The following is a 144,179-nucleotide window of genomic DNA, read 5'->3' as shown; positions in this document are numbered from 1 at the left end:
GCTTGTTTGTCTCTGTGTTATCTGTTGTTTACTGTTCATTGAACAATCCCAATTAGAAAGTCAGCAGCCAGGTCATTCTGTTCTGTTCAAGCTGCACTTGTTTAGTCCTTAACAAATGTTCAAATAAGCAGAGAGCAGTGATAAAAGGACATGGAGATGAACTCAGATTTTAACTTAAACTTTTGCTAATTACTGACACACAGTGTGTTTCCTCCTGTCTTATATTATACTCCTGTATTTTATTAATTACTTGTAGATGCGATGCTTCGAAGCACATTTAATCATCTGTCTATTAGAGAGTAGGTTGTGCGCACACGTTTTCATAATAATACCATCATGTTATGTGAATAATCCAGCACCTCTTGAATAATGTATCTTTCTTTCTGTTCTCTCTTTCCCTCCACACTCGCACACACAAATGAGTGTCATTAGTTTTCCTAAAAAGAGTTTAAACACCACTATAAAACATTTAGAGATCAATTTTACTGACTGTATTATATTGTTTTCTAATTTTAATATAGAGAATGTTGACTTAAATGATTTTCGCCACACTCATTGTGTCATGATGATCTGTTTGTGAAAGCCTCTCCTATGCCATTACTTCTCAATTTAACCGTGTGCAAGGAGAGATCTGCGTGTCCTCCTCGACAGCTCAGGCTGATCGAGCTCTGCGTGTTTGAAATGGCAGCGGTGAAGCCCAATAACTCAGCCTCTCCTCCCTGCTCATTAAAAGAGAGCATTTTAACGGACACATCCGCTCCCCAGGGACATCAGTGCACTCTGTGTGGGAGATGGAGAAACACTTTCCCCCTCAGAGCAAATACATACAGGAGCTCTTAAGCCCTAATAGCCAGTGCTGCTGTTAAATAACATGTGTGGGCTTACTGTATGAGATGGATCGTTATTAAGTGAGCATTACAGCGTACACCTGCTTGCCTTTGTAGCTACAATATGTTTCATTAATGCACTCCCTGCAACAAGACTCCGCTCGTATTCCCACTGCTGTCAGCTGTATCTTCTGACTGCTGTGTGGCAATGAGTCATGGAGCTCTCTTAGACCTTTCTTCCTCTGCATTAGCCTTTGCATTTATGAGATATGTGTTTCAAAGTAGTTTCAGTGTCTGTACTGCGAGCTACTTCAACACATTTTTATTTTATTTATGAAGTTCTGGATAACTTTGTTCATGCTTCGAAAGCGGTCACTTCCTGCCACAGCATCACAGATGTAAGCCTATACCTTCATTTGACTACTATATTGTGCCAATAAACACATTTGTTTTTGTTAAAAATAACTTTTGTTTTTAGAAAAGTCCCCTTAAATTGCTGTGATTGAGTGAAAAACAAGTCGAAAACATGTTAAGAGTGGAGTATACCTGTTGATGTTGTAGTACTTGGATATAGAAAAAACATAAAGAAATAAAATACTGTGTTAAAAATGTGCATTATCATATCGTCCATCCTTAATCTCATTAGATGTATTAACATCTATTTTAAAACCAAGCTATACCATTCTGTAATGTTTCTTAACAAGAACAAACTATAATAGGATATCTTTTTTTTAAATCATTTTTTGTCTACCAAAAAAAGATTGGATGTCAAGATCTGATTAACTTCATATTATAATCTATCAGGGTAAGTTGATCTCTGACTGCATAGTGAAGTGGAGGTGATCTGATTACTGAATGCATCTGGAGTCCACTCAAGAACGTTACGCTGTTAAGCTCTGATATCACATTACCCTACATGTAAGTCGTACAGGTGTAAAGATGATCTGTCACTAAAAGGTGCCAGGAGGCCACATTTCCTCATCATTTCATTATATTCCCATTAAAGTATTTATGTTGCAGAATTACATTTTCAAAACAGACATGACATGGTTTTAAGTGCAGCGTTATAATAGATAATGTGTTGTTATGAACCACTGCGCGCCAGCTAACGGGAACTCCTAATACAAATGTAACAAGCTTTGAGTTGTTACTGTATGTCTCTGAAGCACATTATAATGAGAGGAACCACATCACAATAACTATACATCTGTATTCATAGCATACTGATAATGTATATATAAGGTATAGGTAGGTATAAGTATATATAATATAATATATAAGTAGGTATATAGGTATAAGGTATAGGTAGTTCAGAGTATCCTTTTTTGTCTCATTTGGCTTTAATTTGAAATGCTACCACCCTTTACCAACACAATTTTGGCCATTTTAGAAACGTTATGTATAAGTGTTAGGAAATATCTACATCATACATTTAAACATTTCCTAGAAAAAAGGGAACCACCGGATGCCCAAGTTCTGATCGTGTGTGTCCTACCTTGACAGGAGAGATGTGTGTGTGCGGTGTGTATCCATGTATGGCCTCCATGGCAGCGAGGTTCTTGTCACTCATGTGAAGCATCTCGGCACTTTTCCCTGGAGCCAGATGTGCTGGACTGTGCTCCAAGGGGGGCGTCTCCTCATCCTGGTACCTGTACTTCTGCAGATACAAAACACAGATACACAAAACCTGTTAATGTCGGAACTAGACGCTATTTGTTTATTTATTTAAAAACGTCAATGGCTGAGAGTATGTAAATCATAAACAGAATCCAATGTCAGCGTCATTATGTTTTACATTTTGTCGATGCTATCCTCAAGGTTCAAGGCTTTTATTGGTCATACTAGCTACAGTGTAGTTATGACGATGAAAATCTTGAAAAGGCTCCTCAAACAGTGCAACACAATAAAATCCTTAACAAATTGTGATCAAACTCCCTTCACGGAGATGTATTTCCATACCAGTGTCATCTTAAGCAAAATGTGGGCAAATCTGACTTAACACATAGCATGTGGGCCGCCCACACATGCAAAGTCAAGGCATCATAGAGGCTTGCAAATATTGCCATTGTGCGTTTAGCAAAGTAATCTTCCTCCACAACCACATGGAGCAGACCGTGACTCATAGTGGCTCCACATTAGCAGAACATGCCTCTCTTCCTCGTAGCTTCACTCCCCACCGATATCCCACACCTGGGCGGCCTGCCAGCAGCAGCCCACTGCGTTAGCCACACATGGTAGGCTTCATTCTAGGCGTGATGACACAATATCTGCACACAGCGTTTTCCATCAGAAACACATCAGAAGGTGGGGAGCATCACAGTGGAGATCGGCCACACTGTCCAGTGTCCTGTGGGTTCGAGCCTGTGTTGCTGCCACAAATGCTCCTGAAGCCCCCAGGCCCACATTGTGCTCGGCTGCACTGCAGATGTGAAGCAACTCTTTCTGAAACATTTGTGGAGATCATCTGAATTTTGGCTGATGGCCTAGTGGCCAGCTCTGCTACTCTCCCCTTTCTTTCTTTCTTTTTTTGGAGGCAGACGAAGAGGGAGGTGCATCACCGAGCCCCGTCTCAGACAGGGCTGCCTAGCAACCAGAGCAGAGCAGAGATTGCAGAGCCACAGTCGGGGCTGCCAGCATCGGTCCTGGATCACATTACACTGAGACCAGCAAAGAAGAGAGGGAGTGAAAATAGATGAAGATAAAGGAGAAATGAGGGGGATGAGTAAAAATGACAAAAGTTCTACAAAAAACAGCAACAATGTGAGGGGGGAGGGGCCAGAGAGAACGTGGATGATTGCTGAAAGCACCGTTCCATAATTACAGGTCGATAAGCATAAAAGGATCGATATTACACGTTTTATTTTCAAGCAGTGCTGAGCGTTAATGTAAACAGATTAAAATATTATGTAAGCATACCAATTATACCACCAACTGTGTGTAATACTGAACTGGGTGATTAGCTAATCTCCATCCTCTCTATATCATTAAACTCTTTAAAGTAAGATTTGTATCCAATAACAGAAGACATGATTCTTAAAACTCTGAAAGACTGTAAATGACATGAATCACAGTTCAGAGCAGCCCTGAGCTCTGCTGTGCCTCCCCCTCTCCTGCATGACCAACGTTCATGCTGCCATGTTGCCTTCTGTCCCACTGGTGGGGGATGTGACCGTCAGAGCTTATATGTTACACAGTGTCCTTCGGGGAGAGGGCTCTAGGTGCATTTCCTCTCACCCACTGAATTCTAATATTGTTGCCCAGTGAAGCACAATAGCACAACATTGTTAACATTTATAAAATACAAACAATGTGGTCACAGATGTATTTTATGATGCAATCCTAGTTTGACTAACAGTTTTTGTACAAGGAGGAGGAATGAATAATGACACATACAATACAATGGATGAATGGGAAGATCTAGGAGAGGCTTTCCCGTTGGACGTTAATGAAAGGTCAATTCTGGTCCGTCAATTACGGGATACTTCATTCCTGGGAATGATCCGTTTTCTCAGCTAGTTTATTACTCTTATATTCACCTTGTGTTATACAAATCAATAAGACCCTGATCATTAGGGCTGCATTATAAGCACAAACTCAGCTAGATGGAGATGATGTGAATGCCGCCTATCTATTCAATCCAATTCTATGTTTGTATACAGTACCCGTGACTTCCTGAACTACACCTTACCCTCTCATGAGTGGCAGCAAGCAGCTGTTATTATGTTTCCAACCATACATATTCTTCACACAAATTCTTACCTGCAGCATTCAAATAAGCTACACAACTTCACACTCAATCCCTTACCATGAAATATTGATCTGATTGTTATAGCTAAGGCTTCCAAAGGGGCTGCTTTTCTTAAACGTGAGCAGCAGCGCTGGGTGTTTAGAGACAAATCATTCTTTGTTACAAGGTAATATTGCACCTCAGGTGAAAGGTGAGCTTAGTCAGAATAACTAATATGAAAAAAAACAATACAATTAAATTGTATAAAGGATTGAGGAAACATTTGAAATCCCTCCTCTACCTTACCTCCTGTAGGAGCTTGCACTGGTCAACTTCTTGTTCCTTAGCCCTTGTTTCATTTTTGTGGCTTATTTGAAAATGTTTATTATTGTTTTATGCTAATAAGTTCAAGACAACAACATGCCTCTGCACCTGCAATCAACTCTGATTAACTGTTAGGTTGTGCAAAATAAACATCTTTATAGAGTGGTGCAGTGACTCGTCCTAAAACCCGGAAATAAGTTAGCATTTTACCACTTCCGGTTCCTTCGTCAAAAAGCAACGCAATTTCTCCATAGGATTTCGGAAAATAGCTGGAAATCAGGTCTGTGGTTGAGACACATTTAAGAGACGGATCACGTTTTGTTCTACGACATTAAATACATCAGCAGTGACTCCACTGGTGATTTCTGAAGAGTTTACGTGTCTGAAAAACGATGGTTGTTAACAAGTGGCTGAATAGGACTACAGAAGTTGTCGAGGCCGTTGTACGTCATTACACTGAACACGTGAACACTCCCGGGTTGCATTCCGATAATCCAAAAATCAGCTCCTAAGTTCTAACCCTATCGTCTATTCCTTAACCTCTGAGTGAAACGTCACGGGGTTAAGGGATAGTGGATAGGAGAATTCAAAAGGACTTAGGAGAAGAGACCGCGTACTTTAGAGAATCCGAATGCACTTTCACTATCCGACGTGTTTATGATGCGCCAGCGGACGTCATGAATGTGCGTCTGCTGCTGTGGGGAACCATGGAAACTACAGTTTTCTATACAGCGGACTACAACAACATGGATGTTAATAAGAATGAGGGACTACTGTAAACTCATCTAGAGACTGCACCGTGCTCTGATGCTTTTGCTTTATGAATGGGACAACAGAGAAACATATTCTTCATGACCAAAGTTGGAATTGAAATAAAAAAGGAAAGTGAAACTTATGCTCGTCACCCTCTCCCTCCGGTCCACATTAATACAAATGATCCCAATACGTATGATTGTATGAAAATATCTTAAAATCAATACAAATGTATTTATTATAAACGTTAGTCCTTAACATCTATCACTGTGTATATCACCATTCAAACATCTTTTAAAAGTTGAACAAACCCCACACAGCTCAGTAAAAACTAACGTTCATATTTATCTTTTTGATTATAATACTGATGAACGTTCAAAACAAAGCACTTTGGCAACTTACCACATACAATTTTAAAATGCGTAATTAGCACCGTAACTTTCATGATATCATTTCTCGGTCAAATGTTTCCGTGAACGGCCGACTGTTGAGTGACGGCAAATGCTGCGGCTGCAATGCATTGTGGGGCAGCATTTTCTCCTCTCCTTTCGGTTAGGGAGGTCCAGTGGTTCCTAAGCTAAAGGAGGTTATAAAGGAAGTTTGAAACCTCCTTTCCTTTCATTTGGAGAATTGGAAAGGCACTTATCATGGCTGCCAGTGACGTATTTCCGGGTCATTTCACTCCGTTAGGAAGGTTCCTAAACTAAATGGACTATTGGAATGGGGCCCCGCTAAGTTTGTTTTTCCCCGTGTTCTGCTTGAAAGCAAGTACCTGCCTCCTTCAGCAGCGACCCTGCTGTAATTCGTTTATAGCATAACGTTAGCATTTTGCTTCTGGCGATTAGAAATTATAAAAGTAGGGTAGAAATGTATATCCGACTGAACAAAACGTGACCCGTTTCTTAAATGTGTGTTGACCACAGACCTTATTTCCAGCTATTTTCCAAAATCCTATGGAGAAATTGCATTGCTTTTTTGTCAAGGGAAGGCGTCACTGCACCACTCTATTATCTTACCTTTTAATATATCTTAATAAGGTCCTATGAAAACCCAAACATATATATCATTGCAAATAGAAGTGTTGTTTTATTATAACTGGATGAAAGCCTTAACTGTAATGAGAGTGTATTAAGAAACTATTGAAAAAGGCAAATCCTAAAAAATAGGATACATCTAAACATGTGACAAGATGGTCAAAAATGTTGGCATTATTTATAGGTAGAAAGCCAAAAGAAAATAGAACACATCGTTTTCTTATGTTATAAAAATAATATCCAATAGTATACACTCCCACTGCGGAACAAATATGAAAAGCTGAGAGTCCACAGATTCTATTGGTATAAGTTTCATCACTGTGCGATCAAAACTATAGGTTACTTACGTAACCCCAGTTCTCAGAGTAACATGAAAGTGAGATGTCTCACTATGGGATGCGCCTCATCGCGGAGCAAACAGAAGCACATCCACTCTCATTACGCCAATCCTGATTGGCTGGTGATCTTGACGTCAGCGTCAGGGAATTCACCCCCTATAAGTAGCTTGCGCCACGTACGCATGCGCCATTCAAAATAAGCACCTCTTCTCGCTTCACCCATAGCAAGGAGGGCCGTCGGGTGAGACATCTCACTCATGTTACTCTGAGAACTGGGGTTACGTAAGTAACTTACAGTTCCTCATTCATAACACTCCGTTCGATGTCTCACTATGGGAATTGTAGCCTCCCGTATTGTTCAGACGAGCTTATCTCGAAAATCACCAAACCAACCAGAACTTAACAGGTTAGAGCTCTGACTCAACCAGGTGCCCAGCCCTGCTGAGTCACACTGGGAGCAGAACGTCCAGCCTGTTAAGAGGCGGACAAAAGTGAGCGGCGAGGACCAGCTCGCCGCTGATCAATGTCTTGGACAGAGTCCAGGATGCACGCCAGACCCTGAGTCGGAAAGAGCTCGCGGACCCGAGGGTGGCCTGCGACACTCTGACTGTATGAGCCCCAAAGCAATTGCTTCCACAAACCAGTGGGAGAAGCCGTTTGCTTAGTAACGGCTTGCTCTTATAAGGGTTAGCCCAGGACACAAGGGGTTGGTTCATTATGACAAAGCACCTTGATCTGTCCCTGTACGTGCGTTAAAGCACGGGCTGGACACGGCAAATCCGGCCGCTGTTCCCCGGAGGAATACAGTGGCGGGGAGGATGCCTTCAATGTCAAATGTGGTACCTGAACCAACCGCCTTAAGATAAAGGCAGGGTTGGGCTTCACACACACCTCTGTTTGCCCTGGGGCGAACTGAGTGCATGAAGACTGTACAGATAGTGCATGAGTGCCACTGGCTCGCTTGGCAGCTGCCAGGCGTCAGCTTCATGTCACCACTGTATTCAGATTGTACCACTCACGGGCCAGGCCCATAGAGCCAAGCGCTCTGGTGTGGGTGAAAGATCGCCCCCCCTGCTTGGGACAGTATGTCCCTGCGTAGTGGGAGCTGCCATGGCTGCCCGCACAGCAGCTGATATATCTCCACTAGCCAGTACATAGCTGGCTAGTGCGGAGCTATCAGGATAAGTGTGTGGCGTTGCTCTCTCACTCTGGCCAGAGTTGGGGGTATCAGAGCCAGGGGTGGGAACGCGTACAGAAGGCCCGGGGGCCAATTGTGCGCGAGTGCATCCACGCCTAACGGTGCATTTAGATCGCGCATCGAAAAGAACAGCTGAGCGTTGTCTTTCGATGCGAACAGATCCACCGCGGCTCTGCCGTAACGCACCCACAGCTGGCTCACAATCCTTGGATGTAGAGTCCAGTCTGCATATAGTGGTGCACCTCTGGACAGTAGATCTGCCCCCGAGGTTCATCACTCCCGGTACGTGCGTCGCTCTCAGAGAGAGGAGACGTCTACCGCTCCATAGGATCAGTTTGCGCGGCATAGTGTGTGTAACTGGAGAGAACGCAAACCCCCTGGCGGTTAATATACGATATTGTGGTCGTATGTCTGTCCTCACAAGGACGTGATGTCCCCTGAGGAAAGGCAGAAAGCGTTTTAGGGTGAGAAAACCCGACTAAAAGCTCCAGGTAATTTATGTGCGCCCGCTGGAGGTCTCTGCTCCAGAGACCCCCTCACCGGGCGACCTTCATAAATACCTCCCCAAACCCTGTCAGGACATGCGTCCGTGGTGACCACTTTCTGTGAAAGGACCGCACCCATAGGCACACCTCGTACTAGAAAAGTCGGGTGCAGCCAGTGGAGCCAGTGCCATTACGCATTTCACAGTAAACCATCACTCTCTGAGCGCCATGGCGTGCAGGGTTTAGTTTTTAGGGCGGCCACCCAGCGCTGTGAAACTCCCTCCATGTGTAAGCGTCCCAAGTCGTACGGACCGGATGGCTGACGCCATGAGCCCCAGCAATCGCAGGCATGATCTGAAGAGAACATGTTTGCGCCAGCTGGGAAAAGAGTGAGACAAGCTCTGAAAGCTTTCACTCTTTCTGCTGACAAGCGAGCTGAAAAGGGCACCGCGTTCAGGCGTAAACCCAGGAAGAGTATAGTGTGTGCGGGGCACAACATGCTCTTCTCTGTGTTTTATTATGAAACCCAGGTTGAGCAGATGCTTTACGAGGACATTCTGTCTGGTAATAGCCTCCTGCTCCGACTGTGCGAGAAGCAGCCAGTCGTCCAGGTAGGCGCCAGGCGAATACCCTGTGTCTTAACGGGGCTATCGCGGCTTCCGTACATCGTACAAACACCCCTTGGACTGAGAGACAGACCGAAGGGGAGTACTCTGTATTCATAACCAGATCCCCTGAAATGCGAATCTCAGATATTTCCTGTGTGGGTAATATACTGGGATGTGAAAATACGCATCTTTCAGGTCGAACTGATGTAAACCAGTCGTCTTGTCGCACGAGCCGCAGCAGAGATGTGTGAGTAAGCATTCTGAACTTAATCTTTTTTAGATATTTGTTCAGAGCCCTCAAATCAAGTATTGGCCGAATTCCGTTCCCTCCCCGTTTGGGAACGAGGAAGTACTTGGAATAGAAAGCCGCCCTGACTCTGCTCGGCGGGTACAATAGATATAGCCCTCTTTTCTAGGAGAGAGAGAATCTCTCTCTCCAGAATATGGGCTGACTCTCCTCGGGCCTGCGAATGCAGAATGCCCGAGAAGCGAGGGGGGTGACAGCGAATTGGAGTCTGTAGCCCTGTGTTACTGTCTTGAAAAACCCAAGCAGATGATGTGAGCATCTTCCACTGCATGCTCCTTAGAGCCAGTGGAGATGTCACGTCTCTGTCCCCTCTGAGTCTCTATTTGTTGTGTTATGGGGCCCTCTAGTGTCCTGAACACAGTGGTGCCCCTTTTCGACAATCCCACCGACACTGCGCGCATGCGCATGACGGTGGTGCCTTCACAACCCCAGCCGGCACTGCGCATGCGCGTGGCGGTGGTGCCTTTAAAGCCCCAGCCGGCACTGCGCATGCGCGTGACGGTGGTGCCTTCACAGACCCGCCTGTAATCCGCCTTTTGAGAGATGCCGTAGCTGCTCTCAGAAGGGGAACAGTTGACGGGCTTGTTTATTGGTTTTATTGTTTTTCTTATCATTTTTTTGAGCTGCGCCCTCGGCCTGAAGCCTGGATGCGTCAGCGGCAAATGTTTTATGACAGAAAAATCAACAAATTTGTGACATGTGTTTGTGCGGACTTGAGGATGGTGTTGAGGCATCTCTCAAGGCGGCGGGAACACATTTAGAGCTGGGGAACCGTGGACTTCCAGCTCTGTCACAGAGGGGAGAAGGAGGGGCTGTCACGCCGCTCGCTTCTTCTTCCTCGACTGCTGGCCGAAATTCTGGGTTGGCTGCGCCTGGGCTGCAGCCGGAACCGGAGATTTTCTAGGCCAGCTCGCCCTCGTCCCCTGCCTGGGCTGGGGACTCGGGCGGACTGCGACCTCTGCGTTTTCGGTATTTTGAACCGAGCAGGGTTCGGAGCAGCTTGGACGAAGGGCTGCCGCTGCGAAGGCAGCGGCTGGGCCCTTTGAGGGAGGCAGAGGTGGAGGGCCTCGTCCTCCTTCTTTTTCGACTCACATCTCCTCGGGAACGATGGGCATGTCAAGCACATCCTCCTTTTCCCGGTCTGGGAGGTTGGTGAGGTTGAGCCATCTAGCTCTTTCCTGCACCACCATGATCCCCATTGTTTTGCCCGTGGCCTGGACGGCGCAGCGTTGGACACGGAGACAAATGTCTGTGACCGCGGCCCAACTCATCCAGAACGGCCGGTCCAGGATTACTCAACATATCCTCACAGAGCTCTGCTTGGTATGCGGTTAGCAGTGAGGAAACGTTCAGAGCCCTGGCGGACAACGCTGCGGCTCTGTAGGACCGTTCAGTCATGGTCGACTGGAAACGGTCCACCTTCGCTGGCAGCGTGGGGTTCCTGCTTGGTGACGGGCCCATCCTCAGTAGGAGGTGGGCTTGCCACCAGCAGTTCCATCGGCGGTATGCGGAGCAGGCCGAGCCTCTGCGGGCGAGACCATGGTGAGGTCTCGCCGGGAACTCCAGCCTGGTGAGGCGTGGGGCTCCGTTTCCCGCGTCTCTTGCCGCCACCGGGTCCCGGCCCTGAACGGCGTGGGATCCCGGTTCCGCAGCTGCCGCTGTTAGTGAGCCCCAGACCGACACAGTGAGGGGCTCAGTCTCTGCGGCGGACGCCCCCGTGTCTTGATTGCCAAACGGCGAATCAGTGGACATGAGGGAGTCCTGTTCCAACAAGCTAGCTTGGTGTGCTAGCCGTCGGTGGAGGCTCTTTCGGATTGAAAAGGGCACAATGCCCGCACGAGCCGGGGTTGTCGATAGCCTCCTGGGCGTGTTCCAGCCCGAGGCAGGACGAGCAGACCTGGTGTGAGTCTGTGCCTGCTATCTTCAACCCGCAGCCGCATGACCGAGCCTCCGAGTCCCTGACTCCTCTGGGTGTGAGGGGGAGAGGCGTCCATCTTGTTCGCCTCGTGGCGTGGAGAGGACCCGCTCGTAACAGGTACGTCGTTGAGAGAAAAAGTGTTACCAACCCGTCCTTAATCCGGAGAAAAAGGGACGGTGTGGGTCCTTTGTTCTCAAAGAATATTGACTGGTGTGTCAATATACTTCTAATCCTTTTCTCCTCCGTGAGAGAGAAAAAGAGAAGCGTCCTCGCTACCGTGGTGTCGGTAGTAAGGGGAAGCTAGCTAGCAACAGGTGCGTAGCTAGCTTGAGAAAAATCAAAACCTTACCTTACTTTCCGGGGAAAGAACGGCGAGGTCGATTTTAATACTAACTGGCGTTAGTATTAGCGTCTTCTTGCGAAGCAGAAGGAGTAGCCGGCGAGCGCCCGTCGACCGAAATGGTTATATTTGGGTTCAGTCTGTGGACCATTAAGCTTGTCCGGCTACTATAGAGATGTGCTCTGAAGCGAGAAGAGGTGTTTGAATGGCGCATGCGTCGTGGCGCAAGCTACTTATAGGGGGTGAATTCCCTGACGCTGACGTCAAGATCACCAGCCAATCAGGATTGGCGTAATGAGATTGATGCTTCTGTTTGCTCCGCGATGAGGCGCATCCCATAGTGAGACATCGAACGGAGTGTTATGAATGAGAACTCACTGTTAACCCCGTGTTCTAGTATGATAAATAAAAGAGCATTGTACCTTGAAAATCAATGCATTCTAATAGCGGGTACATTTGACCCGTTGGCGGTTTTAGGTATACAGCGACCCCTGGTGGTTCTACTGTTAATAAAGTAAATTTGATCAAAAATGTTTTTTTCCAAATCTTCTTTCCTCTCAAGCAGGGGCTTTAACAACTTGCAGCAATTACATTCTACTTTGAACTGTACACATAGTCCTAAAGTACCACTGCAACAGACTACCTCTGGGTCTCCTGCCTTTATTGTATCAGTATATCATAGTGGAAAGAATCCAGTACATCTGGAAGGGGTGTAGTGAAGGTCAATGAAGAGCGGCTCTGCAGTCTGCATTTGTTTTCCCTCCTGTACTTTAATTCTTAAGTGGCTGAATAAGCTCTTCTATTAATGTTAAATTAGTTTACTTAATATATAGCAAATGTCAAACTCTATCTATATCATCTCAGTTTGTAATTCAAGGACCGTGCTTGAGCTTTTAAATGTCTGCATTAAGTAATGGATTGAAAGATACCCTCATCTCTCAGGCTTATCATTTCTAAGAAGCTGCACATGCTTCAGAAGTGTAAAGTGTTTCAGGAACCATGAGAGGCTCTTCAGGTGTACATTAAAGGCGGCAACTCCCCACTGCATCTTCACAGAATTCAAGCTTCTGAGAGTACATCTATTTGCATTTTCTTTAATTCTCTGCTTTGATGAACTCTGAGGGATTTTGAGCTCAGTGCTAAGTCTCAGTGAGGCTCCACCACAGCGCTGTCAGAAGGAACTATAAGCTGGAGTTTAGTTGTGTGCAGTACAATACTTCTCACTGGAGTACATCTAGACAGGTATATGTGCTTGGATTAAACCATATTTGTATAAGTTATATAAAGAGTGATATATTTAAATGTAACACAGAGCCTAGTCAAGGTTCTCCTTTAGGTCTAACTCCAGCAGTGTATTTGAATGATAACCAGAATACACAGACACATACAGAACTGAAACAACATGTTTTTGTATTTGTTTTAATTAATTTGTAATGTTTTTAAATCTCTAGTTTAAGATCTTTATCCGTAGATTGAAATATAACTACCCTCCCTACATGTGAAGTATATTAAGTAGGTCAGAACACCTGCAAGTAGTTAGCAGAGCAAACACCACTGGCACCTATTGAAACAGTTAAGCCGAAGACATTTTAATATCAGACTGATGATATGCGAGTACATTGACACATTAGCTCCTCTAAATCATTTCTCATTATCATTTTGACTAAACTTTCTCTTTCCCTGTACATCCCATCATAATCCAGTAATTGTTCCAGCCTTCTCAGTTGATTTTCACTCTCAAGTGTCCTCTCAAGTGCCAAACCCCAAACACAGTTTTCATCTCATTTGCATTATCACAATTTCGGTTGCCAGTACACACCTACCAGTACAACGTTTTTTTTGTTCGTACATGTACGCCTCAGAAGAGGAATTCACTCACATTCTGCCAGTGCTAAGTTCAGACTAGTCTCCAAGGTGTTTCAGCACAACACTTTGACAAGTGTTAGTATCTCCTGTAGCTCTGTATGCTGCAACAACAACACACTCTACATCCACCACGGCCCGGGGCAGAGCGCGTACAGCTGCAGCAGCAAGGATGTTCTTGTTCCCATCCAACCTAAATCAAATGGAAGAGCTTCTCATCCTCCTCATGGAAATGCTCTAGAGTCACATGTGAGCACGTATTACCTATCTATCTGTGACAGCAGAGGCAAACAATACAAACATAAACCTGAAAATGAACAGAAAAGGGTATTTTTTAAATAATGCACCGACTCCCCAAGCAGCACTATTCAAATTGTCTAAAAACTAAAACTTTGATCGGACATGGAAAAATACTTCACTGTATGTTTTGAGGCTCATTACTGCTCCAACAAACTTAAGAGTTTTTCTAAAATAAAATCCCAAAGTGCTGTTCTTCACCGTCACAAAGCTCATGTTACTACAGGGAAACAGGAACAGTTATAAAAGATATATTATTCGAACTGTTTCTTAACTCCCTGACTACAGGCTGCACTGGTTTGGAAACTCAAGACTTCATCTTCCTTCAGTTCACTCGTTAATTCATGCTCATCTCAACCAAATGAATGAGATTCATTTCTGTGAGATGATTCATCATTGATAAGAGCAACACAGATGTATCATCCTTAAATGTAATTATCAAATTAGAGTCATAGATACAGTAAATGGTGCTATAGCAAGCGTTGGCAGTGCTTCTGCTGAGAAGAGGGGGGGGGGGGGTTCTCGTCTTGACTGTCTCTAGAGCCTGTTTTCACAGGAACGTGATGACAGAACCAATATTAATATGGTAAGCACTAGCAGGATCATTTGCAGGCCAGTGGCGAATACCATGGCCTCATCTTTCTAAATAATGTTTTAAACTGACCAAAAACTAAGAGCATTGGCCAAAATGTAGTTTTTAGCGAAAGAACATGACGTTCTATAATTTGAGGATGCACAAATCAGCCGAAAAAGCAGTGCCATAAACAGTGAGTACACAATGAATGTACGCCTCCTACATGCAGCTTTAAAAATGTAGAACGATGAAGAAAATCATTCGACCGTTTACAGGTCAGGAGAAACTTATTCCCATGAATTCTCCTCACATCTTGATCGTTCCGTCCCCTTCCCCCTCTGCCCATAGAAGCATGCACACACCATTTTATGCTGAGTACATACATTTGTATGCATGTTGCGCTTGTAGCGGGGGATTGTGGTGTTAAACCTCCCCCAGCCCTGTTTTCTTCACACACACAAACATGCACACGGAAGGCCATGTTGACTGAGACTGGTTAATGGCTTCACGAGGAACAAACATCCAATAATTCACTGCAGTGGGTATTTCTTCTTCAGCATTGCTTGCAAAAAACAAGATCATATAGTACAGCCAGCCCTGTCCTATCAACATTCAACACCCACCCACACACACACACACACACACACACACACACACACACACACACACACACACACACCACACACACACACACACACACACACACACACACACTCACACTCACACTCACACTCACATATCCTACAAAGTGCCTCATTCCTTATAAAAATGTAATTTCAATGGGAATATACCGCCAATCGTTTTTTTGGCCTTACATGGAAACGGTCCATAAAGCTTTCATCCCACCTGTCTTTTACTTTATATCTGCCCCCTTAACATGCAGTCATCTCACATCTAATAATAATCATATTTGATGAGAATAATTGCTTTTAGTCGAGTTTTCTGTTTTAAATTCTATAGCGTCATGAAGGTGTTTTCGGTCTTTGTGTGACACTGAGGCTGAATTTGGTTCGACCATGGTAAATTGACTTCACCATTAATATGGCGCCTTTCTAGTCATCCAGTCACAAAGCATTTAACCAGGTGTTTAGTGAAATGGTTTTGAAATATAGTTTATTCTTGTCTGTTACAGGGAGGCGTGTGGCGCAGTGGATTAGTGCGTTGGTGTTGGGATCAGGGGTCACAGGTTCAAACCCCACTGCAGTCAGCATGTCGTTGTGTCCCTGGGCAAGACACTTCACCCCAAATTGCTCCTGTGGGGATTGTCCACAGTATTGAGTATGTAAGTCGCTTTGGATAAAAGCATCTAACAAGTGACATGTAAAGTAATGTTAACTGTGTAACAATCAAGATAAATTGTAGTGATGAACATTTGCTCTAAAAATCAGCTTTTTTCCACGATACCACTTTTAAAGCTTTGGTGTGTTTTAAGGCATTTAATCTGGTAACCCATCTTTAAATAATGAATCGATTCTGGTGTTATGACATAAGGGAATATAACAGTATAACATATTGATATTTTCTTTGTAACGTCGCCCATAGGTTTCTGAACAGACATTGTTTATCTCAATGAAGGGTGCTCCATCTAACGCCAGCTACTCAAAATGTTACATTACATTACATTACATTGCATGTAGCTGACGCTTTTATCCAAAGCGACTTACAATAAGTGCATTCGACCAGGAAGACACAACCTTGAAGAAAACAGAATCATATAAGTACATCAGGTTTCATAGAGCCAAAACATTTCAAGTGCTACTCAACTGGCTTTAGATAAGCCAGTCCTTTATTAGTATATAAGTGCTTTGTTAATAGTTCTATCGCTCGAAGTGGAGTCGAAAGAGATGAGTTTTCAGTCTGCGCCGGAAGATGTGCAAGCTATCTGCTGTCCTGATGTCAATGGGGAGCTCATTCCACCATCTTGGAGCCAGGATAGCAAACCCACGTGTTTTTGCCGATGGGAACTTGGGTCCCCCTCGCAGCGAGGGCGCAGCGAGTCGTTTGGCTGATGCAGAGCGTAGTGCATGCGCTGGGGTGTACGGTTTAACCATGTCCTGGATGTACGAAGGGCCAGATCCATTCGCAGCATGGTAAGCAAGTACCAGTGTCTTGAAGTGGATTAGCAGTTACCGGAAGCCAGTGAAGGGAGCAGAGTGGTGTGGGAAAATGTAGGAAGGTTGAAGACCAGACGAGCCGCTGCATTCTGGGTGAGCTGCAGAGGTCAGATGGCACATGCAGGTAGACCAGCCAGGAGGGAGTTGCAGTAGTCTAGGCGTGAGATGACGAGAGCCTGGACCAGAACCTGCGTCGCTTTCTGTGTCAGCTGGGGACGTATCTTCCTGATGTTGTAAAGCGTGTATCTGCAGCAACGGGTTGTTGGCACCATTAGTGGGGCCGAACCCTAATAATGCATAACTTTCTTTCCTTCCTGTATAGTTATCGTGAATAGGGAACTTAACTTCAGACACCAAAAGCGTTTTTGTGTTTTATGCCGTAAAAGTTGTATTTTCGGTTGTAAAGTTGGCTGTTTCAACATAGGGGTCTATGATGCTCTTTTGGTGCCAGCTCTTCCATGTTGCAGTTTCTCCTACACCCTGCACATCCATTGCTCCCTCAACAGCAGCTACAGTATTTGATCACAGATAAGCTGTGAAGGGGGTGACCTTAAATGCTTCAATCTTAGACCTGAACACAGCATTAGCAACTATCTAGTGCCGCACATTGTTGCCGCATCTCTTCTCGCTTCACAGTCGGGCTCACTGCTCCTTATAATGGAAGATGGCACAAACAGCAGGATAAAATAGGTCAATTCCATAGGAGGAAATGTGTGCTTGCAAAGCTATAAAAACACTTACAGTAAGATGGGAAATGTAAAACCAGTGCCTGACACGCAGGGACACAGGCTACAGAAAAAAGCAAATCACCTCTGCTTTGATATCACCTACTGCTGATATCTTCCACATCATTACTCTTGATCATTTGATTGGTCGGATGGTAATGAGTGAAGGCGGGTCGTTTTCCTGTCCACTTTCCAGTAAAGACGTCTCAGAATCGATTCTAGGGGTGAGGTGATCATCGATCTTGATATTGAGATGAAGGCACACTGATCCCCGAGTCGTAAATCATTCATTACATTAAAACTCAGTTTCCATTTAAACTCTGTCCTCTGGCTGGTTTGCATTGTGGAGCTTTCGGTATAAGCACTGCCCTGGATCCTAGCTTCAAGACAAACTTCATCGAGCCGGTCCATCTTGATTAAATGTTGTGAGGCCATCAATGTGCATTAAGCATAAAAGAGCACATTAAAGCACTGCTGAACGCTTCCAACCACATAAAGAGCCTTTTCATTGAGATCCTGAATTAAACATGACTGAGAAGTTCTGTGCTCGGCTTTGTTAAAGAACAAAGGTTATGCAAAAAATAATAACCTTGGAACATCACCGCTGGAAATGACCAGTTATGGTAGCTTTTGTTACATGGATGTAAAGCAAACATACGGCATTTCTAGAGAATTTTAGGAATAAATAAAAGATTTAAAGCTGTACATCCCAGAGGGTCTGGCCAAATGAAATCCCACCTAAAAACCCCATGAAAGAGCGACAGACCCGATGCAAGCTGCTTAGACACTACCGAACCTGCTGGAAATATCCACAGATTGGTAATTTGGGCATCTTTAATGGGACACTAGATCTTATGTTCGGTAATATTGGGGCTGGAAATTATTTATTAAAGTGGACCTATCATGCTATATTTGAAACATACATTGTAGGGCCATACCTATATAAAACATGTCTGTGAAGTTTTTTTTTCAAAACACCAAACAGATCATGCATTTTAGCCATGCCTCATTTCGCTCTATTTGCTCTATTCCAGCCCTGTTTTTGCAGGGGGCTGATTCTGTGAGTCTTCTTCACTGCTTTTGTGGCAGACTACAGCGCCACTTACAGGCTTGGCATATGTACTACAGCGTCTCCAGCGCTTTCGAGCGGTCTCCCATTCCCCTGATAGGTGGAGAGTTGCCCATATAGGCGGAACACCCCTTTTCTGACATCAGAACAATTCAAATAATAATCAGCTCCGTTGCAGCCCCGTTTTTAGAGATTTGGGTATGGAGGAAAAGAGGGTTTTGTTTTCTGACACTTGGTGAGTTCCCTGACACACCGGGGACACATATTTATGTGTAAAAGACGTACTAAAGTGCATTTTGCATGATAGGTCCCCTTTAAGTTATTTTCCACCTGCCAATTATTGTTTTGATTAATCTTTGGTCAATACAATCCATCCATGTTTCTCAAAGTCCAAGGGTGTTTCTCAATGTCGAAGAAAGCTGCTCCAGAGCCACTATTTCAAAGATGCTACGTCATTGAGTGCCGCCGAAGGACTGTTCCAATGTCCAGGATCCTTGGAATCCTACCGAGGCCGGCATACTTCGTTGCGGGAAATTTCGAGGCTGCACATGTGTAGACTCCGCGGTCTTAAAATCCCCACAATGCTTTGCGCACGGACCAATTTCCAAATCTTTGGCGGAAATGACACACACCTGTTAGCCTGTTCCACAATTCTTCATTTTCCGACGCTAGGAAGGATTCTTGCGTTCATCCCATTTGAAAATCTGCTCTTATTACAGACTCTAAGCTCGCTGTGGAGTTACATTTTATACTGTTGGTCATGATGACTGTGTGGAGACACCTTAAGTCCGTAGGAGGATCATTTTAATAACACAGGGAAGACGTGGTGTCTCAGAATGAGATACACAAGGAAGAAATGAGCCAGGAGGGAGCGAGGCGGGGGGAGACACATGGGATTATCTGTGCTATAGTTATACTGAACAGTGAGCACAGCAGGATCTACCTTTCAGGAACCCACAAAGCAAACATTTTCCCAGCGGTGTCTCAGAAATGTAGAAATTGTTCTGGTCACTAAATCTAAAAATAATCACGATTAATTCAATTGAAAAAATATGTCCACCAGGTCATATCTTTTTATATATGAAGTTATTCAGATTCTAGCAACAAGACCGAATGCAAACCAAAATGACGGACATGAACCAACAACAAAAAAATCTGGAGCTTTTTACACATGTACACATCCGTTTGTCAAGCGTTGGTACAAAGCCTGCACCGTGTAGTCAGATTTGGCTTCAAAAAGCCAACAGACTCCAGTGCCATGTGGAGGGAAACTCTGAGCTGGCTGCCATAACACCTGAAGCTGTGAGGGAGGGGCACCAGGGATGTGATGGACAATCAGTCAATGAATGAATAAACATGCTCTCTATTTAGATAGAAAAAGACAGCATCTCCCACTCAAAATTAGGACAAAATCATACTGCAAAGAAAAAAAAAGTAGTCTGTATTTATGCTGAGAATAAGCAGCCTGGCTGTGATTCATGCGTGGGTTAACAGCAGGGACAGTGTTCATGTTACCTGATTTCAAAGCCTCTCTTTGTGGTGTACAGTTTCTCTGATGGTGACTGATATTTAAGTGGCCCTGAGCAATAATGTGCATTTCCCAAGGTCAAAAACATGCAATGCAGTTTGCTTTGGTGGGATGCAGAGCAAGAGTCAAGCATATGGCTAGTCCTAACGTGACCTTCCCTGCATACAAGCAGTAGGCCTATACATCAGAAAGTGATCAATGTTTCATTAATTAAATCTCATTTTTATGAAAGAAAACACAATGTAAATACACCATCATGCCTGCCAAGGATGCTGTGTAAATGGGAATCGGCCGCATGATAACAGCGGTGATGTAAAGGTGATATGGTGGTGTGAATAAGCTTGTATCTAAAGGCATATGGGATAGGTGAGTGTGACCACTACTAATTACTCTAGTGGTCGCGTAACGATAAAAAGCCCGGTTCAAATGAGCCACAGATCAATCCAACCCTACCATTTCTTACAGAGGGCTTATTTTAATTCCATATTTACACAAACATCAGTCAACATCCTCGCCCCTCGCACCCCAGGCTTACCTTGCACCCGAACATGAGGGACAGCGTCCGGTTGCTGCAGATGAGCTTACACTGGCACATGACCGGCGAGAGACACTTTAAATTCCTGACAGGCAGAGACATCAGTCCAAAGCCCCACACCGCGCGCGCACACACATATACACACACCGACAGACAGACAGAGCAAGCCGGTCTGCCGCCACTCACTCAGAGCCACGAGACAGTTGCACGAGAGCCGCGGAAGCTGAGGAGGAGGGTCGGTGCTAGCAGCGGGCAGGCTTCCCGGGTCCAATGTGTTTGAGCGACTTCATGATAGTGCCCGTTTGACACGTCTAAAGCGTCGGTCTGTCGCTAAGCACTGCCATGTTGTTAATATTTTTGAACACTAGCAGCCTCAAAATGTGTACTAGTATCTCCCCTCCTCCGTCTCCCCTCTCTCTCCCCCTCTCTGTGATTAACCGTAAAGTGTGTACTTAACACGCAGCTGGAATCATTAAGGAGAGCAGTGCAAAGGCGAAGCACAGAGAAACGGTACACCCATCTCTTTACTCGGCGGCAGCATGCGAATTATTGTGAGCGTTCATCAAAGTGAAAACAAACACACATAGGCTACAGTCGTGTCAAATAGGGGGATGCTAGGAAATGTTATATGGCCACTTCATGAAAACACCACATGTTACAATGTGAGTACTGCGCCCCCTGTTGGATATTCAGTCCAGTGCTCAGGGAGCTGTCCAATGTGCTGAAAGGTTTTAAATCCGTGCACAGCAAACAATGCCTTAGATATGTGTTTGCTAACTTTATGAGCTGAAAACTAGTGTCATACATCAACACACAGATACACGGCTATTGACGATGTTTGTCTCTGCCATCGTACATAATTTTTTAGCTCAAGTTTTCCTTATTTCTCATAATTACAGAATGCATTTTGAACAAACAAAGTTGTGATCTGCATGTAAACTAACACACTCAGAAAGTAAATTAGGTTTAGTTCAAACTGGTAGGTATAGACGTTAATGCTGTTGTATTGTACAGAATCACAGTTTTTATTATTTTCTTACTTGTATATATGAATGCGGTTGGTATTGAGGCAGTTCGATTCAAACTTTTAAGGTTGAAACACTTACCATCAAGGTGCAGTTAAAAGCAATACGTTGACATAATGTTTAGAAGTAAACTAAATATAATTTGATATCTTTCTCTGAAAGAACAGAACCACATGTGAGTGTGACGATTTCCTATTTGTTTAATTGGTTTATGTGGTAGAAACAGTTTGTTGGATGAGACAAGTTGCTTTTTGATATAACTTATACTTCTCATTCTTTACTGATCAAACATTTAAAGATATTAAAATAACTAATCGGTGTGCAACTTAACTCCCTTCTGATATTGTTGATCTGACCAATCCCTGAAAATAAATAATACCTAAGTCAATGCCAAAAATCATATATGTAATAAGGGATTAAACAGTATTTTGAAAGATAGGTACTGAAGATAAACAGCAACGACCAAAGCAGGTAACTTCCTTTTTTAAAGCCACAATTGTTCCATTCTTTTCCTCCTTGACATGATAGGTGTCTCATGTGTTATTTGTTTTTGATTCCTCTCCACTCCTCTGCGATTGTGCTGACGTGCTGAGCCCACAGGGTGGAGTGAGAGAACCAGGTACGTTATATTTAAATATTGTGCATTCATCTCAGGACCGACTGCGGCGCAGTGCTCAACGCTGTCGGGTGACGTCAGCGTTAAATCGAACACTAGTCCAAATACACCAGTGTGCAGTTAAAAAAGACAAACGTATCACCCTCCCAGAGCGGTGGGGATGTCCTGGGAAATGTGCAATGTGCTGCAGACATCAGCAGGTTGATCACTAGCCCTCAGAGGGAGGTCATGAATTGACACTTTCTCAGGAAAAATGATATTCTTTACAGTTAACTCACAGAGCAGAGGGAACAGTCCATAAATCAGCCGATCAATACAATCAATACAGAGAGGTTTAAGAAAGCACCCTTTACAAAGAATGGGGTTTTCACTACAACTATGTGAACATCTATACAGCAAGACAGGTGTGTGTGTGTGTGTGTGTGTGTGTATGTGTGTGTGTGTGTGTGTGTGTGTGTGTGTGTGTGTGTGTGTGTGTGTGTGTGTGTGTGTGTGTGTGTGTGTGTGTGTGTGTGTGTGTGTGTGTGTGTGTGTGTGTGTGTGTGTGTGTGTGTCTCTGTGTGTGTGTGTGTGTGTGTGTGTGTGTGTGTGTGTGTGTGTGTGTGTGTGTGTGTGTGTGTGTGTCTCTGTGTGTGTGTGTGGTGTGTGTGTGTGTGTGTGTGTGTGTGTCTCTGTGTGTGTGTGTGTGTGTCTCTGTGTGTGTGTGTGTCTCTGTGTGTGTGTGTGTGTCTGTGTGTGTGTGTGTGTCTCTGTGTGTGTGTGTGTGTCTCAGTGTGTGGGCATGGCCTTGTGCACATTCTTCTTTTAGTACTCTCATGGTATGACGTGGCTTTCACTCACAGTCGGTCTAACTTTATTTCTAAAAACATCTTTCAGTTTCCATGGATATTTATTTCTAAAAAAGACACTTGGTTCTCTGGTTTCAGCAGTGGATGGATTTTAATAAACGAAACTGGCCTCGACTGTAACAGAAGTAACATAATTTCAGTTGAACACCTCTCTACACTGCGAACGTAACTAACTCGTCATAAAAAATGATTAAATAGATAAAAACTAATTTGATCGTGATCGACTTCCAATATCGGTTTAATGACAAGTGAATGATGTAAATAGTGATGTAAGAGGAAAAGACTAAACACATACTATTTATTGATCCTTTATTGATTTATTGATACACCTTATTTACGATTAATTTTCATTAAAAATAATGTTCAGTAAAAAATGGTGTCTTGTGATGCTATAACAATATGTTAGCTACACTGATTACAATATTTTCTTTTGACCATTTAATGAGTTGTATGCATTTTTGGATATTCATAACAAATGTTAGTTTTAACCCAATAACTAGTTTAAAGTGAAAGACATCAAGAATGTTTAATATTAGATGAATTGATTAATGGAAAAATAATGGAAAATAAAGAATGTTTCCCATTGTTTGCTACTAAAATCACTATATGTATCTGATTTAACAGACATTGAACATATTTCTTTTGCAAAGCACTTTCTACTTTGACTTTAAATAATAGTTTACAGAGGAAAAAGCACGGAAAGCTTTTCATTTCTCAGTCCATCGAGCTCTGACATGTGTAAGAACAGCAGGAAAGTCATGTTGGCTGCCTCTCAGTGATTTCACAGAAACTCCATTTCTACACACATGACATAGAAAGGCTTTTTTTCTCTACCCTCCTGTATATAGGACAAAACTATTGGATTATACCCTATGACACAGATGTGTGTTTATACATCTAAGTAGTCTTATTATAATTCAAGCAGCACTTCCAGTGGACCATACACAAAGATGGATGTGACTGTATATTATATACTCATCACAGATGCAGCATCATTTCCATGGTGATCATTTGCTGTAAATGGCTTCCCCCTTCCACTACAGCGTTATGTAAGCGTGGGAGTCACATGCAAACCTGAACTGTGGTGTTCCAGTGTTGAGTATAACATTAACATCCTAATGCTGCATTGTGAGGGAGAGAGAGACCCAAAAGAGCCGGTGTTTCCATGACAACATCTGCAGGGGGTGGCAGATCCCTAATAAATAGTCCACTTCCCAGCAGCATCCCGGTCACCGTATCTATAAGATGACTGCTTCTGTCACGGCTCATTGTGCACAGTGCACAGAGGCAGGTGCCTCATGCTACTACGACATGCGTCACATGTCATGACACATGCCAGTGTTTTCTCCAATTCACAGAGAATATAAAGAGGCGCTGTGACTCGGAGAGCAAGCTGCTATCGCTGGCATTATTCACCAGCGAGCCTGAGAATGCCAGAAACGCTGCTAAGCCTAATACACTGTAGGTTGAGCCAGATGTGCCATACTCCACATTTCCTTATCTTTTCCGCAAGCCTTGGTAGCCATTTTTAAATCTTGTTATAGTGAGTGGGTGAGAAAAACGCAATAGGGATGTATCTTCTTTACATACGAAATAAAAAACGACTGCTTGCCAGCATATACAATAATATGATTCAGACAGATGCATTTATGCCTTTTCTATGTCTATCGACGATTTTGGAGTTGCTAAGTATATAACATTGACCATTATTCACTGTTCTTTAAAATCTATCTATACAAGACAAGCCTTACCTTTAAGCTGTAGTTGGTCTATTAAAATGTTTGTAATTCTCCCTGAAACACTAACTATATTGAGCACAGTGTCAATCCATCCTTGTGAATTGAGATTCAAACTGTCAAACTGGGCAGTGTGATCAAATATGAACCTATGTTCTGTCTTCAGAAATATATTTGAGCTTTCTGTTAAGTTGTAAAAGGAAAGAGTTGGTGACCGTGCCGCCATCTTGAATACAATGGAGCCAAAACCAAACAAACGTTCTCGTGTTACATGTAACAGTGATATAATGTTTCTCAAGTAGACAATGACATAACAACATCTTGACTTATATTCAATCAGAGCTTCATAGTTTGACGGTTTGATTGGAGTTCACAAGCTTGTGAAATGCAAATATCATTAGGAGCCCGAGGAAGAGTAAGATTATTATTGGTCTCATGTACTACTGTCAGGTTATAGTTTCAGCAAATATGACTTGTTTGTTTCCGGACTATACTTGTGTTGTGCCTTTTATCTTTATTGATCAAAAAGCCCATATTTTTCAACACCCTCGAATGTCTCTTAAGAATGAACTAGATATCAAGCGTCTTTGAGCACCAGGAAAAGCACTTTATAAAGTGTTATTTGTATTATTATTATTCATCAGAAGAAGTACAGAAGTAGAACAGACTGCGTCATTTGAGGAGAGTATTTTGTTACATCTGGACTCTTTGTCTCTGAACAATTTCTTTACAAAAGTGTAGAAATTATGCTTTTTAACCCTATAATATGTTTTCATCGCTTCACATTCAAGATTCACTGAAATATGGTCTTCTATGTTTGTAGTTTGCAGGTCCTTTCGCTACATTCAGTTAAGCCCACACTGTATTTGTTGTCAAAACTACACAGAATGACGTTATATTCACAACACAGTCTCACAAAAAACGTGTAATAGCTACGTTGGTCGACAGGGCAAAACGTAGTATATTCACAAATAACCCTCTCAAGACGTGACATGGATGCAATATTTTGTAAAAAAAGACATGGAGCTCAAATAATCTACGTAATATCTATCAAACTATAGATCCTACACATCCACTGGATGTAGATTTTAAAAGTGCAATATAAACTTCTCGCTAGGAATGTAATCAAAAAGCCTTTTAATGGCCAAACTATCCTACAATTTAGGATTTCCCACAAAAAATAAATCGGGTGTCCGCCATGTTTTTTTTCTCACTGGGGAAGTTTGCAATCACGTGACATGGGCACTGGTCATTAGAAATGAATAGGACAAAAATATTGTATCCACGTCACGTCTTGAGAGGGTTATTTATGAAAATACTAAGTTTTGCCCTGTCGACCAACGTTGATATTTCACGTTTTTTTGTGGGACTGGGTATCTATATTTATCCAAACATTGGGTTATCAGAACATCCATATTTCTTCCACCCATTTTGGGATCTTACACAACAAGCATGGATTCCTTCAGCCTTCTAAAACCTCTGAATTTGAGCTGCTTTGACACTGAAATAGTGATATTAAAGTGAAAACACAACTGGGAGTCTCCTGAGGCTGTGAGACTGCCTTAGCTCCACCGACTATAAGGTGAGAATTATACTATTCACACCTACAGTACACAGAGTCTGCTGGATCTGATTTCTCTCAGCTTGGGGATCTGAGCGCACCTGTTCAAAATACAAAGAGAACACAATTTGTATTTTGTTTTTGCTATGTTTGTAAAATGTAATTTTCTTAAATGTTTTATGTGAGGGACTGCGGATGGAAATGAGCTCAAAGCTAAATCTGGCACTGTTACGCTTGACACATTTTAATGTTTTAAGTGTTCATTACTGTGCATTGTCCCTGCCAAATAAACGATTAAATAAAATAACAATTGGCTTAAAAAATAGAAAGAAGTCAAATAAAGATCTCAGTTGGTTAACTAAAAGGCATCTCAATAAATATATTCTATGTTTCAAATGCCAGGGAAAGTTGGACTTGACTATGGTCACCTTTAAAACCCTTCCAACATTCCCTTAAAGTTGCTCAGGGATAATTATTCACAGTGAATTAAACAGAATAATGTGGCACCTAACACCTGGTCAAAGCCTCAGCTCAGCTGCATCTGCGAAAGCAAACCGTATATTTTCACATTTGATGTTCCTGCTTCCAAACCCTCCCACCTGTGTAAATGTAACATTGACTCATCCCCAACAGCGATGCCCTGGAGCAGCTATGCCCTGGAGCAGCGATGCCCTGGAGCAGCGATGCCCTGGAGCAGCGATGCCCTGGAGCAGCGATGCCCTGGAGCAGCGATGCCCTGGAGCAGCGATGCCCTGGAGCAGCGCTTTACGCATGTTGGGTTTGCAGGCTACACTCTAAACTCACCCTTCTTCTGGTAGCTGCTTAGAGACAGTTACATTGAGCTCTTGGGGATAATGATCTGCCCCTCCCTCCAAATGGGATGAAAACGTCTACACTATAATCATGAAAGTCGAACAGATGATCTTCTTCCTGTGACAGGCGAAGAAGGTCTCACAGCAACTATGGTGATCTAATTCTATCCAGCCATCACCTCACTTCCTCCATCACAGTCTGCTGCTCCTCCTCCCACACTGAAGACCGCAGCAGTCCTACTGACACCATCCTCTGCCAGCTGTCCTCAATCGGAGACATGTATGATGGAACAATGTGGAAGAGTGATCGCTGCCAACTGCCAGCGCCATCACCGGCCTGTACTCAAATCTGTGTATTGTACACCAGAACGTCCACAAGCTAAAATGCTTTCTCTCGGGTGAAGCTGTGGCTCAGTGGGTTAGTGCGCTGATCTTTAAATCAGAGGATATCAAGTTTGAGTCCCACTGCAGTCAGCATGTCGTTGTGTCCCTGGGCAATACACTTCACCCCAAATTGCTCCTGTGGGGATTGTCCACAGTACTGAATGTCTGTAAGTCGCTTTGGATGAAAGCGTCTAACAAGTGACATGTAATGTGCTGAAGCAGCCCCCATGTGCCTCTCCATTGCCTCTCACATCAGAGAATGCCTCTGTTGTGTATAACATTATTGCCATGATATCGTTTATATTCCCTGTATAACTCCAGAGTTGTCTTCAAAGTAGGTCACTTTTGTATATTTATATAGTCAATCATGAATCCTTTCTCACAAAAAATATGTCTAATACACAGGGGGTCCACGGGGTCTTAAAAAGTATTAAAAGTTGATAAATCAATTTAACGAAAATTAAGGCTATTAAAAAGTATTAAACGGCATTTTCCAAGGTATGACATTTTGTAGCTTGTTTTCAATAAGTATATAAATTGTCCAAAGAGGTTGTATTCTACAGTCTGCCTGAATGTAATCATTGCGTAGGCGTGTAGTGTGATTCTGTGAAGTTTATTTATGGCATCCCGTTGGGTTGGACGTCATCTGAACAGGACATCGCACGCTCACTGCTTGACGGCGCGAAGGTCCGTTTACGCCGGTTGTTAAACAACATCGTTATGGGGGAATGCAAGTTTGCGTCCAAATGGTTGGAAGATAAGGAGGAAGGACAATCAATACTGTATATAGTAAATATGAGGTCAAGTGTAACCGGTTAAAACTCCAAGTGGTGATGAGGTCTTAAAATGTATGGGAAGGGTCTTAAAAAAGGTCTTAAAAGGCATTACATTTGACTTCAGGATTCCTGCATATACCCTGAATACAGAATTTGGATTAGAGGTGGGATTTCTCTTTTTTTCCATCACATTCTCATACTGATAGAATCCACATTCTAATCGATGGTATACTTTGAAATGCTTTAGTGTTTTTATTTTAATTACTTACATTCAAATCATAGTACTGTTTTCTTATTGCTGATGGATGTGTTCGATCTGCTCTCTTATCTACCTAATAACACACACCTTTGATATTGTGGTACAGATTACATATGCCTTATTTTTTGTAGTGTTTTATTTTTTGCCTTTCCATGTTTTCTGTAGCAACTTGTGTCACTCACTTAAATATTCAGATTGCAGGCGATGGTGGTTTTCCTATTAACACAACTGTCTTTGTCTCGGACATCACTACAGCTCAGTTTATCTTTAAACATTTGCTGTGTGTGATTATGTATATTTTAGCAAGACACGGCCAGGACTAAGGACACGTAATGGGCAGTACATTGCTAATCATGACATCATATTTTCCTATGTATGTGTTACATGGATGCTAGCCCCCAAATGAAGGCTGTAATACACACTCTTGATGCTTCTTCCATTAGGGCAACTATATGTATCAAAGGTCGATGCAATGAGACGCGTCATTCTCTTTTGCCCATGTTGAGTCTCTCCACTAGTATTTGCATTGAATGTGTTTGCATTTGCTCTGACTAAACTTAAAAGTATAAATGCCACTATCTATTGCTTTACTAATGAAGGCAAGAGAGCCACATTTTTTTTAATTCAAACTTGAATTACAATGGACTCCCATTGAAGCTCATACTGGTCTGCAGCTCACTGCGTGTGGCTTCTCAGTTTTAGAATCTGCCTCACCCTTTTGACAGAGTAAAAGTTTTTGGAGCCACCTCTGAAGGAATGCAACAAAGAGCCTCAGACCACCAGTGATTTGGCTCGGGGGGGACGAGCACAGCGGGGGGGGGGGCTGATCAGCGATCCCAGCCAAATGCTAAAAACAGAGCCAACAGGTAACAGTCTATTCCTGACCTGATCATCTCTTTTCAACTGACTCAATTAATATCACAGCCATTTGCAATATGATTGTTATGCCCATGTTGACATCCAAATGACTTCTTTTAGAGAATTGCAACATTAGTTTACAAACCTTCACCATACATTTGGTTGCTAGGCAAATTAAGTATTGGTGTGTGTGGCATTTGAGGTATTGAAAATGGAGGAAACACAAGTGACAAAAAGAAGAAAATAACTGCATTTACTCAGTTAACACAACTAGCGGTACCTTAAGAGCCCCTAGTAATCAACAGCTTACCATAATCACCCAGTGTGCTTACTAGTGCATTGTTGGGGTGAATATAGGTTGTTACCACACAAAAAGAGGATGAGAAACAGAAAAAAGGCTTTGTTTCTTTCTAAACTGCTTCCCTCTTGGCCAGGTCAGTCTTGGAAAGAAGATTTTAATCTAACTTCGACTTTTACCTGGTTTATCAAAGGATATAACACATTTCTATCTAGGATCTTATTTTGTAATGTTGTCTTAATCTATATCAGATCTGATGAATACTTTGTCATGTCAAAGTTATGATTTTCCATGAAGCGTGATTCATAACAATATAGACGACATCCTCTTGGCAGAGCAGAGAAATGGACTCAATAAGACTCTGACCTCCCATTCCAGTTCATTTTAGCCAACAGGCGGTGATAGGGTAGCCAATCAGACAATCACGTGCTCCACAAAACTCAATAAAAAGCTTTTAACGGCAAAAAGAGTAGCAAAATGTTGAAACATCACTTTGAATCAGCTTCTGGAAAGAAAGAGGACACAGAGAAGTGGCAATGGCTCCATAAATATGGCACAAATGAAATGTTGTAGTATAGAGTTGTGACACAAGGACTCAGACTAGTCTTTGGAGGATAATGTTTCCTTTAAATCACTATGAGGTCATTGCTGACCCTCAGCTGTCAAAGCAGGAGGTCTGCATAAACATCAGAAACTGTGTAGGAACTACGGCCTTCAGTGACCTCAACATTTTTGACAAATGTATATAAAATCGTATTTGTAGTTGAAATCCCGCAAAAAATGGCCATTGATTTTTAGTCCCGCCTGATAAAGGCTTGATACAAAACATTAGTTTCTAGGTAATAATAATGGCAGCCCACAGGTATTAGTAACGAAACCGTTTCGTTACTAATACCTGTGTAATAATGACAATAAAAGTAAATAAAACAATAAAAAACATGACTGTCATTACTATACAATAATTATAATTTTTAACAAGAAGGTGCCTTGGAGTTTTCTTATGAGTTTTCTGTCCACATGTATCCTTAATAAAAGAGCACCCCAAGTCCAGGTAGTGCTCCCACACAAAAGAATGGAAGTCAATGACTGGTTGAAGTGTATGACCCAAAGAGCACAGCAGACACTTGGTGTTCTCCCTAGTGATGCCCTGAAGGTCCTGAAAAGCAGCCATTTTCACTTCCCGCTTTGATTGGGGCTTGTTTTTGCCTTGGGTACGGTCCTCGGCCACTGACACACATGCTCAGTTGGACTTAAGGTCTGGTGATGGACTCAGCTTATCAAGGACATTTGACTATGTCCTTCTTAATATCTCTTTGTTGCTTTGGATGCATGTTAAAGATCATCGTCCTGCTGCTAAGGCTTTGTTCGATGAGTTCTTCTGATATCTTAATTTGGATCAAAGTACTTTTCTGTATTCTTCCACTCTCATCTTGCTGCTGCCGTCAGCAGGGATATTATCAATGAACTGACATGAGAGGACTCCACATGGACCCAGACCATGACACACTTCCTCTTGGTTTGACAAATGACGTGGCTTGCTTTGGATTATGAGCTGTTTGTACTTTCTTTCCAATCCTCTTGCATTAGTCAGTCTTTGCTCTACAGGTCTCCTGGATGCTGCTCTAAGTGTAACTTGGCTGTTGTGAGGTTTGTGTCTTGTGGTGAACCTGAGTGTTTCCTATCTGTTGAACAGCTCCAAGGGTTTTGTCTTTAAACTTCCATTGTTTTTTTAATCATCCAATATATTGGTCTTCCCTTATTCATTAGGTTGCAAACTATTTCCGAGGTCAAAAGTGCATTACCAAGGTTCCCTCTGTAGTTTTGACTTCCACTAGTGCTTTTCTATCTCTTTTCACGTAATCCACAGTCCTAACAACCACGTCACACTATTCCGCTGATCTAACGGTGATGGTAAAGTAGCAAAAAAACAGGATGTTAAATGTGTACGATTTTAAAATACTTGACAATAACAGCCGAATGTTTTATGTGCAAGTCAATGCACGCCAAAAGTTTGTTTGGCCTGAAGGATACACTCACTGTTTAAGTGAAGTAAAACTGAATTGTAATACAACTTCTTCTCTTTTATACAAGACAACTCCACAAGGCACATTTAACTGTTGATTTTGACATTCTAACGCTTTGGCTACACGCCTGATTTCTCAGGTTTTTTTTCTATAATCAACTCCAGATCTTTAAACCATGAGTAAGCTAACATGTAGGGGTCTTTGCTACATTCTGTATCTGATGTGAATACAAACACACAGTAAAGCACAGGGTCAGGAGTTCGTTTTCTTTCAAAACCCAACATGCTGCTGCAATAAAAATGAAATGCAAACAAAATGTTTAATCAATATCCTTTACGTTTTCACTGCATCGTAATCCAATCATGAAGTCAATACAAAATAATAATTCTCCTTTAATCAGAGCCACTTACAATATAAATCTGTTGCACAATGAACTGCAATTCAAACAAGTGACACCGAAAGCTTATGTTCACATTTGCAATTACAACTCTAACGTCTTAGAACCATACATAAACGCTGGAGCATGTTTGCACTCCACCACCTAGTCAGGCTGTTGTCATAAGACGACAATGTATTCACTGCAATTCATACCTATCCTTCAAATCAGTTTGTGTTTGACATATTTCAGTCAACCAGGATGTATAACAATGAAAAGTGTGCATAATGAAGGAGGTCGGGTTATGCATGGGTCCACAGACACAGGTCCATGCTTAAAGTCTCTTCCTTACTTATTACTCTTACTTTCTTCCCGTGTGACTTCCCTATTTTATCCGTACTTTTCTTTTTCTGTTGTTGTTGCCTAAACCTGACCTAGATGGCTTATTGCTGAAGACGGGAGTTTAATTGGACTGTTTGCATGTAAGAAGTTGACTTAAATAAGGAAAAAATAAGCATGATTCTTTTGGTGTGAACCAATTCAAAGTATTTTATAAAAGATACATTGAGCCATTACAAGCTCCTCATGTCTCCTCAGATAATGAAGGCTGGACTCGCTCTGGACTACAGCTGGCTGCTCGGTGTTTTCATTGTCACAACACACACATACATTTATATACTAGCAATATAGAAACTGTATTTAACCTCATGATACTTGCCCTACCTTGTCTTAAACCCATTCTCTCACCTCTGTCTCTAACCCTGCAGTGATCCTAACCCTAAATTCTAATGACCTCAATGTGACGTCAATTTTTTGTCTGTTGTCCTTAAGCACCAGACTCATGTCCTAGGGTCCTCACAAGGACAGAGAAGCACACAAATATGAATTATATTCAAGTATACACAGCCAAAACCTAACCAAAAGGAGAATAAATGAATCTATAATGCTTCAATCAACAAGTCCGCTGGAGTTTTACTCCTACTGCGTGACTAAACATGCCCACTGGCACATACACACCCACATGTGCCAGGCCACGTTCATACGTAATACCCGGAGCACACATACATGAGGAGCAAAACATTCCTCATACACATATTTCTCACAAATCTAAGACAGTGGAGGAGATTGCGAGCATGTTCGATGCAATACGCACAGATGTAGGCGCAGACCTCTCAAAAGCCTGCCAGAACACAAGCAGACTTTCAAGCTAACATGCAAAAACAGAGGCAGCCACAGAGAGATGGAAGGAGAAGAACGACACGAACGGAGAGGTGAATTTACCTACCACACACGGGCAGAGGGAAGGTAGCTTAGTGCGGCCCTTCATGAGCAAGAGACAGAGGAAAAACAGCCTCCCAGACACCCGCAGTAGAGGAGGAGAGGGATGGGGAGAAAGAGAGAGAGAGATGGGAGGCTGGGGAAGGGTATGGGGAAATAAAAAAGAGGGAGGGGGAAGGGGAAGGGGGGCAGTCGTAGCAAAGGAGGAGAGAGAGTTTTCCTGGAAGCCAGAGTTGTTGGTGTTGGATATATCTTGATGTTAAAGGCAGGGGTCTGAAAGAGAGGACTGGCAGCCTGCTCCAGCCGTGACTCATACAAGATGTTTGTCACTGCTGCTGGGTGAGGGAGGGGAGAGAAGGAGACGGAGACTCTCAGAGTAAACCTGCTATATTCTTTTTCTTCTCTTTTTATGAAGTCAACAAGACAGTAGGCTGCCATCCACGCTGCTCTCTGCTCCCTCTGTGACACCCCGTCACACTCGCAGATAATCCGTTACGAAACATAGACATCGAGTAAAGGCTGAGTGTCGAGAAGATGATATAAAATGAGCAACATTTTTGACACATATCTCAGTTATGCAACCATTACATAATTACATATGTATCCCTTTGCGGCTTGTGTTTTAACTGTAGCCTATATGTTCATTTCCAAGAGGAAAATTCACGTCATTGCGATTACAGTATGGCCGTTCGGACATTTCAAGACTGTGAACGCAAATGATAAGCCATGCTTAGTAAAGATGCTCAGTGATTACCAAGGTGATGTGCAGATTCTGAGAACTCTGCCCAAAAAACACAATTATTTTGTTGATTAGTCAGTAGTTAATATTAATTGTTGGTTGTCACTTATTAAGCCAACTTCAGGCTTTAAAAAGGAATGTTCTTTTCTCAGTTTTGTATACCTTAGCTATACACTTGTTAAATCATTTACAAATGTTAACAAGGAATGTTTTTGCCCGACCAAGTAAGTTGAAAAGGAGTCAGGGGTTTTTGGCTTTAGTTGTGTCCCCTAAATGACTGCTACATACCAGGCTAATGACATTGACTGTATTTGAAGTTTGCCCCGTAACCATTCTAGTTTTAGCAGTGAGGAATTGAGCTTCCTGTTTACTGTGAAATTGTTAAACGTATCGTACAGATATGTAAAGTTCAGATTTCATATCTTGGGGTACTTTCTGATATTACCAGTTCAAATCAATCCAACAAATATCATGTCATATATCATTCTCTAGATAAAAGCAACAGGTGTTGCAATACATTTTGAAAAGGCAGGCATATTTGTTTCTTGTTTTAACTCTTTTTAAGGATCCACAATTGAATCTATCATGTTTACTCATTATGTTAATAATTATCTATTCATGGAATTTAGTCTATGAATTAAATTAATATCAAAGGGTATTTCTTAACTGATTAAGTATGGGACCACTTAAAAAATGGTGTATCTATTTTTTTACAACAATTATGAGGAACTTTTTTGATTCAACTCACTGATCAAGTTATTCAGACATGAAGTAAGACGGTAATCCTGAATAAAGTCTTCCAACCCTTTGGGGCACACAGAGTCACATCCCTGTGTGTGGTCAGAGCAGTGACTTTAGACCAGGCATTTATCAGATATGGTAACTCTTTAGCCAGAGGAGTCAAATCACTCCAATATGCCCCTGCAGCCAAACAAAGTAGTCCCTGAATGGACCGCCAAAGTAAATTTTACCATTGAATTTTGATGCCAATTTTAACACTCTGACGCCCATGTATTCAATGCATCTTATAAATACATATGATGCATTTAAATCTGCCTATAGCACTGTATATTAATAGTTAAAAACTCATAAATATGCAGTATAAAGTATTTAATAATACTTTATGATAGCTGGTCCCTCTCTGTTTCACGTTTGTGAATGATCATTTCCAAAGTAATACATATACAATATGTTTATAATGACAACAAATGAATAATAATCATATAACACATTCAGATGATATGTTTAACTGAATACTTTATAATGTGTTATGATTCTTTTTCATACATCATTATGGATATTTATTAGTGCTTAAAAGTGTAATTGACAGTGCTATAAGCAGATTATTAACTTCATTATAAGTATATTAAATGCATTTCAGACCTGGGCGTCAGAAAGTTGTACCACAAAGGTAAAAGTAGTATTACACAGTCTGTCAAGTATCTTATGAAATGTGCTTATCATTATAAGAGACACATATACAAAATATGTTGTATATTGTAGTATAGTCGAATCTGTAAAAGCAGACACAACCTTGGTAGAACAAACGTCAGTGTTCTTGCAACTAGTCGGCCTAATTTGAGTACACTTTCTATAACAGTTGATACATCATAGCTTCTCTTAAAGTACGCTTGTTGTTACAGATGTCCGTTTTCACTATTCTGAAAGTGGGATAGTTGGGTTAAAGACACATCATCAGTCTTTACAATAATAACATGTCCGTTGTTAATTGAATCAATGTTGTCAATATAACGACACTAAATATGATTCTGTGTCCACTCATTCATAGTGTAATTGGCATCATATTGGGGGTGTTAGTGTGTGTCCTGTTCCTGCCCTCCCAGGCCTTCTGCTAGACGGCTGTATTAAGGGTGAAGCAGAGTTGAGCGAGGGAATAAACAGAGTAAATGCACCATGACCCCATAGGGCTGCTTTACAGTGGCCTGCAGTCGGGTGATGGATGGGTTCTGACACCTGCGGAGGTTAGGCCCAAAGCCCTCTGGACCTCAGCACTGAGCTGTGGCTCCTGCACCGCCCCCCCCCCCGTCTGTGACTAAAGACAACTAGAGCACATCGTGACATTTCCATCTGGAGTGAAGCCCGCACCGCTACAACCGTCAAACACTGTGCAACCCGCACATCCAGCCGCATAGGACCAGGCATTCATTTTCTAATCTCCGCATTCATGAGCGCGCTGAGCCGCCTACACAGAGGTCATCCTCCTACCTGCTCACTGTGGGCTTCACATTATCAACACCCTTCAATGGCAGGGCTCTCTCTCTCTCTCTCTTCTCCTCCCTCACTCCCATCCTCCTTTCATCTCTATCCTCTCCATGATGATACCCCTGCCATGTTGTCATGGCAACAATCGGGCCCTGATTGCTCGGTTGCTAGGCAACTGACATCACCTATAAGAGGAACATGAAGATACAAAAAGCCAGAGACAAACAGATCACACGAAATGTGTGAGCATGTAGCCCTGCATTACGAGTGAGAGCGTCGTGTTCCAACTGTCTCCCTGTCATTCGTTCATGGTTTTCATTCATTTATTTATATCCCGTGCTGAAGCCACACACGTAGGCGGCAAGGTGTATCATTCGAGTTGGAAAGCATATACTGTAATTCAAATGGGACCGACACTCGTGGCAGTGTTCAGCTCTTTGCCAAGCAGGAGTTCAAAACCCTCTGAATCGATGGCCTGCATTTCAGATGAGAACGTTAAGGAGGGTTGTGACAAGGGACTGCTCATGAATAACTGATTCACGGTCCAGCAAATGTTATTAATTATGAGGAAAAATGCAAGGCTTCAAATCTAAGTAAATGTAAGACTATGATGTATTACATATGAGCATCCAGCTGCTTCCATGGACACATACACCTAAAAAAAGAAAGAAAAAGACAGCACCCCTGAGCCAGCTTGTCAGTGACTCCTGTGCTGTAGTTAAACAATGTGCCACAAGGTGTCCTCCTGTGCTCTATTGAAAGATATGACCACAGCACTGTGAGAAAACCTGATCCCATGTGCAAGGCTAATGCAAGAGCTATTCATATCGATGATATCAGCACTGCCATCCTCGTCTTTTTCCTTTCCGGCGTTTTTCTTCTGCCTTCCACTTTTCTGCATCTCCCAGTCCCACAGGCAGTACTCATTGACAAACACACTCTAATTACACAACACCTGCTAGTTAGTGGACTCTTTGAAATGAAATGCCCACAGTGTTGACAATCAGTTCTATTACAGCAGCCTTGGTGAGAAGTTGACCCTGTTTGACCTTGACTCTACCTAATGAGACCCACAGGACTTATTTTCAATCCACCCACACCTTTAAATATAGTAACAACAATTTAGTTAATTTAGTCTTATTTACAGAGTTACCCTCACAATTTGTTCTTTCATACTATTACTACAGTGTGGGAGCGAGTATCTCAGTCCTCCTCCCTGTTCACCATAGCGTCTCATGTTTCGCCTCCTTACTCAATGTGAAACGACAAAGTGTCCCGCCCTAACGGCCCGTGATGGATCTAATCTGTCACCTGTCATATGGACAGTTTCAGGACACACAGCTATACTGACAGCCAAAACACTGAAATGAAGCAGCACAGCCTATGAGGGGGGGTCTGCTGGTGGACAGCAAGTGGGCTGCTTCTTTTTATAGAATTAAGTCTCAAATCACAGTTTTTTTTTTCATTGGTGCTTTTACTAGAGAGGCTGCTATAGGCTCTCTGATCTTTACCATTCACATATATCATGTTACATCCATTTGATGTCAAATCAACATAATTATTATGCAATTAGTTGCACAAAAGATACTGGTGTTACAGCCGGGCACAATGAAATAAATTGGGCCTTTTTCATTTCTCAGATAGAAAGATCCATAAAACACTAAAGAGGAATGAAGAGGCAGACTGAGCCTGTGGCTTTATCACAGTGTGGTATACTGAAATATCCAATAATACTATCCAAACATTCAAGGTGAGATTCAAAAGAAATGATGAAGCATTACTCACCCTCTCACTGGATGAGACTGGAGAGCCGGGCAAAGCAAAAGACTGCACAGATTGTGTTGTGTGCATTTGACAAAGAGAAGCTCTTAACAGCTTTCTTTCTGGCTGAGGCCTTGGGTGGGGGGGTGGGCCTTATGAAGTAGTTGAGAGACTAGAGTTTAGCATTGCATTGGCAACATATTATCACAGAAAGAGACGGATGAGCTTGAATATGAAGTCAACGCTGCAAGCTAAAGAAGGTGAAACAAGGAGGTTGATGAGCATATATGTTGGAGAAAAATGTGATGAGATGTTCTGAGTCGAGACCACTTTGTTGCAAATGATCCGATGTTTAATTTCTGCAACTACACCATTCACTGTTGCAGTTACTTGAATGTAGCACCTGCAGTGAGAATTAGCATCATACAGCAGGCTTCTACCGCCCGTTTAATTGAACCTGACAAGTTTTCTAAGACGTGCACTTGCACCAGTTTCTCAGCTCGATCAAGGCTGCAGTGAACCATTCACAGTGCAGGAGACGCTGGAGCTGAAGGGAAGCTCTGCTGTGAGTGTGAGCTGTCTGTGATCATGTAGGTGTGTGGCTTTCTTTTGGGAATGCGCTTGAATGTGTGGGTGAGTGGTGCAATATGTACTTAAAAGACAAATGTGTAGGAATTAAGAGTATATATTGGCATAAATGGAATATACTGTAATGTACTTTCTTTTCTTTTTTTTGTATAATCTCCTGAAACTGAAACTGCGTTTTTTGTTGGATAAGAATGAGTAGCTAAATATCTACACAGTCTGCCACTCCGCCATGTTTTACAGTAGCCCAGAAGGGACAAACCAAACTCTAGATAGGCCGCTGTAAGTTCTCTGACAATAAATGGAGGCGTGAGCAGAGAGGTATTACATTTTTTATCATCTGCATACGCCGGATGCCACTAAAATCTACTCACTGCCCCTTTAAAAGATAATGAAAATCCTTGAATGAGCAAAGATATCTGCACTATTTCTCCCCCACCACCAAATCATGCTATCTTTTGAACAGAGATGATGACAGAGTCATAAAAAAAACCATCTAATTGTATATGATTACATCTCTGCGATGACTTCCATTCTGCTGTTTTTTTATCGGCCAGTTGAGGACCCTCTTTGTGTGCTCTGGTGGCGTCAGACTTTCTCCGGGGCAAGCCCTGCGTCGCTCTCTGTGCCCTGGGAGCAAGTTGGCAGGATCTGTGTCTCTGTGGCTGCATACAAAAGGCCTCGTGGAAGCTTGTGCCCTTGAGCAGAGATCATATGAGCCCTCCACTGGATCACTAATCCTAACCAACAGCCCACTGTACTGCATGTCACACACACACGCACACACACACGCACACACACACACACACACACACACACACACACACACACACACACACACACACACACACACACACACACACACACACACACATCCCAGGGAGCAGTGAATGGACACTTGTTTAGATGAGCAGAAATGCAGACGGGCTGAATGAACGTTGAAGAGGCACTGTGAGCAGAAGCTCCATTTTGGAGACTCAAGATGCAGCCGCCATAAGCGTCTCCTCTTCATATGCACACATACATTCACAGGATATACATATTCATATATGTTGAAACTTGCAGCACAATATAAATTCAAATGTGAGTGCTAAAACGCATTCAAGAAGGAACCTTTCCATGTCTTGGTGCCAATAATATGCACACAGAGCTGCTGACTTTGACTGCATCTTGTCCAATGTATTATTTATTTGAAGGAGCACTAACTAGGGAAGCCTTGAAAGCGCTGAGAGGAGGGCAGGGGGTAAGCTAGAGTGTAGAGCAGGCAGAAGGGGGAAGGAGGTAGAAGGAGATAAAGGGAAGAGGAAGCTGCAGGAGAGAACTGAGTGAGGGATTACAGAGGTGAAGGAGGCAGAGGGGACAAGAAATGGTGGAATTGCAAATGTGAGAGCAGAGAAGTGGAACGAAGGTGACTGACAACATGGAGCGAGTGATAACCAAAGCACTGCATGCAAAGCAGGAGGACACACAGTTACTCTCTGTGTGTCCTTCTTTCCACACAGGAGATACATCATTGATTCTTTATTACAATCATTTTTCCATCAGACGTTGAGATAGCTTTCAGAGAAGTTGCTTTTAAAGCTTAAATCTTTTTCACTGTGTACACCATCTTTGTTCTCGCCTCTCAAACATCAAACCGTCCTTCTGTGACTCAGTGCCACGCAGGGAGGGAGAGTCAAAGGTATTGTCATGCTCCAAACCAAATATAAATCCTGTGACGTCTCCTTGGGCTCTCATGCTCTAATATCCTGGTTTTTAATGTTATGTAATGGAAAGTGCATGATGCAGTGCCATCATATCCCATGACGCTATTTATTTATTTTTCTCTTTGAGATTTCAGTGTAGGGACCAGCAGAGGATTACATCATTCTAATTCTACACTCGTGAGCAGAGATGGGGTCGTTACTAAAAAAAAGTAATATATTACATATTACTTTTTTTTATAAAGTAATATATTACACTACTTCGTTACTCTCTACATAAAGTAACTCGTTACTTTACTCGTTACTTTACTCGCAGGGCCGGCCCGCCCCTACAGGCAGATCACGCAGACTGCGGCGCACCTACAGTGTAAGCGCGTCACAGTTTTGCCTCTGCGAGACTCCACTTGCACCCCCAATTACTATTGCATTAAGGAAGACATAACACAAGTCTTTCTTTTTATTTGCTCTAAAATAGGCTACCAGTCTACCACAACAAGCTAACAGTCTGTGAAACGTTAAGACACTAATTAATGAAACCAGTTCAAGACGCATTATTCTTATCATTCTTTATGAGCGCATAACGGTAAGGTATCTAATTACTTATTTATTTAGTATTCCATAACTTAGTAACAGAGATGGTCAAACTAAAGTGGTAGAGACATGGCAGAATTCCTACAATGAAGCGGGACATTGAACTGTTCACCCGTGAGAGGGCGATCAACAAAAGAGAGCGAGCGGCCCCGTTGAGGGAGTTTACAGATGAAAAGACTCAGCCATGTTTATGCAGCACTGCACGTGGAGATGTGGTCTCGCAAATCGCGCAGATTACATGTACATGTATATAAACCGATATAAACCTGCGGCGGAAACCCCTCTTGTCTGTCAGTGAGTGTGATTATTTTATAAAAGTAACGAAGTAACGCGTGTCGGGGCAATGTTAGTAACTGTAGTGTGATTACTGAATTATAAAAGTAACGCATTACACTACTCCGTTACCGACAGAAGTAATATTATTACACCCAACTCTGCTCGTGAGACACACATATACAGTGGGGCAAAAAAGTATTTAGTCAGCCACCAATTGTGCAAGTTCTCCTACTTAAAAAGATGAGAGAGGCCTGTAATGTTTATCCTAGGTATACTTCAACTATGAGAGACAAAATGAGAAAAAAAATCACATTGTCTGATTTTTAAAGAATGTATTTGCAAATTATGGTGGAAAATAAGTATTTGGTCAATAACAAAAGTTCATCTCAATACTTTGTTATATACCCTTTGTTGGCAATGACAGAGGTCAAACGTTTTCTGTAAGTCTTCACAAGGTTTTCACACACTGTTGCTGGTATTTTGGCCCATTCCTCCATGCAGATCTCCTGTAGAGCAGTGATGTTTTGGGGCTGTCGCTGGGCAACACGGACTTTCAACTCCCTCCAAAGATTTTCTATGGGGTTGAGATCTGGAGACTGGCTAGGCCACTCCAGGACCTTGAAATGCTTCTTACGAAGCCACTCCTTCGTTGCCCGGGCGGTGTGTTTGGGATCATTGTCATGCTGAAAGACCCAGCCACGTTTCATCTTCAATGCCCTTGCTGATGGAAGGAGGTTGTCACTCAAAATCTCACGATACATGGCCCCATTCATTCTTTCCTTTACACGGATCAGTCGTCCTGGTCCCTTTGCAGAAAAACAGCCCCAAAGCATGATGTTTCCACCCCCATGTTTCACAGTAGGTATGGTGTTCTTTGGATGCAACTCAGCATTCTTTCTCCTCCAAACACGTCTAGTTGAGTTTTTACCAAAAAGTTCTATTTTGGTTTCATCTGACCATATGACATTCTCCCAATCCTCTTCTGGATCATCTAAATGCTCTCTAGCAAACTTCAGACGGGCCTGGACATGTACTGGCTTAAGCAGGGGGACACGTCTGGCACTGCAGGATTTGAGTCCCTGGCGGCGTAGTGTGTTACTGATGGTAGCCTTTGTTACTTTGGTCCCAGCTCTCTGCAGGTCATTGACTAGGTCCCCCCGTGTGGTTCTGGGATTTTTGCTCACCGTTCTTGTGATCATTTTGACCCCACAGGTGAGATCTTGCGTGGAGCCCCAGATCGAGGGAGATTATCAGTGGTCTTGTATGTCTTCCATTTTCTAATAATTGCTCCCACAGTTGATTTCTTCACACCAAGCTGTTTACCTATTGCAGATTCAGTCTTCCCAGCCTGGTGCAGGTCTACCATTTTGTTTCTGGTGTCCTTTGACAGCTCTTTGGTCTTGGCCATAGTGGAGTTTGTAGGTGACCAAATACTTATTTTACCGAGGAATTTACCAATGAATTCATTAAAAATCCTACAATGTGATTTCCTGGATTCTTTCCCCCATTCTGTCTCTCATAGTTGAAGTGTACGTAGGATGAAAATGACAGACCTCTCATCTTTTTATGTGGGAGAACTTGCACAATTGGTGGATGACTAAATACTTTTTTGCCCCACTGTAGATATGTCACCGGAAAGGAATTGAGTGTTTGTGCCTCTTATATACATTCAATGAAATGTAAGATCAGACTACCTCATCAATATGTGTTTGAATTCATTTCTCTTTTCTGAGGATTGATGTAATTATAACATACAGACACTTTATTATGTCCCACATAACATGTCTCTGAGGCTTTGGGAGATGGAAGGACATCTTGGAACTGTATCCAAGCCTAACTTGTCAGAGGTAAACACTTTTTAAGATGATACCAGCACTGTAAAAGGAAAAATAAATACTTGTCTATGTTATTGCCTCAAGAACAAACTCCATCAAATAATTGTTCTCTAGCACAAATTGTCCTCCTTTGAGTGCTCTTTTTCCTCACAGAATTGTGCTTATTCTGCCAATGAAAAGGTTTCCATTTATTACTACCGTAATGGACATTCAAGGTTTAGGTGAATTCCCCCAACAAAAACACAGTGGCACACCGGAGATGCCATTTAAATTGAGTGTTTGTTGCTACCGTAGCGCTGCTAGTCTTCATACTTAACGCAGCGTTGGGCACAGCGGGGCTTTAACTTGGTGTGCTGTTATCAGATCTGTGTCACTCACTGGCCTGCTGTGGCTCCACCCACACAGATAACTTGGTTGCACAGGCCGGGAAGCAGCACTGTTCACATAACCTGCTCTACAGTATGTGGGTGTCAGACAGCCGCTCACCCATCATCTGCTATGAAGCCACACTGCTCACCTGCAATGCAGCCAGCCCCCATTCAAGTTGAATACCACTTTAAAGGGTGTTTTTTTGGCAAATCCCATCCATGATCAAATGTGCATGCTGGTAAGAAAAGTGACTCTCCAATTCTCTTGGGAATATCCAGTTTATATTGACGTAGTAATGTGGGATACCAGAAGTGAAGTTTAGTATGCAATGCAGCCACTGCAATGACTAAAACCAAGCATTGCATTGGTTGATCAAACATCTACTTCTTATTCCTTTACGTAATCGTGTGCACTAACTTTCTCTTTTATAGACTGACCATCTGTCTCACAATCGCTTGGCAGAAGTTGGGATTTCTTTGCCAGCTTTACGGTAAGTCTTTTCGCACTTTGAAAGCGACGCAGGATTTTGGATCGGGTTTACTGAAATATCCACTGTTACACCAACTGTAGTCTTTCACTTGCAGTGAGTCATACTCAAGGCAAATAAAGACTGGAACATCAGTCCCTCGTGCATCTTAAAGAGACACCTCGACATGTCATTTCATCTCACGAAGCATTTGTCACACTGCATAGTGTTGGGTAACAAAAATAGGCTTCAACAGGCGCTTGGAAGTTAGCTCGTTAGAGGAAGATGTGAAATAGTTTTTGATTGTATTTCTTACAAAGGCTATACACCAACAGATGTTTATTTCATGTTTTTTAATGTAAACCTCCACAGTTTTGAATTATGGCTCACCTTACTGCTCCTACATATCTATGTTTAACTGACTAATAATCTCTGTTGCCAGGGAAACTGAGAGATTGATAAGCAAATGAATGTAATGTGCCACACTTAAACATACATTTACAGAATACATCTGAAAGCTTCTCTGTACACACTCAAGTTAGAATGCATCCCCACCTTCACACAGCTGTAGGAGTTGCTGTGTGTGTGTTTTTCCATTTCCCACTTTTTGTCATCACTTCCTGCCAGAAACTGCATTCAGGTGCAGCTGCTACCGTTTATTGGTCACCTGTTTTTGAATCTGCGAGTCCACCAGAGGTCTAAAGCAGATTGGAAACCATCTGAACAAACGGGATCTGACCCCAGACTGTCAGACTACATTAAAGAGCTTTCATTTGTCATTTTATGAGCCAATTACCTGAGCAGAAGTGCCTCCATTGAGCTGCATGCTGAGCACTGTCACTGTGCACATGTGTGTGAAACAACACGTCGCTCATGTGCAGATGCATGGCGGCTAACTGTACAGTGGAGGTTAAAGGAAAGCAGCAGTAGAAATTAGCAGATTAGCATGCAGGATGCCCTCCCATGGTCTCTCCCTGACATTTTCTGCAGCTCCGGCATCATGACACAAAGCCCTGCACAGCTCCTGGTTCTCTCCCTCTTTGACTACATCCACACAGGTCAGCCAGCCGGGTTTATACACTCACTAAGCATGACACTGAGGAGGAGATGCAGAGAGGGGGAGAAGGGGTCATCCAGAGAGGGACATATCAAATAGTATTCCTTCTTTGCTGCACTCAGGTATCCCAGCTAAACCTGGCATTTTCTGTCATTTACAAAACAATATCACAGAAACATTTTGTGTCCTACTGAATACTTTTCTAATTGAGAGATGACACAAAGATGAGTGCTTCCTTCTTCTTGTGCAGTTGTGGCATCTATCACACTCTCTCTCTCTCTCTCACACACACACACACACACACACACACACACACACACACACAGCTGAAGTGAGGAACAGATAGGCTTACCTTTGTAGTCACAATGCAGAGGCAGTCCATGGTACTTAGAAGAAAATATTGGGGTGTATCTCAACCCCCCCAACCCCCCACGACAGAGGGCTGAGACCCCACACCCCTCTCCCCAGCCTGCCCCACTCCTGCTCTCTCACTCTCGTCCTGCCTTTCCCCCCTTTTCTCTCCTTCCGTGAATCTGTTCTTTGACTAACTGAACCAGCGAGGGAAAGAGAGGATGGAGGGAGGGGGAAACATGAAAAGGGAGGGGGAGGGCCACAGGGAAATAGAGAGTGAGCGAAGAAAGAGAGAGGAGAGGAGAGAGGTTGGTCTCGAGAATTGAGTATGAGAGAGAGAAAGACAGGAGAAAAGGGAAGGTGAGAATGTATCCAATGTTTTTTTCTTTTTCCGTGGTCAGAGAGAAGAGGCGGAAAAGAAAGAGAAAAGATGGGGTGAATATGAAAGAGATGGAAGAAGGGGAGATGGAGATGGAAAGCAGAGGTGGTGGGGATTAAAGAAAAAAAGACGGGGGGGAGGTTCACACTGTGGAAAGAAAGAGAAACAGAGAATAAGACAGCAAAACAGCAGAGGATGGAGGAAGAATTGAGGGAGGGGACAGTGAAGGAGAGAGAAAAGGAAAGGGAGAGTGGGTGAGTGCGTGTGTGTATGTGCGTGTGTGTGTGAAGACAGAAGGAATTAGACGGAAAGAAAATGTGGTGAGGAGGAGAGTGTGAATTACAAATGCATCGCAGAAAAAGAAAACACGAAGCAAGAGCGACTTAAAGATGCCAAATAACACCAACGAATAGCATTCAGTGGAAGTCACAATGAGATTGGGAATGCACAAAGGTTTTTCTGCTTGTTGTAGCACTCTGCAGCTGTTGCCTTAGCAATGGTGCAGTTGTTGCCATGGCAATAGGGAGGCTTGTTGTCATATGGTCACTGTTGTAGTGCATCAAAACCTGTGTGTGTGTACAGTATGTTTGTTTACGTGTGTGTCCACTAATCTTCTTGTATTGAGTAGGGAACCATGAATATTTAAAAAAAAAATTAAAAAATGTTTTAAAAAAAGTAATCACCTGAAATAGTTTTAGCACTGCATATCAACATGATTCAACCCATAATAAAACTTAAACACTCCCCAGAAATACATTTCTATTAATTAGAATGATTTTTAGCATGCTTTCTCATCATGTTAACTATTACATTTAGCTTAAATAAAATGGTGTAAAAGTGCCTGCTGCACTCAGTTGTAAACTCTACCTTTAAGACTGTGGACCGTACCATCAGGGTTGTGTACGGGGGGAATGACTGCTTCAGTGCCTTTGCATCATCAGTTTTATAATTGCACAAACCAACCCCTCACCCCGCCTCATACCCACTTTCCAGCTCCCCACAATGCCGGAGCGATGGTGCAGCAATAAAGCAATTCTAAGTGATGAACACACAGTTATTCCCCGGGGTGAGGAGTACAGGCGCGATCGAAATGTACAGCAATACAGCAAACAGGGAGTCACATCCACAGATGGCCACATCCTTCAGATGGCCGCGGTTATAAATACACTCGCAGTCGTGCTTTCACAAGTGTCAGGCTCCAGAAACCTTAATTACTCCTCTTCTACTCAATTACATCTACACGCAGATTACCTTTTCTCTGGCTGTTTCTGACTCTGAGCTGGTTAACCACTAACTTCACTTGGAATAGAAGTTAGACAGCTTATACTTTACTGAGATATCCTGCGGGAATTCCTGTGGAGTTTGTTAAAGCAATATTTCACTGTCTCCATTCAACATGTAATAACTCCAACCAGCCCTTTTAGACCTTCTGACAACGGCATTCATTATGCATTTCAAGACGAAACTGACTTTACCTGAATTATTTCTGATTCGATTGATCTTAGTTTCTGTTCTTCACTTATGAACAGAAAGAAAACAAAGCAGTTTTTTTTCACTTGTTCCCCAAACAGTGGCTTTAGCAGTCTGAGATCATCAAATGACATTTTTTCCGAACCTAGTAGTTGTGTATATACAGTATATATTTATAGTATATGTACTATTTTTTTGTACAAAAATCTCTCGTTGGTTTCTGCAGAGAGGGTTTTGTGCTGGGCTGCTGTGGAATAATAGTAATATTAAAAGGGAATTGTATACTTAAATCAAGTGAATATCTCTTATTTTATGTAACTCAAACTGCTAAAGCCTAAAATGAACTTCCTGTAGACTTTAGAGTATAGTGACTGTGTTGAAAGGGGGAGACAGAGGAGATGACACTCGTGGCAAAAGGTCCCAGGCTGGTTTCGAACCCCGGTCCTCCGCACAATCCATATGGGCCGCTAACTGAGTTTCACGTGGTCATATGGAGTGTATTTTTGTCCTCCATCATTAACTATGAAAGAATGAATCCATACATGGCAGTAGGAATGATAACAAGAAGCAAACCTTTGCATAAATAAGCTGTAATTTCTATAAACCTTAACCCTAACAAATCAGACTGGATGTAATGTCAATACATCCTTTATAACAGTATAGTAGTAGGTCATTCATTTGTCTACAATCAATTACCAAATCACTTCAGAGTTTCTATAAAATAAATAAACACTACTTCAATTGTGTGCCAGCATAAATGGGATAAAAAATGTCACAAATAATGAAGTATGTCCACTTATAACATCTGTGATGACGTGAGGCTTTTTTTTATTTCATTGTTCCTTTGTACTGCAGCACTCGACGTGCCCTCAGCATTCACTTATTTTTGAAAGCGTTTACAGCTTCCTCTTAAAACTACAATTTCTCACTTAAAACAAACAAAGCAAAATGTTAACAGAGCTGTGAGCAAGAGCGTCCTTACTGTATATGAAGGTGAACCATTTTCTCGTTTTAGAAAAAACATTTTATGCCTGTGTAAATAAATTATTTAGTGGAAAACTGGGAGCAAATCATATTTATGGGAATGTATAAGTAATTAATGTAAGTATGTCAGGAATATGTGTAAGGTTATGCTGTTACTAAGACAGCTGTGTATGGACATTTCAGAGTAGAAGTGGTAAATATGAGTTTTTATGCGTATGAAAAAGATTTATGGGCCGTAGACTAGCTTCTCTCAGAAGAGAATCCTAATATGGCTGACCTGTATACAAGATTATATAATTCCGCTCTCAAGTGAGCAACGAGCTCTGCGCTCACATTTCCTTTGCCAAAGCTTAAAGAGTCTTCTCACATTCTCAAAGTTATGATACCTCTGCCGCGCACTATGAGCTTTAAACACTGTCAAAAGAAATGAGAAATGAGAAAAATGCATAATGTTGATGTCAAAAGTATCTAAAACACACAAACCTTGCATCGCCCTTACAACACCCACACACAGACACACACTTACACATGCTGTTAAAAATACATCATGCTAGAAGTAGCAAAGAGAACATCCTCTCCCCGTGGACAAGCTCGAAGACTGAGAGCATTTCCGTTGATGTACATTCACAAACCTCTATTATGATCATTCCTGCTAAGATTTGAAGAGCACTCACCCATAAATATGTTTCCTCCATGCTGCTGTGCTTTAACACTAAAGTATTTTCCCCCTTTGGTATGCCTCTGAGCTAAAGTAGGCCAAGGACAAATGTTGGTCATCTAAACAGGCTAAACTCAAGCAGAATATCCAGATCATGGGGCTGCTGACTAAAAAGCAAGATATCTTCAGCAGGGAACATTCATTAGAACTGCCTCAATCAAATCACCATATTATGTATGGCCTATAACATTTCAATTGGTCATGAAATGATAAATACTGAAAGAAGTGAAACATTTTAATCAATAACACTATCTTGCAGTCATCCACAATGCATTGCTTTAGGTTGCCGATATAAAACGATTTCTCGTCTTGATGGCGTCTAGTAAAAATATCCTTTCCCTAGTCCAAACATTTTCCGCTGGCATAAAAAGCGAGGAACTATATCAGAGTTGTCAAAGCAGAGAGACACTCATAGAGTGTAGGTGTCTGCACATTTACCCGACGAAGTGTCACTTTTTGGGGGGAATCATTGTGAGGAAGTTTTTGGCAGACCTAAATCTTATTTCCAGTTTTCCGGCATGGACGTCACTGCAGCTTTCCACAAGTAGACTATACCTAGTGCAGGTGATGAATGCCATGTGTGATATGATCACGATTAGCTTGCATTCTTGGATTGTTGTGTGTTCCAAGGCAGATGTTCTCTGATTTCACTGATATATCTCTCCTTTGTTTCTGAGCGACATTAATGAAATATCTCACCGTGCTGTGTGTTGAAGCAGGCTTTGGGGTGTGATATGGCGCATTTCCACTACAGCGCGGTTTAAGCGTGCCGTGCCCGGCCCATTTTTGGTTGCGTTTCCACTAGGCGTAGTTCCGGCTAGCGGGTACTTTTTCTTGGCTCTCCAAAATCGAGGTTCTTTCCGAGCCAACAACCGGCTGAGTATGCTAAACTAGTGAGAGAATCGCTGGCAATTACAACAAAATGAACATATTTTACTGTGATTTAATTGTAATACACGTTTCAAAATGATGCCGAAGAAACAACATACTGATACCGGTTAGTAAAAACCATGAATTAATGCTTTGACAAGTCTGCAGTCAAGACGGCAGCGGAAAACCTTTTAAAAGGCGTGTTTTCTGAATGGAGATCGGCTAAGCTAACGCAGTATATGCTCCGACCGTCCACACTCACAACAACGGCCTATACAGACATAAATAAACCAGCGACTGTATTCGCCATGACACAGACAGTCTGTGGTTTGTACTTGTTTAACTTTTGTCTAGTTTCTGAACAGATATGAGGAGCTGTGAGCTCTGAGGGCTAACAGCTTACGGCTGATGTTGGTTTTGTTTTTCGCATTGAAGATGACGTCACGGCTCCGCCTACACTGCGTTACTATAGTTATTACCCCAGTTCCTAAACTGTAATGGAAACGCAGCATAAAGTGAGCCTGGCCTAACAAGGCCTAACGAGGCCTAGCCGTACTAAGCCGTGCAAGGCCCTAGAGTGGAAAAGCGCCATTAGAGTCTAGTAGCAGGGGAGCTGTACACCTGCTTATCTTCAATAGGAGGTGAGAAAGATAGCCTAGTATATAATCATGCACTCACAGGAACCATACAGCTGGGCATTTTTGTCTGATTATGCTAACTATACTTGTGGTTCTTTAAAAACATAATGTACCCTTATTTCTTTGTATGATGCTTTTGACATTTTGAAAAAGGCAATTTAATTGTGAAGGATGAATCACCCAGCTTTGAGACTTGTGTTGAAGCCTCATAATGGTTCCAAATGTACTTGTTATTTCTCTCAAACATAAAAGAGACACTCATTACTGACTTATTTTACTTGGCATAAACAGTATTAAGAGTTTACACCAAAATAGAATTTTGTTCATCACGACTTGGGATGTGCTGATCAGATTTGACTTGTTACAGCCTGGCAATATCAGCCCCCATTCAACCTATCAACTGTCATCACATGATTTATTCAAATATTGCTTAATCCTGATGGGTGCGTTGCCATCTTGAAAACCAGTGATAGTAGCACAGACAAAAACACATTTCCGATGTGACAAAATCAGAATTATAAACAAACTTTGGCAGAACATTTTCACGTTGACTCCAAATGCTCACAATTAGAAGCTAATTGAGAAAAGGAGTTTTCAGAGCCTTTTAAAATTGACGATTAAAGGAGAATGTGGCTTCTAGTTATGTGGATGGTGTATCAACTGTGCCACTGGTCTTTGCAGTCTATAGAGGGTAACTGCCTCTTTGCTACTCACGCTGACAGATACATTATTACTCTCACAATGCCTACATGTATCAGCATGCTTAGCACATCACTGATGAGTCAGATGTGAATAATCCAATTATTTTGGAAAAGTCTTTTGGTGATAAGAAGATAAGGAGAGACTTTTAACATTGCTCACCATTAATCAGGAAATATCTCAAGGGCTGCTGATATGTGTGGGAACACAATCATCCAATCACGTGCTGAGCTACGATTGTGAAAAGCCACTTCATTGTCATCCTGTAAAATAAGTTAGACTCTGACTAAAGCAGTGTTTCTCAAAGTGGGGGGTGCAGAGGCATGACAGGGAGAGACCAGGAGGAAAAATGGTTTTTAAAAAAAAAAAAAATCATAATTTGAAAATAATATGATACAGTACGTCTGGGTCTCTGTGTGTGTGTGTGTGTGTGTGTGTGTGTGTGTGTGTGTGGTGTGTGTGTGTGTGTGTGTGTGTGTGTGTGTGTGTGTGTGTGTGTGTGTGGTGTGTGTGTGTGTGTGTGTGTGTGTGTGTGTGTGTGTGTGTGTGTGTGTGTGTGTGTGTGTGTGTGTGTGTGTGTGTGTGTGTGTGTTGTGTGTGGTGTGTGTTTGTGTGTGTGGTGTGTGTGTGTGTGTGTGTGTGTGTGGTGTGTGTGTGTGTGTGTGTGTGTGTGTGTGTGGTGTGTGTGTGTGTGTGTGTGTGTGTGTGTGTGTGTGTGTGTGTGTGTGTGTGTGTGTGTGTGTGTGTTTTTTAAGCGCACCGGTACCGGAGATTGTTGTTGTTAGCTTCTGGTTTTAGCGAGCTAGTGGCCAGGGGCCTCATTTATAAAGGGATATACGCTCAAAAAATGGCGTACGCCAGTTTCTACGCAATGTTTGCGATTTATAAAATACTAACTTGACGGGAAAATGTGCGGTCCTCCCATGGATGTATAATAAGAAGGGTCCTCCACGCAAACTCTAACCCATGCGTACGCACTAAGCACAAAAACGGGAGAGACGAGAAACTGCGACACCGCGTTGCAAGAATGGAGAGAAATATGTGGAAATAATACCATAAATAAAATGTTACCTCTCATTTATCATATGAATAATTCATTTTCAAACATTGATTAAAGCCAATCTTAAAAAGATTAAACAAAAGCCTGTTTGCGACTTCTCAGTGCACACAAAAACATAACTTGGAGAAATAAATAAATACGGATATGTTATTTAAAACCACCTCGAATATGTTGTGTTAATGTTATGAAATGTTTTCTCATAAATGATGCGGTAAGCAGGAGGACAGAATTACGTCTAAACTGACGCCGTTTTGCATTTCTATAGGTTGTATACGAGCATGGTTTTATATACTATCACGTTTAATCGTGTTTTATGCCGTTTGCCAAGACTTGATACGTCGCTCGTAAAACACAGGAGGTATGGAAACTAAGAACACCATATGTGGTAAATTGTACAGCAAATATAACACAACACATTAGTTGTATTTCCTTTAACTGGTGGATAGAGTTGCTGCGGGGAGGGGGGGGGGTGAGATGCACAGGCTGCAGTGGAGACGCTGTGCAAAGCTGATCGACAGCTGGGACACAAACCACCAAATACAAAAACATAATTCAGATCCAGTCGTCATGACTCCACTCCGGAGGGATTCCCCGATCATTTCTTACAGTCTCTCATCAAGGGGGTGTATCCTGTCCCCGGTACAAACACACTGCCTGAGGAAGGCTATGTGTATTTTGTTTGTCATTAACCTTTTTCGGACCACTTATTTATTTATTTTGGTGACGATCCGACCTCCATGCTGGTTACTCTGGTTCAAACTGCATCCACCAAACAATATGATTTATCTCGACCTCCCCAAAATAACCAAAATCTGACGGTGTGAGATGTCTTTTTTATCTGTTCTGTCGTCATTTCCTGCGATCTTCTTCATAAAGTCAGTCAAAATGAATGAATGGGCGTTTCTTTGACTATTTATAGGCAAATATGGGCGTTACGTGAAGCCAGCAAAAGTGATTTATAAAGGGAAACCGGCGTAGGAAGTGCTGTACGCACTTTCCTCGCCGGTACGCAATGTTTGGTGAATCGGAAAATGTCGGAACATTTCTGTACCTATTTTTTGGATTTCTACTACGTAAGCAACCTTCCTACGTGAATCCTACGCACAGCGTTATAAATGAGGCCCCAGGTCTCAAACCAACACACTCTCACTCCCTAAGCGTCCAATAACGACGTTTGGTCAGTGTCCGTGGCGTCCAGTTGTGACGCTCCTAGGCTCCTTCAGCGTCATAAAGTGACGCAAATAGCTTTCACCTGATTGCAATGTATTCCCATCTGCGGCGGGATTTGACGCTCATGGAAGCACGGCATTCGTTTGTGTCGGCTGCCCTTAAAGGCAATGTGAGCGTCCATTCCCATTGGATAACGGAGAATTGTACACCCGGAAGTAAGTATTCCCCTTACTGTCGATTGATTTTACAGTGATATCTGCACTACTCATCGACTAAAAAACACCAGATTATCCTTGTTAATTACATTGATTGGTTTAAATTGTGTGCAATGCTTTTGTATTTTTCCCCTTCGATTCGGAGAAACAAATATTTTTTCGGAGTAAAGGATGGCAGAAGACACTACACTACCCAGAATTCCCAGCTATCGTTTGGACTACACCATGTGCTCTGTTTGACAAACCCGTTTTTTTTCACCATTCATTCCAATGGCTGGCGTCTATGTCACGTGATCTTCAAATTTCTCCCTGCAGAAAAATAAAACATGGCCGAACTTCGTTTTATTCTCGGTGGAAAATGCCTATTTTAAAGTTAGGTTGGCCATTAAAATGCGTTTTGATGTCATTTGATGCGAGAAATATGAGTTGTTATTTCAGATTATGTGTGCAGTGGATGTACATGATCTTTAGTTTGCTAATTATTACGAAGATTACTTCAGGAAATCGCGACGTTTTCATTGTTACCAAGGTGGTTGCTAGGGACGCTGCTATCGATATTATTTCTGTTATGTTGTGTAACTGTTTAATGGTGTTATCTTTATTGCTACCCCCTTCCCCGTCAATGTATAGTGTTGATCCACAGCGCAAACATATTAGTTTAACAAAATCCGCATCTAAAGATACGTTATTTTCCCCTGTGCAATTCCAGTCTCGCATCTCACAGCACATCGTCATTAACAAATACCGGAAACAGACCGAAAACATTTAAAAAAAAAAATAATAATAATACTTTATTCCGAGTGTGCTTGCTTTTCTCTTTGAAAGTCATCACATAACGGCATTGTAATACACGGTTCGGCTGCATTAAATATTACATATCTGCCGTAGTTCTCTATTTATAGAGCCCTGATGAGAAGACTTCTAGACAAACATGAGGAACTGAAAACGTGACGTGGGTCATAAATATATCAGCAATTAAACAACATCTTACATTTATTTTCACACAATACGTCTCCTTGCAGTATCAACACTAATTCGGCTGACTTTTATATTTGATCCAATTGGTAGATAGGCTGTATTTACACCATAAAGGTGCACAGCTGATATAAAGGGACACCTAGTGGTTAAAGCATGTTATTGAATTTCATTATTTTTATTATTAGATAGTAATAGGATCCCTATAAAGTATATTCATTACTCGTTATTCTCTACTAATAGTTCACTAAAGACTGTATATAATTACTATTTTGCACATCCCTTTCAAGATTTCAAGATTTTCTAAGGTTTATTGACATATCATATAGGCCTACACAACTATGGTGTAGTTCTGCATTGAATGAAAAACTTGGGTCGCAGGTTCCTCAATAGCGCATTACAAGACATCTATCAATATTTGTGCATACCTCCAACAATGTTAACTATGTTGAAGCACTTATTTTTAACTGATATTATACATCATGTATTATACTCTTATAAGATGTATGTAGATATTTCATCTCCGGCCTTGTCAGGTATTGAACAATCAATACATAAAGAACACAGAATTGTTAAATATAAAACACAGAATTTGTGTGATTATACTAAATGATTTACAAATAAACACCACTGCATAATGTACAACTGTAACACATGCTGATGTAACGCAAATGTTTCCAACCTGGGATCAATAAATTATATCTTATCTTAAGCTGATCGATGGCTACTGCCATATTTGCAAAATTTGCCTCTGAACCTTGACAAGTGCATGTTTCAGGCTTATCAATTAATGTAATGTAATGTAATGTTATCTATTAACAACAGGAGGGGTCAAAAACATAAGACCAGCTGTTAAATAAAGCTCTTCTGACCTTAGCTGGCATGTGTGTATATATATATTAATGCTGCCCATTATGGGCACAAGCAATTTTCACCCATTTATTAATTATATGTTTTAAATTTGAGTGTTTCCTACCCCCTAAACCTCCAGGGATGTACACAGTTTAATACTGGCAACTTCTTATTATGGGAAATACGAAAACGTCTTTTAAAACTACAACTCCCAGTAGAGACGTGCCATAGATAGAGAGCATGTTGCGAAACAGAATAGCCAGCAGGTGGACCCGTTCAAATCCAGTTTTGGACAGTCTGACGTAGTTCCATCCCATTTCAAGTGCTGTTCGAGAATCGGCGTAACCCTCGGAGCACACTCACCAATCACAGAGCTTGAGGACTATCACGGGGTTTGTCAAACAGAGCACATGGTGTAGTCCAAACGATAGCTGGGGATTCTGGGTAGTGTAGTGTTTTCTGCCATCCTTTACTCAGAAAAAATATTTGTTTCTCCGAATCGAAGGGGAAAAATACAAAAGCATTGCACACAATTTAAACCAATCAATGTTGTGTAATTAACAAGGATAATCTGGTGTTTTTTAGTCGATGAGTAGTGCAGATATCACTGTAAAATCAATCGACAGTAAGAGGAATACTTACTTCCGGGTGTACAATTATCCGTTATCCAATGGGAATGGACGCTCACATTGCCTTTAAGGGCAGCCGACACAAACGAATGCCGTGCTTCCCTGAGCATCAAATACCGCCGCAGATGGGAATACATTGCAATCAGTTGTACGCTATTTGCGTCCCTTTATGACGCTGAAGGAGCCTAGGAGCGTCACAACTGGACGCCACGGACACTGACCAAACGTCGTTATTGGACGCATAGGGAGTGAGAGTGTGTTGCTCAAACCGTGGTTTTGGTCACGATTAATGTAAACGATTATTTCCGAGGCACACGTTTATATGATCATTATAGTTATAAAAGAATAAGAGAATAAATGAAAAACAGGTATGAAATACTATATGACACAGCGTTTCCGCCAGGGGGGCGTCTTGCCTTCATTTGACGCCCTTATTCAGCTCGGGACGCCCTGAACTCGAGCTGAGGGCGTCCAAAAATATTAATAATTCGAGAGAAGATCGAGAGCTTTTATCGCTTGAAATAACAAAAAGGAAAAAGGACAAGGACATCCCTCTGTTGGAGGCGCAAAGGAGTCTGGTGGGATTATTTTTATTTTAGTATTCTTTCACACACAGTGACGTCACGAGCTACCCACAATGCAACACGCGCCATATATATATATAAATACGCCATTTTCATGGAGGTGCAAATATCCTGGAAGTGCAAATATAAACAGCTAGCTAACGTAGCAAGGCAGAGCGCACTAGGTTTTTTTTCTGAATTAACGACCGAAGAAATCGCTGCATGTCTTCGGATTACATCTCTGGACTTGAGGGGTGTGCTCTAGGTCGTTACCAGCGTAAACTAGAGCTGTGTGGGTTGTCGGATTGCCTTTACAGACTGCGTCGATTTTGGCTGCATCTACGTCTAATTTCTGGAAACACCAGGTGAATACCCCACTTGTCACAATAATATTATCATGCCATTGCATATATGTGGTATTTTAGAGTTGACTAGATATTGATTAAGGCAATAGACTATGATATTCAGTACAGGAAGCTTAGCAACACCTAGACGGTGTACGGCTAAACCCTTGGCCTGCTTGCACCTCGCGTAAAACGGCGGATACCGGAAGTACGGTGTCGCCCTCGGCCCAATACCCGTATGTGTGTGTGAAAGAATAGACGATCGTTTCCCCGACATCGGCGGTGCCTGCTACAGGACAACACGGAACGTGCGCGATTTGGACGCGATGAGCGGTGCTAGTTGAGCGGTGCTAGTTGAGCATGCGCGTGAGCTGCGAGCACCAGAGCCTTGCAGCGGCGAAACTGAGGCTCCGTGGTGACATGAAAAGCCGTTTGGGAGCCGAAACAGACGGCGCTTTAAGAGAGCCGAGTCAAATCATCCGGCTCACTAACGTATAAAGACAGTAGGCTACCTATACTATAAGGGACGGCTCAAGTCAAAATTCAAGCACTCCCCGCGCTCTCGGGGTGGACCGTGGACGCCCTCTCAGCCCTGGTCTGGCGGAAACACTGATATGACAGTAACAAAATAATAAAGTTTAAAAGGGGAGTGATTTGTAAAATATCCATAAAGACAAAGAACATCTGCTTACAGTTCTGCTTCATATGGGTGTTGAGAGATGTGTCCATAGATCTTCAATATTTAAAAGAAATCTTCCCGGGGGACCATGCGCCCGGACCCCCCTATGTTAGGTCCACTCCCCACTTATACAAATAGCACTTTACCCCTGCTTACACCTTTATACCGTGAGCTGATTATCGAGCCTTCATTGTAACTGTTGCGGGTGTACTGTGTGCATGTGGGGATTGTTGCAGTAGAAAATTCAACTGTAGCGACCGGTACATTAATGGGAAACCATACATGTTTAGAGACGGGTGGCGCAGTGATCTGTGCGTTTGATCATCAGATCAAGGGGGCGTTGGGGAACTCCGGTTCGAAACCCGCTCCCGCCCCACTGTGTCAGGCCGTTGTGTCCTTGGGCAAGACACTTCACCCGAATTTGCTCCTGTGGGTATTGTCCACAGTAGATGACCATTACATGTATGATCTGTATGTGTAATGTGTATTTGTAAAGCGCTTTGAGAGTCTTTGATAAAGCGCTATAATAAAATATAAGGATTATTATTATTATGTTTGAGCACCCTCTATGAAACGTCAAGCTACCCCACAGCACCCCCAAAAGAAAATCTCTGGCGCCGCCACTGAGCCTGCAACCCCGTTTTGAAGAAATGTGCAGTGCAAAACAGGCTCATTGCAGCCACTAATGCAAAGACACACGTTTTGACCAAATATTAGCATTTTCTTTCTTTTCATTATTTGCAAAGTATTATAACTTATTGTTCTAGCAAAGGGATTGCACAATTGTATTATGTATTTATTTTTTGACCACACAGACTTATGGAGCATTGTTTTATTATCACTGTTCTAGCAAAGGAATGCCCACGTTCATATTGATGTATTTTAATAAACATTAAAGGTGGGGTAGGTAATTTCGGAGAAACCAGCTCGAGTACGCTAGAATTTGAAAATACACAACCGGAGAAAATCCTCCACTTCCTTACAGAGCCCCTCCTCCAACACACACGAACGCGCACATGACCAATGAGGGCAAGAGATAAGTTTGTGCCATGGTTTGTGCACAGAAGGCTGACAGGCAGGTAGGCCATCCAGTTATTTTAGCCGTTATTTAACTCGTGCTTTTTACAGTACTACGGTCGGCTTCCACAGATGAAATTATTTTTCCACAGATGACATTTTTTTATGGATTTTTTGTCAAAGCACTTCAGATATTCATTGCTATCGGGATGTTAAGAGCATTCCATGGAATATAACACAAAGTGTATCTCGAGCCGGTTTCTCAAACTTACCTACCCCATCTTTGCCCATTTCGTGACTATTTGTGTTGGGGGGGGGGCCGACTTTTTTTTTTCGCCTGACAGAAAAAGTTTGAGGACCACTGGACTAAAGAGTAAGTCTTCATCATCATGGCTAGCCTGGCAATGCCTCTGCTGCCAGGTGGGCACAAGTGGCGGTTTGAGCCCTATCTCCTCTTTGTTTCTATTTCCTCAGCTGTTGATCCACTGCTTTGACTCTGGCAACATGTTGTACAATGGAAATATCCCATAATGTCTTCCTCGGACACACTGGGAAGATGTCTGGCCGTTGGAGATGCTGCTCTGGAATCAGACTGTGGCTCTGATATCAGCAGGCGGAGAGAGTAAGAAACTCAAACCCTCCCTGTAGACCTTGATACGTCAGCGGATGGTGGAAGCAAACCAAGCTGCTACAAAAGTGTTGTGGGTGTTATACAAATGCCAGAACCATGACTAATACATGCTTAAAATCACTCAAAGGATCATTTGGGTTTTAAGTCCCTTGCTCATTACGTCTAGGTGTCAAATCCATCAAATACAAACTGAAAAAGGACCAAAACAATTATACAGTTATTCAACATTTGCAGTTAGATGGACAGCTCAGCAAACAGACTGCACATGTTAGCTACCTCACACTGTATGATTACCCTCCTCACTTCCACTCGTCAGTGCATGCCGATAGCTTGGTGAAATGGCATTTGGCACACTGATAAAGAAGCGGTGAACAAGGTACTTCCCTGACTAACACTAGCCTAGCTCGCTACCTTGCAGTGACCTGTCCCTGCTGATTATTCCCACCAACTCACAGCTTGCTAATTAACAGGCAGCTGGGGGATTCCAAGTCTGCTAATACATTCGCTTGTCCACTGCAGCATGTAATGATACAGCTCACAGTCATCCTCAAGGCATATAAATGTGAGCTGGTGGTAGCAGTGGAGATGTTTTCCTGATTCTATAGCCCTTAACATTTGAATTACAGTCTAAAGAAAATATTTAGAAAAATATAAATGGTATTATCTAATATTGTGTGGGTTTATAATTTAAATTGGTGTGGAAGATGTTGCACTGGAAAGCTTTAAAGTTCATTTTTTGCATTATTTGAATTTACATGCATACTTACAGTACTTACCTAAAACGTACCTTTTAGTAGTGAATTTGTTTGAAAGGATAAGAATAAAAGAGCAATACAAGGTATTTTTGCATGTTTTGGTTAAGTATTCCCCTAAGAGGAATTACATTCAGGGAATTCAATGAAATGACTGCTCGCATCGCGTCTGAAAATACATGCTCTCATGTAATGTTTGATTTTACTGGAGTGACTGCATTTTAAATATTTTATGATATTTTAGTGAGCCAGCAGATGGTAGTCTAAGACAAAGTACACATTTTATAACTTGTTAACACCCTCAGCTAGGTTTTTGCTATAGTTTACCATATGGAATGCAGCTTAATTGAGCATGCTAAACACAGTCTTTAATTTAAACTATTTCCATTTAAAGTTAGTTGTTCACTCTAAACTCCAGCCCACTTTCCCCCATTAGTTAACTTCTAACAATCTAACTCCTCACATTTCACATTGTATGCATTCTACAGATGTCTCTAGATGACAGGATTTATTAGGCAAATTCATAGTTTATTTCCATATATTTCCCATAATGTTAGTTCAAATGAAACATTTCCATCTTGAAAATACCTCATGTTAATGCTAAAATACAGACGGACAGACAGTTTCTGAAAAATTTCGAAAATGTGTCAGATATTGGGTTATACTTCTACACATACTGTAAACAATTCAGATTATGTTTTTTTAGGACACGTGCCTTGTACACCCTGAGTGTTGACTGTAAGGCAGCGCCTCCTCCTCCAAGGCTGCCAGCAGTGGGCTAACAATCCTCACCTAGCCAACCACACACCACGTGGCAGTTTGCCTTCTCATCTCCTCAGCCAAAGAGAAAATGTTACTCTCACCATTTTGTCAAAGAGCTGTTAATCCTAATTGCTTTTAGTTTGTATCTTAAAAAAGGAAAAGCTATATTGTAAAAAATGAATACTAATCTTATTGTTTCACTTAATTGCATTCATGTAGGCTATATTTCGTTTTTAATTTCTTTAAATTTCAGTTTAATCAAAAGCTCAATAAGACCATGATTAGTTCAACCAGATTTAAAAAAATGTAAGGAATAATTTAGGAATGTTAACCATCTAAGTCTTTCAATGTTCAAATAGATTTAAAATCTAACTGATTTATATTTAGGCCTACTGTTCAATCTTTTTCTTCTGTATCAAATAAAGATAATGATTTAGTTTTGAAATCTTTCTGCTTTGTACTTAGTTCAAGTAGAATCTCATTAAGGTTTTATCCACAACGTGATATAATGATACTAGTTTATCAAAATGGTATTCATTGTTTATCTTCTTAACCTTGATACTCAAATTGACAGTGATAAAAAGACACTTTAAGATGTTACCTACAGTATCATGGTGCTATGGTTGATATAAAAAAAGAAAATGGTGACTTATTTTATTGTGTTGAGCGCCATCTCCTGGTTAAATACTGTCCTGCAAGAAATGTGCACAAAGCAAAATGTATGACTTATTTTGGTATTATCTTTTATTCCAAATCTAAATACATGTTGGCAACACAACGCTACATTTCAGAAGGAACATTACTGTACGTTTGATGGTGGCATCACTTTGCTCTCAATGTGGGTATCACGGAAGATATTTCGATGTGTCACAACAGGAAACGCACAAGTGTAAATAATTAAACGAGTGATGGCTGAGTTCCACAACCCTGCTTCAGTTTCAGGATCCTGGTAATATGCATGCTGTCAGGTCTTACAGGGCCACTTGAATAGAAGAGATCCATTGCTAACACAAGTGACGCCTGTGCTTTCCCTACCATGAGGGTCAAAAATGAGTGCTGTGAAAGTTGCCTATTTGCACAAAAGGGACATTGTGGATCTATAAACAAGTCAAACTAAAACCCAGCCATGTTTTGGATGTGTTGTGCTGTGTATATCGTGTCTTGATGCGTGTCAGATGGGCGCTGCCAGCAGTGATCAGGACAGGGCCTATAAAAGAAAGGCTTGTGGCTACAGTGTCTGGAACTTATAACAAATCTACTGAAAGATACTCAGTGAGAAAGAAAGAACACTGAAAGGGAACATGTGCACTGCAGAGACGGCCTGTTTTAAGGCAGTCAGTTTTTTTGTGTTTAACTGTTGAGCGTCTGTTAGCTCTGCATGTTCAACACCTGCCGTGGTGTCACAGACGCCAGCATGACACTGCCGCAGGCTACAGGCAAGGTGCCATTTAAAGCTGAAGATGAGTGACGAGCTTCAGGGCGTCAACTCGTACAAGAGGTGGAATAGGGCGGCTCAACAAAGCACTCTACAAATGTATAACACCTTCAACACACTCGTGACACTGAGGTATGTTAATGTAGGAATAAGAAGTTAAAACCACGGTGGTGAAAGATATGCTGGTATCTTTCCAAACGTTACACTCTCTCTTCCAGAAAGCATCTCCATTGTCCTAATTCAATTAAGCCATTGAGTCGTTTCAAGATGATAATGTGGACATGAATCCACAACTATACCCATATAAGACAATTGGGATCAGGTTTTGTTGGAGATCTGGCCATGTGCAGAAATAGAAAGCAGCCCTACTCTCAAAGCCATTAATGACAGAGCAATTCAAAGCCTGAGTTTTTGACATCCTCTCGTGCCACCTGCCACCTGCCACGGCTCTGACTGCCAACCCTCACCTGTGCGGTCATTCAAGGTCTTGGCCAAGCTTCTAATAGAGGTGTCATTCAAGGATGAATGTCAGTGCCATCTAGGGAGAGGCAAAATTGCTCAGACATTTATTCCTGCCAACACTTGGAACACTTGAAGAACAGCCATGTCCAGCTGATGTGCTTCCTGCTGCAACGTGTCACTTATCATGAGGTCATCCATGAAAGCTCGAAAGAGGGGGGGGGGGGGGCGGTCAAGAGGACTTATGGCGTTCCACTTAATGAAATCATTTACATTTTGAAGGAGAGGCTGAAGACTATTATTTAACCGCTGTCTCCTGTCGAAAAATCCTCTGCATGTACTATAACTTCATCAAGTCCTAGAAACGAGTTACCAACAACTTACATGACATCAGGTTAACATCTTTGCATGTAGTTAAATTAAACATAATTAGCCTCTTTCAAAGCACCAAACATCAAGTCATTATGTTTTAGGTAAATATGAGTTAAATGATAAGTGCCTCCAATAATAGACGACGTGAAAAAAAAGATTTAACTAAAACTTTAAAGTTGAATTCTTATCAGGGGAGAGAAGTTATTTTTTAGAACTCTGAATTTGAGGAGGAATTGTTGTTTGTTCTTGTATCTCATATGCAATGGGTGATACAGAGAGGTGTCCTTGTGAGCTGAAAGACAAGCAAAGAAGCGTATTAATCATTTATACCACATGGTCCGTGTTCCCAAAAAGACAGCATTGCAATAACTCATTCATGTTACCTCAGTTGTCTTCCTAAAAGGGACAAGAACAAGACAGTGTTTGGTTAGAGTCTGCTCCTCATTTTTCTTGTTTGAGACTATAGCAGGTTGAGTCTTAAGATGCCACTGCAATCCATTTAACAAAAGATAAATGTAAATCAGACACAGAATGTAAAATATGTTAAAGTTATGTTGGCGTTGATATTAACAATATAAACATCTTTAAGTTTACAAAGAATGATTTTTTTGGAAAACTATGATGATCTGGGTCACGTAGGCTTAATTTCTACCAGAACATCTTCTCACACAGCATTGTGTTGTACAGCACGCCAGCTTCGTGCATGTGCGTGCATGTGTGCTGCAAGTATGCAAATTATTCCTCGCCTTACTTATTTTGGCACTCTTGCTCTGAAGAAGGTTAAAGTATAAGCAGCATTCTGGTGTCAAAGTAAATCAAACTAGTGACAAATTAAACCTGACAACAAGCAGCTCTATTACACATTCATGTTTGTTTTGTTATTTGTATACCTCCCAGGTGGTTCATGATTCATGGAGCAGTTGGTGCAATTCTGTAAATTGCAAAAGGCAACGGTATTTTTCTTCACATAGGTAACAAAACCTTGATCAAATAAGTGGAGGTTTGCAGAGTCTATTACCACCTTGGTAGAAACAGAGGAGTCCCAACCCAAAGGAAACAAAAACACATGTCAGAATATGAAGAGGCCTATTTTCTGTCACATCTGCCTCGTTTGTGATCATTTCTTGAGAGTTTCAGTGAAACATGTAATACTAATGTTGTCACTGACATACTGCACAGACACAAAAATAAAGTTATTTTAGGCCCAATAATTGTCAAATTAAGACCAAAGACCAAACCACCGAAAAAGAGAGAAAAAGACGAACAACTTACAAAGCAGTGTTATTGTCTGTACTTGTCAACTCTCTGCCTGCAGCCAGTTTTGAAGATGAGAGGCGAGGAGCTCTCTGCATTGCAAACTGGCTGTGCATTACAAAATGTTAGCAATTTTAATTGTAATGGCCATTCATTTTATCTTTCACAAACATAAAACCTGACAAGGAACAAGACCTAGATGTTGTGTTTGCTGGTGTTTCTTTGTAAGTGGAGTATGAGGAAGTAGAAAGATGTTTGTAGCTGTTGGCTGCTCCCAGTCCACTTCAACGTACTTAAAAACGAACTTATAATTGGTTATTACATAGGTGTGATTAAAAAAACATTCTAACGGTAATATTAAACATGTAACAATATAATGACATGCAAACAAACTGTATGTTTACCCTCGTGAGTCATCATCAACAGAGTATCAATTAAGGTGTGGCACGATTGATTTATGAGTACACAGGAATCCACCGACGGGCTGGGGCTCTTTGTGGTGGTGGAGTTTGGCATTATCTGGCTGACTGGTTTAACAAGCATGGAGACCTGTTACAGTAAAGTATGCTTGACACTAAAGCGGATTAGCGTCTATACCACACTGCCACACATTTATCTCAGAGCTTAACACCAGATTGATTCACCTCACTGAACTAGTGGACTGCACATACTTAAGGTCATGTTTGTGATATTGCAACACCTCCGTGCAGGAGAAAACATTTATAAAAAATTTGGAATTAATCCACAACTTTTTTTTTTCTTTTTTTTTTTAAATACCTCTACTAATGGACACTGTCACAGACAGTATCCTACACACAAGTTTGACTTGTGTTGGGCAATATTTAGAGATTAGTTAAAGAAAAAATACACAAAATACTGCAGCGCTATATTTGTATCTTTGGCAAAAACTCTTTTAAAATTAAAATACATCCAACCTAGGTCAATACATTTTATTTATGTGATGGTCAGCATTTTTATTTATTTTATAATTTGAATTTATATGTCTTGAATCACCAAAAACTGATTGACTGATGATTTAAAAAAAACAAAAACTGGATAATTTACTTTGCCTTCATTCCATAATTATGCCTATTACCTGAAATAGCACAAAGCAGAATGGAAGATATCCTGAAATTACACAATGTGCTGAATTGAGAATTTATCTTAAATCAGGAATTATTTTGAATCACGAGATACAGAAAGATCCACACCTGCGAAAATTTAACCAAAAAATAAAACCTTGACCAAAAGTATTTTTCAAGTTCAAGTCTTAAAAGCGGCTGTTGAGAACAATGTGGAGGAATACATTGAGACATTCTAAGAAAAAGCCAGTTCCTTCGCACACGATTACAGCTTTGCACTATGTGAGTTTAAAACAAGGCCGGGTTAGGAGGGTACAAAACATTTTTAATTGCCCTGCAAATTCAATGAAAACTAATTCCACTCGTCCTAATCCAGTTTGCATGTCACTTGCCATCCAAGCAGTAATGAGTTGTCTAGACTGTCTGTCAAATGAATAACCTGTGGGCCATTCACTCATATATTAAAACAGAGCAAGGACAAGCCCTATGAGGGGACATGTTTTATAATATTTTAGATATTACAGAATGATTTATTTCTAAGTTGAGTGTAATAAATTGTCTAGTTTTCAGCCATAAATGGTAGCTTGCAAACGTCCATCAGGGTAAAACCTTTTTTGTGTGTCTGTGTGTTAATAGATTTCTGCTAAGGAACTAATGTGAGCGCCGTCTTCATCATCCAGCTACAAATATGTGAAATATAAGACACCTCTGGTGCAGCCCAGATCATTTTAAAATCTAAGGCATGCACTATATTCGAATAGGACGAGGGCAGAAAAGCAGAATTAATGAATGAAAGGATTTTTTTTTTTTAAAGTTAACAAAGAGAAGTCATGTTGCTGCCCTCTGTTGGTTACATTCAAATCTGAGCGAGACATGACTTGACCTGCCAAAATGAAATGAGTCTGTTCCTCTTTACCACAAAGAACATGTTAGCTGTGGCAGGAAGAATTTAGATATCATGTAAACAATTCTGTCTTTGGGTTGCAAATCTATTTTCTCTCTTAACAATGCATCTTTTCATCGTATCTAGTTTTTATTTTGTATCTATCAATGGGGAGATTAATGAGAATGTGTCAGTACTGTAAAAAGACCATATTTATTTTTAAGACACAAAGTAAAAGCTGCAATCATATTCCAAAAAAAATAATGATATTGCAGATCTCAAAACATCTAAAGTGTCATTTTATTTGTTTTTTCTAGTTGATACAGAAAAAATGTGGATTTCAAATACAAACTGTCCAGGTTTATAGGTGAGCACGGTGTTTAAAGTCATTTTCAGGTCTGATTCAATGGCTCAGCATTAACAGTGTTGCTACATTTAGTCTTTAATGTATTTATATAAAAACAGAATATATATTTATTATCTTTTATCTATTATTATCTTGAAATAAGAAATGTTGTCTCAGGCTTTCCTAAGGGAAGGCCTTGCAAACCAGTCTTAGTATTTTCTTATGTATTTGTACATAAAGGCTTTGAGATGTGGGAACTACCTGAGAAGCTAAAAGGATAAATATATGATTATTTAATATAAATCATATTATGCATATTTTATTTTTGTAGCCTATTTTTAATTGTCTCCATATTATTATTGTATTTGTTTTAATATGGTACAAATAGATAACATGGGTGTATAATATAAATAACGTTACTATTTGAGGTGTTTTTGTTTAACCCTACATGTTTTAAATAAAAACAGTGACGATTACCATATTCTTCTAGTGTAATCCTGTCTATTTTTGTATTAATCCTATAAAAACAAAAAACCTAAACATATTTTGGATTAGATTGGTCGTCATGGTGGGAACGACACGCTACCATGGAGGCCAGTCCAGTGAATCTGCAGGCATTAGTGGCCACTGTAACACAATGTTCTCTGTTAAAGGAGAGGTGTATGCTGTTCCAGGAGGGCGGGCACCACGGTCTGCCGTTCCGGGGCCGTCCGTTTATCGTCCTCTAAAAACATGATTCTGACTTTTAATGATTATTAAAAGCATGTTCCAAAAACGTGCCTCGTTGTCAGCTCTCAAAGCAGCGCATTAAGGCCTGCGGTGGTGTGCTTACGCTGTTTCTGGTTAATGTAGGTCAAAGCAGTGACGGAAGGGTGTCCTCCGCTGAACCCGCGGTATTAATCCACATCGCAGTCCTGCAGATGGCGCGCACAGTCAACTGAGTGCCCTGGGTGCTCACCACGGTGCTCACACAACAATATCCGTGTGGAGCATACCCAGCTTGAGAGATGGCCATTGTCTGAAGCAACACCTCTGTCTCCTCCATGCAGCTGGAGGGGCTGTGAAAGCAAAGTTCAAGAGTGGAGTTTCTCCTAAAAGCGAGTTTTTCACAGGCTTCCCGCGCAGCGTACAGGAAGCAGGAGGGTTTAACTGTAGGCTGCTCGAGCGTAACCTTATTTGACCTCTTTGTCAGTAAAGCCTGGCTTTCAAGACGTACAGCTGCGCACACTGAACCTCCTCCGCCCTGTAGCCTATACAAGAATCACACACATGAATAATATATTGAAAGTATCTATTAGACATTACCCTCAGCGTGGTTCATTATTCTGATCTGAACTACAGACAAGCGTGTGCGCACACACGCACACCTGTCACTGTCTAGACAGGGAGGGGGCATTAAGGCGGTGGTGCGGGGGGGATCCCACATGACCCATTACTGCTTTATTCTATGCCAAACAGAATATATCTCAAGGCGCTGGATAACGACAAAAAACAACAACAACAAGAGAAAAAAGCAATCGCTCCACTAAATCTGATTGGCCGGCTGAACCGACACGAATTGTTTTCCCTGCTCGCAAACTCGAGGTCAGCTCGGGACGTTAAAAAATAAATAAATGAGAAAATAGAAATGCGTAGAAAGTAGAAGACACAGCAGACAATCTAGCTTGTTGGTGGCGGAAATGATTGACGGCGCCACTGTCCAATAGGAAGCCGCGGCGCAGCTGGCTCACTGTACTGGCAGAGGCAGCGACCAATGCAAAGTTCAGAAGCATGATGGACACATAACTGACAATTCCCCTGTCCTCTGATCCACACTGGGGAGAGATTTGAATTCATTCACAATTGTGAACGATGATATCCGAGAGCAGCAAGCGTTGGAGCCAGCACAGTAACTTAAAAGACAGATATAGCATAAAATGGTGAGGTTTATAGGTACAATCTGTCTGTGGTGCAACAGCCCTGTAAACCGCATCCATCACAGGTTTCATTATGCATCATGACTTTCATTTATGAAACTGCCTCGTTGTAGCTCAGGCAGCAGCAAACCTCACCTCGAAATAGGGGAGGAAAACTACTATTACTACAACTACTATTACTATAACTCCCACTACTTTCCAGAGAGCCATAATGGAGCCGGGTCCACCGTCCCACGGTGATCCCTGTGATTGGGGCACACTCATGTTGACGGATTTCTGATCCAACCCAAGACAGTGCACTGTTCTTCCAATAGCAGCTTTAAGTGAAAAGGCGTGCCTGCCTGCCCCCCCCCTCCTCCTCCTCCTCCTCCTCCACAGCCACCCCTCAAAGTGCTCGATGTATAGTTAAAAAATGGGAGGGCACACTTGAACCGAGCTGCTCTATGAAGGTAGGCTGCAGCGTGTGTTTATTGATGAGATGAAAAGAAGATGGAAGTGAGAAATGAAACAAAGTAAAGGAACATATTAAAAACAAACTATACGCGCCTTTCGTCGGGGGAAACGGGGAGCTGTGGAAACGCTGTCGCCACTTTTTAAACGAGCTTCGAAGTGCAGGTAAGAAATTGGGAAAAGTAGGAAAAGGGATGGGTCTTTTACAATATGTATATCGCTTTTATTACAGTGGATAAATTAGAGAAAGGTCCTGTGTGAGAGATTAAAACATGCTCGATTACTTTAGGGTGATGTGCATGAAATACCACTGACTTCCATGTAGTTGTGGCTAGCTTCAACGAAATATGAAGCTCCACATAATCGGAAACTTCATTCTTTAGAGGATCTCAGACATTCAATAAATGTGACGCCAGCGTAGCAAATGAAGTGCAACGAGTCCCTCATGTTCGCGGCTCAGTTTTGGCTGTTTTGTTGTTCGTTTATGTTCGAGTAGGAAAACGCGCTGCCCTGGCATGACGCAAGTTTCCCCATCTGTCATTATTCTCAACATGCCCCTTTACCTTTAGCCCTTTACTTTCGGATTTGCCCCCGAGCCGAGCTGGGGACACTTGAGAACAATACTGTGGGCAAAGTGTGTTCCCAGGTCTGTTTCTATCAGTCAGCGAAGCCCCAGCGATGCTCGCAGGCTGCTCGTTCACATTTTACTCTCTGAGAGCCCGGAACAACTGTGGCAGCCGACGTGCGCATTTGGCTTTTAGGTCAGTTATTTGAATCAGATGAAACGCGTTTCCTTATTGCGATGAACAACACACTCTCACTAGAAATCTATTTCTTAAATACATTTCCACTTTGTTAAACTTGTCGGAAAGATGCTTTCGATGTGTGGAATACATTATTATAGCGGCGGTTCTTAAACTCAGACAGATGTCTAGCCTACATTTTTTTTAAATAAATTAATATCAATACGGCGTGGCATTTATGAGATGGAGTTACATTAAGATATGCTTGGCCGGCCGAGGGAAGGCTGGCTAACATTGTGTCTGCAGGTAAAACAATACTGCAGGTTCAGTTTCTTGGATAAATCACAAAGATCCCAATTCCAGAGGGACTGTGGTCTGGATTTTTGGTGCCATGTTTCCCCAAAAACGACCGATCTCTTTTATTGTCCCAATCCGCTTTTATTCTTGCCCTACAGTTTGAGAAAATGTTTGCGATGTTTTGGTAAAGAGTGGCCTAGATATGGGACCATGCTCTGGTGTAATTAAAGTTGCAAGAGACGCTTTCCGGATGCCTTTTGGGACATTTTGTTGCAAAATATGCATGGGCAACTCGTGATTCCTTTGCTCTTGCTTATTATGGCAGTGTAGAAGCAGTGCACGCTTTGGATAAAGTTAAAATGTGTGTATAGGTTCAGCGTTAGCGGAACAATACAATTTAAAATGGAGCACTGGCTGCCTAAAATTCGCTGAACGGGCCACGGGGAGTTGATCCGGAGCAACATGTCAGTCTTGTTCTTTTGAGCTCCATATCCATGCGCGTCTGCGGTAGTGTGTGCGTGTGTGTGACTGAAAAGGGGGCAGAGAGCGTGTTTGTGTGCGTGCGTGTGTGTGGCAAACAGATGTTGTCCAAAAGCGCTTGGCTTTGTCAGATAAAGAGAGTAATACAGCGTGTTCCTGCGTCTATTATAAGCACCACTGATGCTCGTACAATACAACCCGTACTTTAAACGATGAATATAGGCTCAGGTTGATGTACAGCAGGAGTTGTGCGCAGCTCTGCGTCCACACAGTGATCATGTCAAAGGCTGGTGTGGTCACTGCAGGTGTGCACGTGAGACACACACACAGGAAGGCCGGTCAGGGTGGCACAGGGGAGGCTGCACGCGGGAGTAGAGTGTGTGGATGTGCACCTGTGTGTGTAGGTGTCTGTTTTTTAACCACATAATTGTACGTTCATCCCTTCTCACTTTTGTTGTGATCACTTCCTCTCTCCGCCTTCATTCACAATATGTTTCCACAACGTAAACGGGCTGCACTCCTATAGGCTCGGTTATGTAATTGATGTCTACACTAGATCGTTTGTTTTCTGAATGGACACATTTGGAGAGGAGCTGTGCGTGCAGCCCGGTGTAGCAGAAACCCAACATTTCACTTTAATGTAAGCTTTCAGCTGGGTGTGATTATAAACCTGTCCAATGAACTGGAGCATATTGATTGACAGTGTGCATGTGGGTGAAATGATATTGTCACAAACTGGATGGAATACCCTTCATCACTACATACACTTAATGCCTCTTTTTTTGGACATTTTATGGTTTGATGAATTGGAGGGTACTTGTCTTATGTGCAAGTGAGCTCTCACCAAGGCTTGATGTCAAAAACTCTCGTTTTATGTGCACAGAGGTGTGCTATAGCTGCTGAAGGAGAGACAGCCATTATGTGCGTTGGGAGTGTTTGTAGTGCAGAGTATCAGGTGCTCAGTTTCATCTCAGTTAAGTCACTAATGAGTATTTATATGTATATATTCCACATGTACATTAATATTCACAGTGTTTGAGCCATCGCCATTTGCCAGCTTTCTGTGTCACGGCTAAAACCCACCCATGACTAATGAATATTTAAGAGCATGTCTGCAGACCAAGGAAACTCATTATTATATGAAGGAGACCCAGTAGATACGCTGTAGACCTCCTCAGATGGAGGCAGGGGAGGGGGTGTTCAGTTAATCCACACTCAGCAATCAATCCCAATTTTCTTTTGGCTTCACCCTCCTTCACTTGTCCTCTGTAGCTTGTCACCCTCCCTTCACATTCAGCCATTTCTTATTGACCAACACCCTCACCAAATGTGTCTGCAGCATTCAATTTTGCCCTGTGTTTCCAGCTGATTCAGTCAATCTTTCACACATTTCTCCCACCTGATCATTTGGGTTTTCTCAAGTGAACATTTGTAAAGAAACCATTATTCTGTACTAATGTAACGAGTTCTCATTTGGAAGAGATATAACAATCATCTTGTACTGTAAACGCACACAGATGGCGGGTCAGTATTCCAAATAATTTTTTAAGCTCAGCAAAGGAACTGTTGCCCAAATAGGCAAGATGAGACATCTCTCTGAAGCTCTCGGCACCGCCACATTTCTGGTTATTGCTTCACCAGGCTTTTACCTGGCAATCCTGGCAGCCCATAACCTACATATTGAAATGTACAAATATGTGTTCATTATGTTCTTTTTGATGCAACTCTCTTGAAAAGATGTTGGGCCGTTGGTTGTCCATTACACAGTATGTAGTGGAAAGGACAAGACTGAGCTATTCAAAGTGGTCAATAAAATAATTATTTTTTAATATGTTTCTTTCTACATATGTATGTTGTTTGTTGCATTTTAATTTTTTTATATATTATTCAAATTAAGTGTAATTTAAGTGTAGATTTGAAAAAAAAGTGCATTAACGGCTAAATATGTAATAATATAACTTATTGTGCCTTTGGACCTTTTCAGAGATAATATTGCAATTAATAATTCTAAGTAGGTTATTTCACCACGGTATACCAAGAGAGTAAAAAAGAAATATGCACTTGAGTCCATCCTGGCACTTTGTCTAGCCCAGTTGAACATATTTGGCAGCCATTTTGGGAATGCAGTAGAGATCCATCGATATAACGAGCCACTTTGTGGATTGCATCCAGAATGTCACAGTGCTTGTTAACTGCTTGGCCTTTTTGTCTCAGGCGGTGTTTATCCTTTTCCCTCCCTTTTTACTTCCTGTATAATTCTGGTTCCCCCATGGAGCCAAACTAATCTTTGATGTGATTGCCAACTGAGACTGTTTTCAGGTGCAATGTGTTCATGTGAAGTCTTATAATTGACTTCAGAGTAGCCTTTTACAGACTTTAATGGTAAAGATTCACCTTTATTTATGAAGAACGTATACAGTTTCTCACCTCATGTTGATTGTAAAGACTTCTGTTTTACAGCAACTGGAGCTTTACAACTCCATTTGAGTCCCTGGTTACCATGACAACCCTAAAAAACACGAAGCTCCAGAAAACTTGTATCTTATTATAATGATAGTGTATTCATTTTCCTGAATCTTTTTGATAACAGTGAAATAGAAAATAATTAACTCCACCTTGGTGGATATTTTGCGAACTAGAAATTATTTGGCAGGCTAGCTGCCTCCTGGCTAACTGGCTTACATCCGTCTACCCACAAAGCACCTTTTTCACACATAACACGCTTCTCTTCACATTATTATAATTTTCTTATTCCTGAAAATACTAATAACACAATTGCAAAACCTATTGAGAATCCTTTGCCTTTGTAATTAAGGAGATAATTTCCCCTTCAGCTGCGTTATGCAACACAGAAATGCTGTTACCAGGAGTTATGGTGATTCCTTCCAGCTATAAGGCAAGGCTGGAAAATCATATGCCTTGTTTTAGGGGACGGAAAATATATCTTCATATCATATTCATGATCAATTTTCAGATAAAAATATTTTTTAATAAACTAGGTCATTTATATTTAATGCATACATTAAATAAAAAAATACTTTAATGACAGCTATAGGCACTTTTGTACACAATTGCTTAAATTGTAAGCATTGATCATGATTTATGACACCCTGTTTTTTTTTTAAATTGGCAGAAAGATTCTGAAAGACTAGCCATGGAAAATTACTTTTATAAAACAACACTCGGTACCTAATCCCTTTCAGAGCATGCAGTGTGCAGAATACCGTCAAACTTTAAGGCATGTCTTTCCGTTTTCAAGGACTTTTGTTTGGAATCTCCCCTCCCTGCAAGTATCACAGGAATGCTTGGTGAAAGCACACATTGATACTGAATTAGTATGTGCGAATGTGCAATGCTGTTGTCAGGAAGCTTTTGTTCGGCTTTAAAACCTTAGAAAGTCTTGCCAAACACATTTAATAACCTTTGCTTAAGGATTCATGGCAAATGCAACATTATTTTAGGATTGAGTGTTTGATATTTTCAACATATTGTATATATTAATACAAAATGAACATCCCACATGGAGGAGTTCAATACATACTTGCCCCAGGATAAGCCTTTTGTGTTTTACTTTTATGTTTACGCATACATTTGGTGCAGCACCAGACTTAATGGACTCAAAAAAATATAATAAAATGTTGTACATACAGTACAAACACAATCCAGTTGTGGGTGCAACCATGTGTTACCATAACCTTTGCTAAAACTGCAACAGACTATTTTGTATTTACCCAGCTGGTTTTAAAAATGTCATTAAAAGGTATGGAACCACATATAATTGAAAGCTTGAAGACAACACGTACAAAAGTTTTTTAGATGTATGCAACATGTTTTCACAATGTATTTTTGAATCCTATTTACATTTACTTTTTTTTAACCATGACAGAAGCGTTTAAAACTTAATTTGTATTCCCTCTCTTTAAACACACACGCAGGCCCAGGCATTCAAATGATGCGAAAAATGTATCCTGGATTTTAATAGCCAAGTTGTATGTTTGCCAAGCTGCATGTGTGTCCTCAGCTCACCCTGCTACCCATATGGTTTCCTACAAGTCACGGTGAGATCACTGCCTAGTTGAAGGGGGGGGGGGGAGGATCTTTAGAGGGTTTAAGAATATAAGAAAAATCACAGGGTCTTTAGTAGCTGTTTTAACCTATTTTACACAGAATGAGTGCCATGTATTCTCTGCCTTAATCTTGGCTTCCTGAAGACTTTATAAGCCTCGTGCCAGTAAACAGCACCAACAGCAGCCAACAAGTCGCTCTCATGGTACATCGGCATGCAGTGTGCAATGGGGAAACTTATTTACTCAAATATATTTGTATTAGTGTCAGGTTAGTTATTTGTTTATTTAAATTATTCATTATTGTTTATTTAACCTGGCAGCAAAACATAACAGGAATTTTGTATTTTGAAAGAAATAGTTTTAACAAACGTTTGTTTTCTTATTTATTTTCTGTTTAAATGTACATTTTTATTATAAAAAAGATAAAAACAATTCTCCTCTGATACTGTCCACCTTGTTTATTACCCTGAAAACTCCATCATACTGGAAATCATAATTCATTTGTACTAAGCGCTTATTAGGAATAAATGAATGTTTTGGGTTATGGTTGATTTACAACAGTTACTGTACGTGACACAGTGCACAGCGTTCAACCTGTTCAACAACAAACAATTGGCAAAACAAATTTCCGGTTTCACAACAAGATTAAAATGGATTCAGTTTGTTCTGGTGAAATCAACTGGCTCGGAACACCTGCAAAACGTCTTCACTACAAACGAACTCCATGTGTCATGTTTGAATGGTTAGTACATAAATGTTGAAGTAGTAGGCATCGATGGCATTCAGAATAAAACCGAGAGAAAAATACCTTGTGGCAGTTGCTATGTAAACTTGAGCCTATTTTCTTTTATAATGTATTTGAATAGATAAACTGACATGAATGCTTTTTTAGATAACATGTCTTTTGTGGTCTTTCACTGCAGGCGGCACCTGGCTAGTATTTCAACGATGATTAATTAGCTGAATATTATTTAATTCTTAGCCCTTTTTTAAGGGTTATTTGAATGTATCCCAACATGCATTTAGGGGAAGGCAGGGCATACACAGACAAACACACACACACATACACACACACACACACACACACACACACACACACACACACACACACACACACACACACACACACACACACACACACACACACTCAAAGAGGTAACAGGAGGTAGTAATTCAAAACCTTTACTCAACGTTAAAACCCCTGTTGCAAAAAACCGTCCTTCAGCTCTTGGACTAACAATGACACTATTAATGACAGAGAAGTAGCACAGCAGCCATGTGGCATGATTTTTATAGCAATGTTACCAGAAACAGCTGATGAGCTTAGGTTTCACTCTAGGGCTTATGTGCTATAGATTGTTACCATCACAGATAGTAATTCTGCTGCATTCAAAGAGCCCACCCTGACCAGCAAGTCATGTGCATTATCAAGGCCAAAAGGCCAGATGATTATCATAAACGCCAGTGTTATCGATCTGCTTTGTGCTGCCTGGTAGTTGACTCTATAGTGACTCTGCTTTCCGTACACACATCAGAGAGGACACCCTTTACCACACCAACACCTAATCATATCAGGAAGTGTGAAAACTGCTGAAAAAAAAGAGCAAGTAGTAGCTTCCATGATAAATATACTGCATGCGTCACTTTAATAGCACAGTGTATGTCTTTGCAACAGAGAAAAGGACAACAGATCAATGAAAATGTGTGGTTACAACTTGCTATAGAAGTAGTAACCACACAGCAACATAGTTTCCCCCCACAGTCATTCCGGGGATCAGTGGCTAGTATAAAGAGGGGTGCCCATGACAAAACCTGCCTGCAAAACATATTCATCACAGGATTTGACACAACCAAGCACAGTCTTAAATAATATTAAAAATCAGACAGTGTCATTTTGAAATATTGCTAAAATGTCAACGAACCATTTCGCTTTTTTTTTCTGTTTAGTGTTACAGCACGCAATAAATACTGTTAATGAACAACTCAATATTCATAGATATGGCTCAGATGAAGCTCATAATCATGGATTATTCATTGCAACTTTATTATCTAACTTTTACATTTATGGCTGCTTGTTGGTAAAATAGTACATGAATGCTTTACCTGTAGTGAGTAACAGCTCCAGTATTGTTTATATAGCTAACTTGTTATGAATGCCTATGTTAGCTGATACTTTACTGTCCTTATTGTTCTTATTGCAACATGTTTTTCTTCATGGGGCTGTTCAGTGCCTTGTACTGTACATTGAAAACATTTCAATCAGATAAGATTTCTAGAGGTCATCTCTATTCTTCCTTTTTTTGATGTTGTCAAGGCTGATGACACGTTACTAAGCAGGGTGAAATCTTGAGTTCTTGGCCTTTCCCTCATTTCTTGGGAAATTCTTAGGTTGGCTTGCAACACAGGTTTGTCTTGCAACACAGTATTGTTGTATAAAGTTTCCTAATATAGTTATATTGCACCCACTCCTCATAGGATTAACAGAATACCTTAGCTTTGTGCCAACATTTGTTAATTTCCAATTGCAGTGCTGTATGTTTAAGTCATTATAACTAACTTGCACTGCCACTGGACCAGCGGTGCTAGTGCTTAGTGACAGGGTGTATAGGCCACTCATGTGGTTTGATTGTGTTTCACTCTGTCAGCATTACACTTTTAGATGGGTCATATGTCAAATGACCTGACAAGACATATATAATCTGTATTTCTAACACAACAGCTTGCCAAACTATAAATACCCTAACAAGTGCTAGTAACCCATAAGGCTGAAAATAAGCACGGCATGTTTGGTAAAAAGTCCCTCTGGATTGTATATCTTGTTTGCATAATGAGCAAAATGTGTAGTTGAAGACACGGTATGTTAGAAATATTGTTATCTGAATATTGACTCACTTTTATGTCAGCCTGATGGCATGTGTATTGTTGTTGCCGTAGCTACAGGCGGAAGAATTCATCATAAAACCTTTTTGCAAAGTCCATTTTCACCGTTTTCTTTGCTTATGCATCGTTAACAAGCCGCCTGGTAACAATTTGGCAGCGGGTCGTTCTGTTAACATGTCGTCACATTAACATGTGGCTGATGAACCTGTTTAAAAGGTGAGATTTTTGGAGAGAGGTTGGCTTGCTGACCTTTGAAGCACAGATTGGCTAACTAATAGTGCTGGGCTGCGCTGAACTGCTTAAAGCACCCTTGTGCATTTTGTTAAAGTATAGTTTTCATCACAATCACATTCACAAATGGGAAAGTATTAATCCGATTTTTTAAATGTGAATCTGGCTCATGTCCAATTTTGTAAGGCAGCAGTACAAACCATATTGTTAAATGTGTGTAAATCTTTTTTTATTATTATTACCATCACCCATATAGAACATTTCATAAGCGTGAATGTCACCTAACCACCTTGCCACACCCATACATATGTATACACACTGTGTGAGAACACTTTTATGATAACCCTCTAAGTGTTGTTTATGAAACTCAGTCTGACATATAGCTTGTGTGCGAACACCATTTTCTTTGGTTTCCTGAACAACTTCTAAATACTGTACCTGTGAGATTGTGTACTCTGTTTCGTACCTCATAGCAACTAACTATTATTTTAATGATTGATTAATCCGTCTATTATTTTCTTGATTCATCTTTTGTCTATAAATTGTTGGAAAATAGTTAAATAAGTCCATCACAGACGATCAGAGTCCATTGTGATTTCTCTAATCGTCTGGTTTTGTCCAAAGATATTCAGGTTAAATATGTTATACACGTCATAGTGACACTCTTAAACTCAACATATCTGAAAGCTGTGCTGTACTCTGTGTGAACTGTATTGCTTGAAGGACCGATCCCACACTATCGTCTCATAATTCAGCACAAAGTATCTTTGTCCTTTTTTTTATCTCCCAAGGACATAAAATCACAAGACACTTTGTTCTTGTAAGAGATACAAAAGTATACCTCCTCTCAATACTACACATTGACGTGTATACTTACTTTGCTTGCATGTGCACCGTCCAGGCATAGCCATATGGACCTGATAAGAGTTTTCTTCTTCCAGACATATTGAATTAACTTCCCTTTATCATGAAATACTAGTAATAGAGCATGATGAATCTTTGCTTCATGAAGACCTCTCGATGGCCCGGGAGGTCCTTTTTTGGAGAGGCAAAATGTTCTCGACGTGTCTAGTAGGTGTAGAGAGGCAGTTGCTGTGGACACTTGTGCCTAATTGATAACTCTTGAATTTAGCATTATCTGCTTCGGGGGTTGGAGGTGTTTTGGAAACTATCATATGAGTAGTCAGATGGTTCTTTTTGGTCAAATGCTCATTAACAAAAGCACAGCCATTTGCCAGCTCTGAGATTTTTCTTGAAAGCTCACCAAAGTGAAATACAGTCTTTATCATTTCTATGGCCTAAAGCCAACAGTGGCTGTTTGTTTTTTTGTCCTCTTTGCTCTTTTTTGGAAACTTCATGAAACACAGTGTGGAACATTCACTGATAGCACTAATTCCTGAATGTTTGTGCGCCTGAATAAAGTATATTAGAAGTAGATTATCCTCCCATCTGTAAATAAACAAAGGATCTGCTATGGATAACGGGTGGCGGTGGGTGTTTTTTTTAACAGTAAATTACGAAGTTGAACAAGCTGTCCTGTCAAAAACTGTTTAAACTGTCTTTTACGTGTGTAATGTCGTTGTAGTGTGTGTTTTTTGCTGGAGGAATTAATTTGAAAGCCGCACATCCTGTCACACTGAGATTCATTTGGACTGCATGTGTTATCACATTGATCTGCTGTGCTATTTGAGACATTTTAGTGGCAGTGTAACTAAACGTGAAATGTTAGATTACATTTATGGGGACTATAAAACAGTAAGCAACAGTTCGAGTTAATGCAGAGTGCAAAATAATAAGTTATTATAAAGTTATTCAATTTCCATAGTCAATGCCATAACATTACCCTGGAACTCTGTAATAACTGTACTTCAAAATGCTTTCACCATGTACGAGAGCATTTGAAACAAAAGAAAATCAATGATTGGGATATTATTTCAAGTGTTTGCATAGTTTAAACTGTTCTCGCTGGTTATATTGGATATTTGGTCATGAGAGGAGAAACATTGGCCTGTTCTGCGTTGTAGGTGAAGAGCCGGTTCAAAGTACAGGAAGATGTTTCATGTCGAAATTTGTTAGGACAACACCCTGTTCTAATGTAATTCAGACGTGTTATAATTATCGTCAGAGATTTAGACATATTTAAAAAATATTTCATTGGGGATGTTTTGTTACACCATACCATTTCAGTCAAAGGAAAAAAAAGAAAAACAATTTGTAAAGAATCTTGGCTCAACTTGTCAACGGCCTACGTGCTTATTGAGATTTGTTGTTACTGCTATAAAGGCAAATCAATTACATTTTGAGCCTGTGAGGTGTTTTCTGCCGAAGTGTATGTGTGGGATACCTGTTAATTGCTTCCTAACATTATAGACGTACACTCGACTGTAATAAGAGACACGACGGCACTCTAAATGACTTTAATCATCCAACACATTGTTGGGCGGAGATGAATATTCAGTTACCTAAAAGATTATTTTTTAATCGTGCCCATCAAAATGAGCCAACACACGCAACAGCATTAGCTGATATTTAATTAAATGTATTTTTTCCGAAAAGTTTGAGATGCTAACAGAATACATTGAGTTGTAAATTGTTCTGCCAGAAGAGTGAAATGAACATCCGGTGTCTGTTGAACACACCTTGAATTATCACTTGTTAGAACGACACTTGAACATTTAAAATCTCCCAGTGTGCTCGCTACATTTGAAAAGGATCGACTAAATGACATTAAATCACATATCCAGACCATACTATTAAAGCATAATTTCTGGTAGTTTATATGCTAATGCATATGGACTCAATGGATGATTGAAATTAATAATTACAATGTTGGACAGTGTTAAGCAGAGATTTCAAACAAACTCATAAATTACTATTAATTAGGTGGGGCACAAAACACTGTTGATAAGTGCAGCTCTGCATCACATTCAAGTCGGTACTGTATATGCACATGCATGGACACGAGCTTTTGCACAATGCCCCGTGGCCCTTTTGTCTCCAGATTTAAATGTATCAAGGGCCTTGAATATATGCCTGTAGTGTGTATTGTAAGCAGAATTTGCATATTAAGGATGTATATTATTCACATGGCAGATACTGTTCCTTTCATAAGCACGCCTCTTATGTCTGTTCTCAACCCATCCCCCATCCTCACAATTGTATCCCCCCACACACCCCCCCCTTGATTAACTAATGTCCAATTCGATGCAGCGTATTTCATGCGCTTGTCACCTAATACAGGCAGCTGATTAACCTGGAGTCTGGCTGGTGAAGTTGCAACCCTCATCTCCCCGTCTTCTTTTTTTTTTCTCTCTCCTCCTCCTCTTTTCTTTTTTTTGTTGTTGCCCCCCTCTTCCCCAGCCTCCACCCCTCCTCAGTCTTTGTTGTGGCGGCAGCAGCAGAGCATGCATTGCACTGGCGGTCTGAAGCATTGTGTCTGATTTCCAGCAGACAAACTGACCTCTGGGGATTTATTGACAGCAAACTCCACAGAGGCAGACACAGAGCTGGGAGCATGGAGAGGCAGCCAGAGAGGGGCGGAGGGTGTTTGGGGAAGGTTCATAAGGGAGGTAGAGGAGGGGGCACAGACAGAGAGACAGACAGATGGAAGAAAAGACGGGGCGAGAGAGTTTCAACGTGATGAAACAGGAAACAGGTAGAGGCACACAGAGAAAGAGATCGATACCAGGAGGGAAAACACACACCCCGCATTTAGTTGAACGTGAAAATGAGTCTTGTGCTGGAGCGTTAGGAAGTGAAAGAAAATGGCTGCCTCCTACAAGGATCTAATTAATTTTGAAGGATCATCAGCCCCTTTAGTCCAAGGCAGGGTACAGGAGGGAGGGCGGTAGGAAGGGGGGGAGGGAGGGGAGGGAGACAGACCCCTGGGCTGATTAGAATTCACTGCAGGTAGGCGCTGGCTGCTGCTCACCCACTGTGTCACGGCTAAAATGGAATCACTGTTGTGAGTGGCAGTCTGGGCAACTGAAGCCTGCTTCCCTTGGCCTACTCCTTTGTTACCAGCATTCACCTCACTTTACCCCTCAGGCAGGTGGATTTACATGTCTGGATGGCCCAGGGAAGCCACATACATGTTTGCATTGTAAGAGAACACACACAAAAAAAGGCCTGTGGCATCAGAAATACAGTTACATCTCAAGCTAACCACTGCTGGAAAATACTAAAGGTCACATTTGCTAACGTTATGGATTCAAGCATTTTGGCTCATGTGTATGTGTGCTGTTCTCTAAAGAGCAAGACTTACCTGATATTTGTTGTGGGTTTTACGGTTGTCTAAGTACATTTTTAAATATCTCATGGAAAGCGGTTGGGTTAAGGACAGGGTTACTCCTACATTAGGGTTTATGCTTTTGGCTGATCGAGTTTTTAAGTTAGGTATTAGAACGGTTAGTTTGTGTAAAAGGGCTAGAGGTTACAGTTACCATTTAGAGCTCAGGTTAGAACAAAGTTAACATTTAGATTTAGGGGTTAAGGGTTTCACTGTAAAATATATTTTCTGTCCTTACAGAGACGGAAAAACTAACCAGTGTGTGTGTTTGTGTGTGTGTGTGTTAGTGCCAGAGAATAGTCCAACTCAGTATCGAGTGATCTCCCTGCTAAACACGCTACTACTTGTCTATATCTAATCATCAGATATAACGAGGGTATTTCAAGAAAACACAAACACATCTCTCTGGCCGCAGTACTTCTCAAAGTGGGGCCTGTGGACAGCCGTTTCAGATTTGAAACTCTAACCCCTCAGATTTGTTTTTTTCTTTCAAATATTCTGCTCTTCCGTACATAACTAAGGATACAAATCCTCGTATTATTTCACCATTTTGATACCTTCATACCTCTGTGGGAAAAACCCAGAGGTCACTTGCCTAAAATCACAAGCTTTGCATTTGTAGATTTCACCTCAGTGTCTCAAAGTGGGAGGTGTGTTTGAAAGCACTCTCGTAAAAGAATAATGCGTCAACATTATGGAGGTCTGGTCAATCCCTAGCCCTGTTCTGTTCATTCAGCAACACACTGTTGTTTTTGGCATTTCACAGAGAGCACTTGATGTCCCTGTTGTAGCCAGCGTGACATCTATGTAACATTTTTCACCCAAAAAAAGAGAGAGTTCAGATTGCAATTGTGATTACGATACAAACGCCAATGAGTGATACATTCCCTCCTCCTGATACAGAGTAATTCCAACATACTTTAAAAGCTATGGGGTTGAAATATTGGAAGGCACTTTAACGAGCGTGAGACTAATGAGAATTGTAGGGGCATTTTTCATGGGTTCAATGTATTTAATTTGTATAGCTTTCCTGAACCTAAATTATATCAGTGTTTGTGGCTTTAATTTGGTCGGATTTACAACATTTTTGTTTCTGCTTTTGAGGTCAAACCTAGGCATAATATTTTACGATACACTCATCACATGCTAAACGTTGTTGAATGCCTGTCTTGTGTTTATGAATAAGTGCCTTTGTGTGTTTAATATCTGACATATTCTACTATTATTACAGCTTCTAACGTCTGCTCTACGTCTGTATTAGACATTGTCTTGTTTAGTAATATGTGAATCTGAAATTAATAAAGAACACACACTCACACATACACTCACAAACACGCTGAGACCTTTTCTGAAATATTTAATCTGGCAAATTTTTGGAATTTAGATTAGTTTTTTCTTTGGAAGGGTGTGGTTCTGTTGCCCGGCGGCTCAGATAACTGCTGAGAAACCGACTGGCTGTAATACCAAAATGATTTGCAACCTCAATTTGTAATTGGCGGCCATGTGCTCACAGGAACGTCCATTCGCCTTGCTTTGAAAAGTCTTCACACATCTGTTGCAGCGTGTCTGTGGAAGATATTTGTGTTACTTCGGCTCCCGGTTCATTAAGGGAGTGGCAATATCGACGAGGCAGTATGTGGCATTAAGATTTGTCTTTGTCTTTTTTCTCTCCCCCCCTCCAAACACTGTGGCAGGGAAACACATGATTTGGACAGAGAGGACTGACAGCCTTGCCTAGCGCCCGGCCTCTGATCAGCCATCTCCACCAGCAAACTGAAGCTCGACCCGCACTTCATCACCAGCCACAAGCATCTTTGGAACCAAACGTCATCTAACTGTGAGTACTGGAAGGCTACAGCTTTTGTTTTTCCCTTTACATGTATGTTATAAATAACTAAGCTGGGAACAAGCGTTAATACTCTGTGCTCAAGCTATAACACTGCTTATGCAGTTCATTTGAGGTAAACTCCTTTTCATTTGGATGGACACATCTGTTACTCTAAAGCAGGGTTTTATTGTTAATACCATCATTCAATTGATTTCTACACATTATAAAACAGTTTCAAAATGATTAGGCATCTTTCATGTCCAAGTTTGTATTCCATTTATACAATAGTTATGTGTAGATCCTGACATTTCATCATCAATATATTTTCATAAATATATGTGTTACTTACTGAAATAGTGTAAAAAGCATCCATAACGTCTTATTAACATGTATAAGTACAGTTTCCAAGATCATTATGAGGACATTCAAGAAAAGGGCTGTGTTTAATAATCATTCAAATAAGGTCAACCGCTTTAATTAAATTAAAGTCAAGCATGTTTAAATGCAGAATAAATAAATTTGACAGCAATTATAGAACCCACAATTCACATAATTCCTACACTTACTACCTCTGCAATTTAGATTTAGATTTTCATTTCTTTTCACATCTAACTGGAGGGAAAATCTTGAGTTATCTTACACACTGATCAGCCGGGTCACATCTACTGTATTCCTAGGATAGTTAGGAAGCGCCATCACAGTGAACACATGGCTAACAAAAGAGGCCTGTCCTCAGCTAAGCCCAGTGCACCACCTAGTGGCGGTTGGAGGAAATTCAGGAATACACAGACAGAAACTGGAAATAATTACACGGGAACCATCTTAATTGTCTTTCGCCCTTTCAGTGGCTAATGTTCAAATCACGATTCAAGAGACACATTTAGCTCACATGTTGAAATGATTTGACTCTCATCCCTAAATTATTAAATGGGGGGAACAAAATATTCAAATAAAATAAGTATAATACTTGTATCATGTTTTTACTTTTATCTCTGTAAAAATACACATCAATAAAACATATCATATATTTAATCAACACATAATGTTTGGTAATTAATTAGTTAATAGTACTATAGTACCCATGGTTGTTTTCTAAAATACAACCCTTTTTTTTTTACTTATGAACATTCTGTTCTCTCACATAGTGTGAATTTAACTTGACTACACAATTCTATTTCTCATATATTTGTCTTGAACCCAAATATGTAAATATATTGTTATAATACATGAGGCAAAATAATATTTTTGTAAAAACCTCATGATAGGAATACCAGTGTGTGAATAATGATTTAAGTGTGTGTCAGAGTTTTTAAGTCCGGTGTGTTGCTTCCCGCCTGCAGGTGACATCAGTTGCAAGGGGATGACCGAGCGCATTCATAACATCAATCTCCACAACTTCAGCAATTCTGTACTTGAGACCCTCAATGAGCAGCGCAACCGTGGGCACTTCTGTGACGTGACTGTTCGGATCCATGGAAGTATGCTGCGAGCTCACCGGTGCGTGCTGGCTGCTGGAAGCCCCTTCTTTCAGGACAAGCTGCTCTTGGGCTACAGCGACATTGAGATCCCTTCGGTGGTCTCAGTGCAGTCGATCCAGAAGCTGATTGACTTTATGTACAGTGGGATCCTGCGGGTGTCTCAGTCAGAGGCCCTGCAGATCCTCACTGCGGCCAGCATCCTACAGATCAAGACCGTCATCGATGAGTGCACTCGCATCGTGTCCCAGAATGTGGGCCTGGCTGGGCCGGGGGGGTTCCCCATCATACCGGGAGACTCTGGTCAGGAAACACCCCGTGGCACGCCAGAGTCTGGCACCTCTGGGCCCAGCAGCGATGCAGAGTCAGGTTATATGCAAGCAACATCACAAAGCATGGACCGTGCATACACATCACTGTACTCCTACCCCGTCCTCACTCAGCAGAACGGCAAACGCGAGCGCTCCCTGTACATTAACCCCATGTCGACAAACTACGATCCGACCCTCAGCACTCAGAAGAACCAGCAATCTCAAGACCCGCCCTGGATGAACCGCATCCAGGAGAGATCTCAGCAGGTGGGACGCTTCATCTCCACAGCCGAGTCCACCCACTGCCGCAAGCAACCCCGACCGGTACGCATTCAAACAGGAGGGGTGCACATAAAGCAGGAGGCCGACGACGAGTACAGCTGCTACGACACTTTGGCGGACTGCCACGACGACACTGATCATACTGAGGGTGTGGAGAGTGAATCCAAGGTTGAAAGTTTTGACTCAGGGGTGAGCTCCTCCATCAGCACTGAGCCAGATGCTATGGAGCAGCAGCCATACCTGGGCTTCACCCGAGAAGGGGTTGGGGACGGCCACCAAGGTGAGGGGGGTCCGATGCATATAGAGGTCAACGACTCGTCCCCGGAGCAAGTGCAAGACCCGGAGGACGGAGACACATCCCACAGCACTAGTGACAGTAGCATGATGCAGCCCCTGCCAAACTCAGTCATGCCCCTGACAGGTGCTCCGCAATACATGCGCACGGCAGAATCACACACCAGCAACCTGAGGATGCCGCTCACCGTGACCAGCAATTCCCAAGTGATGGGCCCCGCTGGAAACTCCTTCCTGCCCACACTCTTTCCTACACAGCCGCCGAGAGACAACAAGCCTTTCCTTTACCTTCCCGGCCAGCAGCAATCCCAGTTTGTGGCCGTGCCGCCTCCTGCAATGCCATCATTCCCGCACCCCATGTCGGTACAGCATTCGCCAAGTCAGCAGCAACAGGTCGCAGGAGGTCAGGTGGAAAAGAGGCCCTATGAATGCAGTCTCTGCAGTAAAACCTTTACTGCCAAACAGAACTTCGTCAAACACATGTTTGTCCATACTGGTGAGTCCAACAGTCTTATTTGAAGCAATGCTTTTTTCAATGTTAATAGGCTTAATTTAATGTTTGTGTTATCCATTGATAATGTAGGTTGTAGTTGCAGAGATACTTGAAAAATAGACATATCAGAGGTAAAAACTGATTCAAATACTCTGATTGTGAAAGATATAATGTTTCCTAATCATAATACAAAACAATTTTAGAGAAAAAGGATTTGATTTCGATTTGTTTTTTGCAATAGGGCTGTGTCATTTTAACACAGTAAATATTATCTGTGTACCGAGGCTTGTACTCGATCACACTAAATGAATACCTAGTGTATACTATTAAAACACATTGTATAGGTATGTTAGCTGTGATTCCATATTGGAAAAGTACCAAAACTGTTGACTTTGTTAACATTTTGATCTCATTTCCAGTGCCAGTAGATTGCTCATGCAGCACATCATTACACTGTGCACTCCTGCACTGACAGCCTTATCCATCATAAACCATAGAAATCATCATCCCACATAGCAAGAATTAGATGTCATATAATTAGAATATCTCAGAAAAATTGCCTGCTCAAAAAGCCATTATTATTCATTAGAATAATGCTTGTCCAGAGCCTTTGACGGCTATTTCAAACAAAATGTCCCAGTTTGACTCACACAGAGAATAATCAGAATGTCTCATGGTAATCAAAAGATAATTACCTTTACTCTATCTTATAACAAATATTTTTCAAAAAGGAACACAATGTCTGTATGATTAACCATAATATTGTATGGCTGTCCCTAGAATAAACTGAGTATTTAATACAACATCAATTGTTTTTATTTCAGTTAAAAAGTAGAAAAGTAAGAGTATAAATCATTGGCTTCATTAAATTGAAACAAGTAGGTACATTAATTCACTCAGTGCCGCAGCAAACAGTAGATTCACAGAACTTCATTAACTTGCATGATACAAATTGCCTATTCACAGTTTTATCAGTCTCTTCCTCTACCTGTTAGGTTTACCTAATTATTCAAATGTTAATATTTTACAGCCAATGCTGTCACAAATATGAGCCTACGCCTGAACAAATTGACAAAAATACCAAATAGATGGAGAAATAATTTGCTCTCAAATTGGAATGAACATTATTCTGTGCTTTCAAATTCCCCCTCTTAACTTTATCTAGCTGTTTCTGTAAAGTCATTGCATCATTTTTTACTTTACATAAATATAAATGCGTACATGTTGCAAATAACTGCATCAGAGCTTCATTATAGGAACCCTTTCCTCACAAAGCTGTAGCATACAACACATAGTGGAAGCACCAACATAACAATGTTAATGCTAGTTTAAATAATTCTAGCCTGAGGTATGTTCCTGTACTGGAAAAGTAACAGTGGAGGCTTCAGGCGTCAAGTGTTCCATATTTTGTAAACCTAATCCTCAAAATATGTCTCTTCTTTTTCCCCAAAATGCCTTGTCTTGCATGTACATCCAGGTGAGAAGCCTCATCAGTGCAGCATCTGCTGGCGCTCGTTCTCCCTGAAGGATTACTTAATCAAACACATGGTGACACACACAGGGGTGCGGGCTTACCAGTGCAGCATCTGCAGCAAGCGCTTCACCCAGAAGAGCTCTCTCAACGTCCACATGCGGCTGCACCGTGGAGAGAAGTCCTATGAGTGCTACATCTGCAAGAAGAAGTTCTCACACAAGACCCTGCTGGAGCGCCACATGGCCCTGCACAGCACAGGCAGCGCCATCATGTCAGGGGCCGTAGGCACCCCAGGGCCCGTCTCCATCCCCATGCCTCTGGTGGTCCCTGAGCTGGGGGCAGGAGTGATGGCCCTCGCCATGCCGGTGAGCGCAGGTGTTGGAGTTGGGGCTGGGGTTGGAACAGGAGTGGGTGTAGCGGCAGAAGCCAGCTGCCAAGAAGGGACCACCTACGTGTGCTCCGTCTGCCCTGCCAAGTTCGACCAAATGGAGCACTTCAATGACCACATGCGAATGCATGTCTCCGATGGATAAGTACTAATAGATAAACTTCTTTAAAAAAGAATGACAAATAAAATGGCACTAGATTTTCCTTTTCTTATTTTGAGGTATGAAGAGTAATGAGTATAGACACTGGCACATTAAGTTTCCCAAAAAAAAAATCTTTTTTTTGTTTTTTTCTGTTATTCTAAAAGAAAAAAAAGATGGTGGCCTTAAGGCTTAGTAGTTTGATATTGATCTACTGGATGGATCCTAACTACAGGCCTCTAAATGTATGCTTTCCTAAAATACTGATTTATGTGTTGAACACTACCGAAAGGCCTACGAAAGAAACACTTACACACAAACACACCTTTAGAGTAGATGTGTCTGAATGGATATATGTGTGCGTACATGTTGGAGAGTTAGTGTGTGAGTGTGAGTGTGTGTGTGTGTGGTGTGTGTGTGTGTGTGTGTGTGTGTGTGTGTGTGTGTGTGTGTGTGTGGTGTGTGTGTGTGTGTGTGTGTGTGTGTGTGTGTGTGTGTGTGTGTGTGTGTGTGTGTGTGTGTGTGTGTGTGTGTGTGTGTGTGTGTGTGTGTGTGTGTGTGTGTGTGTGTGTGTGTGTGTGTGTGTGTGTGTGTGTGTGTGTGTGTGTGTGTGTGTGTGTGTGTGTGTGTGTGTGTGTGTGTGTGTGTGTGTGTGGTGTGTGTGTGTGTGTGTGTGTGTGTGTGTGTGTGTACATTGCCATGAAACATAAATCATGGCAGTTGAGAACCCATACTGACCAGTTTGGAAACTATAGATGTCCAAGCTTACTGTGGTATAATTTACAACAACAACAGCAACAAAACAAATCATCTGGGGTTGGGCTACATATTCCCTCTAAAATATACTGATGGTCACAAGATTGCCTTCTTATGTAAAATAAAAAAGGAGACTAGTTAATTTGACACTGGGTTTGATTTATTCCTATGGTATTAAGGGATTATAATGCAGCTGTTGTCAAGGTACCAATTTCAATCATTTTACTGAAGTGTAATTTCCTGTCGGTGGTGACAGGGACAAATATTTATCATATGTTTTGTAATTGTTGTCCATGCATTTTGATGGTTTACTAAATTAGGGTGTGTTGATGACAGTATTTGAGCAAAAACATGTTTCTTTTTTTCTGAAGTTTGGAGTTTAACTCATTTGCATACACTGCCACTAATATCCTAAAAGACTGTTAAGGCTCATAGACCTCTTCCATTTCAAAACATGAGAAAGAAAGATTGTTTTGCTGATGGTTTATGTTAGCCTTTCACATTCACAGTTATGGCAGGCTGGCAAAATGCAACTAAACTCTCTCCTTCATAATTGCTGCTCCTCAACTTGCACCCAACTACTATGGGATGTAGATTAAAATCGTCACTCTAAGTGTTGTTATTGAGTAGCCTACATGGTTGTAATTTGATAATCTTATTATAATACTTGGGGGGGGGGGATTTAATTTGACACAATCGGAAATAAATGCCACCCTGATCCTAGAAGCGCTGTACAACCTGTTCATTACTATTGCAAAGCTATTTCAGTAAGTGGGAGCTAAATGCATTTCTCTTCATGTATCGGCTCTCCCTGAAGGCAGAAATGGCACGCAACGTTTTGAAAGGAAATACAGTGTCAAAGCAAAACAAGTAGCTCCATTGATTTCACACTGTTTCGTGATATACCACAACTTGCAGATGGACTTTCTACACAATAGAATACATTCCTGAATTTTCTAAAAACCTAGACACAGCATGTACAGAATAGAATTGGAAGCTAGTGTGTGCAAGTTGTCATCCATGTATCACATCACGTAAGGCTCATTTCTGATATTTGACTTGTTTTGTATTGCTTTTTATTCGATATAGGACACACACACACACACACACACACACACACACACACACACACACCACACCCACACACATGCAACTGCCTACAACTGCAATCTGAAGGATTTGCTCATTTATGTGAGCAAACACTTTCGTAGTTGTATTGTTAAAAGAATAAATAACTGCATACAGTGGTCTTAAAAAGACCTGCTGTTGATTTAAAAAAAACAACAAAAAAAAGTGCTACTTTGCACATTTTCTTAAAATGCCTGTGCTTACTATTTAATCGTTTTCCTTACATGAACTTCTATGATTTTATTTTATTCAATTTCAAAGAAAAAAAAAACATTTTTTTAAATCTTGATAAGTGGACTGCATTATTTACTTGCATATATGTTGCACTGCTTAAACCAATAAGTGCACTACTGTTAACAGAGATATTATAGTTTTAGAAAAGAGGATTTTTTTTGTATCTAACATTTGGTTGTAGAGTTCACATGTAATAGAATAGCTTTGTTTCAATTTATTCATTAAGTAATTCAGCGGTTCTTGGCTTTTGTTATCGCTTGCCCTTACCTACAGTATATCCTCGTGCCGTGTTAACGCAAGCATTTATTTTTATTTAAATATGTACATTATGTGTGCTCATCTATGTTTTAACCTTTTAATTCTTTCTTTTTATGGAGTCAGCTCCTTATAACAGTTATCGAACGCATTTCTTTAGAAACAGACAGAATTTTCCTCTGAGAACATCCAAGCCAAACAACATTAACAGTGAAACCGTTTAACAAACGCAACTCCCGTCCAACTCCGTTGGAGGAGGTCATAATAATAACTATTATTATATGATTAATAATATTACATTTATAATGTGTGTGTGTGTAACATAAATGATATGTGTGTCCTAGAACAATTTTCTGTGGGTGTGGGGGGTGATGGAATGCAGCTTCTTTGATATGTGTCTGTCAGTCGTGTCCCTTCCTTAGTGTTCGTATGTCTGTGAGTGTCTGTGCGGCATATAGCCTAATCAATCTGTTAATAAGTGGAATATCTGAACTGTAGGGCTTCCTTTGCAATATGCAGCGCAGGTACTATGAGAAGCAGCTCTCCAAACCTTTTGGGCTAATACGGCACCTGTGACATATGTTCTGGGATTTGACGAAAGCTGAGGTCAAGTACTCTAGTACTTCATTGTTCCCGTTTGGAGAAGTGATACCCAGCATTTTCAAGTTTCATATAATTGCTACTAGATTTTCAAACCCTGTGGAATGAAGTCAAGTGTTGAACATGTGAGACCTGAGGAGACTCTGTATTCTGGTTTCTCCTCAGCTAAAGAAAATGGACACATGTGATAAGTATAGTGAAAAAGCAGGAGGTTAGTCCTCAGTAAAAGTAGCACATTATTTAACATTTGATTGGGCCTGTCTCCTATGGTGTGCATATAAGCCTAAACTGTATGGTTCATGTTTGTAGCTGTTGTTGCCAGGATGGCAATATCGCTGCATGCGAGTGCTATATTTGTCTCTACACAGTACGTGGAGGGTAATCTCATGCCTTAACAGACAATGCACTAAATAGAAAATGTTAGCAACTGCCGAGATCTCTTTCCAACAGTACTGCCACATGTATGGCACACAGCTCATGGTGTTGGTGTTTGTTGTCTGTTCAGTATACCAAGTTAAACACTGCCAACTAGCATCATCACTTCTTCGAAAAGCAAAGGCAGAGACATGAATTGTTTCAATAACGTGTAATGTATGTATTCAGTAATCTAGCATTCCTTCATGGCACCTACATTTTACATATTTTGTGTAAACACATATATCAAATGCACTATTGACTGTAGCTAGATGAGTACAACCAGCTTTGTGGTATCATTGGTCTAAATAGTAGGTTAAGTAGCTTGTTGTTGGTTTTTTGAAATATTTGATTTCAGAATTACACTATCAATTGTTTCTCTCTTTTTTTCTCTTTTTTTGGAATAACAAAAGTAGCCGATCTCGACGTTATCCGGATGAGGGCTAATAGCTCGTCCCATGGTCAGTTGACTATATGTATCATAAGGTGTTTGAGGCAGACCGGGATAACAGCTAGTGTGTCATAACGTGCTATAGCATCCCTCCTGTTGCATTAGCATCAAACGCCCTTCACTGTCCATGGTTATATATTCCTTATACTGCTTCAGCTACTCGTGGTGGTGCTTAATTCTCTTTTCTGAGTGTCGCGAATAAGTTGGTTGAAAATTGTTGAAAAGTTGCAACATTTATCCAGAAAATAAGTCCTTATCTCAATCGTGCTTCTTCTAGATGTTAGTTTAAAAGAAAAAAAAAGTCTAGACTTTATGTTTGCAAAGTGTTTGCATATTTTCCAGAACAAAACATATTGAAAAGTAGATACTAGCCTTGAGCCTGCAGCTGTTTGTATTGTGTTTCAAATATATTACTGTTCATGTTTTGTTTATCTAGTGTAGAGACACAGGGTCTACAGTACATTGTTGTCCTTCTTGCAGTATGTTTAATTCATCGTTATACTTCTTTATTTCAGACTTCCTCCTGCTTTTTTATGGTGATCATAGTGCTGTTGTTTATAAATACATAGCTTCACGCAACTGGATAAAGGATAGTCAGTTTTTTAGTCATATTTCACATTGTACTATATATGCCTATATGCTTTGCATTGAGATGAAAACAAGGAAATGGGAGATTGTAATGGTGAGGGTGGTGTTGAGTAAGGAACAGGTTCATTTTATTCTGATAAGCATGAGTCTGTCTTCCTGTTTGTCTTTCAGTCTGTCTCCACACATTTTTAAGTCCGAACTGTTTCAGCTTGAATTAAGTCACAAAGAGTAGAGTACAGAAAACACATTCAGATAATACTTAACAGCATTTTTCTTTGTTGGGCCTTCTACAGTACACAAGAATGACATAGATAACTTCTTACAGATATACTATATATATTTAAGTATCACCATTGCCACACAGATGGGGAATACATTTCAAATAGTTTGATAAAGACAGCCAGAGTATACAGTACCTTGTGGGATATAGGGAATATGACTATCAAGTGCCTATCAGTACATACAGCAACTATACAGAATATTCATAGTGTTTCTCTCCTACATTTTACAGATACAGTATATACACAATGGTCTATTAAAAAAATACTATTTATACTATTTCTGCTAACACCTGGTGGTTGTGAGTGTATCCCAAGAGAACCCTTTAATACCTGAAATGTTCTATTCATATACAGTAAAAGCTACATCTGCAAGTTTTATTTTTTATCTTACATCTATACAGTGTGGAGGATTCAAAGATTGAAAATGCAAGCAAGATTTGTTTTTAAGACAACTTAAAATGTAATGATCCATTTTTTTCTTTATTTCACGCTGCGCGCTCTCATTGCTCTTTTTAGTTTTTGCCAATTGCTAATAAGACATCAACTGTATGTTTGTGGGGAAAGGGCAGTGGCTCTTTGTGAACAGTAGGAGGAGACACACATCAGCCGTAATAGGGGAAGTTAACACTGCCTGACACAAACATTGGACACAAATCTAATATCTGGATTTGTTTTTGGTCATTATTGCCATTCTTTAGATTGTATTAACGTATTTAATCATGGCAGTAGGTTCATCCATCTGCAAAGTCCTCAGGCTGTAGGATCTGGCAGCTGCTATGATAGTTATTTACACTCGTGTACTTTGACCTTGATGACGGGCTTTTCCAAACACAGGCCGATGCCCAATTTCCCCACAAACACCGTAACGTTTTAATCGTATCTGACAGCATTGTTGTTTACATGCAGCTTGAACAATTGTAAAAGGCAAGCAATGAGCAACGTGAGGAAAAGAAAGTGGTCATTTTATATATTTTTAACTGCTGCAAAATGAGATTACAAATTGACAACAGAGAACACACTGCATTCAAATGTATTTAAGTGGTTTGTTCAACAACATGAAAATAAAGTAGAATAAAAAGGCATCAATCAACTTTGAGGACTGCAGTGGCTCCGAGATAAAAGGTTTTTGGGATGGATTATTATTTTGTGCCCTGTGAACTAATTACCACAGACTCCTCTGTAACCTTCTCCAGCCTAGATACTGCGCCAAATTTAGGAGAGAAAAAAAGACACTTTTGAAAAATGAGATGCGAGAAAAAAGTGGAAAGAAAGAAAAACTTTTTTTTTTAAAGATTTTGCAAAATTTGAAATATTTCACAATGACAACAAAACCGAGTGATTGCCTTCATTTTTCATCTTTAAATCCTCCATAATACATGAATAAATAGGAGAAAACAGCTATGATTAACTAATACATTTTGAAGGCTTAGTTTCATAGACATTTACTATAAAATCAAATGAAGCATTAGTAAAGTAGGCAAATGTGATATAACTAGTCCCTGTCATCCAGCCGTCACACTATAACTCACACACACAGCATCTGCTCAGATCTTACCGTCAAACATCCAGATTTTTTATTTTTGAGCTTTACACACAAACGGTGAAGCAGCTGTTCAGATGTATAAGTAGGACACCGTTAGCCTAAGCTATAACAACATCTATTATCTCTATGACGCTTTCTCCGAACATGCAGTTATTACACTTCACCCTGGTGAGGTTTTTAATAAGTATCCTCACTCACTATCATCCGGCAGTCCAAAGGAAGCATGCAGTCCTGTCTACATTTGTATTTTCCTGTAGGGGAGAACTTTGATTTTGATGGAGCGAATTTTATATTTTAAATGTCCCTCTATATTTTCTCACTCGCTGTATTTTCCTTTTGGCTGAGTCCAGCTTGACGATTGGTTTTAAAGTGTGTTAACTAACAACATGCATTCCTGTTCAAGTCCAGAGCATTCCAACTCCTAGTCTGGCATTCATTTATCACACTTAAATTATCATTAAGGAGGATTTCCAGCACTTAACAGCTTTACACATCTGTTGGATTCTTGGTCATGTAGTAGCAAACATTGCCCATTACATCACGATTTTGTAAAATGTATATTTCCCAAGTTTTTTAAAAACTCACCTCGCTGTTAATTCAACACTTTTGGTCTGGAGCACAGCTTGAGGGCCGGTTCTTAGACAACATGCACTATGCTATCGCTCTGTTTCTGTCTCTTTTCATTAAATACACAAGAAAACAGCAAACAGATGTTGGTCCCTGTCTCAGCCAGCGCCTGACGTAAAGGACGCAGACTTAGATTTAAACATTTAGCACTGTAATGTACCTAAACCTTTAAAACGGGGCCATGCCAATCATTAGAAGTAAAAAAACTTTTTAAAAAACTGTACTAGACAATGTTTGTTTTTATAAACCAAAGAAGAAGATAATTTAAGTTTTATGTAGAAAATAATTTCTTTCTGTGTATTTTGGGGAGGGTTCCTATACGATTGGGTTAGATCGCCACAGCTTATTTTTGTTCTTCTCTGCGGGTGATTGTGAAAACGCATCCCTGTTTGTGTCTCTTGATTTTATAGTTGTGTTCCATTGCCTATTGTAGACCAAAATAGATTTTTTTAAATAAGAAATGCAACAAAACATAAAAATGAATCCGACACCGTAGCTGTGATGTAAACTATGGCATGTAATAAGATTGTAAATGTTGCATCTGACAAAACACAGTAATCATGGGTTATGTCTTTTAACACACACACACGTAGCCAATCAGTGTCGACCTGTTCCCCTTCACATTGGAGTTTATCTAAATGGTTTGTGATCGCAGTTTTATGACATTTTTGGCACTGTCTAATATTTTCTAGGCTGTCCCTAAAATACTAATCTGATTTTGTGACTTTAGCCATTTCTACTTGAGACGGACCAAGATGTTAAGTTTGCACATATTTGTAGGTTGTTTGTTAAGCCAAAAAAACGAAAGAAGATACTTTCAATCCAGCTGAGGTGTTCATGATTTCTAAGCAAACATTACCCTCAAAAAAGCATCAGAGCCAGCCCATCACTTCATGATGAAAATAAATTATCACAAATTAAAAATATCATAACATGGTCCAAATATTTATGATAGTGATTAGATATATTTTTGTAATAAGAGAACATCCTCTGCGAGTGGAATGTAAACCATTTGGCTAAATTGGACGATATTTTATTACTGTAACGGTCTAAATCAAGGTGAACCTGCTGTATATTTTTCATCCTGTGTGTTCAAAATAGGAAATTGAATAACTGTAATTCGGGCGATGTTTTGTACCAGAATTTCTCACTTATTGGCATTACAAACCCAAATGACCTGTGCCCTAATAAAAGCAGCTTCGGTTTTATTTTCATTTGGCTTTCTGCTGCCATATCTTTTATGTCGATGCTTTTTGTAAACATGCACTTGAGTTGAACTATGAGATGTGCTTATAAATATGTGTATATTTTGTTAGGCCTATACGTTAGCTTGATATTTTATTTTTTCCCTTAAAAAAAAAAAGACTTCTCCTATATAGTTATGAACTTGGCAGAAGTGGAGCTGTTGTAGTAAAGGTAGTTAACATCACAACTAAGCAACCCTGAAATATATGCTGCAGTAATGTGTTTTCAGTTTGTTTTTGATAATTTATGCTCCAAGTTGGTTTGTATTTTATTATTATTGTTATGAAACAAGCTTGTTTGAAATGTATTGACTGCTGTTTTGAAAGAGGGGATAAAGTTTGTTTGTTTTTTATTGTATGTGCAAGGACGTTTTTATAATATGATTTGTCAAACACTGGACTGGAGTGAGTTTTCCAACATTTCCAAGTTGAGAGATGTATTTGACAGACATAACTGCACAGACGCCAGCTGACAGACAAGCACATCCTCCCAGCTGTACAGGGGGGGGGGGACTAAATAACATGGCCGCCATCCTCCCGTTCAAAATAGGAGTCATTTAGATGTAAGAAGATATGACATTTCCTTTGTGCTGATTAATTGCAATCATTGGGTGATGGGTTATATACAATAGGAATATTAGGGGTTTCCTACCAAAATTGCTGCATGGCATCCACCGGTGACAGATTTATCTTTCCTTTTTCTAAATAAGAAGGAGTACTTTCTCGTAAAGGGATACCACTTGACAGCTATCCAAAATCTGAATCACTGTGTATGTTAGTGTGGAAATGACAGCTGAGTCTCATGAACCCTAACCACCACTTCTCAAACCAGAAAATAGATTTGCACTAGACTTATTTTGGTCTTCTTCTATCAAAAGCAATATAATTCACCAACACATTTTTGAACCCATAGTTGTTGCCCATGCTGAGTAAATCATGATTAAAGTTTTTGATTTGTTTTTGTATTAAAAGGTACAGAAATCTTTCTTTTTTTCATGCACATTCACATATTGTTGTTCGTACCAGGGTGTTTTTTCTCTTTCTACCCGGCAGTACCCTGAATATTAGTGTCCAGATTTGAGGGGCATTACAACTGCTGTTTCCTCCTGTGATTGTTTTGGACAAATCAAGCAGCTCTGAAAGTGAGAGACGGGATGTATGAGGGAAGGAATGATTTCCCACAAGTCAAATTGTCTTCATCACACATCCAACGACACATTTGAAGATGAACACAAATACCAAAAGTTAATCCCAGCTGTCCACTGTCGTGCTCGCCTTTCCCTGAAAAACACTCGTCTTCATATTCGGTCACTTTGAGTGCTATTTTTTAATGGGATGTTACAAAAAAATGCTTTAAAGTGAAACACTCGTAAGAGAGGAAATACAAATCCAAATGCACCTTTTTGTCGTACAAACACAGCGTCACTGGCGACTTTAGAGAATCTGTATCATCCCGTTCCAACGCGGTCTTCACAACAGCAGTCCTTTCTGACGTCATTATTTCTTTGATAGTGTACATTTTTGAATAATTCACAAACAGCAACACTTCACAATTTGTATCTGGATGTAGTAGCTTTCCTGTTTTCACCGCTTCGTGGTGTTGTTGAAAGATGTTGCGGTTTGTCTAAATATGTTGCGTGTTAGAGGAAGCATAAGTATGTGCCTTCTTGTAATCTCCTTGGTGAGCTCGTTATTATTGAGAAGCTGAAGCCAGCCAATTGTGTTTGCACTAAAACCAAATTGCTTTTGTGATGTAGACTATTTAAGCAAGCTTGTTGCGTCACTTTAACCGTACAGTATGCATGAGGGTGAAATTGGTAAGTCTAGGGCTAGAGCTCTCGTCTGTTGACCTGTAAACCAGTGCAGCTTAGAGGATCTTGTGAATATATCTTGGCTTAGTTTCGCATTCAGTTTTCAACTCCATCTCCTTACTCATCAAGTTTGTCACACTTTCAACAGTTAAAACAAATCAAATAAAATAAAACGGGGGGGGAAGCAAATAACACATACCATCGAAAACAATACAGCTTTTACTTTCACATGCCACAGTTAGAGAGATACACAACTGCAGGGGAGGAATCCGTTTCTCTGAATCCATGGGAGCGCATGAGTAAACGAGGTCGCCTCGAAACTATTGGTCAAATGAATTTAGGTTGTTTTTAAAAACTTGTATTTATTACATATTTTGTCGACATCTAAGAAAGGCCTACATGCTTTGAGTCTTACAAATGCACCTTATCCATGTCAGTCCATGTGGGGGGGAAAGGCTGGCAATGTAATATCTCTGATTTAGCACCTTACTACACAGCATGTTTTCACTTTATGCCGGTTTAGCTATTCTTCCATATGTATGATTTCAAAAATAAATCTCATATTTTGTGAAATTGTTTCATGGGATGTGCCAAAATTTGGAGGCGATCTCCCAAGTGTTTATGCTTATCATTTTATTTTTCCTCCTCCTTCAGTTATAGCAATGGTATGTCAAAACTTTCCTATAACAGTGTGTGGAATCAATTTATCTCAGCAAACAGTATCATTACTTGCCATTTTACAATAAGCCCTGTATTTCACATATATTTACCAGTGACGTGTATTTGTTATTATAAAGAAAATAGCCGTAAAAGCTTCATTATGTTACATAATATTGTGACTTTTTTCGAAAAACTGTGAAGACTTATCTTGCATATACTTTATACAGAAGTATTAAGCCTTAATACAAAAGACTAAAAAAAGTGTGGAAGAATAAACTGATTGTTGCTAAGTAAGGATGATTTTTGTAAATGTTACCAGCACTTTTTTTGTAATTTTCACTCTCTGAGGTATTGTACAAGTTCAAGCTGTTTGTGAAGTTTGATTATGAAGGAATAAAAACTAGTACTTTCCTGTACTTCACAGAAAGTCTTGTTGCTGTTTTATTTTTCTTTCACCTGGTGGATCATTCGTGACGTGACCTTTGCTCGATAAAAAGGTTTACCGATAAGGCTTCCACGCATGACCTCTCCTCTGCCAACAAAACTGAATCCATAAAACCACATAAATAGATTATAATCAAATAATTGGGCTGAATTAGCTCAAATGAAGCCGGTGGATAATATTAGCCTGCTTGTGTGTTGATACCAAATACAGTTGGAAGTGACAACAGGCTGGACCGTGTCCCAGAATGCACTGGGCAGAAGGCAGGGAACACCCTGGACAAGCTGCCAGTCCATTACAAGTCTGACAATGATTAATAAACAATCACAGTCACACTTCACTTCACGTCTACCGCCGATTCAAGAGTGCAATCCACTTCAATCACAAGTGTGGGAGGAAACTGATGCCGCCAACGTGTAAACTCTGAATACAAAATAAAAACATTTTCCAGGAAGGGAAGACGTGGTTTGTCCAGCTGCGGCATAACACCACACACACATGATATATGTATTGGCACATACATTATTTTAACACTGACTGGCCAACCTGAACAGTCAATATTAGCTCATACTGATACTCAGATTGAGAGTGCTGACGTGTTACAAATAAACAAAAATTAATGATCACCGGCATGACAAAAGATTGCCTATCATTGAGAATATATTGAAATCCTACAGTGCCGGTAAGTATGTACCACAGTGGATTTTGAATATGAAATGTTCTGGTAAAGGTTAAGTTCAAGGGCTATACATACTTGGGGTTTCTGGAGATAAGGGGGGTAAATAAGATGTATTGTATCTTAAATCTTGATTCTGGTTTGCTTGAAATAACTGTTTAAAAGATTTATTTGGTGCAATAAATTATAAATGTTTATGAATTCAAAATGAGCTTGTCTTGCAGAAAATATGTTTTTTTCCTCAGTGGTTATTTAGTTTACCCTGAAGCATTTCATTATTCATAGCTTTCAACGGTTATAATTCATGGCTAAATCCACATTAAGTCATCATAACCCAAAAATACAGTTTCAGCCTAATTAAAAAAAAAAGACATTTGTTTATACATATTTCTTTGAATAGAATATTATTTTTTGTACAGGATCATTAATGACAACCAAAGAAAATGTATTATCTTTGAGTCGGTCACATAAATAAGTGTACAGGTACAACATTAATTCCTTGCAGCCTAATAAACTAGTTTGAACAGACTGTTGGCTTATTTTTGAAAGATGTAATGCAGTGCCGTGTAATTTATGATGCAACTCTATGCGTCATCTCTAAACCATCATTTATAAAGAGAGCAGTACTCATTTTGTTTTTAAGTGAAGTGTCACATTCTACAGGGGAATGTTGGCAGGGACTCACACGTATTAGCCTCGGACGCCCCCTGCTGTCAGGCTCCAGTGTCTCAGGCTGAGTAGAGATTAGCTACGTAGGAGTGTACATTGACACTTCCGCATTTGTGCTGTAACATGTCGCAGGTTAAATGTCTCGCTGACGGGCTTCTCCTTCATCTGACATTGTAGGTAATAAGGCCGTGCCTGTTTAGAAATACCACCCTCGGCAGATCTGACTAGTAGAGTATTTATCTAGCAGAACATTTACCAGTTATCTCTCACCTCGCTTGATCAAGGATTGCAAATATTTGAAGTCAGCTGAGGAGACAGTTCATTCATAAAGTGTGTTGCAAGTTTCTCTACTATCTACTAGTATTGATAGTAACACTCAAGCCGGTCACATGTAGTGTAACTCTGCACTGCGGCATTTCAATCCTGAATTCCCATCAGGAAATATGAATACTCCTCAACATGAATCTGTCTTTGGCTTTTTTCTGCTGTAACAATGTAAATGTCCCCACTGTGGTATAAAGGTATTCCGATTCTTTATAATGTTCCTACAGATTAAAATATTTGACTAATGAATGTCTCCCAAGGTGAGTCCATTACCCCTGCTTGTTCTTGAAGAATAAATATGTGAAAACGCATCTAAGAAATCTCCCTGGATCAGTAACTTTTATCACCACAAAATTAACAAGCATTAAATGCTTTGTCTCCCGCTGACTATCAGCAGCCTGTTGAGCCTTTTTTCAAAGGAGCTAACACTAAGGTGCTGTTCTTTACAATCCCAGTGGAGAGCAGTCGAACCAGGAAGGCTCAGGAAGAGATAAGCGTGAGTATATATAGCTGTTGGGTGTAATCCACTTCAAGCAATTCAGTATCGAGTGTTTCTCATGCAATGACAGTGGAAGACACAGTTGGTATAGTTTGTTCCCAGAATAGGTTTATTCAACTTGGGACCATACAAACCTAGTGAATGACAGGAGGAGGAGGAGGTATCAGATAATCTTTAACAGGAATGACAGTGGTAAAGAGGGTGTGGAACGTTTAAAATAATGAAGATGCACAACGTACAGCCTTTGCCCACAACTAGGGTGGGACACTATAGATTTGTTCCCATAAATAAGGCAGAATGCAGAGTCCATAGAAATGGAGAGTTATTACATTTAGCCAAATTGGACAGTGACGTGACAATAGGACAATTTACAGGACTTTCTTCAGCTCATCGTACAACACAAGCACGAAGGCACCACCCATGCCTCTGAGCACGTTGGACAGTGCTCCCTTGAAGAAGGCGTTGCTACCCTCATTCTTTGCGATCTTACGCCAGCAGTCCATGGTCCCGGTGTACATGATGTCAGCTAAAAAGGTAAGAAAAGACAAGTTAATAGATATACAGGCATTGCATGTTAAAAAGATTAAGCTGCATTGCTAATCTGCATTTAATCCATCAACTTGTATTCACGCTTCTATACACAATCGTAACATGGATACAACAGTAAATGCTAAAAGACTCACCTCCTTTGCGGCCGGACTGCATCATCATGCGTCTACGGACAGTGTCGAAGGGGTATGAGGTCAGGCCAGCAACCGCTGTCACACTCTGTGCAATCATCCAGCTCACCAATATACTGTTTTTCTTGTCGTCTGGAAGCATACCTGTAAACCCAAAAGGAAACCCCATTAGATCTGGAAGGTCACCAACCAAAAAGGCTGATCTGCAAGTCAATGCGGATTCAACGTACCCTTAGCGGTGTCATAGATTCCAAAGTATGCAGCCCTGTAGATGATGATGCCCTGCACGGACACATTGAAGCCCTGGTATAGACCCTTCAGACCATCAGACCTGAACACCTTGGTCAGGCAGTCTCCAAGACCGTTGAACTCTCTGGTGGCCCCAGCCTTTCCAACATCAGCAGCCAGACGGGTACGGGCGAAGTCGAGGGGGTACACGAAGCACAGGGAGGTCGCTCCAGCGGCTCCACCGGAAGCCAGGTTACCGGCAAAGTATCTCCAGAACTGGGTGCGCTTGTCAACGCCATCAAGGAAGATGTTCTTGTACTTGTCTTTGAAGGCGAAGTTGAGGGCCTGGGTGGGGAAATATCTGATGACATTGGCAAGGTTACCTCTCCAGAAGGAAAGGAAGCCCTGTTCCTTGGGGATACGGACCATGCAGTCCATGATTCCCTTGTAGTGCACGGTGATCTGCTTACTGGCATGCTGGACCTGGAATAATGAAAAATGGGGGGAAAGGGTTTAAAAATGGGGAAGATAATCAAGTGTTGAGCATGTCATTCACATAGCCTCCTTGTTGTGACCTTGGTGCAGGTTAGACGTGTAAAAGTTGCTTTAAAAAGTCTTCATTCAGTGTAATTTAACAGCAGTGGGGATTAGAAGGTAAATGATTAGGATTGATCTGAAGATCATCTATCAAACGTTTTTTCCTAAAATTTGAAAGAAAATATCAATCCACATTAACAAAGTTATGTCTTACGGTGAACTAGGGTACACATAAGAAGGTTTTGAAACAATGCTGTAGTAGGATTAACATAAAGGATATAAAACTAGACCCGGCCCGACTGAATTAACGCGGCCCGGGCCCTCACTGCAGACATCTCGCTAAGCGCAGGCTAACATCCTTACATTAGCCACCGGAAACACTTCAATGTGGAATAAAGCGTACTAAATAACACACATACTGTCTTGTTTCAATTGCCTATAAAACAGTTGAGCTGTTAATAAAATTGAGCTGATACAGTCCATTTGTACACAATGTCCCGGTAGCTCTAATAGCGTTTGTCCTTTGTTAGCTAACGTTACGCCGGCTAAGGTTAACGTGGGAAGCTAGCGCTAGCTACAGGCTGGTGTAGGTCATTTCCCCATCCCATGATGACCTCAAGTCCTTTCATCCATTACTATCAACACTTTCATTCATTATAAAGTATGACATGCTACTGGGTGATTTAAAGCTGTGTCTGTGGATAGGAGATGACAATCGGCAGAGAAAAGTGCCTAACTTTGTCTATCAGCAGTTAGCAAGAGCACACAAGCTAGCCGGCTATGCTAGTGGTAGTTTTACCTGAAGGAGAAGCTTGACTCTCTCAATTGGGGCGACGGCTGTTTTGGAGATGGCGGCGGAGATGCCACCAGCCAAGAAGTCCTTGGCAAACGATACCGCTGTCTCATTCATCTTGATGTTCTTGATGTGACTCTCAGGTTACCAGTAAACTCAATAAGCCCCGACTGCACTATACGACTGATGGCCTACACAGACGAAATGGCCGATTGTGCAGCGGCGTTGGGTATTTATATAACCCGATTGATCGCGATACACCACGAGAACTGTGATTTGAGGACGGTGGCCAAACCCTCCAAGTCACGCGGCTCCCGCCAATCACACTGCAGAGATCGTGATTACGTCACGATGCGTACTTGTATGTGTCCCGGGCAAGTACATCCCATCCTGGTATCAGTAAATACACGTGAAGTAACTAAATTTAGACGGAAAACCAAATTAGTTATTGCGTGGACTTGTTCTTATTTGGCAGCTTGCTCACGAACAGTAACGCCCATTGACCAATGGAGACAGAGGCTTGTCGCTTACACATTTGTGCTCTTAATACTGGAGCAAAGTCACAGGGTCACCAAGCCTTCAAGGACTTCCGAGGGGCATACAGGCCTCAATGACTAACAACATATGACTATATACTAGTATTTAACACTTGTTACCTTGTGTGATGACTATTCAAAAACATTAATTCATTTTGTATAGTTGCCTTTCAGTGTGGTGCATTGCTCTGAATTAACAGCTATTACATAACATAGCCTAACAGGCTAGGCCAGATTAACTGTTTGTGGGCGTTTTTCACTCGAGTCTATGTTGTGCTGCTTGCTAAACTAGCCTATAGTTTGTATGCAAAGGTAAATGTTTTCAGAAATGTTCGTTGAGGAATACTGTCACGTGTATTTTACTGCTCTGTTGGCCACACACGTTGATGAGTGCACCTGTTGAAATGTTGGAGCTTGCATCGGTTTGACTCTGTTTATAGGGGGGCGAGAGCTTATTTATACGACTGTATATCATAGATACAAGTGCTGCATTTGTGCTAACATTTCAAAATAAAAGTCTCATTCATCCAGTTTGGCTTGGTTTAAGTTTTCCACTAGAGGGCGGCAGGATGTCATCAATATGCACCAATAGACCCGAGGCTGGGGGTGTTTCTCGAGGACGCTTCCTGGTAGGACATGTCCTTCCGAGTCAGGTCCTTTAGAGGCTAGGCAAGAATCCTTCCTAGCATTCGGAGAACGAATAATTGAACAGGCTATAGCAAGTGTGCAGGTGTGCGTCATATGAGAGGCCCCGCCTTAAATTGAGCGCGATTTGTTTGAAGACTCATAACTGATTTGCGAAGATCGAAGATGTAGCCTAACTGTATTTTGTAAAATGATCATCTCTCCAGGACAGAACCACTAAACTAACATAAAACGTTCTCCTTCTGTTTGCAGCCTTGAAAAAGTCCTGGAGGATAAGCAGCCATAAGAAAATCATAAAATCACCATGACCAATCAATAATACAATTTGTATTCATATCATACTTGATGTCTGCAAACCTTTTTTACACATATTGGTGCACATTGTAGCATAAACCACAAATATCAACAAAAGAGGCAAAGTCAAAACAAGGTTCATTTAAATTATTTATTTAGGTGCAAAACGCTCTAAGGTCTCATTCAAACCTAATAGTCCGCTTCTCTGGTGCACACCAGACGACAGTTTGTTACATTGTTTCATTTTTCAGAAGGTTCGGTTTGCGTTCACACAGGTAAAACTCAAACGGACTATACACTTTAAACAAAAGTCATGTGCACATTTACTAAGCCACTGAACATACTACATTTAAAAGTGTACTGCGTCGTTGCTGCCATTTTCCGCCAAAGATTTTGGAAATTGGTCCGTGCGCAATGAATTGTGGGGCTTTTAAGACCGCCGAGGATACACATGAGCAGCCTTGAAATTTCCCACAACGAAGGACTCAGTCCTCGGTTGAATTCCAAGGATCCTGGACATTGGAACAGTCCTTCGGCGGGATTCGGTGACGTAGCATCCTTGAAATAGTGGCTCTGAAGGATCCTTCCTTGACATTGAGAAACACCCCGGATCTAAGCATGGGCACCGCCCACCCAATGATCCGCCTGCAACATAACCTCTGTTATTGCCCCCCCCCCCCCCCCTCGGTTTTAAATTAACATGGCGATGCAGTATGGTGTCTTACAAACATAACTGCTGCGTGTATTGTGTATCATGCACCTGCTCGAGAGAGCCTCGTCAGAAAACACTAATGGCAGCAATTTATATGGCGCAGTATCTTGCATTAACAAGTCCCCGGAAAGTGCTGAATTTCAGTATGGCCTGATATTTTACAACAGAGCCATATCCAGGAGGCAATACAAGCACATCCTAAAAATACGACGTTGTCAAAGTAACAGGCCTTCACAATGGGCACAATGTTCCACAGCCTCATGCTGCCATTTCAATCAAAGATGTATGCCGTCAACCAAGCAAACTATCGTCAGATGCCCCATATTTTAGCTATACGGTTATGTAGCCTACTAAAACCTCCAGCAATGATAGCCTATATATAATCAAGATTTGTTATGATACATTTGACATGATTTACATTTTTGGTTGTCCTGTCGTAAGGAATTGTCTCCTGCTTTGTGTGTAACACATTTAATTATCATTATGAATACACCTGCTAACTGCCGATGTAGCCATGTGGCTTTATCAATTACACAAAGGGAAGAGGATGTGTCAATATACAAATATTTATAATGAGTTGGTTTTAAATGTTTATAAATATTTGCAGATTGGAACTTCTCCTTTATAGTAGTGTTTACAGTCGGCAATTAACAAAATCTAAATGTATATGATGGAATATACAACATTACAATCAGACAGACCACCAAATGTGGGCTTTTATGGCTATTTTGTTCTCACAGGGGATGCCCCCCACTAGCTGTTTACTTTCCCCTTGCAGGCTACCCCATATACTTGTGAAAGCTCTAATTTCTCAGAGCCTACCACTAGCTTAGCTTTATAAAAACATACATGGTATTAGGTTAAAGGTTTTTTAGGTTTTGTTGGCAAAAATTGCAGTTGCTTGCAGTCCCTTTATGCTCCAAAATAAATAAATAAAACACTTTTTTATTGTGGAGTGTGGAGGACGAGTTGAGAAGTCTAACAGCCCGATGTAAGATTCTGCTCTGTGGTCTGGTACGACAACAAGGGACACTTTTTATGGCTTGCCATATGGCAGCAGGTTGTACAGGCTGTTCATTGTGTTTTAATATTCTTTGGGGCTTTTCTCATTCACCTCTTCACACTAATATCAATTATGCTGGGTATTTAGCCTGCTTTTTTCTGAAATCATCACCAGCCCCTTAGTGGTTGGTTCACAGAGCACACCTCTGCAAGATTGATGTTTTCTCAGTTGGACGGTGTAAGATGTAGGTGTACAGTGTGAACAGGAGGGGGCTGTCTGAGCACACAGCCCTGGGGGGCTCCGGTGTTCAGAGTCGAGGAGATGTGACAACCATTCAATACTGCCTGAGGTCTGTTTGTGATGAAGTCCGACATCTCGTTGCAGAGTAAAAGCCCAGGGTGCTAAGTTTGCCAACCAGTTTCATAGGGGAAGCTTTTATCGAATGCTGTGCTGAATTCAACAACATGATCTTATGTCGCTGTGGAAGTTTAAAAAAAAAAAGCACTAATGTTTAATGTCAAGCCTCATCAAACTACACACCTATGACGTTCCTCATTAAATGACAGATGTTTTATAAAGTTGTCTCAAGGGTGTAATGTATAGCTTTTTATACAAAACCATGTTATTGTGGCCAAACAACATACAACATACTTTTTGTTATAACAGTGGCTGTAGTAAACACTTTTTTTTATCACTGTAACTTACAGGAATATGCATGCCTTATTTAATACACAGGGTTGACCACATGGAGGAGCTGCTGTGATGGTGAATGAAACCCAATTTAACAGCGAACACACTGTGAAACAACATCATTCACTCATCCTGCAGTATTTCTTAAGCAGAATGTTTAGTCCAAATGCATTGAAATGTCTACTTGTGCTGCCATGTTTATATTGAAAGCAGGGCCTGGCTTTGTTGTTCTTGCTTCGTTGGATGTGCATTTTAATTACGCTCACTACTATACACTTGCAAGGCCTATTTTCTAACTGCCACTTGAGCATCAAGTTGAACAGGAGGTTTTAAATGAATCCACTAATCCCATGCTGTTTTTAATTGCAGTGTCTGACAGGACAATGGCATTGACTATGCACAATTTGAATTTGCTTTCGTTTTGTTTTTAGCGGGAGGAGGCGTTGGCAGGTTAAATCATATTTTGCGTGCACTATTTAAAACAAATCTGATGTGTTTCTAAGGGCAAGCAACTATTTCAGTAAACTCCCAAATGTTTGTGTTTACATCTAAGAAGAGTATAGCAAATAGTGGATGGAAGCCTTTACCATACAGTACAGGCACAAACTCGACTGTTGGTTGTTTTCATAAACAAAAACAAAACAAAGGAAACCTCACTGTAAACTGTGAGTACCCCAACATTTAATGTTTCTCACTGAATGTCTTCCTCTGCTGCAAAGTGTAAAAAATATAGATTTCACAGTCCCTGTCCTGCTGCAAGCTGATGTGAATAGAAAAGGCTGTGAGGCTGCAGACTAGTCTCAAGTCAGAGGAGGGGAACATATTTAATTTAACATTTAAGCTCACCTCAGCAGACAAGGCACCTCAGAGACAAAAACAAACCAATATGTATAACCAAAATGAAAAACATGCCACATATAAATGGGAAATGGGGAAAGTCTTTCTCTGCTTCTTTAGCTCAAAAATAAAATGGTTAGATAAAAACTCATTATTATTAATATTATTAGTTCAGTGTGAAGGTCAAAGCCATCTGTTGATTCAATATAGCCTATAGAAGAACACACCTTTAAACCCTTTAAACACAATAAAAAACAAAGAGTTCGCTCAAATAAGTGGATTAAAGAGAGATTATTGTGTGCATGTAACCAACTAAATATATATTTGTAATGCAGTCTATAGTGGTATACACCTCCATAATGGAGTCTGGACTGGAGTCTGGACTAATGGCTAAAACAGCACAGCTGTTCTCCCACAGGAAACATTTTAACACCCCATGGGCATACTCAGTCTTTACAGGGGCCAATCACACGGCGCCCTAACCAGAGATGCGCCGCGCAGTCTGAGCGCACTGATCTCAACTCTGGCTGCTGGACAACTGCGGAGCTGCGACGCAACCAGAAGCAAGTCCAAATGCGACACAACGCGCACTTTAAGGCTGTAGTGTGACTGGAACTGACTGGTGATCAGCTGCAGAGAAACTTTGTTGGATAAATGTTACGCCTCCAACAGAGATCAATAAAACCGGGATCCGTAACAATAAATGGGACATCACAAATCACGAGAACTTGATTCCCTCCAGCTTAGCCAACTTTGTGCGGTAGCCCATCCGATCTGCGTCGGTCCGTGCAGAGCAGGAGGCTGGATGTGGCAGGAGACGGGTCACTGAGCTGTAGAGCCGGGTGCGAGTTTCCTCAGACCTCAACTCTCCAATGTCACCGGACAGGATGATGATCATCGGACTCCTGCTCAACGTCTTATCCCATGGTGAGCATTGCATTTCTCATTTCTAACAGCTGGCATCTCTGTAGGCTATCATACATTTAGTCTGTTGAATCTAGTAGTGTGGGGCTCCAAAGGTGTCTTTCAGTAGCCAGAACTTGAATAATAATGCACATATGAATTCCAGTTGTTTCAACCATTCATGAATATGATGATGACTATAAAAATGGATTGTTATTAAGCCTTTAAGAACTTTAAGTGCTACGTTTTTGAAAATATTTGGACAGTTCTGATGACTGATAGAACATGTGGCTCAAAACAAAGGAGGGAAATAAAGAATGACTGCACGTTTAAGAATAAGACAGAGATGTACTATTCCAGGTTTCAGTGAAACTTTGTAAAAGGACCTTAAAGAAAATATTAAAACGGTCCATAAAACCAGGTTTATTGTAGCAGACACCTTTTACATCTGGATGACATCATAGGTCCAGGTCTGCTATCTACCTTGGCCACGTTCCAAAAATAGCTGTTCATCTTCCCATATATTGATTACCCTGTCTCCAGATCATGGAAATATCACACATGCAGTTAAAGTAAATTATGTACTCCTTTACATTAAAAGCATTTGGCTGCCACATCTGTGATTCATCGACATTTTACACAAGTTGTGCATTAGAAGTTGAAAGGATGAGAGATTTAAAGTTAAAATTCATAACTTCACTGTGTCAGTTTGTTGTGTCACTGATTTAAAAAGGCTTTGTCTTGCTGGTGATTAAAGGGAAACGTGGTGACATTTGACATTATAGTTAATGCATTTGGAATCTGCTGCTACCACAAAATGAGTTATAATTATTAAAGTCAATCATGTAGCTGAGGCTGGATAATAAATCTCCCAGTGGAGCATAACGCTTGTTGATCTGTGGTTATTGATTATCTGCTATCTATGTCATTTTTAATCACAAGTGTTATTCAGTGCTCAAGCAGGATCAGACATGTCTTTTCATTATTTGATTGTGGTTGTCTGCAGGTCGTATCCTAATCCATAGTTAACATTGAACAGATGAAACACAACTCACACTCCGTGCTGTTCACTGTGGAAATGCAATGTAAATACTGTAATTGTTGGGATTATTTCAGTAGTGCAAGAAATGCATGCTTCACTGCATCCAGCACAATTCAGATACTATCAGGGGAGGATGCCCATTAGAGATTAGTATCTCTCTTGTGAATGTCAAACCTCTCAGGCACCCAGTTTATCATGTATGTGTCAAACCACCTGGCCGGCACTTAGGGGGACTCACACCCAGAAAAGCAGGTATCTTTAAGCACTATTTAATGGAGATCTGAGTCATTCGAGAAACAAATTAGACCGACTGTTGTGATGTTGATTTGTACTCATATACCTGATTGCAAAGTCATTGATGACATTTCAATTTGGTTGATTGACATCATTTAGTAAAGGTGAAATCTTGGCAGAACTCAGTAGAGTAGTTTTTTGACAAATCTGTTGGATAGATCTGTTATTTTCTACTTTGTGTTCAGTCTGAATGACTTTCTTTCTAGGTCCACAGTTACATATACAGCCCATGAGAACTGTATTTCATTTCAAACAATATTATTTTTACCTTGTTATATCTCGTATTGCCTTGTCCTCCGTGATCCAAACAATGGCCCTCAGTTGGACGCTTAGAGGTAACAGCCTTCCCAAAATGTCTGTCACCACTGACGCTCCACTGAGCTCTGCTCTCATTAATGTGTCGTCACAACATTGAAACATCCAAAAAGAAAGAGGATATTTGCACCTGCTTGTAAAGATCACGTATTCTCTATCAACTATATATGAAGAAAAACCCGCAGCTGCTGCCTGACGTCACACTTTGACACCAAGAAAACATAAAAAGCATCCTGAGCACATAAAACATATTTTATAAACTGTCATTTCCCCGAGTTGCGTGTCACTGATTTGACCCTAAAACTCAGATGACATTTCACTTTTTCTATCCCTCTCATCTTCTATTGTTGAAATGCATTCATCTGTATCTTTTTCCAAATGAATACCAATGTAATGGTTACAAATTATGCATGAGATCAGCGTACAGTACCTTTGTCAGATAAATCAATGGACAGCAGGCTATTGTTGAATCTTATTAAACCTGACGTTGACCCTTTGCTGCTCTGTTATCACCCCTGGTGATAGAGTGCTGCTATTTTTGGTGCTTAATTTAGTGGACGCAATTGAGCCGTGCCACCATTGTCATAGATTTATTAGAGCTAATTTTCCGGCTGTGTTAAATTACACAGGTCTATATTGAGTTAATATTCACACGCTCGAGCTGTTTTTCTTTTAAGGGTTTGACTTTTTGATGTACGCACTGTGTAGGAGTTTGAGCGCCCTCATGCACACGTTTTCCAATCCTTTGCCTCTTTATCTTTCCCACCGTGCCGAGGACTCTTCACTCTTTCTTTATCCATGTATTTTTTCTTTTAATGTTTATTTTATAAGCCTTTCTTTTTAATGACTGATTTTAAATGCCATTTTCTTAATGTCTTTCATTTTTTGTAAAGCCCTTTGAATTGCCTTGTGTTGAAAAGTGCTATATAAATAAACTTGCCTTGCCTTGCCTTTCTGCTGAGGCATTGTCTTTATGCACCCTGTGCCTGTAATTCAGTTTTCGTTTAGGACGACAGCACACAGAGATTAAATTGGCCACGTGCCCATTGGACATTACTTAGATACAAAAATAACATGAAATACTCTTTCTGAATAAGCAATTATTTCACCTATGTGATATTTTACTTATAAATCAAAATTGAGGATAATTTCAACATCAAAATGTGCGTTTGTGAATGACACCTGAAAACTACTCACTCTCATGAATGTGAATTAATATAACTCTGTGTTATTGCCTCCTTATTTAGCGTTGAGTGCTCTGCATCTTGATGGCACCAAGAAAACACCACAGCAGGATGGAAACTGTACATAGGTGTGTCGCTGTAATGCAGAGAAATTATTTTGGACTGCACCAGGTAGCAGGAGGCAGGAGCCTGAAATATTCACACAGCTCCACACACCCTAACTGGCTGATGCAAGTATGTACTTTACCTGAAGTACAGAGCAGAGGTGTTTTCCTGCGTGATGTGGCTGCACGATGGAGCACCTCATTAGACAAGGCCTCCATGTACTGAATACACTTGGCAACAGTTGATTCAGAAGATGAAGTACTGATTTTTGCACGCACTTGGTGAGTTGTCTCTAGAGAATACACTGTAAGAACCTACACGTGTTAAAAGCACCTAAAGTACAGGCATAATCAAGTTATTCTTCTTTTCTCAGCTCTCAGTCATCACACTCTGCTCTGTAGCCAACAACCTGTCTGTCATGTGGTCAGAGTTTTTCCCTTTTAGTTGAACTGTCCCTATCTTTATGCCATTATAATGAGGACTGTCACAGTGAGGTGCGTACTGGATCAGGGATTGGACCCAGATGCAGACAGTTGAGGAGGCGGCAGGATGAACTCAGTGGTTTATTATTGAGATATTCTTACACAGTCCAAATAAAGCAGGCAGGCAGGTAACACACAACAAAACACCAGATTGCAACAATGACAAACTGACAGATACAATTTAGGATCCAGGTCAGTGTGTGGAGCTGGATTTAATCAGAAGGAAGAGGAGGAAGGTGGAGCAGAGGAGGGAGGAGGGGACAGGTGTGTAGATGGGTGTGGGTCTCGTGATTGGGAATAGAGGGAAAGTATCATCTGTTGGACGGATGAAAAATGACAATGATTGGCCCTTGGCAATATGCTGCCTACAAATGGGTTTGTGATTGTCGTTTTCCTTAGAAGAGACCACATAAAAGCACCCAACCACATCGAGTTTTTCTTGGCAATAAACCTGGCAAGCGTGTATCATAATGCAGCGTAATGACAAAGGACAGGGATGAGGCTGGAATATATACTTTACCTATAGGATAAAGAAATTGCAATCACTATTTATGAAGACGACAGACAAGGCATCATATTAAGCCGATTAACTGAAATTGTAGCTTTTTGTGAAATCAGGGTAGTGAAATCAAGTTGTCTTTTCAAGTGAACTTTCTGTTTGTGCTGCCATCACTGCGGTCCTGATGGAAAGAAAGCCGTAGGAGCCTCTAGTGGAAAGATGTTGGATAGACATAAAGTGAGGAGAAAATGGCAGAAATGAAATCTGGCATGTGCAGCATCATGGAGGCATTGAGAAGAAAGTAACATACTCAAAGAAAGAAAGTGGAGGGTTCAGGAAAACATGTCTGACTAAAGGACAGGGTTGGAAAGGTAACATTAAAAATGTTTAACCAATAGTTTCCTGTAAAATGTAATCAGCGACAGCGACCTAATCTGAGTTCATTCTAGTTGAAGTACTTAAGTATATTATGCAAGCCAACTGAACAATGTAACCTTAGAAAAGAAGAAACCAAGGTATTTAATTGTGTCCTCTGCTCAGGGATTTTTTATTCACGGAAACCTGCCTTTCATTTTTTCACAGAAAATACATTCTGAAAAATGAAACAGAACTCATACTGTGTCTTTAAACAGAGCTGCTCCACCGAGGTGCCCAGGGTAGTGCCTGAAGTTATCTCATAACAAAGAGAGAAATGTGCAAACTGCTAAGATTATGTTTAACGTTAATAGAAAGTCTAATGTTGCAAGACAGTGAACTGATTGGTTGGAAAGTGCCAATTTAGAGCTCAGCAGAAATAACTCAGTAAGGGCGCACACAGGTTTAAATAAGCACAAAAAAGAATCCGTCAAGAAGAAACTCATCTGTCCACTGCTACACAAATAGAGAGGAAGTCTAGTTCATTACACATCATATCTGATATAATCAAAAAACAGGAAACTGAAATGTCTCTTTACCTTTTATATACAATTGATGTTCTCTATAAGCAGTGCAGAGATCCTCCATAAGCGCTAACGGCACAATATGGTGCCATGTTTTTAATCTAACTTTAATTATTGGAAGGTAATGGGTCAGCCATTTTGAGTTTTGTCTTTTGTTTATTTTTAGACTTGGACCTAATATACTAGTTTCTGTTGCAAACGTTTGCAAAGACCCCCCTTTTCTTTTGCCATCTGCTCTGTCCAACTTTTAATAAATATATATATATTTGAATGAATGAAGTAGCTTAAATTTAAATTTAAATCAGTCATGTTGGCAGGAACACCATTGTTTTGACAAACAAACATGTGCTCTATTGTCCGGTAGCTTACTCGTTCCCAGTATGGTCTTGTGAGGTCAATTAGCTTCACATTAGCACTCCATTTGCTGCACAGCATATTGGGAATATTCATATAGTATTTATACATGCATTTACAATAAACCAGGATTAAGCATTAAAGGGGCCCTATGCTTTTTTGGGTTTACCCTTTCCTCCATTGGACTCCTTTGTTTACTTCTGTAACATAGTGACCTCACTACGTAACACTCGCGCTTCTATTGGCTATATGCTAAGGGGGGGACATCTCTAAGCGGTTGACCAATCGCAACAGAGCCGGCCATCTAACCAATCAGAGCAGACTGGGCTCTGGTTTCAGACAGAGGGTGAAAAGAGGTGCTGCAGCACAGGCAGTACGAGACAAATGAAGAGCTTTTTGAACATTAAAGCATGGAGACATGTCACAGTAGAGGCAGAACATACTGATATGAACCTGAAAATAAGCAGAATAGGGCCCCTTTAAAGCTAAACTGTATCTTTTTGATCAATTAGTTGTAAGATCTATGAAATATTAGGATACACTGTACTATAAACTTGGCCAAACAGCTTGTTTTCTTTCACTGAAGTCTGACGAGATCTTAAAGGAGTACATTTAGTCGCAAATGACCTGAACTATTAATTGGTTGAACAAATGTTTGCTGATTCATTTTCAGTGTAATTGATTTTCTGACTGATTACTGAAGCTGCATTTTGAGGGGAAACTGTATAAACATTCTTTACTGGTACCATATTTCACTTAAGTCCATATATGTGGCTTTATAAGAAGTGTTAATGTGCATGTGAACACACTCATGCATATACAGTTCACTCAGTAATGCCACTGGTTTGACTGTAATTCAGTTGAATGTGTGTAACAGAAGTAGTCAAGTGTTTCTGTAGTCTCACTTTAGCTCCGTCTTGACGCCTTTCTGCCATTTCCTCCTCCAAGCTTACGACTTATTTCCAAAATGTCCATCCTGACACGATCCCTGTGAACACATTTCACATCAGAATCACACCCCGGTCTCCTCTTAAGTCAAATGATTGCCCGACAATCTGGATGCTCTACTACCCATCCCACGCATTTGAAATCAACGGAAGAGAAATTTCACCAAACAAGTTTATACATGAATATCTGTGTGTCTGTGTGTGTGGTTTGTCATTTATGGCGTTAACCTTCATCAGCTTTGCCTCACCAGTTCTATTAATCACCTCAGTGAGAAATCAATAGGGTGTACCATTATGGTTCACATATCAAATTAATTCATCTCGCTTCTCGCTACTTTTATTTTTTCCTTAAAATACACAAATCCCTCAACCTAGACTTTTACTTTGGGGATGTGTTGCATCTCAAACAGCAACATGTGATCACACTGCTTCTCTATCATCATGATGTGGAATCATGTTTTTTAAATGAATATGTACGGAGCCCCTAAAGGGACATGAAAAAAAAATAAAAAAACAGAGAGAGAAAAAAATAACGGGTTAGTATCTCACGGGAAACTAACCCGTTATCCCGACTTTATTTTTTTATTTTTTTGAGAAAGTGACCGGTGCGCCAAGGAGGAAGTGGAGCACACAGGAGACAACCATTTCATTGCAGACTGTTATGTTTATGTGGGGAAATGACTGCATACATTATTTCAGATATATTTCGAACTCAGACTTCATTTTAAGGACATTTCGGCCAGGGGTGTAGAGCTATTTGTTTAAGCACCGGATTGGCAAAACAGGAGAGTCTGTAAACCAGTCTGCTTTGATCTATGAATTAATGTCCGTGACTCTCAGAGTAGGCTACCTGCTGCCCGCAGCTGTTTTAAAGGGAAACAAACACTCAGAACACATACACACAGAGCCAGTGGCGGACTGGCCAGCGGGACGAATCCCGATGGGCCGGTACCGAAGTGGGCCGATCAGGCCACTCGGTCCACCGTTTCCCCGCAGCGAGGCTCCCCCCCCCGTTGACAGTTCACTAGCCCCACCCCCGTTGACAGTGTATGTGGGCTGGGCTGGGTGAGATTCCCGGGCTGATTTTTAGTCCCAGTCCGTCCATCATGCCCCTTGGTGACCGGACATCTCCTTCATACAACTAATAAAAGGGGGAGTAATCGGGCAGTTCGATGTGTGTAGAGGTGTGCGCCCCCCCCCCGTCGACGCTCGCGAAACAGAGGGCCTTATCATCTAACTTTGCGTGGGGCCTCAAGTCGGCCAGGGACAGCCCTGCACAGACCCCTGGCCGAAATGTCCTTAAAATGAAGTCTGAGTATGAAAGATATCTCAAATAATGTATGCACTGTCATTTCCCCACGTAAACACAACAGTCTGCAATGAAATGGTTGTCTCCTGTGCGCTCCACTTCCTCCTTGGCGCACTGGTAACTTTTTCAACAACAAAAAAAGTCAGGATAACAGGTTATTATCTCGTGCGCAACCCGTTATCCTGACTTTTTTTTTCATGACCCCTTAGGGGCTCCGTAAATATGACCCGTCTACTACACAAAATTAAATGGAGGTGCTGTGTACTTTATAAAGGTTTTTGTTATCTGTAATGGGCGTGAGTGTGTGTGTGGTGTGGTGTGGTGTGTGTGTGTGTGTGTGTGTGTGTGTGTGTGTGTGTGTGTGTGTGTGTGCACAAATCAAAGCTCTCGGAAGCTAAATTTGCTGATAGTCTCTCTTTATCATTGTTAAGCCAGGGGGAGCAAACAGTGAGAATGAATCATTAATTCTCTGCCCAAACAGGAGATTACACGAAGGCTGTTTTAAAGTGCAGCTAAACATGGCTGAATGTAATACTTTAGAATAATAATCAAAGTATCACAATCCATAGATAGGCAGGTAATCATCACCTTTACACACCTTTGGGAATCTGTGATTGTGAGTTATTGCTTTTTGTGACACGAGTGTTTTTTCCTTTTCAAACCCCTGGAGTCGATGCAGTCGTCTTGTCAGGTTTCCTGCAGCGGCGCTGAAGCGGAGCCTCTGTTTATGATAGCCTATGTCTAATGCCAAAGTGAGACATGGACCTCATGTGGAGCCTGAGATTGCAAAACATGCAGCTGCAGAATTGGATTGCAGCCACGCTTTGTGCCGCCAGTCAGCAGGAGCTTAATCGAAGTGTGTGACCAATCTAACACAATGCCGTGTGTGTGTTTGATGTATATGGTAATGTCCCAAAGCACAAGTCCATATGAGGATAAAATAGGTACAGATATTTGTTAACAGGAGAGTTCAAACACTCCTCCATTCATTTGTAGTTTCACAACATATTCTTAAATGCCTGCCAGTCAGTTTCTTTTGTGAAGTTAAAAAGTGACAAGATACAGCAAATTAGAAAGATAAAACAGCCATGCCATTTTCCTTTTCTACAATGCATGAAGTGTAATTTGCGGGGACAATTAAGTGTCACATTTGAGAACATTAGTTTCTTGAAATGCTCTCATCTCCCTCTGGCTGCCTTCTGGCCTTCCTGCATTGTGTTGCACATGGAGCAACAATCATTAATATGAAATGTTTTTAGACTGAACGCTGTCAATCAGAACACTCTTAATCATTGTGGACCAGCATGGCTGTGATTCTCCTGAATAATGTATTCCTTTAGAGGGAATGTGTTTGATGATAAGCAACACATTTTTTCTCAATGACCCTTTGTAAAACTTAATGGGTTGAATTGTTTTAAATACATACACAATTCTACAATATCTTCAATTGGAGTATTTTTGTACGTGAAGCAGACTTTTTGTGATAACTTTAAAGGGGTCCTACTATGCTTTTGGGGGGTTTAACTCCCCTGTAGTGTGTTGTATAGGTTTTTGTGCATGTAAATGGTCTGGCAAAGGCTAAAATCACGCCAGAAGGAGTTTCTGTCCCACACACTCCCCCCCTGACCTGATCTCAAAAGAGACGCCATGTAACCATATTGGAAACCAGTTGGTTTTGTGTAAACTGTGCTGGATAAAGGGCTCTTTAGCATAACATGAGGAGAAAGTGTCTGACATTGGTGAAAAAGCTTGTTCTAAGTGAAGCGGCCCCCTGCTGCAAAATGTTTGGCCCCCGCTGTTTAAGTGTCCTTAACAATAATAACAGCAGTGCTTTAACATTCATGTGAACGTATCACTTAATGTGTCACATGTTAAATACCTAGACGCCACACTAGTGTTTTGAAATCTTTAAATACATTTTAACTATCTATTTTTTGAATGCTGCCAACACTTTGCCAGCACTTGACAGGTTTTTAAAGTAATTATTGCATGTTTACTTCTTTCCAGATGGCTATGGGATTTGGCAGAAAGTAAATAAACTCCACACTTGCTTGAGGAAGGTTTATTATTTTTAGCCAACATTTTATTTTTGAAATATGAAAAGATCTTTTTTTGGCAATGCTCCCTTGTTGGTGGTTCAAGTCCTTGCAGGAAGAACCAAGAAGCTTCCAAGACTTGAGAGTTGGCTTTTGAACGGCTTCATTTTTTAATCCCGGAAACTAACAAATTCCCTAGCTCCCTTTTGGGTCGTACTTTTATTTTTTAACTAGCTTGTGAATGCAAAGCGGTTGGGCGGCGTACCCTCAAATCTTGGCTGGCCTCTTTTCTAAGAAGCACTGAACAGATAAAACGAAAAAATCAAAACATTCTCATTCAGCAGCTCTTATTTGTCGAAACAAAACTAACATAATTTTAACAGAGTTGTAGGAGATTGCAGAGCAGGGAGGAAGGACAGCATGTTTTGGCATCATTGATTTATAAAATCTCTTTTGATTTATAATAAATGTTGATGTGAGGTGACTGGCTGCTCATGCAGGTTATTTAGTACGAATGTTGAGACACTGTGAGGTAAATATATGGTACATAAGCAAAAAGTGAACTGTAAGACTGTAGATAAATCATTATGTGTTAACTAGGAGCCCCAACTGGAGGAAGAAGAAACAGTTCATTATCATAATTAACCGTAATTGTAATTGTAATGTGTTGTTAAATTATCCAAGAGACGCTGAGGACTCGCCCACGTTGGCACTCTATTACACTTGTGTGCTTTCATTTGAATCCTCCTTGTTGGACATTATAGTAAGTCGCAGTGCGGTGGAGAGCAATTCCCTAGCTCTGGTGTACTGTAATCACAGCCTAATTAGCTTAAAGAGTCCGACATGATGACTATAAACCAAAACCTTTGCACATACACAAATGCACATATTGGTGATAATGTTTGCAGCCAGTACTGACACTATCAACCCCTCCTCCATGTAGTCAGAGATGGCGAAAGTACACACATCCTTTACTCAAGTAGAAGTACAGATACTCATGTTTTAAAATACTTTGGTAAAAGTAGAAGTACTGACTAAACTTCTTTACTCAAGTAGAAGTACAGATACTCGTGTTTAAAAATACTTTGGTAAAAGTAGAAGTACTGACTAAACTTCTTTACTCAAGTAGAAGTACAGATACTCGTGTTTAAAAATACTTTGGTAAAAGTAGAAGTACTGACTAAACTTCTTTACTCAAGTAAAAGTAAAGAAGTATGGGCTTCGAAATGTACTTAAGTAAAAAGTACCCATAACTACCAACAGTTTTAAAGCGTAACCGACCTCCCTTTATATTAACAGAACAATCACGTCATTGTTAGCTAATGAATGTTTCGATGCTGAACAACGGCAAAATGACAAAGTTTTCATTGGTCCCTCTTAGAGAAGACCAGGAAATGATGGATACACAGATTGTGTTCAAATCAATAGGCACGCAATGACTCTAGATAATAATGATCACGCCACCAAATGCAGATTAATACTAAAGTAACAAACCTGTTTTGAAAATGTAAGAAGTAAAAGTAAAAAGTCGTCAGAAAAATAAGTAGTGGAGTAAAGTACTGATAGGCAAGGCAAGTTTCTTTATATAGCACCTTTCAGCACACGGCAATTGAAAGTGCTTTACAAAACAAAATAAAAGACATTTAAGAAGAAATACAGCAGAAACACATTATAAAATGGCATTTAGCAACAGGCATAAAAAATCAAAGATAATAAAATAAACACTACAGGTATAGAATACATGAATAAAAGCCATACTGCAGTGTGGATATAAACAGCTCAATCAAAAGCAGCGGCAAAAAGATACGTTTTCAGTCTGGATTTAAAGTAGTAAGAGTTGCAGCGGACCTGCAGGATTCAGGGAGTTTGTTCCAGTTGGTCGGGGCATAATAGCTAAACGCTGCTTCTCCATGTTTAGTTCTTACTCTTGGAACAGAGAGCAGACCCGTCCCAGAAGACCTGAGACTCCTGGATGGTTCATAGTTTTGCAGGAGATCGTTAATATAATTTGGTCTGAAACCATTCAGGGGTGATACCAGAAATATACTTAACGAAGTATTTGTACTGCACTAATTCCCACCTCTGCAGGTAGTGTGCCAGTGTCTGCCTCCTCAGACTGTGTGGTGGCGGAGCAGCGCTGCGCCCAGGAGCCGTCCTGCATAGTGCTCTATCGGCTGCTGGAGTACTGCGCGGCGGAGGAGGCCGTGTCTCCTCTCGGCTCAGACGCCCGACTCGAGTGCCTGGAGGCCCAGAACTCTTTGCAGCGTTACCGCCCGCTGCAGGTTTGCAAGTGTCAGCGCGGCTCTCGCAGGGAGGAGCACTGCCTCAAGGTCTACTGGACGGCCAGATTTGCAGGTGGGTTCAGCATTGGTATCTACTGTTGGGGAAATATTTTTCCTAGGCCCATAACTTTGACCCAGTTTATCAGTTTGTACAATGAGCACCTGCAACCTTGGGTGCTTTGCGCTCAGTGTGTTGTCTCCCTGTTCCTGCCTGTTGGCGTCTGCTGATAGAGGTACTGGCACTGGTACTTTTTCATTTAAAGTGTGCATCTGGACCCGGTGAGGACATTACCTATTGACGCAGCAACCACTGTAAGTTATATTCTTGTTTAATTAGACTTCTCTGTTTCATTTATTCGACTCTGTATAAATTGTTATTGTAGCTTAAACGGCTAAATCGCGTTTGAGAGATTTTAAATCTCAGATCTGCTCAGGCGAAACCTGCTTTACAGGTCTCAGCACTCAAGCCTGCATTAATATAGGCACGGCCAGTCTATTGATAGCGTGAAGTACAACCGCGTGACTCAGTCATTTTGTACCTTAAAAAGCATTTAAATACCGCATTTAAAATCTGATGAACTCAGTGTGCATCTGGACCCGGTGACGACATTACCTATTGACGCAGCAACCACTGTAAGTTATATTCTTGTTTAATTAGACTTCTCTGTTTCATTTATTCGACTCTGTATAAATTGTTATTGTAGCTTAAACGGCTAAATCGCGTTTGAGAGATTTTAAATCTCAGATCTGCTCAGGCGAAACCTGCTTTACAGGTCTCAGCACTCAAGCCTGCATTAATATAGGCACGGCCAGTCTATTGATAGCGTGAAGTACAACCGCGTGACTCAGTCATTTTGTACCTTAAAAAGCATTTAAATACCGCATTTAAAATCTGATGAACTCAGTGTGCATCTGGACCCGGTGACGACATTACCTATTGACGCAGCAACCACTGTAAGTTATATTCTTGTTTAATTAGACTTCTCTGTTTCATTTATTCGACTCTGTATAAATTGTTATTGTAGCTTAAACGGCTAAATCGCGTTTGAGAGATTTTAAATCTCAGATCTGCTCAGGCGAAACCTGCTTTACAGGTCTCAGCACTCAAGCCTGCATTAATATAGGCACGGCCAGTCTATTGATAGCGTGAAGTACAACCGCGTGACTCAGTCATTTTGTACCTTAAAAAGCATTTAAATACCGCATTTAAAATCTGATGAACTCAGTGTGCATCTGGACCCGGTGACGACATTACCTATTGACGCAGCAACCACTGTAAGTTATATTCTTGTTTAATTAGACTTCTCTGTTTCATTTATTCGACTCTGTATAAATTGTTATTGTAGCTTAAACGGCTAAATCGCGTTTGAGAGATTTTAAATCTCAGATCTGCTCAGGCGAAACCTGCTTTACAGGTCTCAGCACTCAAGCCTGCATTAATATAGGCACGGCCAGTCTATTGATAGCGTGAAGTACAACCGCGTGACTCAGTCATTTTGTACCTTAAAAAGCATTTAAATACCGCATTTAAAATCTGATGAACTCAGTGTGCATCTGGACCCGGTGACGACATTACCTATTGACGCAGCAACCACTGTAAGTTATATTCTTGTTTAATTAGACTTCTCTGTTTCATTTATTCGACTCTGTATAAATTGTTATTGTAGCTTAAACGGCTAAATCGCGTTTGAGAGATTTTAAATCTCAGATCTGCTCAGGCGAAACCTGCTTTACAGGTCTCAGCACTCAAGCCTGCATTAATATAGGCACGGCCAGTCTATTGATAGCGTGAAGTACAACCGCGTGACTCAGTCATTTTGTACCTTAAAAAGCATTTAAATACCGCATTTAAAATCTGATGAACTCAGTGTGCATCTGGACCCGGTGACGACATTACCTATTGACGCAGCAACCACTGTAAGTTATATTCTTGTTTAATTAGACTTCTCTGTTTCATTTATTCGACTCTGTATAAATTGTTATTGTAGCTTAAACGGCTAAATCGCGTTTGAGAGATTTTAAATCTCAGATCTGCTCAGGCGAAACCTGCTTTACAGGTCTCAGCACTCAAGCCTGCATTAATATAGGCACGGCCAGTCTATTGATAGCGTGAAGTACAACCGCGTGACTCAGTCATTTTGTACCTTAAAAAGCATTTAAATACCGCATTTAAAATCTGATGAACTCAGTGTGCATCTGGACCCGGTGACGACATTACCTATTGACGCAGCAACCACTGTAAGTTATATTCTTGTTTAATTAGACTTCTCTGTTTCATTTATTCGACTCTGTATAAATTGTTATTGTAGCTTAAACGGCTAAATCGCGTTTGAGAGATTTTAAATCTCAGATCTGCTCAGGCGAAACCTGCTTTACAGGTCTCAGCACTCAAGCCTGCATTAATATAGGCACGGCCAGTCTATTGATAGCGTGAAGTACAACCGCGTGACTCAGTCATTTTGTACCTTAAAAAGCATTTAAATACCGCATTTAAAATCTGATGAACTCAGTGTGCATCTGGACCCGGTGACGACATTACCTATTGACGCAGCAACCACTGTAAGTTATATTCTTGTTTAATTAGACTTCTCTGTTTCATTTATTCGACTCTGTATAAATTGTTATTGTAGCTTAAACGGCTAAATCGCGTTTGAGAGATTTTAAATCTCAGATCTGCTCAGGCGAAACCTGCTTTACAGGTCTCAGCACTCAAGCCTGCATTAATATAGGCACGGCCAGTCTATTGATAGCGTGAAGTACAACCGCGTGACTCAGTCATTTTGTACCTTAAAAAGCATTTAAATACCGCATTTAAAATCTGATGAACTCAGTGTGCATCTGGACCCGGTGACGACATTACCTATTGACGCAGCAACCACTGTAAGTTATATTCTTGTTTAATTAGACTTCTCTGTTTCATTTATTCGACTCTGTATAAATTGTTATTGTAGCTTAAACGGCTAAATCGCGTTTGAGAGATTTTAAATCTCAGATCTGCTCAGGCGAAACCTGCTTTACAGGTCTCAGCACTCAAGCCTGCATTAATATAGGCACGGCCAGTCTATTGATAGCGTGAAGTACAACCGCGTGACTCAGTCATTTTGTACCTTAAAAAGCATTTAAATACCGCATTTAAAATCTGATGAACTCAGTGTGCATCTGGACCCGGTGACGACATTACCTATTGACGCAGCAACCACTGTAAGTTATATTCTTGTTTAATTAGACTTCTCTGTTTCATTTATTCGACTCTGTATAAATTGTTATTGTAGCTTAAACGGCTAAATCGCGTTTGAGAGATTTTAAATCTCAGATCTGCTCAGGCGAAACCTGCTTTACAGGTCTCAGCACTCAAGCCTGCATTAATATAGGCACGGCCAGTCTATTGATAGCGTGAAGTACAACCGCGTGACTCAGTCATTTTGTACCTTAAAAAGCATTTAAATACCGCATTTAAAATCTGATGAACTCAGTGTGCATCTGGACCCCGGTGACGACATTACCTATTGACGCAGCAACCACTGTAAGTTATATTCTTGTTTAATTAGACTTCTCTGTTTCATTTATTCGACTCTGTATAAATTGTTATTGTAGCTTAAACGGCTAAATCGCGTTTGAGAGATTTTAAATCTCAGATCTGCTCAGGCGAAACCTGCTTTACAGGTCTCAGCACTCAAGCCTGCATTAATATAGGCACGGCCAGTCTATTGATAGCGTGAAGTACAACCGCGTGACTCAGTCATTTTGTACCTTAAAAAGCATTTAAATACCGCATTTAAAATCTGATGAACTCAGTGTGCATCTGGACCCGGTGACGACATTACCTATTGACGCAGCAACCACTGTAAGTTATATTCTTGTTTAATTAGACTTCTCTGTTTCATTTATTCGACTCTGTATAAATTGTTATTGTAGCTTAAACGGCTAAATCGCGTTTGAGAGATTTTAAATCTCAGATCTGCTCAGGCGAAACCTGCTTTACAGGTCTCAGCACTCAAGCCTGCATTAATATAGGCACGGCCAGTCTATTGATAGCGTGAAGTACAACCGCGTGACTCAGTCATTTTGTACCTTAAAAAGCATTTAAATACCGCATTTAAAATCTGATGAACTCAGTGTGCATCTGGACCCGGTGACGACATTACCTATTGACGCAGCAACCACTGTAAGTTATATTCTTGTTTAATTAGACTTCTCTGTTTCATTTATTCGACTCTGTATAAATTGTTATTGTAGCTTAAACGGCTAAATCGCGTTTGAGAGATTTTAAATCTCAGATCTGCTCAGGCGAAACCTGCTTTACAGGTCTCAGCACTCAAGCCTGCATTAATATAGGCACGGCCAGTCTATTGATAGCGTGAAGTACAACCGCGTGACTCAGTCATTTTGTACCTTAAAAAGCATTTAAATACCGCATTTAAAATCTGATGAACTCAGTGTGCATCTGGACCCGGTGACGACATTACCTATTGACGCAGCAACCACTGTAAGTTATATTCTTGTTTAATTAGACTTCTCTGTTTCATTTATTCGACTCTGTATAAATTGTTATTGTAGCTTAAACGGCTAAATCGCGTTTGAGAGATTTTAAATCTCAGATCTGCTCAGGCGAAACCTGCTTTACAGGTCTCAGCACTCAAGCCTGCATTAATATAGGCACGGCCAGTCTATTGATAGCGTGAAGTACAACCGCGTGACTCAGTCATTTTGTACCTTAAAAAGCATTTAAATACCGCATTTAAAATCTGATGAACTCAGTGTGCATCTGGACCCGGTGACGACATTACCTATTGACGCAGCAACCACTGTAAGTTATATTCTTGTTTAATTAGACTTCTCTGTTTCATTTATTCGACTCTGTATAAATTGTTATTGTAGCTTAAACGGCTAAATCGCGTTTGAGAGATTTTAAATCTCAGATCTGCTCAGGCGAAACCTGCTTTACAGGTCTCAGCACTCAAGCCTGCATTAATATAGGCACGGCCAGTCTATTGATAGCGTGAAGTACAACCGCGTGACTCAGTCATTTTGTACCTTAAAAAGCATTTAAATACCGCATTTAAAATCTGATGAACTCAGTGTGCATCTGGACCCGGTGACGACATTACCTATTGACGCAGCAACCACTGTAAGTTATATTCTTGTGTAATTAGACTTCTCTGTTTCATTTATTCGACTCTGTATAAATTGTTATTGTAGCTTAAACGGCTAAATCGCGTTTGAGAGATTTTAAATCTCAGATCTGCTCAGGCGAAACCTGCTTTACAGGTCTCAGCACTCAAGCCTGCATTAATATAGGCACGGCCAGTCTATTGATAGCGTGAAGTACAACCGCGTGACTCAGTCATTTTGTACCTTAAAAAGCATTTAAATACCGCATTTAAAATCTGATGAACTCAGTGTGCATCTGGACCCGGTGACGACATTACCTATTGACGCAGCAACCACTGTAAGTTATATTCTTGTTTAATTAGACTTCTCTGTTTCATTTATTCGACTCTGTATAAATTGTTATTGTAGCTTAAACGGCTAAATCGCGTTTGAGAGATTTTAAATCTCAGATCTGCTCAGGCGAAACCTGCTTTACAGGTCTCAGCACTCAAGCCTGCATTAATATAGGCACGGCCAGTCTATTGATAGCGTGAAGTACAACCGCGTGACTCAGTCATTTTGTACCTTAAAAAGCATTTAAATACCGCATTTAAAATCTGATGAACTCAGTGTGCATCTGGACCCGGTGACGACATTACCTATTGACGCAGCAACCACTGTAAGTTATATTCTTGTTTAATTAGACTTCTCTGTTTCATTTATTCGACTCTGTATAAATTGTTATTGTAGCTTAAACGGCTAAATCGCGTTTGAGAGATTTTAAATCTCAGATCTGCTCAGGCGAAACCTGCTTTACAGGTCTCAGCACTCAAGCCTGCATTAATATAGGCACGGCCAGTCTATTGATAGCGTGAAGTACAACCGCGTGACTCAGTCATTTTGTACCTTAAAAAGCATTTAAATACCGCATTTAAAATCTGATGAACTCAGTGTGCATCTGGACCCGGTGACGACATTACCTATTGACGCAGCAACCACTGTAAGTTATATTCTTGTTTAATTAGACTTCTCTGTTTCATTTATTCGACTCTGTATAAATTGTTATTGTAGCTTAAATGGCTAAATCGCGTTTGATTGATTTTAAATCTCAGATCTGCTCAGGCGAAACCTGCTTTACAGGTCTCAGCACTCAAGCCTGCATTAATATAGGCACGGCCAGTCTATTGTCGCCCATCAGCTGTAGATAGTTAACTAATTAGAGGGCCGTGGCCCTACAGCTTTGTGAACTGAGCAATCAGGCGTCCATTTTTGGGTAGCTCTTTCCTGGAGCGTCAGCTTCAGCGTCAGACAGCCGAAGACTGACAAAGACATTGGAGTCCTGCGGGAGTAAGACTGACAAAGACATTGGAGTCCTGCGGGAGTCACGAGGGAGGCAAAGAGGAGGCAAATCCTACTCTGATTGAGCTGGTGTCTTATTTATCTTTTCTTTAGTTTTCTAGCCCCTCATGCTATAATCATGTGTATTTTCTCCATTCCTGTTCATGTGTCTTCTCGCAATTATCATTGGCCCCGTGTATCTCCTAATCGATATAACCGGCCTGCTCTCGTCTATCCCACGTGCTCCACTGAGATCCAACATCTAGTTTCTGGTGGCCTGTGGAATTGCCAGTCAGCTGTTCCTAAGGCTGACTTCATCTCTGGCTACGCCTCCCTGCAGTCTCTGGATTTCCTTGCTCTCACTGAGACCTGGATTACTCCATCCAACACATCCACCCCAGCAGCTCTCTCCACTGCATATTCCTTCTCCCATACACCCAGACCCACTGGCAGAGGAGGTGGCACTGGTCTCCTGCTCTCTCCCAAATGGAGCTTTTCCCTCTTCAAGCTACCTAACTTCACTCCTTCTACCACTCTGGACTCGCTCTGTCCTCTCACATCTCGGCAGGCTCGTCAGTCCCCTCCTGCTCCCTGGCTAAATGATGCACTGCGTGCTAATAGAACCGTCCTTAGGGCAGCAGAGCGGAAATGGTGGAAATCCAAACACCGTGACGACCTCCTAACCTATCAAGCTCTCCTCTCCTCTTTCTCTGCTTCGATCTCTCAGGCAAAAAGCACTTTCTTTCAAGATAAGATCCAATCTTCCTATTCCAATCCTAAAAAACTATTTTCCATCTTCTCCACCCTCTTGGACCCTCCAAAAGCTCCTCCCCCCTCCTCACTTCTGTCAAGCGACTTTGTTACCCACTTTGAAAAAAAGGTTGATGATATTCGCTCTTCTTTTTCTGACTCACCTTTACTCACCGCTGGGTCACCAGACCCTCCTTCCACCAACACACTTACCTCCTTTTCCCCTCTCTCTCCAAGTGAGGTTCTTACCCTCATTACCTCTGCCCGCCCTACCACCTGTCCTCTGGACCCTATCCCTTCAAACCTCCTTCAGACTATCGCTCCTGATATTCTACCGTTTCTCACCCATTTCATCAACACTTCTCTAACTTCTGGTCACTTTCCAAACAGTCTCAAGGAGGCAAGAGTAAACCCTCTCCTAAAGAAACCCACTCTCAACTAGGGATGGGTATCGTTTGAAATTTATCGATTCCGATTTCGATTCCGGTTCTGCTTATCGATTCCGGTTCTTATCGATTCCCCGTTTCGATTCCAAAATTGTAAAATAAAGAGGTCAAACGTTTAGATAACAAAAATATATTTATTCTTAAAAGCTTTAACTGAAATTGTTACTCAAAAATATACATGCAATACAAATGTATTGCACAATAGCTGTGCTTTATTTTAACTGAGCTATGCCTGTGGCAAGCTATTAACAGGCATTACACTTTGCCTTTTCTTTTTCTTTTTTAGTGTAGTGGAGCCTCACTTCAGAGTGTTTACCGCGACCTATCTTTGGTGTTATGAAGTGACTGAGCTGGTGAAATGTCTACGGGAGGGCGGGGGAGCATCGCTGCGGGGCAACTGTGGACCTCTGTCGCCTGTCAGCGCAATTTATATGATGCCGTTTAAAAAAATGAAGGGCGGTGCCGGCCGTCAGCGTACCGAGCCGGCCGTCAACGGCCCGCTGACGACCGGCCGTTCTGTGATTCTCCAAGTCCGCCCTGTATTCCACCGGGTCACCGCAGCACCGCGGTGCAGACGGACCCGCTGGAATACAGGGTCTACCGCGTTTAGGAACCGTTAAGCAGAACCGAAATTGTGTATTTTGTATGGGTACCCGGTACCCGGCATTTTCTTATCGGTTCTCATCTGGAACCGAGTTTCGGTTCCCAACCCTACTCTCAACCCGTCTGATGTTATAAACTACAGGCCTGTCTCTCTCCTCCCGTTCCTGTCTAAATCACTTGAACGCGCTGTCTTTAAACAACTCTCCTGTTATCTCAATCAGAACAACCTTCTGGATCCGCACCAGTCTGGTTTCAAGGCAGGTCACTCCACAGAAACTGCTCTCATTGCTGTCACGGAGGAACTGCACACTGCCAAAACTGCATCCCTCTCCTCTGTCATCATCCTGTTGGACCTGTCTGCTGCATTCGACACGGTGAATCATCAGATCCTCCTTTGCACTCTCCAAAAACTTGGAGTTTCAGGCTCTGCACTTTCCCTCCTCACCTCATACCTGAAAGACCGTACCTACAGGATGACTTGGAGAGGGTCTGAGTCCGACCCTTGTCAATTAACTACGGGGGTCCCTCAGGGCTCTGTTCTTGGTCCCCTCCTCTTCTCCCTGTACACAAACTCGCTCGGATCAGTCATTAGCCCGCATGGTTTTTCTTACCACTGCTACGCTGATGACACCCAATTAATTCTGTCCTTTCCCCGCTCAGAGACCCAGGTCGTTGCACGCATCTCTGCTTGTCTAGCTGACATCTCTCAGTGGATGTCTGCTCACCACCTCAAGCTCAACCTTGACAAGACTGAGCTGCTCTTCCTCCCGGGAAAAGATTGTCCCACTCTTGACCTAACAATCAACATCGGCACCTCAGTTGTTTCCCCGACTCAGACTGCAAGGAATCTGGGTGTGACCCTAGATAACAACCTGTCCTTCACTGCAAACATCGCTGCTACAACCCGTTGCTGCAGATACACGCTTTACAACATCAGGAAGATACGTCCCCAGCTGACTCAGAAAGCGACTCAGGTTCTGGTCCAGGCTCTCGTCATCTCACGCCTAGACTACTGCAACTCCCTCCTGGCTGGTCTACCTGCATGTGCCATCCGACCTCTGCAGCTCATCCAGAATGCAGCGGCTCGTCTGGTCTTCAACCTTCCTAAATTCTCCCACACCACTCCGCTCCTCCGCTCCCTTCACTGGCTTCCGGTAACTGCTAGAATCCACTTCAAGACACTGGTACTTGCTTACCATGCTGCGAATGGATCTGGCCCTTCCTACATCCAGGACATGGTTAAACCGTACACCCCAGCGCGTGCACTACGCTCTGCATCAGCCAAACGACTCGTTGCGCCCTCGCTGCGAGGGGGACCCAAGTTCCCATCGGCTAAAACACGTGGGTTTGCTGTCCTGGCTCCAAGATGGTGGAATGAGCTCCCCATTGACATCAGGATGGCAGATAGCTTGCACATCTTCCGGCGCAAACTGAAAACTCATCTCTTTCGACTCCACTTCGAGCGATAGAATTATTAACGAAGCACTTTTATACTAATAAAGGACTGGCTTACCTAAAGCCAGTTGAGTAGCACTTGAAATGTTTGGCTCTATGAAACCTGATGTACTTATATGATTCTGTTTTCTTCAAGGTTGTGTCTTCCTGGTCGAATGTACTTATTGTAAGTCGCTTTGGATAAAAGCGTCAGCCAAATGCAATGTAATAATAAAAAAATAAAAAGTAATAGTAATTTACAAAGCCATGTTGGATAAACTACCATCTTATATCTGCTCCCTGATCTCTCTGCGAATTGAAAGTACTTATTGCCTGAGATCGCATGCTGTGGTTTTATTAAATGTGCCAAGTGCTAGGACTGTCTTAGGGAAGAAAGCTTTTAGATGTGCAGCTCCACTAACATGGAACAGTCTGCAAAAAGAATGGAAAATTACCAAGCTAGTACCACTACATGTTTTTAAAGCTCGGTTGGATGCTACAAAATCAGATGCTGTTGGTACCTGTACTTGTGGTTAAATATGTAAATTGTAATCCCTGTACATTTTGCTGTATGATGTCCTTTTGTTGTTCTGTTGTTTATGTCTTCTTGTGGAACCTACTGCTGCAGGTCTCCCTTGAAAAAGAGATCATTGATCTCAATGGGATTTTACCTGGATAAATAAAGGTTTTGAATTGAATTGAATTGAGAGGTGTTATGGTTTTATCTTGTTATGCACAATGCTGATTCTTCTCTCAGAACTAGCTAAATACATGGGTCTGGGGTAGAGATCTTCAGAATTGGTTTGGCAACCACTGTGTCAACTCGTGGCACAGCACGTCTTTTGAATTCTCCGGCCGAAGCTCCAAATAATCCATCAGTGTTTGCCATCAAAGTTCCTGCTCTCCCCGCTTCAGAAGTTTCCATCATGTGTTTGAAATCTCCATTGCATAGTCCATGTGATAAATACTCTGTACTGTTGTTTCAGCTTATGAGGAGTATGAAGTGTCTCCATATGTAGAACTGCAGTTGAATCTGGTGAAACACTTAGAGATGACACGTATGGCCTCCATCATGGCAGGTACTGCTCTGATCACAAATCATTAAAGTTCTGCATGCTGCATGTCATGGATTTTATTTCCCAATAAACGTTTTCCCCCCCCCTCCAGCTTCTTCTCTTTCTGTGGATGGCCAGAACCAGTGTCTGAAGGCAGCGCAGGACTGTGGCCTGTATGAGAAATGTGGCTCCCTGCGGTCAGAGTATGTCGTGGCCTGCACCAAGCGAGCGACAGTCACAGACAACAGCTGCAACCGGCAGAAATGCCACAAAGCCCTGCGGCGCTTCCTGGAGCGCGTGCCCGAGGAGTACAGCTTCGCTCTGCTCTTCTGCCCCTGCTCGGACACTCTGTGCGGGGAGAGGCGGAGGAAGACCATCGTCCCGTCGTGTTCCTACGAGGAGAATGGGAGAGGGGAGGAACGAGTGGGAAAGCCCAACTGCCTGAGCCTGCAGAACTACTGCTCCAGAGACGAGCTGTGTAGGTGAGACGGCTGATTGGGGGCAACGACACACAAGTGCCCTTAATGAGGGTTTCAGCATGGGACCACACAGGAAATTAAGATTTAAGTGTCCTACAAAGCACCGAGGTATACTGTCAGACCATGTACCATAAATTACAATGAACTACTCTAGTACCTCAAAACGTCAGTATTGAAGGCCTTTTGTTGAGTTTTTGAGTACAGTTGTTGCATTTTTAGGCAGTGTTTTGATAAATGGGTCCCAGTTTGATTTGTAACTCACAAAGGGATGTTAAACCACCAAATATTTTCATGAATAATTGTTGAATCACTAGAATAACTATGTCAATCACCATTTCTTAGAGCCCAAATTCCCATGTTTTAAGTTTTCCTTATCCGGACAGTCATAATCAACAATATTCAGATTACTGAGAAAAAGTCTTAGTTTGAAGAAATTGGAACAAACAAATAAGTTTAAAGAAAGACTTAAATTATTAATCAGTTATCAAGATAGTGTTGAATGTGTTAATAGACTGAAGTTTTAGCTCTAACCCTCTACTCTGATAGCATATGCACATAGAACCAGATACAGTTTAGTGCTTAACTATAAAAAACATATCTTGTTTCCACGCTTTATTCAACATATAAATGTATAAATATATTCTTCAATAGTGTAAGATATGGTTGTTCAACAGCAAATGCAGGAACGATAATCACCTTAGCAGATGTTTAATAAAGAAGGTTGTTGTGGCCTTAAACACAGCTCCTTCCTGCCTTTGGTCAGTGGCCATGTAAACACAACAATAACATCAAATATGTCCTCAAAATAACAAACTGTCTGGAGTAAGCCTGGGAGTTTATTTACTTGCATACATTTTGGTATTTACTTCTTTCTCTGCTCAGGGATAAAGGTCTGTAAAAATAATGACTACATTTGTTTGTTTTTTTAACACTTTCATCACTGATCGGAGGGAAATATAAACAGTGTTTGAATCTGTGGTCCCACTATAACTCGAAAAATATTCGATGATGTATGGATAGAGGCAGTTTGCTTTTAGTGTCCCAGAATTCATAGCTATGCTCCTACTCATTTGTATGATTGTAATGGCATGAGTAACTCTAATTTCACTCTGCTTAAAAATGTATAGGTCTTTCTTACACTAATACCGGTCTAATCTGTGTAAATGTTACAGAGATTATTAATGAAAATGGTAGAGTTCTAGTAAATTGAAACTTAGAAGGTCACACAAAATCCCTCCTCTGTAGTATTATTAACACATTTAAAATAAGAAAAGAGAGAAGCCTTGACTGCAGCTGACATGAGCGTCTTCTTTTCCACCTGTACGGCTATCATGTGTTTCTTCTGGAAATCGTAGGAAAAGCAAAGGAGCAACTCGATGTCAGCTCAAGTTATAAAGTGTTTTATATCTTCTACAAATGACAAGATGTTTTAAACGTGTGTGCATGTTTATTAGAATAATTGTCAACCAAATCGACTTGTAAAATATATACAGTAGCTTGAAACCTCTGAGACGAAGTGTTATCCTCACCCTCAGTACCAGCGGCTAAAACAATCGAATTAACTGACATTTGTATTTCAGAGAAGAGTAGTAGGTTGTGTATTTGTACTACTTAAAGGTAAACCAACACATTGTTTTAATGTCTCAGCTATCCATGTCTCTGTTTTGTGTTTTGCGCACAGTGTTGCTTACGCTGTGTTTGTTTTTGTAGCTAGACCCCAAATCCCGAATTGTCTAAACACTTTAAAATGCACACTCTGCTTCTCTGTGCTGACGAATGAAACTGTTTTCTCTTCTGTGTGTGTGTGTGTGGTGTGTGTGTGTGTGTGTGTGTGTGTGTGTGTGTGTGTGTGTGTGTGTGTGTGTGTGTGTGTGTGTGTGTGTTGTGTGTGTGTGTGTGTGTGTGTGTGTTTCAGATCCCGCTTTGCTGATTTCCAACACAACTGCCAGCCCTCCCCTCTGTCTGCCTCTGGCTGCGTGCGAGAAAGCAGAGCCATGTGCTTGAAGGCCTACGCTGGACTCATAGGTGAGATGGAGGAAAAATACATTAAAGAGGTTTTTGTTAAAAAAAAGCCTTATCCGTGATGTTTGGCTTACATCATTTTCTCTTGGTTGCACAAGGAATCTAAAGGAGTACAGCTGCATAAAGCCAGCCATCAGTGCTACAAAAGGATATTTTAATAATAATCCACCTCTATATTGTATTTAAAACTGTATCTTAAAATAATAATCTTGCAGGCATGCAATTTTCCACATTAAGAGCTTGACAACTCTTTACACTCTTAAATTGTTGTTAGACTGCATCTCATCTACCATGATGATGTGTGCTGAGAATTTCAATCTTCTGCCAAAAGAAAATATTTCCGGAAGAGTTTATAAAGTCGCAGCTGCAATATGACTTTTGTGTTCTTTCTAAAACCAGGCACCATCATGACTCCTAACTATGTGAACAACAGCAGCACAGAGGTGTCCCAGTGGTGCTCGTGTGACGGCAGCGGGAACGAGTGGCAGGGCTGTCAGCGCATCATGCACATGTTCAGCGGCAACTTGTGTCTACGTGAGTCGAATGTTATTATGTTACAGCCATGGTTACAGCATGCAGTACAATATACCTGCAGGATTGACCAAGACAAAAAGCCTTATAACCTATTAAAGATTATTTGAAATCACATGTAAGTAACAGTCATGTGTTGTAAACATATAGAAACTTACCAACGTTTATAGACCATGAATGAACATGTGATAGTTCTTGCAACTTTATCTAGTGATTTAAGTCATAAATGTTTAAAGGGACCCTTTTATGATAATTGTTGGGTTCATATTTGTATTTTCTGCCTCTACTGTGACGTGTCCCCATGCTTTAATGTTCAAAAAGCTCTTTATTTTTTTGCTGCAGCACCTCTTTTCACCCTCTGTCTGAAACCAGAGCCCAGTCTGCTCTGATTGGTTAGTTAGCTTGGTCTGTTGTGATTGGTCAACCACTTAGAAATGTCCCGCCCCTCAGTCTATCATGTACAATGTGTTGGAGCGCTAGTCAATTGAAGTGTGAGGGTTACATAGTGATGTCATTATTCTACGGAAGTAAACAAAGGAGTCCAATTGATGGGGAGTAGGAGGGAAAGAAACTCCCTCTGGAGGAAACGTTGGGATTCATATACAGTATATATTTATATAACGCACTACAGGAAATGGAAAACACCATATGGCATAATAGGGCCCCCCGATCCTCATCTACAATACCTGCCAGTTTTTTCTGCATCAAGATAACAACAAAGGAACAGTTCACTTTGAGCTGTCAAACCTGAGAATAACTAAATTGATCTCTCGAGATGCTGCTCAAACTAAGCGGTTTTTAATGTGAATTAATGCAGAATTCAGACGAGGTGGGTCATAATTGATGATTGAGAGGGTAAACCATTGAACCGTTATGTTTTCTTATAAATAAGTAAGCAGCAAGAGACACTCTTTGGTTGGTTGCCAAATGTGCATGAGATTTCTCCAAGTTCTGTGGAGTCAATGAATTATAAACACAAAGAGGCTTCTTGTTGAATTGTTGCCAAACTAGTAGTAATTGAAATAGGCATCAAAACACCCCATATAAGAATCACTTTTTAAAATATTAAACTAACCATTGCTGTAGAATGTGCTTACATTAACAACAATTAGTATGCACCGTGTAACACTATGGACTGCACAGTTGGGTTTCTTTAATTGAAATGTCCCATTTAGAGGTGGAGGAAGTACTCAGATCCTTTACTTAAGGAAAAGTAGAAATAATACCATCCATAATTCAATAGAAGTAAAAAACCTGAATTGGAAAAAGCACAAAACGGCCCCTTTAAATAAATGCAGTAGGCTACAGTAAAAAGTACCATGTTGCCATCCAAAATGTAATTGAGTCAAATATATGTATCATATAATGTATATCAAAACTTAAGTAAAATAGTCAAAGTACTTTGTTACACTCCTCCACTGACTTCTGTATAAACAACCATTGGCGAAGGAGTGGCTGTAAAATAGAGAGCGAACCCGGATAAATTATTCAGTGTATTATTAGATTTGCCCGTTCGGTCCAGTGACATTATTTTATCGCGTGTGCTGGGAGCCAAAAGGAAGTCAGAGGTCTCCGATGCACTGAAATACTCTATAGTGTGCATGATATAAAAGTCTGTTTGCTTATCTGCACAAAGTGAGCAACTGTATAATGGAAATTGGTTTGGCGCCCTCTTTGAACTCACTATCAGTTGTCCTCACGTTTATGTACATGAACACTCAAAAGATCCCCACAGGTGTTACAATTCACCTTCAGGGGACATGGATGCACCAAAAGGCCTGTCACAATAAGTACAATATCGATTTATCTAAAAACATATGGACATGACCTCAATCATTTTTATCAACTTAAGTTTAAAGCAACAAAAGAGAGAAACGCTGTTGCTGTCACTTTGTAATTGAGGTCTTCCTGGATTGGCAGATTATTGCCTGTCACAAATGTGAAGGTACAGTAAACCACACAATAGTTGAAATAAATCAGCTTGGACCACATAACAATATTAAAATCCTGCGATCTAAGCCACAATGTGGTTTATCCAACCTATTCAAATGTATTTCGCCCAATCATGCACAGTACTTACATATTTGCCCTAACTGTGCTTTGTTAAAGTCACTGATAATACTCTGATAATGCTTCAAGGATGAATAACCATGTGAACCTATTGAAGATGTCCCCCGCTGATTGTGTTTCAGGCAACGCCATCAGCTCCATGGGAATCTCCGCACCTCCTCCTGTGGAAAACACTCCGGTGCCAGCGTCTCCGCCCCCCCCCTCGCGTCTACCAGGAAAGGGTCCATGTCGGTGTTAACACTCTCCCTGAATTCAACAGTGTAAGCACCTCCTCTCTCTGTCTCACCATATGTGTTAGAAACAGTAGACTGTGTATCAGGAGGTAACACCAAAGTATCGGGGGGACCAAGCAGCTCATCCACCCTCCTGTACTCCGCCTCTCATTGTGGCTGAGGATTAGCCGTAGGTGTTTGCAGTATTAGACTCAACCTTTACGGTTAATATTCATGTATGCACATCCATCTGCTGCATATTCCCCATTCGTTCTTCTATACCGGCCGTGCCACTGCTGGGCTGCAGAGAAAAACTCCAGTTAATTTAAAGATGATGCATTTGAGTTTTGTAGTTAAAAAGGTAGCACTGAAGTTGAGATGATGCATTTTTAAAGCCAGCTACAAAGTGAATTCCTCCTGAAATGAATCACAAAATATTATATTTAAGGAAAACCTCAAACTCAATTGCCCTTAGACAAATAGTGACTATAAATTGAACATCATTGAGAACCAACAAGTGCTCTTCTCTACTTTTAACGACAGTGCCAATCGAACAAAGTCTGCAAGAATTGCCATCTCTCCCTCTGCCTCTCTAAAGCTGCTGTCCTGCTGCTTTCTGCCCAACCATCACCATCCCAGCCTCCGCCTGTGGGCTCCGGGGCAAAGTTATTGAAAGAAAAATTAGGCCGAAGCCTAGACGCCAAACCTAACTATATGCTGCTGTTCAAAAACAGCAGCATATAGAATCACTCTTTCCTCTGCTTTTACAGATGGAGGACAGCGAGGAAGAGGATCAGCAGCAAGAGGAGGAAAGCGAGGAGGAAAGCGAGGAATTCAACGTAATCCCTCCGTACTCTGAGAAGGACTCTAACACTGAATCTGGGGCCAGAGGCAACACACAAGGAGCCGCCGGCCGGGCACTACCCTTCCTCACATTACTGCTGCTGCCTACTCTCATCCTGGACGGGGCCTGTTGGAGCTACTGAAGCCTCCGTCTCATTCTCCGCTCTTATTTTCCACGCACTTTCAAATCCATCTCAGAATGAGCCACAGAGGACAAATTGCTTCATTTCTTCTTCTTCCTTTTTAAAAATACCCTGCCTTTAGTTTATTACTCTGTTTCTCCTATCACTGCCTCCTCAAGCGCTGAAAGATATCTGTAGTCCTGCAGTATCTGCTCGAGTCCTCTCCTATGAAACACAGCGGAAAAACGTGAGCAGATAAATGAGTGCATGGGTGGATTTAGAAATGCTGTCTGGGCAAATACTCTATCTAGAGCCTGCTTCACACTCAAAGTACATCCTCTCTTTTTAAAAAGAAGCACATCGCCCAAGGCAACATCCACTATACACACTCACAAAAACCATAACCAGTCCACTCCGCTGCAACCAGGCTGGAGCACGGCTTTTTATTTCTATTTCATGAATCATGTCACATCCATTTCTCTGTGGGCCCCTTCGGATCTTCCTCTCCCGGCTCCATACGCTGGCTGAGTAACATCATCCACTTTAAAACAAGCTAATCAGAAACTTCTCCGCACTTAAACTACTCCATTGGAGAAGAATATGGTTTTGAAAAGTGCTGTTTTTTTCCTCGCATTTATGTATGACACATGTTTATGCCTCCTGCTCCCTTTGTGCGGAGAAAAGCAGAGTGCAACAGTGCTCCTTTTGTGTAAACGCCACTTAGTGTTATTCCTACCAGGGTGAGAGACTGAGAATCCAACCATATGCAAAAGTAATGAGATCAAATGATATTGTTGGAATGACGAGCAAGAGAAAAGCAACACGAGCAATTACAGCACAATTCAAGTTGCTCAGCATGCGGGGGAAAGTCTGGAGTAAGGCTCAGGGGTGGAAATAGCCAATTTACTGCTGTCCTCCCCCCTCTCTTTTTCTTGTCCTGAGGAAGTGTGTTTTTAGTGCTCCTTGCCCGTAATGTGCTCTGGATGTTTTTGAGATGCGGAGAGACGGATGAACACAGGAGACTCTAAAGCCTGCTGGCTGCTCCCATTGTTGAGCAGCACATTGAGCCATTCTCTCTTCCTGAAATAGCTTCTGCTGATGTTAATGATTTTCTTTCTCTTATGGCTCATTTTCTTGTGAAATTACGCAGCTGCAAGGGATGTAGGTAAAGAGAAGTATGGAGAAGTCTTTGTGGCGGGGTAATGAGTTCACAAGAAGTTACCTGAGCTCTGCAATGGAAATGTTCTCTCATGACAGAAATATGTATACCATCAACACGGGAGATTTCTAAAGACATATCATTGAAGAAAAACATTTTTGAGTGCTTGAATATTATTTCATCGCGCCTCAACTACTGGACTTGTTTACACAATGACTTGTTGACATGAGGACTGAACTTAAAGTATGAAGGCAGAAAAGTATGAAGTGTCTGTATGATCTATGCTTTTGCAAATGCAGATCCATGACCACTTCAAACTTGGTTTTGAATTTCCAGAAGTCAAAGTAAATGGAAGCTGTGAGTTTGGGAGACCTGTGGTGGCTGTTGCACACCTCGGGGCGACATGACATCATGCAGACTTTATGAAGAGTTTGGCTACAGGAAGCTAAGCAGTGGAGGAGGGAAAGGTCAGTAACAAAGCTCTGAAGTGTGACTGCAAGCTTAGTGGGTTCAAAAAACAATTTGGACAGAATATTTTAAAGCTAGTGCACATACTGTATGTGAAATAGACACTATAGAAGAGATGTGTTGATGGATTAAAATGATAAACACACTTTACCCATCACTGTAACAACGGAGTGTCAATGATTCTTAAAATGAACGGCATTGAGAAACACGTGTCAATAATATCATCCAGTGAGCTCTGGCCTTAATGACTGAATGTGAGTTTACATGTATTTTCACATTTCAGTAGGTTTGTTAATATTTGTAAACTACATTAAACATGGCTTTTTTTTTTTTGAAGAGTTTAAAAGAAAAGAAAGCTTATTCTTCATCCATCAATTTAAATTCTTTAAGAAAATATGTGAATATTCCCTAAATTTGACTGTTTTTAGATTGTATCTTGAGAATACCGTTTAGAGACACTGTACAGTACTATGTTCTACATGCTAACTTTCTTTAAAAGACATATCAAACATGCCAAATAACTCTGACTGTAATGTGTAATAACTGTAATTTTTGTGACATAGCAGAACAGTGTGCCGTTTCGGTAAAAAGAAGAATAAAATTCACATTTCCACGTCTGTCAGGTAAAGAAAATGGCTTTTAATGATCAATCACTGACTGCTTTGTGTGAACATCTAACATGTTGATATTTATGTTAAGTGTAATGTTAATTTCAGTGCAAATTGGTGAGTTAATGACCTATGTACATTTTTGGAAATACATGTTGAAATATACAGCTTCGATACTATTTAGACATTCATTTGCTTTAATTAAAATCCACATGCCTCATGCATAATGACACCAGTGTGGCAGAAACAGTGGAATCATTTGAGAATTGTTATAGAAACTGGCATCAGCCTTTGCTTTAATTATAAAAAGTGCAGCATGAGGGCACTGGGCCTTTGTTTTTAATATCCAAATCCAGCCAACTGTCTACAAAGTTAAGTTCTGCTTTATTTATCCCCGAGGAGGAATGATCTTCTGCATGTTATCCATCCGTACTATTCAGGAGCAGCGGGAGAAAGTAAAAAGGAGAAAAACATATCTGTGGTTTGCATTTTTTAGCCCGTTCACTTCTAATATTCTGCCCTACTGTGTGCCTCGATACGCAGATCCACAGATAGCTCACTGCTTCAAGAGAAAGTCAGAAACTGGAGCACAGATGAAAGCTCTTAACTGTTGGTTTTTGTCAAATTGAAATGACACAGAAAGACAGTAGAAATTACTGAGTGCTATTTAAAGGACATCACACATCCAAAGACATGCAATTATGTAAATGAGGGCTTAAAAAGATATTGCCATCATCTACCACATTTAAATGATATGTAAATAGTTCTACTTAAATTGTAAATGTCGTAAATAATGCACATAAAATTCACCCGCTTAAAAACAGTAATAGAAACAGTACTGGCATAAATGCAGCAGGAAAGCTATCAAATAGCTATTAGAATAGATGCACAGATAGTTAAACAAAGGCAGTGTTCACATTTAAATAAACAATGTTTTTAAATGCAACATAACTAAACACATTGTGTGATCATTGTGTACTCATATAATGAAGTGTTAGGTGTAAATACAACTCAAGGGGAAGCTTTCCGAGGCTCAAGCAGAGGAAGTGGAGGATAAGGTGGCTAGAGCTGCTAGCTGACCACATGGGATGCTACCATAGGCTGTATCTATAAAGTATGCCACTAATACATCATTTCCTGATCTCTGAACTATGGGTCACATGACCAAAGCATCCAATTAAAACAATGGCAGAAAGTAAACAAGAGAACAATGATTTTGTGTCAGTTTAGCTAATTTAGGGTGAAGAAATAAAGTCGCTCCCAACTTTAAAAAAAAAACATGGATCCTGTTAATTGCTTATTTATTTGCCTTGTCTTGATATGTATTTAAAACTTATTTTGTTACTAGATTGAAAAACACTTAAGATGACATCATAGAAAGGCACACCACATCAATGTTCATATATCTGAATTTAAACTGATGGTATTATGAACAGAAAACAGAAAAATAACAAAACAAAAAAATAATATACAAATGGCCGATCAGGAATTAAGGTTCACAGAGATTGGTAAAATTGTTGGGTTTTGGTTAATTGAGAAAACCAATACATACTGGAGTCATTTTGAGGAACTGACATTTGTGAATTAAGAAATTCCCCGAAATAATCCAAATATGATTTGCAAATTCAGATTTTTTTTTTTTCAATTGAAGTCCAAATTATGAATTCAAACCTGTTCAACACCATTGCAACATTTAATAGTTTCTCCCAATGGATGCGCCATTCAGATGTGGGGCAAGCAGTTACTCTCTATCCATTAAACCCATCATTCTATTTCTTGTTATTTTTAACTATTGTAATTAATGTGATGCCATGCTAATTTAATTCCAAACTCTACTGAAATGAATGGAAACCAACAGTTTTCTGGAACAGTAAATATACCAAAAAGCCCTAAACTATATTGAAAAATCGAAGTATTTAGAACAATTGTAGAGTACACATGATTTTCTTATTCTTAGACCTGTTAATATACTTTGAAGGGCAACAGCAGGAATAGCCTACGACTGGTGGTCCATTTAAAAATTGGGGCGTTGAGGAAAAATGAGCAGAGACGGAGGAGAAATGCTCTCACTGTGCAGCTCTTTTTGGGTTGAAACTGGGGACTTCTTTCTGTGAGGGGACAGTAATCAGAACTGAGCCAGTGTGCCGCCCCAGGAGGCTCTTCAGCTGCCTAATATCCCAGCACCGTCCTTATAATATATGATAAGCAGTTATGTTAATGTGGTTATTAATTAAGTACAATCAGTGCACTCATTTGCAGATAATCCTGTGTCAACATACAGTACTTTTCTTCAGTATACGGGATGTGTTAACATGAACTCAGGCATGAACCCTGAATCATCAAGCACTGAGGTAAATTAGATTTTCTTATTAATATGATAAGTGCAAAAACTGCTCAGTCTTATCAGATCACACACTTAGTTTCTCTTCAGGTTCTAATGTTGTCGCTGTTCTTGTGTTTTCCCAAGAATTTGTTCCACACAAATTATTCCACAAATAATATTTACATAAAGAATCGACAAAAGAACACGTCTTAAAGACATCATCTGGTGGATCAACAACATATTTTAACCCAATTGCTATCATGATGCTATAAGGGCAGTGCATATGGACAAGTTGATAAATAAAAGTTATTTGGGGGATAGGTTTCTACACAGACACAAAAGCAGCTCAACCGTGAAATGCTGGTCTAATGAAGGAGTCTGAGGGCATCATAAGGCGTAATGACAGACAGCTGGACAGGTTTTGGGGAGAATGCTAATGCTTGCTTCCCTAAAGTTCTGTCTATAAGGTAAAAAAAACCCCGCAACTCTCCAGATGGTAACAATGTGAATGTCCTTTAGGTATTTTAGGGTTTTTACTGATTTTATAATGTTGTGTTTGTGACTGCAGAGTGGTGCAGTGATGTTGTTTAAGTGTAGGTCTTTTTTATTACCAAAAAAAAAAGCTTTGGATATTCACGATTGGGGTGTTTTGTGTCATAGAACAAAACGTCTTTGCTTGTGTATGTCAGGGGTAAAAAAAAACACTGACTTCGAGACCAGACGTAGTAAAATACTGAGTCATTTCTGGGTTTTAGGGCTCATTCCTGCACCACTGTCCTTTATTTTATGTCCTGATCATTCTAGCCTCCTCTGACTCGCCTCTCTCTCCCAGCACAGGCCTTTGGAGAGCTCTTTCCTCTGGTATGATAATGCAGCCCTTTCTTTGTGCCGAGTCTTCAACCACAGCTGTGTCTTAGATTTGACCATACAACCACCTCTTCTTCTGACAATAACAGGACAGTTTGACCCCACCAGGGACAGGACCTGCAGCTTTCTAATGTTGAATATGCTCTTAGGAGTGGTTAAGTGTCGGGGGGAGGGGAAGTTAACTTCAGAGTTGATTTGGGCAGAGGCTGTGTCTCTATGGTCTCTCAGCAAATGTCTGTGTCAATTCCCCGACGGTATCTTCCAAT

General features: G+C 41.0%; 4 protein-coding genes across 4 annotated transcripts in view; 2 read left to right on the top strand and 2 right to left on the bottom strand.

Moving 5' to 3' along the window:
- LOC117535726 (disks large homolog 4) overlaps nt 1–20,857 on the bottom strand; it is a 62,216-nt gene extending 41,359 nt beyond the window's left edge. The window contains 2 exon segments of the mRNA XM_034200257.1: nt 2,323–2,484; nt 20,565–20,857. Coding sequence (XP_034056148.1) covers nt 2,323–2,484; nt 20,565–20,666 — 264 coding nt within the window. The 5' untranslated portion in view covers nt 20,667–20,857.
- A 48,047-nt stretch (nt 20,858–68,904) lies between these two features.
- On the top strand, nt 68,905–88,705 carry zbtb20 (zinc finger and BTB domain containing 20). The gene is made up of 4 exons (XM_034201876.1): nt 68,905–69,140; nt 83,656–83,798; nt 85,130–86,647; nt 88,122–88,705. Exons 3-4 carry the CDS (start codon nt 85,150–85,152, stop codon nt 88,649–88,651), a joined length of 2,028 nt encoding a protein of 675 aa, XP_034057767.1. The 5' UTR covers nt 68,905–69,140; nt 83,656–83,798; nt 85,130–85,149; the 3' UTR covers nt 88,652–88,705.
- A 13,228-nt stretch (nt 88,706–101,933) lies between these two features.
- Nucleotides 101,934–104,382, bottom strand: si:dkey-251i10.1 (uncharacterized protein LOC100038774 homolog). Its single transcript, XM_034201814.1, has 4 exons — nt 104,092–104,382; nt 102,758–103,238; nt 102,531–102,671; nt 101,934–102,373 (listed from the first exon to the last, which is right to left on the bottom strand). Exons 1-4 carry the CDS (start codon nt 104,200–104,202, stop codon nt 102,216–102,218), a joined length of 891 nt encoding a protein of 296 aa, XP_034057705.1. The 5' UTR covers nt 104,203–104,382; the 3' UTR covers nt 101,934–102,215.
- Nucleotides 104,383–109,317: 4,935 nt separating this feature from the next.
- On the top strand, nt 109,318–140,959 carry LOC117535280 (GDNF family receptor alpha-4-like). The gene is given in 9 exon segments (XM_034199685.1): nt 109,318–109,729; nt 121,299–121,565; nt 132,141–132,233; nt 132,322–132,691; nt 134,604–134,713; nt 135,110–135,244; nt 137,434–137,501; nt 137,503–137,571; nt 138,294–140,959. Coding segments are annotated over 9 exon segments (1,383 nt in total). The 5' UTR covers nt 109,318–109,674; the 3' UTR covers nt 138,510–140,959.
- Nucleotides 140,960–144,179: the final 3,220 nt, after the last annotated feature.

Source organism: Gymnodraco acuticeps, unplaced genomic scaffold (assembly GCF_902827175.1).
Source record: "Gymnodraco acuticeps unplaced genomic scaffold, fGymAcu1.1, whole genome shotgun sequence".
Lineage (NCBI taxonomy): Eukaryota > Metazoa > Chordata > Actinopteri > Perciformes > Bathydraconidae > Gymnodraco > Gymnodraco acuticeps.
The sequence above is the reverse complement of the archived record's forward strand: the minus strand, read 5'-3'. Positions and strand labels throughout refer to the sequence as shown.

Coding starts and splice junctions, on each gene's coding strand:
- zbtb20 (XM_034201876.1), top strand. CDS start 85,150: ATGACCGAGCGCATTCATAACATCAATCTCCACAACTTCAGCAATTCT. Junction 86,648..88,121: donor ACACATGTTTGTCCATACTG/GTGAGTCCAACA, acceptor ATGTACATCCAG/GTGAGAAGCCTCATCAGTGC.
- si:dkey-251i10.1 (XM_034201814.1), bottom strand. CDS start 104,202: ATGAATGAGACAGCGGTATCGTTTGCCAAGGACTTCTTGGCTGGTGGC. Junction 103,239..104,091: donor GAGTCAAGCTTCTCCTTCAG/GTAAAACTACCA, acceptor TCATTATTCCAG/GTCCAGCATGCCAGTAAGCA. Junction 102,672..102,757: donor AATCTATGACACCGCTAAGG/GTACGTTGAATC, acceptor TTGGGTTTACAG/GTATGCTTCCAGACGACAAG.